General features: G+C 39.2%; 1 long non-coding RNA gene and 1 pseudogene across 5 annotated transcripts; both read left to right on the top strand.

The window, feature by feature from the left end:
- Positions 1-23911: 23911 nt before the first annotated feature.
- LOC140630344 (uncharacterized) lies at positions 23912-118713 on the top strand. Of its 5 annotated transcripts, XR_012028110.1 has the most exons (12): positions 23912-24324; positions 26808-27073; positions 44326-44426; positions 46443-46656; positions 51639-51757; positions 53089-53243; positions 54005-54838; positions 76039-76076; positions 87558-87669; positions 111196-111338; positions 114695-114823; positions 117998-118707. It is a non-coding gene; the product is annotated as an uncharacterized lncRNA (long non-coding RNA). The 5 variants fall into 5 exon arrangements; XR_012028108.1 differs by having other exon boundaries at positions 53089-54838; positions 117998-118713; XR_012028109.1 differs by lacking the exons at positions 114695-114823; positions 117998-118707 and adding an exon at positions 114266-114597 and having other exon boundaries at positions 53089-54838.
- Positions 118714-138873: 20160 nt separating this feature from the next.
- LOC140611431 (TSSK6-activating co-chaperone protein pseudogene) lies at positions 138874-139245 on the top strand (annotated as a pseudogene).
- Positions 139246-144179: the final 4934 nt, after the last annotated feature.

A 144179-nucleotide genomic window follows, 5' to 3' on the forward strand; every position in this document is an offset into this window, starting at 1 on the left:
GTATAGACATAGAAGCCAATTGTATAATCTTTAAAGGACCACATACTCTCCCCCTATGAAGGAAGTTAGAGATTAGATAAAGAGTTTCATAAGAATCATCAGTGTATAGTTCATGCCATTCCACTCACCAACAAATCTTCAACAGTAGCCTGACATCCACTTTTCTCATGCTGGTCTGAGGTTGTCTAAGAGGACCAGCTGAAGGACAGACAAAATCTCAGAGACCAAAGGAAAAACTCAAAAGTGAGCCAGAGGAGAGGCATTTAAGCCACAACACATCATGAGAGCATCTAAACAACCTTCTCTGTCCCTTCCTCTCATCTCTGCCATCAAACTTCCTCTCTCCTTTGGATCCCAGAGGAGTCAGAGAGCCTAGATAGCCAGCTGGTAAGAAGAGAAAGAAGTAAAAGAGAACCCAAAAGAAATTGATCACACTCTCATTTCAGACTACGGATCTTCCTCAACTAGTGATGGTGCTTGGTCCCCACAGAATCATCTTGAGTTGAAAATGTCATAAATTGAAAGTGTATTTAACATGAAACCTACATATTACCCTAGCCCAATCCAGCCTACCTTAAATGTGCTCAGAACACTTATATTAGCCTACAGCTGGGCAGAACCATGTAGCACAAAGCCTCTTTGATAATAAAGTGTTGAATATCTCATGTTTAGTGAGAAACAAATGGTTGTCTGGGTGCAAAATGGGTGTCAGTGTATCGGCTTTTGACGCCCTCGATCATTTGGCTGAGAGCTGCAGCTGCTGCCCAGTGTCGCAAGAGAGGATCATACCACATATCCCTAACCCAGGAAAAGATCCAAATTCCAAATCCCAAGTACAGTTTCTACTGAATGTCTATCATTTTCACACCATCAGAAAGTGAACCATTGCAAGTTGGGGACCTTCTGTATTGGCTTCCCAGCTGGAGTTGGCCCACTCTGGAAGTGGCCTTGGGAAGACAGATAATATAATCTTCTTTTTAAATCCCATTGGAAAACGCAGTGCCTTCCCCCACCAAAGAAGAGATTCCATAAAGGGCCCAGGACTAGCTAATGGCAGAGCCCGAAGCAGGCCTCTGGCTGCCTAGTACATTCTTGCTCTCCTTCTGTCCCTGTGACACACATGTGAGCATCTGCCCAAGAGGACAGTAATCAAGAATGGAAGGATTTGGGGTACCAGGGTGGTTCAGTCAATTAAGTGTCTAACCCTTGATTTTGGCTTAGGATGTGATCTGGGGTCATGGGATTGAGTCCAATGTTGGGCTCTGTGCTCGATGGGAAGTTTGCTTTGGAATTCTTGCTCTCCTTCTGCCCCTCCCCCGCATTCGCAGCCACTCTCTCTCTTTCTCTCTAAAATAAATAAATAAATCTCTCTTAAAAAAAAAAAAAAGAATGTGAGGATTTGTGATCTGAGAGTGAAATGAACTTAAATTGTTGAGGAGTGCAAGTAATATTTCATTTTAATGACATAAACATGTTCTATGAAGAGCAAATTATACTAAAATGTCCAAAGAACATTCCCATAGAAATAGTAGCTACCATTTGTTCAGCTCCTGCTATGAAGACAAAATTAACTTCCCATGGATACATAGGTAATAGTGTGTACCAAATGATTTATTACCAAGCAAGTAATAGTACATGCCAAATATGTGCCAAATGTGCCATACATTTACTCATTTGTCTCCCTTCAGCCACATGAGGAAAGTGTTATTAGCCCTGTTTTTTTTTTCAGATGAGAAAAACAGTATTCAAAGAAAGTAAGTAATTTTTCCAAGGTTACTCAACAGGTATGGGGTCTCAGCAGGATTCAACTCAGGAGGAATCTCCAAGCCTGTGCTCTTTTCACTATGCTCCAGTGAAGACAACAAAGAAAGGAAGGAAAGAGAGGAGGAGGGAGGGAGAGAGAGGGAAAGGGAAACAGAGATAGCAAGGGAAGAAGAAGGAAGAAGAAGAGAAGGGATTGAGGAAAGCAGGAAGAGAGATGAGCAAAGAAGGAACAGCTGCCAGTAAGAAATACTGAAAAAGAGGAACCCCCAGGCAGCTCTGAAACACTTTTCACTCCAGGGACGGCCATTATCATTATGTTCAAGAGCAGACAGTGCATAACTTGGAGGAAAAAAACCCAGGCCCTCCCCCTCCTACGTTAAAACAAGGAAAGGGAAATATATGAGCTAGGAGATTTTAGGGATAATCAAGGTAACTTTGTGTCACCCTGCATTCAAATGGAATTACCTAGAAAAGGGGGTCTTACTGTGGCTATGGAGAGAATATAATGAGGTATAACTAAGAAAATCACCAGACCCCTTCCTCTTTCATGAATGACACCTTCATTATCTTCAGACATCAGTGAACAGTAAACCCAAAAATGTTTAAATTGTAGTCATAAAAACAAAAGCAATTTTGCTTGGGGCCTACACCCTGGTCTGTTTTGTGCAAGCATAAACATTTCTTAATTTTCAAACATTGAAAGACAATAGCGTTACATGATTTAGGGCGTGAAGTGGCATGCCATTAATAGATATGTTAAGTAGCATAACCAATTAATCTGTTTTACATAACATAAGAAGTTGAAAATACCTCTGAAATTCCGTCCAGCACTAATGAGTCTTGGAGAGGCCAACTCAAAACCAAATTGAACAGAACTCCTGATTATTCACCCAATACTGCCATCTAGAGTCAAAAATCCCAAACAACAGGCAAAGCCACCCAGCGGTATAGAAATTAGTCTCAACTGCTGATGGGGAGGCACACACAAGCACTACCATGATTGCATATATGAAGGCAAACCACAAGAATTAAGTTTTGTTAAGTTGTAACCAAATCAGTAATTTCTGAAATCAAAAAGTTAGCCATTTGTAGACAACTGAATATTAATTAAGTCAGTATTTCCTGCATAGCACAGATTTTCTCTTTTGCAGGTTCACTATCCACCTAATGCAATGTTCTGCTATTTGAACCAGTGACAACCTCTGTGTGATAACTTGGAAGTGAGGTCCTGGCATGGGTTTCGTATCCAGAGAGCTATAAGTTCCCTACAACACACACCAACTCAAGCACATAGTGTCTTCACAAAGCAATGCTAACTAGGTCATTCTAGAGACACACATGAGATTTTTTTAAAGGAGGAGGCAGTGTTATTTGAAAATAAAGAGCGAGATTTAGTCATTCTTATTCTGTTTTTTTTCAAGCCAAATACCACCAAACCACATTATTCTGATAAATGGTGATAGCCGTCTTGATAGAGTCACTAACAAGATGCTCTTTGATTTCATTACAATAAAACAACTTGCCTCATCTTGATTCCTGAAGTAATTAATCCTTAAATTACCCTCTGATAAGCTGAAAAGATGTTTAGCCTAGCAGGAGAAATATGTTACTAACATAAGGTCAAGATTGCTATTGAAAAGTGCAGCCCATCTGTATTTCTGAAAGTTAAGATCTGCAGGTTTAATTACATAAGTGATTTCATTTTAATCTATGTAGAAAAGATGCCTTTTATTAAAAAGGTGATGATAGCTAATGAAAACTAACATAAGGGTTGCTTGATGCCAATACCAGAGGAAGTATGATTGTGCAAAAAAGCATTGAAAATTACCACTTTACATAAACAAGTTGGTTTGTGTTTTTAAAGATTTTATTTATTTATTTGAGAGAGAATGTGTGTGTGTGACAGAGAGAACATGAGCAGAGGGAGAGGGAAAGAGAGAGGCAGACTCCCTACTGAGCACAGAGCCTGATCCCAAGATCATGATCTCAGCCCAGGTCAGAAGCTTAACCAACTGAGCCACTCAGAGGCCCTGACAAGTTGGTATCTTTTAATTTGTATTATTTACTTGGAGTTTTAATCCACAGAATTTGCATTTCTCTTTATCAATGCTATTTTCTTTTTTTTTTTTTTTTTTTTTTTAAATATTTTATTTATTTATTTAGGATAGTCACAGAGAGAGAGAGAGAGAGAGGCAGAGACACAGGCAGAGGGAGAAGCAGGCTCCATGCACCGGGAGCCTGACGTGGGATTCGATCCTGGGTCTCCAGGATCGCGCCCTGGGCCAAAGGCAGGCGCCAAACCGCTGCGCCACCCAGGGATCCCTCAATGCTATTTTCTAATATACACAACACTTCAGCAAGTACTACCATCACTTGGAATCAAAACATAAGCAAAGTACTTGAACACATATGTAAAAGAAAGCATGAAAAAATGTGTAAAGTAAAAATATGTGAAATATTTGCAAATATGTAAAATACATACATAGTTGTTAAGTTTGGTTTTTAAAGTAAAATGTATCCCTAAGTTGTCCTGTATTGTATTTTGTGATCATAAAGCCTATTTAATAAAAATACAGAACTATTGCAACCATAGACCTCCCACCTAGAGTAAATCTATACCCACACAGGCACTATATATTGAGTCATACTGCACATAGTCTATTACAACCTAGTCTGTTCTTTTTAAAATTCTCTCTTTTCATTAATGATTTTCTAAAATATAAGCATTAATCAGGAAAACAATTAGAACATAATAATGTGTCTTTCTTCAGGAATTTAAAGCGAGGGATGATGGAAATAAAACTAGAAAGTGCTGATTGCTTTATTCATCATTCCATTTGATCTCTTAGTTATATTTATGAATCTCATTCCATTAGCCATGTAAAGGATAAATGGCAAGGATGGAAGTGGAGAAATTGGTTTAAATGATATCTAGGACTGATAAGGTACCATCAGAGGATGCAGGTAAAAGGTGTCTGCTCTTTTCTGTACAGAACTGAGTTTAAGTCTCTACCCAATATGTGTGCATCTTAAGTCTGGCTTCCCTTAGAATCACCCTGAGAGGACCCTGTACCTGGATGGCTAAGTTGGCTAGGTGTCTGACTCTGGATTTTGGCTCAGGTCATGATCTCAGGGGCATGAGATCAAGCCCCATGGGGCTCAGCACTCAGCAGGGAATCCGCTGGAGATTCTCCCTCTCCAAGCAATAGTGAGGATTGACATGCCATGATGAACATTAGCAAGGATTGACAACTATTGGTCTACATGATGTCTAAACCATGACATTAAACGAGATAATCAAGAGATCAGTTGTAAATGGGGACGAGAAGAGAGCTGAAGAATGAGCCCTGGGACATTTCAGCATTTAGAGAGGTGGAGAGATAACAGTGAAACAGGAGCTCCAAAGAAGTTCCAGGAAAACCAGGAAAGGATGGCTTTCTAATAGCCAAGTGGAAGAAGTGTTGGAAGGAGGGAGGGAATGGCTACCCATGGCAAGCAAGAAATCAGGAAATAGAAGGATTGAGAGTTGACCATTAAATTCAGCAAAGAGAGGACACCAGTAACCTTGACAAGAGCAGTTTTAGAAAACTGATGGGAAGAAAATTCATTAGAGTCTGTTTATGCAAAAATGGGAGAAAGGGGATGTTTAAAAATCTTTTAAGGATTCTTGTTATAAATAGAGCAAGCAGAGAAATGAGTTGGGAACTGAAGAGATAGAGTGTCAAGGGAAAGACATTTTTAAGGGAGAAATGACAACAAGTCACTTGGTCCAGTAAAGAGGAAAAAATGATGATGTAGAAGATTGCAGAGACGATGGTTGGGGTAACATCCTTGAGTATATATGGCTCTGGATGACTCAGTGATAGCTCATCTGTAGGAGGAGGAATGGCAGAGGAATGGTGTAGATGTATGTAGGTCAGGAGACTGAGGTGGGTGCTTTGGGAAATGCTTCTCACTTCTTCTGTTTCTCTGGGCAGAAAGAAACAAGATCATCACCTTACAGGGAGGATGACAGTGGTGCTAATGGAGATCTGGGTAGAGAGAATATGTAAAAGGCTAACATTCAATGACCCAGAGAAATGGACATCTTTTACCAGTACTCCCATAGTGTTTCGTACAAAAAACACGATAAATACTTAGGTTAAAAAGTGAATGTTTCTTCATGAAATATTGGTCCAGTGTAAGCTAAACAAACAAACGAACACCTTGGAGAATCTAAGTTTTATCTTTCTATCCACCAAAAGTCATCAGAAAGATACCTATATAAACAGTATTACCTTGCTACGCCTGAATAGCAATGTATTATTATTTCCTTGGTTTTTATGGAGGGGCAATAAAAGAAATAGTCCCTTCCTCATTAGGGGTTTTGATGTTGTTTTTGTTTTTGAGGACATTATCCTAAGTTGCTTAGTGACCTCTCTATGAAACCCCAAGTGAAGTGTTTATTCTGGAGGTGTCAGAAAAAGCTACTTATATCTCATACTCAAACAAGCACAGTGTACCTCATTAAACAATAAGATATATATAAATGAGTAACTTCCTTTTTTGTTATGTCTGCAAGAAACTCGGAGCCAAATTTATGCCTCAGCTATAACCATTATTGGGCACATGTGGCCTGCACAATTGGGATCCAATTTTTCCCTGAAATCTACTTCCTATTTTAATTTACATTTTTCTGAAGTCTAATTTTATTCGAATTTACATTTTACCATTTTCTTCTAAACCACCATTAATTTATTTATGGCACAAAGCAGTGTGTAAATAGAGGTAAATTAGTACAAAAACATATAAAGTTGGAATTGCAAACCTGATTTGTCTAAAAAATATTGGCGCAATACTACATTTACACAGTTCTTGATACTTTTGTGTTTATGATCCCATTCAGATGTTCCTTTTAATCCTTTAAGTACCAGAAAAATTAAGATTGCCTGAGTTTCCCAGCTAATGAACTAAGATTCATATCTGAATTAGCATCTTGCCTACCGCACAGCCAGCGTGTGCTGAAATTTCCATGGAACCAAGATAACCATACCAAATTCTTCAAGCTATACTCAACATCCCCAGATCCCCACAAGCAAAAAAGCCTAGAAATTTGTTCTAAAACTAAAGTTGGATTGTAGTTTTTCAAAAAGTTTTCTTATTTCAATTTTTTCCTTTCTAATATAAAGCAATAAACAGCTATCTGTTGCCCAATCTATCAGCGTAGATTTTCTTCTTTCTGTTTCTTTCTTTTATACTAAAAGCTAGTTTCCCCCCCCACCTATATTTTAAATGCTTTTGTATTTCTGGCACTTTCTTTTTTTTAAAGATTATATTTATTTATTCATGAGAGACACACAGAGAGAGAGGCAGAGACATAGAGAAACAGGCACCATGCAGGGAGCCCGATGATGACCTCGATCCCAAGACTCTGGGATCATGAACTGAGCCAAAGGCAGACGCTCAACCTCTGAGCCACTCAGGCGTCACTGGCACTTGCTTTTATTTGTGGTATTTGCATCAATATCATACAATTAGATCTATAAACATGCTCCCCATCCTCCAACATCATTTGCTTATTTTTACAGAAAGATCTCGAAGAAGAATGGGAGGAGTAAAAAGATAAAATCTCCCCCAAGTGCAGGTAGACATCGAAATACCAATAGAAAGTGACAGTGACCTTTCATTCTGTTGACATTTCAAGGGCTTTATTTCTTTTGGTGACCCCCTAAAGGCTTCCAACCCTCAGTTTCATGGACCTCCATCAAAAGATGTTATCATGTTGTGTCAAACCAACAAAAATAGCATGATCGCATATAAAATCAAGCTGTACAAAACTCGCTCAGCCTCGAAGGCACAATAAATCTGGAGCATTTTTAATATTTAAAATTCTAAACAATATTTTCGTTCTAGGCTCTAAGCATATATTTTTATAGTTGCTAGTTTAGCACTTCTTTTTACAGCTCGCACAAACAGTGCTGTCTTTGTAAATTCCCAAAGGGACAATTGAGACAGTGATATCAAACTGAACCATGGCTGTTAATTCTTAATGTCTGTAGGAAAAGTGTTGGCTTCAGGGTGAGTTCTTAGACTTGACCATGGAAAATGGTAAGGAAAGGATTAAGAAACAGGGGACACAGGAGACCAAAGAGAAAGCAAAGCAAACACAAACATTAGGACCAGAAATGTAAAGCTGGAAGGAGGGTAAATTCTTTTATTAGACAATTGAATACACTGAGGTCTGCGTGTTCCTCAAGACTGATGCAAAGTCTCAAGGCTAATCTGTGTTAAAGCCAGGCCTGGTCTGTAATTTTCAGGCCAACCATATCACATCCTGTTGTCACAACGGAAAGAGTTAACTCACCGATGGGATTCAAACTGAAAATTCAAGTGTTGCCATCATTATGATAATTGAAGTTTCAGAGTGTAATTAACATTTCATCCAAAACTCTGTTGTCGAGTGATAAGTCATTACAAGACTGCACTAAACAGACTAGGTTTTTAAATGAAGAGAAATTTTATTCCCAATGAGAAAGGTCTCAATAATGGAAAACAATTGAGAACTACAGCATAAATATCTCCAAGAGCGAGGACATGACATAAAACACTGAACATCAGCCAAGGAAATATCAAGATTATTAGAAATACCACAAAAGAAAAAAAAGGCAATTCCCAAGATGGGGAAAGTTATAATAAAAGTGCATTGTAATTAAAATGCTCTGCCAGGTGTAATATCTCGATTCCAGCATTCTGAATTTATTTAGTTCATTCTGATACACATTTCTCTCCATACTATGAATGCTGGTGTATGTGTCAAATTCTCATCATCTCTAGCAAAAAAAGAAAAAAAATCATATAGAAGTGAAGGGAAAGCAGAAGTGCCTTTCTTGTTGTGACAAAATACTTTCCAAAATGAGAACTAAATCCCATGTGGCAATATGGTAATGAGATGACATGTAATATTTATGTAAATTTTCATAAGGTTGAAATATAAGAAATCTTTAGTCACAAGAGGCTTTCTTTAAGCTCATTCACTTTAGAACGTGTATGACAACAAAAGCTCAAAAATTGAAAATTAAGTAATAAATGAATAGTGTTGCATTGTGGGGAAAACATTATTATCCATGAAAATGAAAATTTGTAATGAAAATCCAATATTACATTGAGTTTAATAAAGCCAGCAATCACCACAACTTAACAATAAAGGAATCCCTTGAAATGATGAGCTGACATGATATGGTAGGGGTTTATAACTGCTTACATAAATATGCAACAAAAATATTCAGGAACTAAGATTTTTGCATTCTTTGATGTCCTTAATAATAATAAAAAACATTTAGCTTTTGCTTAGCATAGATCCTGCTTAAAAATTTCACATGTGCATAGTTGCATTCACATAGCAACATTGCATGCTTACTGGGCTCACAATAATGTAGACAGAAAGATAAGGGGGACTTGTTCCCGGCCATGAAGTTTGTGGTGCAGGGAAGGCACTGGAAAAATGATACTTATTATGAGAGTTTTCTCATCCCCTTTCCTGGAGTTAGCAGGCTTCCCTGTTCATTAGAATGATGAGAATAAATGAAATTATACCATCGGTGCGCATGACACCAATTAGCTCTTGTGGAAACTAGGAAATATCCCGACTTTATTCTAATATGCTGATTCTCAAAGTAGCTGTATGTTCCCTAAATAGAGAGACTACAGTAAGTTTACCTTCTTTAACTATAAAGTCCCGAAGAATCCAGCGTTAAACAGGCATTTGTATGCAATGCAAATCATAAATGACCTTGACAGTGCTCTTCCCTTTTTATTCTATTCCTTCTTCCTGAGCAAGCTCATCTCCTCCCATCATGTTGACTGCAAACAATATGCAGATGATACCCACTTGGTTTCCCCCGACCTTGTCCCTGAGCTTCTCTAGGCTCTGGGGGCCCAGGTACATCTGGAAATGTCTACCTCAACACCACATAGGCACCTCCAGCTTTGTATGTTTAAAACAGAGTTGTCATCACATGCGTCTGAACCTGTTCCTTCTCCTGCAGGCACCCCTTGCCAGAGCACACCCATCTAACCTGTCATTCAAGCCAGAGAAACCTTGTCCTGGCCTTTGACTCTGGTCTCTGCCTCGAGCTCCATACCCAACCAAAGAGCAAGTCCTAAAAGCTTTTCCTCCTAAATATTTCTCAAAAGCATTCCTTCTGCTGCACACCTAGCACCATTTTCCTGCTGCACACCCTCAGTATTTCTCATGTAAGTTCTTCAAATGGCTTCTTCACCAGGCTGCCTGCTTCCCCTCAAAATAGCACCCGGAAAGTCTCCATCTGTTCTATCTGCAATTCTGGGCATGTCTCTCTGCTGCAAAGGCCCTACAGTGTTCCCTCTCACTGCAGCGAGATCCCATAGAATGGCCCATGCTTTTCATGATCTGTTCCCCATCCCACAGGATTACCTTTGTTTCTTGTCACTTCCAGTGACACTATCCTTCACACAGTTATTATTTATCAGCATTATTATTAGCATTATTATTATTTCTTCATGCTCCTTTTATCTACCTGTGCCCTCCTGGACTAATCAACCTGTGCTCACGCTATGGGATTTGGCTCTTCCAAAAGCCTTTTCTGAAACCACAGACTCACACAGATGCCCGAGCAAATACATAGGGTCATGTGGTCATTTCAGACTCAAAGGAACCAGGGATGTTATCCATTAACATGTTTCAGTCATAATTTCAAAGATACAGACAATCAAGTGGCTGAAATTAAATAAGGAGATGTCTGAGGCTGTGAGGTAGTTCCCATGTTCTTCCTTTCCAAAGTAGACAAGAGCCCATGGTAGGCAAAGTACTCAAAAGCTATTTCCTCTCAGTGGGGATGTTTAGTTTATGAAACATATCCATTTTATGTCACCCAACTAACATGACATTATTTCAGCAAACTTATTGACTACAGGCAAGCCTTCAACAGAGCCATGTCGTTAAGAACATTCCACAGATACGGATATTCTAGCAAATATCATTTACTTATTTACTAGGAGACCCAGTTATCATATTGATAAAGCTACCCAGGTCACCTGTTTTTGTTTTTGTTTTTCTTTCTGCCAGGGGTGTAGAAAAAGTGGAAATAAAAATAGTAGGGCAGCTGATTTAACTCTCCTCTCCACTCCCCCCCTCCAATCTTATATTTCAATAGGAATACCTGAAATTTTGCCAGAGCTATTTTGATGTGGCTATACTCACTGAGTCTTCACATTGGGAGAGCAGATGTTTTCACACCATCTATAAAAAAATTTTAAAAACAAAACAAAAAACTCTTAGTCTTTTTAAAAACTCATTACCTCATGAATGTGTATATCTGACACCTAAATCCCAGCCCACATTTCAATGCAATATACTTCAATAATCATATTTCTGGATGGGATGAGGCTTGGGGAAGAGGAAAGAGAACTGATATGGTTAGAGATGTCCATTGTGCTCAATGACAATTAAGAAAAAGTCATAAAGTAAATTTCAAAACAGTATAATTGAATTCTTTTTTATTCAAATACAGTATTTCCATGTCACTTTCTTTAACAATCTGTATTAAAATTTTCTAATAATATGTATATTCACAATTAACTTACAAGTTTCTGAATTTGAGATATTTCCAGACATTCTAAACTTCTTCAATGACATTTCCTCTCTTTCTCTTAATTAAAATAGAACTTTCTTCTATTGGCACAGTTTCCTTGCTGCTCTAAAAAAGGCCATTCATGTGTTTATACCTCAGAGCCCTCAAATTCCAGAGAGGGCATTACAGTCTTGCCTACTCCATGACGCTAGTCACCTTCATTCTTGCAAGAAACAACTCATTCTTTGGGTCCCAAGCTTCTCAACTGTAACATCTTATGCCCCTTCAACTGACTGTAATCTACTGACCTTCTAAACATTTCCTCTTTTCATTTATATTAGATTCGTTTACTTAAATACAGAATTATTTGAACTCTCATCATTTTTTTAAAAGATTTTATTCATTTATTTATGAGGGACACAGAAAGATAGACAGACACAGGCAGCAGAAGAAGCAAGCTCCTCAAGGGGAGCCTGATGTGGGATTCAATCCCGGATCCCGGGATCATGCCCTGAACCCAAGGCAGACACTCAACCATTGAGCCACTCAAGCCTCTGAAACTCTTATCAGTTTTGATAAAATTCATTCTTCTTGAAGTTTCTATATTTCATTTCAATTAAAATGTTGTTATTATAGAACTGTTTGGAATTTCTTCTTACATTATTTGCAATTTCTATAAGATTTATAGAAATAATCACTTTTTGGTTCCCAATTTTAGTAATTTGTACTTTCACCTTTTTTCTATTAGTCTTGTTATGGGCCAATTAATTTTGTTAGTCTGTTTAAAAAAACAGCATTTTATCTGTTGGTATTAGCTTTTCAATTTTGTTCTCTAGTTCATCAAATGTTTACCTTACTTTTATTATTTTCTTCTGTATACTTGTTTGGAGCTTAATTTGTTGCTCTTTTCCTAATTTCTTGGGACAAATATGTAGGTCACTGATTTTCAACTTCTCCTTTATTCTAATATATTTAAGGAAATAAATTCCCTCCAAGTGCAGTTCTAGCTCTATATCATAAGTTTTGATGGGTCATAATTTTGATGATCCTTTAGTTCTAAATATTTTCTAATTGTCAATTCATTTTCATTGTGTGTTTTTTTTATTTTTTTAGGGATGAACTGTCTAATTTAAAAGACATCTGATATTTCCTATTTAGCTTTTTTTTTTTTAATGTCTAGCTTATTTCAGCTGTGGTCAAGGAACACTCTGCAGATATTAAGTGTCTAAAATCTCTCTGTTTGCTTTATGGCCCTAAATATTATAAATAATACCTGGGGACCAGAAGGGAGCATCCATTCTAGTTGCTGTGTGCAGTGTTTTATATATGATAATCAAGTTACTAATCAAGACATTGAGTTTTGTTATATCCTTTCAATATTTTATCTGCTTATGTTATCGCTCAAATGTGGGTTTCTATATGTTCCCTTTTATTTTGGCCAATTTGGGCTTCATATAAGTTTCTTTATATATTTATATTCTTTGAGATATGTAATTAGGTTTATTTTAATAAGGAACTGTTAGATCATCTGGTTGTTTTACCCTTTAATCATGATGAAATCACAACCTTTATGCTTGTTGGCATAGCCACACCAGGTATCTCTTAACATTTCTCTGAAGATGTTTTTCTATCCTTTCATTTTTAACTTTTCTGGTTTCTTATATTTAAGATATCGCTCTAGTAAACAATATATAGTCAGATTTGCTTTTTTATTGAGATTAACATTTTTAATTGGTTTATAAAGTAATTCATCGATAAGTAGGTTTAAATTCACATTCTTACTATTTGTTTTATATTTGTATCAATTTCTCCTTCATTTAATAGCCATGCCATTTAGAATATAGGACCTCCTTGGTCAATGCTCCAGGGGAAGAATGGCATAGAGAATCATAAAGGACTCAAATTCTTTCACCTGGAAGTGTTGTGTCACTCCTGATTACCTGTCACTGGACAAAGAGAGTCATGTGGCTGTGGTGAAATGGAAGGTAGCCGGACCACGTACTTTTCTATTTTCCCAGGAAGAGAGATCAATTAGATCCATCAGGAACACTATAATATCTGACATATTCTACATAAATTTTTTAAACTTCCATATGTCAGAGAACATTAAATAAATGGTACTAAAATTCAGGTAACACCTGGGTAGAAACCACTTCAAACATGTATTAGAAAAGATTACTATCCAGAATATATAATGAGATCCCTCTTTTCACTTTAATAATTTCAATTACTTAGATATAGAATTAGACTTTCTTGTGTCAGCTTTGGTGAGTTGCATTCCTCTTTAATTTTCTCCATTATATCTAAAATGGAAATGTATTGTCATAGATTTCAGACACTTGAGTACTCAAAATATTTATTTCCTGGGGTGCCTAAGTGGTCAAGTGGTTAGTTAAGTTGGTTAAGTTGGTTGAGTGTCCAACTCTTGATTTCGGCTCAGGTCATGATCTCAGGGTCATGAGATCAAGCTCCTCATTGCGCTCCATGCTCAGTGTGGAGTCTGCCCCTTCCCCTACTCTCTCTCTCTCATTATCTTTCACTCTCTCTAATAAATAAAACAAACAAACAAAAAAAAACACATTCATTTCCCTCCATATCTTTGCTCAGAAAATCACTTAAGTACTCCCAGAAAATGAGAAATCATATCTCACAAAACAAAATATAGCAAAGAATTTAAAATTAAATAGTAATTATAGTCATAATACCCTGATGTAGTATTATAATACATTAATTTCTCCCTTTGTAGGTGAAGATCTGAGGAATCAGGCATTTTCAAATACTCTATGAGAGAATGCAAACCTAAAGTTTAGAATCCATGTCTCCCATTGCCCAGAAAGTCTGCTCCTAGATATGAGAAAATGAGAGCACAAAAAAGAATGCATTATGAAGCAAATCTATACACACTGACCTGAAAAATCTCTCTCAGACATATTGGTAGTTTTTTTAAAAAGTTACATATCAATATTCAGAGTGGTCTATTTATGTTAAAATTATGCACAAAAATAAAACAGAATTATAGGAGCTGCTCTTTGTGTGTACATATATATATATATGTGTGTGTGTGTGTGTGTGTGTGTGTAATATAAGTATATAGAAAGTGTTCTTATAGGACCAACCACAGAAGATTATCATGTGAATAAGACTGGATGAGGGTTAAGAGGAACTTTTATTTTATCAAAATTGTTTGACTACTTCACATTAATAATTCAGTACTTATGTATGTGTAATCACATGCTAAAAAATACTAAAAATACACTAAATAAGATACATTCTAAAGAATAACCAGGTTGTTTCCATGTTTATAGAAACATTTACACTCTCAGTGTAATTTAAGTGTAGTTTCAAGTGATTTTTCATATTTGATTTCAAAGTAATATATGCACTTAATGAATCAAATGGAAGGAAAAGTTCATAATAAAATGGTCCTTTTCCCGATTCTTCTCCAGATCTCACCATCCCAACACCATTCATTAGAGACAAACTCTTAACACTTTGTTTAAAATCTTATAGTTTGCACAAAACATTAAGTAATAAATTTATACCTTCATTTCCAAATTTTAATAACATCTTACATCCCACTATAAACATTAAATATATTGCTCATTATACTGATTCATACTCTCTCTTTTCTGTAAAGTTTCATAGTTATAGTGATATAAACTTTTCTGTTAATTACCAGAGTAGCTTTGAATAATATATTTAAATATTTCTCATTCCACTGATTTTTGACATCATTCAAATTCCACTCTGTATGTTGAGAATATTAGCACCCTTACCATTCTATCCACTTTCCATGCCATTCCCCCTCACCCCTGCTTTCTGCACAACTGGACTTGTTATACTTTCAAAGCTGAAAACATGGATATTTTGTTCTGCCACCACAATCAAGCCTCTATGCTTAGTTTATAGGTTGATACTACAAGTTGAAAGACCAATAAACAGAATTACATTATTATGATTATGTAAATATTCACTATTTGGGTTATTCATGATGTGAGGATTACACTTCCTTTTCCACATTCAAATGCCATGACCCTGAGATGTATGAAAAACAAAGTACTAGTACTTTGTCAAATGAATTTTTCTTTTGTTATCCTCTATCAGTGACATAATTATGACACAATTTAGTTTGCACTGTACTTGGACCATAGCTTTGGCTTGGCCATTTGTTTTTTCCTGGAGTTTTTGTGTGCTTTAATTTCTCTGACCGAACTCTGGTACTGCTATGAACTACCATACTAGAAATTCCCAAGTAGGATGGACCCATTCTTTCCTAATCTCATGCCCACATTTTTATTTACTTTTCATTTTTTTAGTGGAATTAATTGACTTTCTAAGCAAAGACATGAAGTAATAAGTGTTTTAAGTACTCAGATGTCTAAAATTATGTTTTCTCTGGCCTCAGCCTTGATTGATACTTAGCTGCGTTTGAAACCTGGGTTCCAAATAAGATCTCCTCAGAATTTTGAAGGTATTGCTCTATTACCTTCTTTTACTGAATTTTGGAGATAAAAAGTCTGTTTTCAGTCTCATTCTTCTCACTCTTGTATTGGTAACCAAATTTGTTTATGGTTTATTTTTCTTCCTGACATTTTAGAAACTTCTCTATATCCTTATTATTTTAAAAACCTTGGGATCCCTGGGTGGCGCAGCAGTTTGGCGCCTGCCTTTGGCCCGGGGCGCCATCCTGGAGACCCGGGATCAAATCCCACGTCGGGCTCCTGGCATGGAGCCTGCTTCTTCCTCTGCCTGTGTCTCTGCCTCTCTCTCTCTGTCTCTCTCTCTCTGTGTGTGACTATCATAAATAAATAAAAATCTTTAAAAATAAAAAAAATAAAAATAAATAAAAACCTTAAGGACAAGTTTAATCTGGGTTTATCTTCACTTTCTTCATTCTTTAGACTCAGTAAGATTTGAGCCCTTTCATTGTAATACTAAGAAATTATTACTTTTTAATTCTTTGAATATGTGTTCTTATCCATATTCTCTTCCTTCTCTCATTATGGAATTCTTATAGTCAGATACTGTATCTCCAAATCACCAATGTCTCTGAGAGGAGACTATCTAGATGACTACAGAGGTCCATATCCTCTCTGCTTTGTTAGCTTGGTAGAAAACAGGCTAAGGATGTCACAGTGAGTTCAACAGAGGCATAGGATGACAACAGCTGGTGCGCTCCTGAGAACCCTCCTTGCTGGTAAGACTACTTACGTGATGAAGGAACTTCCACTCTTAGATTGATTTTCAAACAGATGTTCTCTTGCTGCACTTAAAAATATATGGGACATTAGGGGACAGCCCTTCTTCACCACAGCACTGACCATCATCATGCAGACCACCGACATCTGGCCTAGATAAGGGACAATGAGAGGCAGGGGGTTACATACACTCTATTACTTCTCTTGTGGTAAAATTCCCCCTATCTCCAATAAAATCTGTTTTACATCTGTACTGCATAATGGTCTAATACTTTCATTTTTCATCTCACTGCTCTACAGTCTGGGAAGTTACTCAAATTTATTTTTTAATTTCTATGAACTCTTTCTTTTCGATTTGGTATGGAAAATGATTAATTTTATCCTTTGTGTCCTTTTTACAATGATTGTAATGTCTTCTTACATCTCTCTGGATATATTAATGAAAGAAATGTTTTAAGTTGATTTATTTTATTTTAGCTCTTTTTAGTTTCTGTATTACTTCTGTCTCTGCAGAACCAGCTTTGTTGTTTGTTCGTCTTCATTTTTCTCTTTCATGCTTTTGGGTCCCCTCATATATCTGGTGATTCTTACGAGCTGGCATAGATGTCCTCTGCTGATTTGTAGATATGTCTGTTTCCATTTGAGATCTTTCTTCTGAAGGAAGATTCTTCTTTTTAAGATTTAAAGAGAGCACACGTGAATGGGGGGATGGGCAGAGGGAGAGAATCTCAAGGAGATTCCACAGTGAGCACAAGGTCCAACTTGGGGCTCAATCTCATGACCCTGAGGTCATGATCCTGAGGTCCAAAACCAAGAATTAGACACTTTACAAATGAGCCAACCAAGTAACCCCCAACAAGGGAGGATTCTAATGACAGCTGTGTGTAGAAATATAGACAGCTGACTAACAAGCTGCAGGTCTGACATAACTTTTTTTTTAAGAGTAAGGAGGTAGGTAGAGGGTCAGGAAAGAATCAGGAGGTTGGCAGCAACATAGGAGAATGGGCATAATAATATAAACTCAAGGCACTCCTGACCAGCCAGGCATGGCCCAAAGGCATCAATGCAGAAGACCATACTGAAGGGTGAGCAGTGCTGAAACCAATAGAAAGCCATTCACACTGCTTTGGGAGTGCTGTCTCTTCACAGAGGCACCAGGCTCTGTACCTACAGAGTTGCGGGCACCCAGAGGAAGAACTTGTTCTAATTTATTCAAAGACATCTTATAGCCCAGCTGTGGACCTGCAGGCTTGCTGGAGTCTTAGGGGAATCAATGACAGAGATGGGAATTAAAGCCTCAAATCTCAAATGCAGCTAAAAGATAAAGTGGGTCTCAAATCAGATTAAGTAAATTTATATCACCTATTTCTTCTCTTTATTTTGCATATGAATAATATTTTTTCTTTCCCATGTAAAATACCTTAGAATTTTAAATGAGATTTTTATAAAACCTGAGGAATTGTAGTGATTCTTTTTAGCCCTCCTTAGTTGATGATAGCTCCATGAAAATTGAAATCTACTCTTTAGTCTCTCCTCTGGCACTAACATGATAAAGCTTTTAAAGTGATTTTTTTCTATAAAACTGTCCATTTGAAATCTTCATTTTTTAAAGAAGACCTTTTTTATCCACAACACATTTTTTTAAGGTACAAACTGAAATCTAAAAAGGACAAGGGAAGTTTAATTAGCCACTATATTTTCCTCTTCTTAACAGTCTTAAAAACCTATTTGCTGGGCATGCATTAATAATCCACAAGTAATGAATTAATTCTCATATCAGTGGGATATCTATAAAACCTCCTTTATATAGCTCCAAATATATTAATTTGCCACCACATGGCGAAGCAAAGGGAGCTCCTTCCTCCTTTGCTCAGCAGCCTCCTTGCCTGACTTCTGGGGCCCTCCATAAGTCTGTGAAGATAGGGATGGTGCACAGCTAGTCACGCTCATTGGATGGGCATCTCTTAATTCGGAGGCTGGGACTCCAGGGCAAGCCTCCACAGCTCTCAAAGACCAGTCTTAAGCTTGACAAAAAAGACAAATTCATAACTCTGTAAACTAAGCACAGAGTGTATTTACCTGCCATCTAATATGGATACTTTCCATTGATATCATCAAAACCAATCACACAGAAATGGAGTCTTCTTACAAAAAGAATGCAGTTTCCCTGTAATGATTTAGACCCAACTGGAGATTTTTTAAAAAATTAATCAGTAATCAATGCACTTAAAAGGACTGTGTTTATCCTTTCTTGTAAAAGGCTAAGTATTGAAAACAGATGACACTAAACGAATACTCTTAAAATGCAACACTGGGCCACATGTACCCATTCTCACACCTGCACACACAAACGAGAGGGCTCTGTTAGCAATCTACAATACAGAGACGTGAACATCAGACCAACTTCCTGACATAAAAGGTGTTCTGTGTGCTTCAAAAGACATGTCTCAGGTTTATGGCATAAGAGATACACATTCAGGCACTGAGGAAATGCAAAAGGTTCAACTGTAAGTGTGTGGGTTAGTGGCTTGAAAATAACAGCCGATTTGACAGAGAGGTAAGAGGAAAATGGACAATTACTGGGCTCAGAATACAAGGCAAAAAATGTAAAATGTTAGAAGCATTTAAAAATCAATGTGGAAAAATAAACAAGGTACAGGAATTAAGAGAAAGCAATCACTTTGAAAAGCCTCTAAATAAAAAATGTTTTTAAAGCCCTGAAATTACTATTTCTGTTTGTAAGAAATACAGGTTTCTACCTATGTGAAATTTGATTTCCTAAAGAAAATTAAATGCTGTGTACAACAGTGGGGGGGCTTTCCTATTCATACACAGTCTATCTGAAAACATAACAGATTCACCTAAAGAGGAGTCCTCATTCTTGGTAACCTATAATCTTTGCATACAAAAATTTCATACCATCTTTGATATCCCTTGAAATGTCAAATGAAATTCATGCTGCCTTTTAATCTATAGAAGTAATGATAATAATGGAAGATAACATTTTGACCTTAGAAGACATGTGATTGTTATGTTAAATCACATGATATCCAGGGATCCTCAAAGCTGCTGGATTTTCTGTCTCAGATGACACATAAAATGGAGCACCATTCAACAACTTGAGCATGTAGAATTTTTCTGTGGCTTTGGGATCATTACATTTATATGAAAAGCCCGAATAACTCAAATAACCTCCCCCATTTAAAGGTTCACAACCTTAACTGCATTTACAGAGCCCCTTCTGCCATGTGACACAGCAGAGTCACAGATCTGGGCATCAGGCTGTGGACACTGCTGGGAGGCCTTCTGCCTACCACACATGTACTGGGGCAAGTGGATAACTGGGTTTAAAAAAAATGTGCATTTGTTTTCTAGGACTGCCATAACAAAGCAAAACATCACAAACTGGGTGGATTTACTGAGACATTTCGTGTCTCATAATTTAAAAACATATTATGAACAGCTATACGCCAATAAATTAGGCAATCTAGGAGAAATGGACGCATCCCTGGAAAGCCACAAACTACCAAAACTGGAACAGGAAGAAATAGAAAACCTTAACAGGCCAATAACCAGGGAGGAAATGGAAGCAGTCATCAAAAACCTCCCAAGACACAAGAGTCCAGGGCCAGATGGCTTCCCTGGGGAATTTTATCAAACGTTTAAAGAAGAAACCATACCTATTCTCCTAAAGCTGTTTGGAAAGATAGAAAGAGATGGAGTACTTCCAAATTCGTTCTATGAGGCCAGCATCACCTTAATTCCAAAACCAGACAAAGACCCCACCAAAAAGGAGAATTACAGACCAATATCCCTGATGAACATGGATGCAAAAATTCTCAACAAGATACTGGCCAATAGGATCCAACAGTACATTAAGAAAATTATTCACCATGACCAAGTAGGATTTATCCCTGGGACACACGGCTGGTTCAACACCCGTAAAACAATCAATGTGATTCATCATATCAGCAAGAGAAAAACCAAGAACCATATGATCCTCTCATTAGATGCAGAGAAAGCATTTGACAAAATACAGCATCGATTTCTGATCAAAACTCTTCAGAGTGTAGGGATAGAGGGAACATTCCTCAACATCTTAAAAGCCATCTATGAAAAGCCCACAGCAAATATCATTCTCAATGGGGAAGCACTGGGAGCCTTTCCCCTAAGATCAGGAACAAGACAGGGATGTCCACTCTCACCACTGCTGTTCAACATAGTACTGGAAGTCCTAGCCTCAGCAATCAGACAACAAAAAGACATTAAAGGCATTCAAATTGGCAAAGAAGAAGTCAAATTCTCCCTCTTCGCCGATGACATGATACTCTACATAGAAAACCCAAAAGTCTCCACTCCAAGATTGCTAGAACTCATACAGCAATTCGGTAGCGTGGCAGGATACAAAATCAATGCCCAGAAATCAATGGCATTTCTATACACTAACAATGAGACTGAAGAAAGAGAAATTAAGGAGTCACTCCCATTTACAATTGCACCCAAAAGCATAAGATACCTAGGAATAAACCTAACCAAAGAGGTAAAGGATCTATACCCTCAAAACTATAGAACACTTCTTTTTTTTTTTCTTTTTAATAATCTCATACCAATATGGCATATATATATATATATATATTTTTTATGATAGTCACAGAGAGAGAGAGAGGCAGAGACACAGGCAGAGGGAGAAGCAGGCTCCATGCACCGGGAGCCTGATGTGGGATTCGATCCCAGGTCTCCAGGATCGTGCCCTGGGCCAAAGGCAGGCGCCAAACCGCTGCGCCACCCAGGGATCCCCCATATAGAACACTTCTGAAAGAAATTGAGGAAGACACAAAGAGATGGAAAAATATTCCATGCTCATGGATTGGCAGAATTAATATTGTGAAAATGTCAATGTTACCCAGGGCAATATACACGTTTAATGCAATCCCTATCAAAATACCATGGACTTTCTTCAGAGAGTTAGAACAAATTATTTTAAGATTTGTGTGGAATCAGAAAAGACCCCGAATAGCCAGGGGAATTTTAAAAAAGAAAACCATATCTGGGGGATTCCTGGGTGGCGCAGCGGTTTAGCGCCTGCCTTTGGCCCAGGGCGTGATCCTGGAGACTCGGGATCGAATCCCATATCAGGCTCCCGGTGCATGGAGCCTGCTTCTCCCTCTGCCTGTGTCTCTGCCTCTCTCTCTCTCTCTCTCTGTGACTATCATACATAAATAAATAAATATTAAAAAAAAAAAAAAGAAAACCATATCTGGGGGCATCACAATGCCAGATTTCAGGTTGTACTACAAAGCTGTGGTCATCAAGACAGTGTGGTACTGGCACAAAAACAGACACATAGATCAATGGAACAGAATAGAGAATCCATAGTTCTGGGGGCTGGAAGTTTGAAACCAAGGTTCTAGCAGGGTTAGTTCCTTGAAGAGTCCGATTGAGGTCTGTCTCCTTGGCTTGTAGATGGCTGTCTTCAGGTTCACATGATATTCTCTCTGTGTGCTTGCCTGTGTCCAAATTTCCTCTCTTATGAAGACACCATCAGGTTGGATTAAGGATTCATCCTGTTCCAGTATGACCTCATTTTAATTAATTATATTTGCAACGATTGTATTTTCAAAGAAGGTCACATTAGGAGGAGCCTGGGAGTTTAGAAACTTCCACATATGAATTTTGAAAGGGACACAATTCAGCCCGTAACATACTGAGAAGTGATATTTCATTCAAATCTTAAGAATTAATTATAAAATATTTTCATAATGTAATTCTTTTCAGATACAGCTTCTTAAGCATTCTGGGTCATGAGAAAGATCCATAAATAAAGAATACAGAAGACAGAAGGTAATTTTTATATAATCATCTCAGGGAAACTCTTTTACTCTTTGAAGAAAGTGGCTCTGGTGAAGTTAAAAAGTCAAATTTCACAGTTATTCTTCCCAGAATATTAGAACCCCAGCCTCAAATTTTTTCAAAAGAAATATCTATTTTTTTAAATCAAAAAACCTTAATGTATTGTGTATATTCTAAAAATTAAACTATTTCTGGCTAGCTCTCCAGCCGGTAGGATTCTTTGGTTTTACAGATAGCACACTGGGGCATACCTTAAGTATTAGATGACCTACAAGCACAGCCCAGTGTAAGTCCCCCATTTGCCCTGAGTGATGACACATCGCTGCACCACTCCAAGGCCTGCAGAAATGATGACAGCTCAAAGAGTCACTGCCCTTTCAGCTTTAGGCTAAACCCCACACTTCAGAGGTCTTTGTATTATCTGCAGAGCAAGAGCAGGTACAGGTTTCTATAGACAAGAAATACAGGACAACCTCCTTCCTGTGATGTACAGACACAGTACTCCAAATTATGAGATATTACATATAGTGAGCCAGCACAGTGCAATGCTATTACAAATGTATGTAAAAAAAAATTTTGCATAAAAATTGGACTTCAGCACTCAGTGATATTCAGCACTCAGTGATATAGCCCCTGAAAACTTGCAATAAATGACTACTCATATCATCATTCACATGTTCTACAAACCTTTACTGAACACTCTTAGTGCAAAGGACCACAACAGGAGGAGTTAGAAATCACAAGTGATGCCCACCTTGATCCTATAGGCACTAAATTCAGTCCTGTGGGATTGCAGGGAAATCAAGCAAAGGAATCACTTTCTTCTCCACACCTCCCTTTTAAATTAAAAGGACCAATTGAAAAAAACAAAATCCTTTTTGTCAACAGCCTGCCTCTTTTTATACTTCCACTGAACAAAATGTTCAAGGACAAAATCCATTGCGGAGATAATAAGGAAGAAGGACTCTCTGCAGCAGCAGGTGTGAGATGAACGGAAGCATGACAGGGTTACCTATGGCGTCCAATTTTCCAGAGAGGGCTTTTCTGCCTGGTTGGGCAAGACAAAGAAAGTAAAGGCAAAAGATGGAAGGACACGTTTGTGCCAAGTTTAAAACTGTCTCAGAATATGTTCCTTCAAGATTTTCAATAGAGTTCAAAGCTTTTAGCTTCTCAGGTTGGCTTTTTTTTTTTTTCCTGCTGAGAAATTGGAACATTTCATAGAAAATGAACCCTTGAAACTAAAATATATGTGGATAGATATTTTCCATAAAATATTTTACACGTCGATCCATTTCATCAGACTCTCGGTTCATTAAATCTTAAAATTCAAGATTATTGTGTGCTTAATTAATCCAGGAGGCCATCAGACTGAGTGGGTGTGATGCCCTGCAGCCTACATAAGCAAATCCAAGTCTAAGCCTGCGAATGCCTCCAGGTTATGAAGTCAAAATGCTGACAACCAGTCACAAAGAGCTGGCGATGCTTGGCGCTGTAGCCAGTCAATAACTTCCCTTCCTGCTTCTGCACTTCACCTGTATCAGTCTCTCCCCTGGCTCCTGTCCACCTGGGTGCTATGAACCATAAATCCCAGTATATAATGGAGCAGCTCAATCCTCTGCTGGAGGCTCACCAGGCCAAAATCAAGGTGTGAGCAATGCTGTGTGGAAGCTCTGGGGAACACCCCAGTTCAAGCTCCTTCAAGTTGTTGGCTGGATTCAGCTATGGGCAGTGCTGTGGCTGAGCTCCTCCTTTGCTGGCTGGTGGCCAGGCCAGGAATCTCCCTTGATACAGAAGGCTTCCTGTATCCCTCATCCTGTCATCCCTTTTGTCTCCAAACCAGCAACAGTAGGGGTCCAGTCAGTCCTTCTCATACTTCAAATGTCTCTTCCACGTCTCTACTACCTTCTCCTATCTTTTGAGTCCAGGTAGGGAAAATCCTGTGCTTTTTTTAAAGGCTCATGGGATTAGATTGGGCCCATCCAAACAGTCCAAGAAAATTTTTCTATTTTAAGGTCCATTAACTTAATTGCATAAGTTAAGTCTCTTTTACCACGTAACACAACATATTCACATGTTCTGGAATTAGGTTGTGGACATCTCTGACAGGCCATTCTGCTTATGACACCTACAGTTATTGAGGCAAGTTGAAAAGTCGTATTTCCTTCAAAACTGAAAAATTAGGTATAAAAATAATTCTGTAAAGCGATATTTTTCAGATATACACTCTCAAACATTCTGCATCATAAGTAAAGCCAACAATCTCACGTTGGGATTATTTTCATTCACTATAACTCAAAAAAATTACTCATTAGCTGCCTTTATCTGAGTTATTACAGTCTAATGAAGGCTGGAGAATGTGTCATTAGCCTTATTCTTGAAGCCTGATAGTGGTTAAGTCACTCATCAATGACCTCCAAGTCTTTACGATGTAATAGATAAGTTCATATTGACTAATGTGATAATAAACTCATGTCATTTTTCTTCGTAATCTAAGATAGAAAATGTTAAAAGCAGTGAAAATAGCTTCCATTAATTAAAGGTTGTCCATAGGAAAACAGCGGATGACAGCAGTGTTGTGATGAGGTTTAATTTTACAGATAAGACATTTGCTGAAGACTAGTGAAAGCAGATTCTCTGTCTCGATATTTGTTTTCCCACCTCTGGGTTTAGCATGTGATGCTATTATAGAAGGCTCTATTTCCAGACCTTTCGTTCCAGGAATGATATAATCAAGTAATATGTGACAATGTGTTACCTCACTGTTAGTAAGTGTGGTATTGGCAGTAAATTACCAGCACCCCATGGGTTACAAATGTGTGCGTTTGTGGGTGTTGCCTGAGGCCATAAAAACAGGCTTAAATATATTTGCATATTGTCAGAAAAATTCATTAACCTTTTTATTTTCAGAGAGAACTGTGTGAAGTATTCCTACATACTAGAAACCATGGGAACAAACATAAATTGAATCACTTGGATATTTAGGTTTCTAGCTTCTTGTCACATTGAAAAATAAGTAGCACCACAGGATTTCCAATATCCACCTCTCTCTACTTGATGCAGAAGGCATTTTGATCCATAATTAAATTTGTGCTCTTTCTTGCTAAAAGAATTGAAATGTCCTACAGTGCTTTATAAGAAGTTTTGACATTATCTTTCCATTTAGAGCCATGTTACGACAGCTCACAATTTTCCCTCTAAAAGGGCATAGAAAACACATCACACACTAATTGAGGCCCTGCCGAATCGGGCAAAACTCAGATCTCTTTCAGCCAAACTGTAACTTAGGATAACTCTAAGTGTATAATAAACTAAGTCAAACTACCTCCAAAAATAATACAATAAGGAAATATGTTTTTTCTACTCTAAACAGTTCTTATTATGAACGTTGCTCCTTCTCCCTCTCATCCTCTTTCCCTTTCTCTTCTATCTCTTCCTCCTTCACTAATAAAATAGTCTGAGCTCTCAGAGCAACAAGATGTGATGGATATCTGATTATATATATTAACAAATCTAAACACAGAATGCTGTTCCATGAGAAGAAATGAAGTAAATGAAGTAAATCATGAAACAAAACAGGATGGAGTCACCTCTGATAAAGAGACAAGGCAGAAATGTATACTTTAGGCATCTGAGATCTACTGGTTCCATAGATTAAATCATTCCTGCCCACTGTTCTGAAGGAATTAATTCATATACTTTGTTCATTCCATTCTTTTAACCTTTTAACAAACATTTGACCAAGAAGCTACTACACACCAAGCATTGTGCTTAGTGGCTGGGAAGACAATGGTTCCAAACCCAATCCAGTCCATGCCCTTGTGAATGTTAAGAGTTTATTAGGGAAGAAAGATAATAATCAAATAATCACACTGAAAGATTACCTGCAAATTAGTATCTTTTCCTGTGTCATAAGGAAAAGAGCATGTAACAAGGCCAGGAGCTTTACCAAAAGCATGGCCTTTGCAATCCTGAGATTTGCAGAATGAGTAGGAGTTAGTTAGGCAAAGTTAAGTGGAGGTGGCTAAGAGAGTCTTTCGAGCAGACCCTGGGTGGTTGGGGTGGGAGGGTACGTTTTGCTTTAAGGAAGAAAGAAAGAGATATGGAACTTTGAAACAGATTTGCTTCAGTTTGTTTCAGAAGCTAGTTTATCAAAGATGGGACCCAGCAGAAGGAAGAATGATTCTTGTGGTTTGAGAGTCTTCAGTTGAGCAGCTCATCAACATGTGTAGGCACTATGTTCGCAGGACCTGCCAGGAGAGCTGAGGAGGAATGGTCACAGGGTCCCGAGCCACACAAGGCTCAGAGGGGAAGAGTTCAGGCACTCAGAGTTTCTCTCTCTCTCCTGTTGGTCCATTGAGATTTCAAGTCTCATCATTTAACCATATCTTGTTTTCATTTTTGTTTTCAGGATACTTGTCTATACCACTGGTCAACAGCAGCAGTCTTGGCCTCTTTGCTGATGACTGCCATCAGAGCTTCTTGTGACTTCATAGTTGAATTTCAGTCATTTGATGAGTGGGTGACTGCATAAAAGCATTACAGCCTCTGGAGAAAACACCACCATAACTATGGAGAAAAGCATTAACATGAGATTACTAGTAAGCCTTGGACAATGCCTCTTAACGAAGATCCAGTCTGATCCAGTCTGATCAGAGAAATCTCATCTCTAGCCAGGTATGCAGAAAGGAAGGCCTGATATGAATAGATTTCCATATAATATGGACTGACCCAAAATGACATGAATAGGGGAAGAAACTTAAAGAATGTCAGAGAAGGAAAATACTAGGACACGGAAAAAAAAAAGGAAAAAGATAAAGAAGGAGCCAGTAATCAATTGCTCGCAATGGGTTTGGATCTGAAGTTCTGGAGAAAGATGTCTACTTTAAGATGTCATGTGTTCTTGGAGAGCCCTAGAGATTCTCAGTGTTTGATCTTACATTGGCATGAATGTCTAGGAAGTGGGTGTGGGTTGTTCCCTTTTAAAAAAAGAGACATGAATCCAAGGCGCAGTTCCCAGGAGTTTCACTGCAGTGTTGGTGGCTCAGAACCCCTCCTCTAAGGTTTAAGAGCACTTTAATATCACTTTCATTTTCAGTAGAGAACATCTCCAAGCTGAATGTCATGCATTGTTTAGAGTAATTTATCCTTGGGTAAAACCAAATGAGCTTAATGAAAATAAACTTGGCCTTAAAGTTCTACAGCATTGGGGCACCTGAGTGGCTCAGTTGGTTGAGCCTCTGACTCTTGATTTGGCTCAGTTCATGATCTCAGGGTGGTGAGATCGAGCCCTATGTCTGGCTCTGTGCTGAGCAGGGAGTCTGCTTGAGATCTTCTCTCTCCCTCCCCCTCCTACTCACCACCCCCCACCCAAGCTTGCTCTTTCTCTAAATAAATAAATAAAATCTTTTTTAAAAAAGTTTTATAACATTAGCCTGTATCAGCCTGTGAACAGAGTCAAGGATAAGGCCAATATCCCCATACACATGGGCATCTAGTGGCCAGCTCAAATGGGGATAGTCTATGAATTCCTGTTATAATCTGCATAGTCGAGGAGCTAAGAGTGAAACCTTCGGCCACAGCAACTGTAGCTGCCCAGAGAATTTTGCAAGTTTCCATTTTAATGTGTTATTCATGGTTCCTGATTTCTCTGAGGACTGGTCATGGTTGGACCCATGAAGCTTGTGGGTGACAGGCAAAGCCACACAAAGTTTCTTACGTTCCATTCTGGCCACATGAGAACCCCTAAAAGAAGACAAATAGATGTGTTACTCAAGTGGGAATCCATTTGCAAATGTTCTAAATGACTAGAAGTTTTGGTCCATGTCCTTGCCCCACTTTTACAGTTTTTCAAAGAGTTTGGGGCTTGGCAACTGGAACATGCAGCAAAGATGTGCTCTGTAATCTCACTAAGGTTTCCCTGTTAATACTTAGGACATTTTTCAATTTTCTTTTCCATGGATGGTTATGGCTTGGCTTTTTAGACACTTTATCTCAGTCTTTCAGTGCAGAACAAATAACCATCTTGGTGCCACCAGATGCCATCTGGGTGAAGCAAACAATCCGATCTTTCCAAATGTGTTATTTCAGAATCAGGTGGTGGAATCTGGAATCAACTCAAGATCTGATGCCAATAGTCAGAAATTCACTTTGGCTTTGAATTTTGGACTTATTGGGTATCCTGAATGTGTTCACATAGCTTGTTTAGTATATTAATCTGCTAAAAGATGAACCTTAGCTTCTTGAGAACTGCTTATATGTGGTTGCCTTGTTTAACTGGAGTACATCAGCTGCAGTCAAGAAGTTGTGTTTCTTCCAAAGTAGATCCAAGTCTTGAATCACTCCAAAACCATTTCTGTATAGACATTTGCTCTTTTATCTCAGCGAACTGGCAGGCCATTTCTGTATAGACATTTGTTCTTTTGTCTTAGTTAACTGGCAAGCCTTAGTAAGGGCTACAATTTTGGCAACTTGCACAGATTTCATGTCTTGGAGAGGGTTAGATTTAAACAAGTCTCAGTGGGTTGATTGCATATCCAGCTTGATAGCTTTCTTGTTCAGTTCTCAAACAGGATTCATCTACACATAATTCACAATCTAGGATATCTAAAGGGGTTTCAAGAAGGGTCAGATAAAACCAAGGAAAATTTCCAAATAAGTTCATAGCAGTCAGGAGTCCCTACTCCAGGAGAAGAATGGCAGGTTTTAGGGTATTTCAGCAATGGATAGAAATGTGTGCTGGTAAAAGCTAAAGGATTTCAAAAGAAACATTCTAGAAACAGAAAAATGTCCTGTGTTTTCAGTCAAAAGGAAGATCTGAATGGTATGAGGGATCATGGGGTTAAGTGGAGATCTTAAGTCTAAGTCAGCAGGGCCCTCTGTTGACCTTGAGCTGCTGCCACTGTGTGCAAACAAGGAGGGCAGGTTTTGTTATGATATAAATGTGAAGATATAATAAGCAATGGATCTTGGATGTCCATTTTCTTGTTAAGTTAGAATCCACAGAACTTGTCTCAATGTACAAATAGAAAGAAAGATTTATGATTATCGGAGAATCCTTTAAGTTGTAAAAATCATTCTTTAGTGACTCTGTATAATACAAGGGCTCAAGAGTGTCAGCTTTCATTAGCTTATAGGAAGGAGAAGCTGGTCCAAAAAATGTTAGGAATCCAAAGTCTACAATATCCTATGGGACCAAGAAACCTCTAAGATGTCTTTTGTTAATTGGCCAAGAAAGTCATGAACAGGTTCCAATCTTTAAGGGGAGAGAGACTCTTAATTTTTATTTGACGTCATGGCCAAGAAAATGTACTTGGGTCTGGTAAAATTGGAGTTTATCCTTAGAGACTTTGTGTCCCCATACACTTATAATGTCAGCAAGTGGAAGAAATTGATTCTGTAAGACTCTCAATCTTAAGAACAAGCAGAAGAACATCCATATATTGTATAAAAGTGGAGTCCTTGGGAAATTGGATGTCTCTAATAGTTCAGGTATAGTTGAATATTGGCGGGAAGGAAGAGGATGCTTCTGTAAACCCTTGGGCACAAATGTCCATGTGTATTATTGATTTTCCAAAGTGAATCCAAATGGGTACAGTGAGTCTAGGAGAAAGGATATAGTAAAGAATGCTGATCATAGTTCTATAGCTAGAAAGTAAGCAGTAGTCTCAGGGATCGAGAAGATGATGATATTAGAGATAACAGAAGAAGGGAAGTGAAATCTCCCTAATCGCCCTCAAATCTTGTGCAAAGTGGTAGTCACAACAATTTGTCTTTGAGATGGACTGGACAGAGGTATTACAAGGCTAGTATGAGAATAATAAGCCCTTGCTGGAGGTGCATGGATATAATGGGCCATAGTCCTTCAATAGATTCCTTTCTTCAGTGAGTATTTGGGCATTTTCAGCAAGAATATAGCAAGATTTATTGAAATATTTACAAGTACAGCCTCTTTTATATGTCCCAAATCTTAACCATCTTTGGTCAAGAGGCTATTAGGGACACATTCAAAGTCTAGGGTGTCCATACAGGAGGCATGGGGGAGTGGTAATCAAGCTGTGCTATTATCAGGTTGTAAGCCAGCGATTCTTCTCCCTCTAAGAGTTCTAGAAATACTCTATCTGGTCCACATTTAATAATAGCACCCCATTTGCAAAGTAAATCTCATCACAACAGATTCACCACCTGGCTTCTATTACTCCATCATCCTGATGGGTGATACTGACCCATTACCATTGCTACCACTCCTCCTGCCAGCCCTGGCCTGAGAGAGAGCCACCACTGAGCTTCTTACTGATGCTGTGCCCCAACTGCCAGTGAGTGATTAATGTCTCTGGTGAATGTTGTATCCTCTGGGCCTTCTCAAGGTCTTCTGGCTTTACCTGAAATACCCACAACTGCTCTCTACTTCCCCCCTCAGCCTCTTGATTTCCTCCTCTGCCATCTGCCAGAGTAACTCAGGCATTTCCTCCTCATGGAGAACAGCCCATCCTTTTTTTTTTTTTTCCAGAATTCTAAGAGCTACAAAACTCCCATCATGTGGGTTCCTTGCCAGAGTGTTAAATTCCAAGGCCTGAGAAGGTGCTCTTAAGTTAATGAATTCCTACTCATCCAACTTTACATTCCTACTCCTTTGATCAAACAATTTTAAAATCCAACCCTAGGCATGCTCCCCTCACACCAACTAAGCCAAGTCTTACAGCTCCTTCAGGGCAGAGTGTCCTTCCTCACTTATCAGGCCTGATATGTCTCTAGCTAGGTCATGCTGGGTTTTAGTTATTGGGCTAGCACTGATTTAACATACGATGTATTAATGGGAAATTTCAGGATAACAAGACCAACAGGTTGGGAAAGGATGGCCATTGAAAAGATAGCTTAATACTCACCCTTCTCAAGAAAAGAGGGTATGTCATGCCATAGAGGGGCCACATGGGGAAGCCCTGGGATTTTTCAGGAGGCAGAGGGAGATGGGGAACAGTAAGCAAAAGCTTTTACTGTGGTTTCTACAGGAAAGAACAAGCAAAACCAGGTAAGTGGCTTATGATTGGCTGGCTTGAATAATTTCAGTGGTCTCTGGGACATGGAGCTGTCCCTTGTTGTCTGGCACCTGGACCTGGAGTGATTAGGGCAGCTCCTGATGGTTATCTGTTTCCTAGCAGGAAAGAAATTTCTGCAACATTTTCCCTGTACCCACTAGGAGGGAAGGGTGGACCCTCTGTGAGCTCTGAGGTTCATGGATCTACAGAGCCAAAATCTTCAGAGGCATTTATCCAGACGTCCCTACCTCATATTTCAAGGCCTCTCATTTTCCCAATCTTACACCTTCCCTAGTATCATAGACCTACCTTGGTTGAGCATTCAAACGTCTCTGAAGCCCTGGGACTCTATAAAATCCTTAGTCATCTGCTCTTCCACTGCAAGGGGAAATGACATGTTTGTAAGCCACTACAGAGGCTCTCTGGCTCTTACAAAATAACAAGTCTTTGCCTGCTAGTTAATGGCTCTCGATTCTTTGTTACCCTTCATCAGGGCATATCCATATAAGTTAGCCTAAACCAACTGATTCCACTGTCTTTGTAAGCATTGTCACTCTCCCTCCCTCCCCATGTCTTTCAAATTCATGAGTCGCGGAACCTGCAAGGCATCCCTGCAACTGGGCCACCTCCTGGTTCCGGGGATCACCCAGGCGCCACACACCACTCAGCATAATGTGTTCTTCACCCATTGGGTGGTGATTGAGCCAGTCCAAAACCCCTGTCTTCCTGCCAAGCTTTTGGACCATTCTTGGTACCATTTCTATTACTTGGCCAAGAAGCAGATGCCAAGATGGGATCAGATACACAAGAAACATATTGTAGGAAGAGGCAAGAGAAGGCAAGAAGATAATTCAGATCACAATGCAAGTCTGAGGCTTGCAGAAGGAGAGGGAAGAAGGGAACATACAATAGAAAGAGTATTGGACTGCAGGGCAATTCAAGAAATGTTCAGCCAAGTCCTCAACTGAAAGTCACCCTCAGGATGAGTCCTGCATCTCAGAATGAGCCTACCCTAGTATTCCTGCCACACTGGATCACAGGCGTGGAGTGGCCAACAGAAGCATGGCCCTGATGTGAACGTGACGGAGGATCCAGAAGGTGCCACCTGGGGCCATCCTTCAGTGACTTACCTCTTACATTCTCTCAAATGCAGAAATGGAACATTCAACTACACTGGCTTAGCTAACTTCAAATTAACCTGTACCAAACAGGTGTGTAAAACAATTCTTGAATATGTTATATGGTGGTACCTTCCTATCTAATTATATTTATTACTCTTTTAAAAAAAATACTTTTTTGGGCTTATTACCCTATCTGCGCGTGTAGCTGAATAGATGGGCGTGTCAGCAGAGGCTCCCTCCAGATGCCTTCCTCTCTGTCTTCTGTTTATTGAATTGTTTCTTGGTTTCTATCCAAATATCCTCAGATACCTGGCCTCCCTAAGCCTTCAGTTGGAAAGAGTAGGCATTTTACAAAAATATATGAGCTACAGTGCTATGAAGTTTCATTCATTCATCCATCCATTCATTCATTCATTCATTCTGCCATGTTTTCATTAATTCAATGCCGCTATTAATCATCCTCTATGTACCAGACACTCGGAAGCTCTGAGAGCCCATAAAGCTGACAACATGCAATTATTCAAAACACACGATGAGCACCTGCTTCTTAGCAGTCTTCTCTCCATCCACAGGTTACCAATGATAGGACGGTATCCTTTACAAATTATGTAAGCTATCCTATCCTAACAAGCACATCAGACACAATCAGAAGGAAACAATCTCCAGCTGTTTTCCCTACAAAGAATACATATGTAGATTTTGCCATCAAACTCCTAACTACATGAATGAAAACCTCTATTTTCCTCGGGAAAGATTTTCTAAACCACTTACTGAGTCAACTTTGGATGCAGTCACAGCATATTGCAAATCAAGAAGAGAAGGTTTCAGATCAGAATAACCTTAGGGCAAGTAAGAAGGTAAAAAAAAAAAAGATATTTCTGAAATTATCCAATGGATATTCAAAGAAACTGGCTACAATTAAACCTCACCTCCAACAGGGCCATGCTGAAAACCACAGACTATAGGTCCCACTTTAGTTTAACAGACCTGCAAGGTAGCTGATGTTTTGACATTAATTGAAAAGAACCTTGTATTTGCTAGAGTTGAAATTTCTGAGACTGTCAATGCACTTACTGAAAATTCATTTGAGAATCCCCTTCTGATGTCTGTTTAACCTGAGTTTCAAACCCCCAGGAAAATCATGATCTCTTCATCTATGTCTTATAGAGCAGGAGGCAAGACACTTAATAAACTGAACAAGACTTTAGAAAGATGGAAGTCTTAAATTTGAATTCAATCCATGGCTTCTTTGCTACAGACGCTCTTTTTCCTGGAGAAACCTCAGGCTGTTACAAATGAGAAGCAGAGGTGGGATAGCCTACCCTATCACATACAAATGTTTCCTATCTGAGGGCTGCAGCTGATTGATTTGTTTCTCCTAAGGCAGACCAAGAGGAGTATCTCTCCATGAAGACAATTGGATGTAAAGTAGTGGCAGGTCAGAATGATGACAACAACAATGAAGCAATAGTACCAATTAGCAGAAGAAACAATTAATATAAAATAAATGAGTGATTCCAAAGGCTTTCACTTTTGTAATAATTGGCTAAACATTACAGGAGAGGGGTTCTTAAATTTAGGGGCCATCATGAGACAAGGTTTTGTCTAACTCATGATCATTACTGTCACAGTCCCTCAAACCCCGACACAGACGAGTCACTTCATGCATGCACGCAGTCATTCATTCACTCATTGTGTTCTTGGATGTTGTTGTCCTTATTGTCATGAAGAATGGTATTGTTGCATGACTGCTACCTTTTAATGCTGAGAAGGCAATGGGTTTTGTAGCTGTCCTTCAAATGCAAGAATACAGGCAGATACTAAAATAAGCCTTTAAAACAATGGGGCTGAAATCAGCCTATTTTGCTTCCCATAGTTCTGTTGACAAAATAAATCTATGTAGTGATTTCAGGTCAGATATTTTGGCTTTACAAAATTACATGGAAATGGAAATGCTCACCAAAAATTCGATTGAGCCAGCGGCCTACAAACAACCCATAAAATGTGGTATCTGTAAACAACATGTGAACACGAACATTTACTGCCCCAGCTCTGCTATATGAAGACTGTAAAACTGTCCTTCATTCTATACCGTCAAGGTCAAAAGAATAAATCAAATCCAAATAAATTTTTTTTCTAAAATCCATATGCACCAAGAAACTCTAAAAGTCCCTGGGGTAAAAAGAACTCTTTCTAGTCTGGCTTTGTATTTCCTCTCTGTTCCTAACTGTTCAGAAACATACCCAAGTGATTCAGTATCATCACAGGCTACTCACCTCCACATCTTTCCCTTTCAAATAGTTTATACTGTGAAATCACAAAGGCACTGATTGTCATTCTCAAAAGACAGAATCACTCTACTATCACATCAAAAGCATTTGAATAGTTCCTCTAGTTATGGAGAAGGTTAAAGCTAAAATGTTGAAACTGTTGCATTATTATTTTGAAATGAAATAGCAAGCCACATGAGACAGCTCAATTGGCACAGAATTGTGCATGCTTGGAAAACTAAAGACAAATGCCTAGACTATGCTCAGTATCTCTTATATTTGATTTATGTTTATTTTCCATGTGCAAGTCTCCATATGTTCTAGTTTTCCATTAAGAAACAATGGGGGTTCCTTCTGAAGCTAATTGAACACCTGTGAATTCCCATAGGCTGTAACTGGGGACAGTAATATGTTTGATTAAGTGACTGCCTTAAATTTCAAACGTACTAAGTTCAACTTCTGTGTTGGGATTCTATTTTCATGAGAAGTTTATTTTAATTTTAGTGATTATATGCAATGGACAGAATTACAGTAGCTAACAGGTGTACGATTTCAATTTTCTGATAATAGAAGTAGGAAAAGTTCCTCAACTTTGAGCTTCTGAAATTCACATATCACCACAAGGGCAGAACAACCAAGCAATACTTAAAGATTAAAACATCGTCTGTCCTAGACTTCTTCGTATGTCCCTCAGACTCCGAGCACCTTGTCTGCATGGATTATACGTAAAATATAGCATATTCCCTTTTCTGGACTCATCTTCCAGCTAAGTAAGAGCTGTACTGTTTTCCTCAAGCTTCTAACAAATTCCAACGACTGGCTTCTAGAATAAACTCCCAAGTAAGACAGGCCACTGTGATCCTCTTTTTCTGAAGATATGGATTACCTTGTGGGTACCATGAAAACTCTATCGATTTTTCTCCAGGTAATTCAGCACCAAGCCAGGCTGTATTGGCTGCTACGGAGGAACTTTCTCTTAAGGAATTTACACAATTGCGGTAAAATACCAATGTTTCCAACAGCACAACTCTCCCAAGGGAGCACTCATTTGTTTAGGATTTCTTTATGAAATGAGACTAAAAGAATAGCTGTCTGAGGGGGGGGTTTCTCGGCCTTTTAATCTACTGCCCCTTCTGCAAAACGAATCTTCACTCCATATCTAGTTTTGCAATTAATTCACTCAGACTTAGCAATAAATTAGAGCTTCGTGCTGTGAGTATATGCATTCTTCACCTTACACACATCCCCTCCACCTGGAGCCCGTTTCTTCTCCCACTTCCCTTTGTGAACCATTGTCTCAGAAAGTCAAACCTAGAGAGAAATCTGCAAGCTGCCATCTAAGGAGTTTTTTATCAACATAATCTAAGCTGACGATATAGGTCCCCAAAATGACTAATAAAACCACAAAATACAGACTCGTGAGAAAGTGTTAAAAAGCATTCTAGCTAAGGTACAGTCCTGATCTTTTAAGGTAAACCATATAAAGCTAATCTTCTGAGAAAATTCATTCCACGGATCTTGGCAAGACGTCTTTCTTTCCTCTGTCTCGTTTCTTGTTCAAATGTCACATCGTCAAAGAGGCCTGAATACAGCGTCACACGTAATGCATCCCCTGACCACATGGCTCACCATGCCTGGGTTTTTCCTCCTAGCACTCATTAGCGTCTAACTTTATATTATGAAAGTACTTGTTTTCTGATTATTTCTCTCTTCTGGTAGAATGCAAGCCCCATGCGGGCTTGGTCTGTTATATTCGTGTCTATTCCCCAGCACATAGAAGAGCAGTACTTGGTAGTCACTCAATAAACGTGTATTAAAGGAGTAAATGAATATGTGTGTCCTGAATTCCAGATGTAAAGTCACTCAAACACAAAGGGAGGAAAATAAAGCAAGATGAAAGGTCCTAACACAGGACTTCTTCCCTAAAAAACAAATACCATCACAAGGCTTAAGCCTTAAAACCTAGAGAAGTAAATTCAATTAGACCTGGCAGCTTCTAAAAGATACATATAGATACATATTATATGTATCTATACATATATAATATATATGTATTATAATTATATATTATAATTATAATTTTATATAATATATTATCATATTTTTCCACAAGGATGGAAATCCATAGTTTCCAAACCACTAACATCATTTTAAATTGTGTAATTATTCTAGAAACAATACTTAAAGCATATGAATAAGCTCATTGCCAACAATTAACACTCAGGAACTTAGAGCCTCTTGCTCAAAGTATGCATCTGGGCCAGTTTTGTCACATTGATTATTACATTGATTGTAGGCTTTTAGGAAAAGAAAAGTGGGAATCTGGGAATGATGCCTCCTTAACGCCAGGGACAAGTCTAGCGCAATCCCCAGCTGTCAAAGTTTTGAGAGTAAAGGCCCTGGGGTCATTCTCTGTAGCAAACTTGCTGAGGCTTTCAGGCTTACAGGTATGAGTGCCAGCGATGAATCTCCCTTGGCTAATCAGAAGCTTCCTGTCAGAAGGTATGCCCTCTGACAGGGTCCCCTGAATAGCACACCCCAGAGTTCTCCTGGACCAGAGAACCCATTAGTCTCCCAACTCCATGGATCCTTGTATGAGCACTTCCAGCTTTTATCGTTGGCCGAGAATATTATCAGGACAGATATGGATAGAAGCTTTTGTCCCTTTTATTTGCTCTCTCCTATGCAAAACTTGGGATGCCAGTGCACTTCATATGCTCCTGTACATGTCACTGTTACCCAGAGCCTCAGGGTCACCGAGCAAATAAAATCATCAGCGTCAATTGTAGGTTATTTCTCAGTCTCTGGTTTGAGGCATCATAAAAGAGACATCTTTTCATAGTGTTATTGAAATATTCCAAAAGAAGCATATCCTGTCCCAGCCCTTTTGAAGAACTTTTCTTACCCCCTCCCCATTTATGTCTCACACTGAACACTCAATTTGCGCACAGTCCTACAATTGTGTTGTCTTGTGGTTATTCTTGTCCTAATTTTTCTTCATCAGTCAGTCAGGTTAACCTTTACCGAGAGTCTTATCTCATCTGGAGTGCTCTTCCATCATTCCCCAAGTGCTGTCTTCTCTAATATTTCCACTTTTATCACTTAATTTTATTATTTGGTGTTAAATGTAACCCTGCCTGCCAATACCTGGTAAGTCGTTCCTCTGATGACCGCCTCTCACACCACGCCTCAAGCAGAGCATGGCAGGCAGCCCCCCTGGAGACTGCCTGGGGCCTCACTTGCAGAACATTCCACCTGTAGGCCACTCACCCCTTCATATCCTGCAGGGGCGCTAATGGTATGGGGCAGTGGAACCTTTAACTGCTGCAGCCTAAGTAGGGGCAGCCCTCAATCCCCCAGAACAAATCCTTGAGAAAAGGAGCCACTGACTAATTTTTTATGAAGGAGAAGGAGCGTGGTGTGAAACGAGCAGTGGAGGCAGTTTCACCTACGAGTAACCTGCTTCCATTGTTTAATTAAAAATACACATTTTTACAGGCTCCATAAATGAGATGGCTATACAGGCACAATAAAATCTTCATGAAAAGATTCTAATTATACAGCAGAATCACTGGGGATTTCTACAGGCAGAATGAATGCATCTGCATCTTTCCAGTACTGTAGAGGCAAAATTGGCTTCTTGCTTTACAGTATCCCTTCGCATTCTTTGTTACCTGAGCAGCGAAAGCCAAGCCTGCCTGCTGTATAAGCATCCATCCTTGTTTCCAAGTCTCTTGTTTTACAGTCCAGAAGAGCATCATTAATGAAATAAAACACCATTCACACAAAGAAGGCGAAGCAGCAACAAGCATGTGGCAAATGACTCCTGACAAACAGACAAATCATTAATCACTGATTACCAACAAGGTACAATTATCTGGAGCAGTGCAATGATTATAAGTCATGCCGATGAGCAAGGCTTTTTTTTTTTTTCTTGACCCCTGAGCAAGTACACAAAGGCACATGGGGAGGGGAGGAGAAAAAGCATATTTAACATGATTTCCCTCCATCTGCCCATCACGGCATTTCCAACTGTCACGCCTCGTCGGTGCTCAGGGGAACAGCTTCATGGAAGCGATGCAAGGTTTCTAAATAATACATCAAAACTGGGCTCATCGTTTACCTTCATCATTATTTCTCGGTGTCACCTAGCTGGAATCCTATTTTCATGTTCATTTCAAATTTCCATAGCCGTCCCGGGCTGCAAGGTACAGGGGAATAAAGAACCCTTTGAGAGAGTGTGAATGTCATGAGCAAAGAATTGTTTGGGATCAACAGGCAAACAAAGAACCGTGGTGAAAATTGCAGGTGGAAAGAAGGATGCTCATTACTCCCTGACACAAAAAATGTATGTCTTTCCTGTCTGTGCGCCTATGTGGTCCATAGGGACCTGGAGACCATTGGTTGAGTGTGACACCGTGTTCTGTCATAGCTGAAGAGAAATGGCTGTAATATGGGAACCACACAGGGAACGGCATCTGATAGATGGAAATGAAAAATCCTATGAAAGAACCATTGGAAAGCCAAGCCCCATCCGTTATGCCATTGAGCATCATTTGCATGCCAAACCCTGTATTAGTCTTTTACAACAGTTATTTTTAACTATGTCATGAAATATTTACTTGACAAAAAAAAAATCATTTGACTATCTTTGGAACAAAGTTCTTGATAAATCATGGAAATCACACCGTTCCTCTTATATATGGCATTTTCTTGACAATAGTCATAGTATCAGGAAGTTGGGAATCTAATGAAATGCTCAAAATAATAATTTTCATTCTTTTTAACATATGAAATACTTTCAAGTAATTGTGTTTTCTCATCAGGAAATCTGGCGTATAATCAAAATAATGATTTATTTCCCACAAAGATTTACTTTAGCACTCTATAATGCTCAACTTGTTTTCTGCTAAATGAGCTTAAATAACATTTATCAATATTAATCCTCACTTGGATGTAGGGAAGAGAAAATGAGAAAAATCAGCCATTCTTTGACACATCTAATATTTTGTTAATCATTCCTTTTTGCTTTTCTTAGAAAACATCACACACTCTGGCTCTGACGGTTGCATAAATCCAACAATTAATTTTGACCAACATTAACTGAAAAGGGTACAAAATCCCTCAATAACAAAATTATAGTAAAAACTGAGCTGGAGTCATTTGAAAATTTCCACATTTTTAAGCTGTTTCTCCATCAGAACAACCCTTTACTCTCTGTAACATTGAAACCAGAAGCAATGTCCTAGAAAAGTCTTCAAAAAAGTAAAGGAATTTTGCTAGTCTAAGTAAATCTCAGTTTTGGTGGCTTTCACCCTCTTATCCTCTCAAATACTTCATGTCTTTGATGCCTAGAGTCCTTCAGGGTACAAACACGCCAGTTTCAACCTACCAAAAACACCAGCACTTCTGCTCTTGCTCAGCCATCCAAACGTCTAGCTTTGATGGCTCACCTAGTTAAGTTCAGCTAAAACTAAATTGGAAATCCAAATTTAAGTACCAGGCTACTCCATCTGAATTTACTATTCCAAGTTAGAGTAAGATCAGTAGATAATTACTTCCTGTGATGACCCGGTATTTTAATATTATTATACACTAGACTATAATTTCCTCAGTGGAGATCATGTCTTGCAAAGTTATAAAGCAAATGCATGTATCATTTCATTAACATAATGCAAAACTACATTATGCATGCCAGACTCTAAGGTCTGTAGGAACCCTAAGGGGTAAATGCATATATTAAGATTCTTTTTTTGTCCCCCTCCCCCATTTTTCTGAGGGCAAATGGGAATTTCCAGAGCCTTGAGGAAAACATCTCATCAATATTTCCTGAATTGATTTATGTTGGATTGATTCATGTTTAGTTCAGATGGGTCAAAGACGGAGTCAGACACAGTCTGGATTGAAAACCTGGTGTTGGTTACCCTGTGTGCCATCTAGGAAGCTCTCCCACCTTCTGTATACCTCATTTTCACTTCTGTAAAATCTGCCCAATCCCAGAGTTGAGTCTGTTTAGCAGGTGTGATGATAAAATGACATCACTAGCAAACTGTACAGGGAGAGAGGCCTGGTCACCAAACGTGGCCTCCAGTTCCTGGTCCATGGGACACACGGACTTTTATCTTAAATGGGATATTATTATATCTAGCTGTTACTATGCTGCATAAATGTACTTCATGCTAATCTTGCTCTGACATTTTCCTTTAAAAACAAGAATCTCTCTGCCTTATCACGTATCATAAAGATAAATACTGCAACATCACAAAAAATAAGTGATAATGTTTAAGAGGCTTCAAATTTCATCACGAACATAATCAAATAGTATTTGAAGCGGTTTTAGGTTCGCATAATTTCCCCTACTGAGGGCGTACTAAGTTTTCTATGAAATACTGCATCCGTCTAGACAAATAATAAAAAGCAGACACTGCATTTTCCACATCTATCGAGTGGATCGAAGCAGACAGTTTAGTATCTTGCCTAAAGCCACATAGCTAGTTAGAGCTAGATCCAGTATTAAAACCCAGGCCACCTGACCCTTGATGTCTCGCTCTCAACCATTATCCTTCCTGGTTACGTTTATTTGTCACGATGTCTCAGACACTGCCATCTAAAAATGTCTTGTTGTAAATTAACTATAAATCCATCTGGTCCCAGTTGCTGCAAAGAGAATTAGAGAACCTTCAGACATATGATATCATGAAACATCATTCCCAGGGGGGAAAAAATGCAACTTTTCCGATAAAAGTTGCATTAAAATTCTGAGAAGTTTTTAATTATCCAGTCTCTTTGGAAAATTTTAAACACAAAAATAAATTTGCACACATAGTAACATAAACGTATCATTATGGCTCAACAATAAGAAACAATCTTGAGGAGGAAAATAGTTGCTGACATCAGAAAAAATATCAAATTTAAAACCTACTATTATCGTAATCAGTACTAATAGTTGTGTTATGAAAAATATTCTCTTTCCAGTTCTTCCAAGGAAAAATGGAAATGTCAGAAAGGTAGCTAGCTTTGATTAGGGGAAAGTTTTTTTTTTTAAGCCATGGAAATATGAGGTCACTATGTCAGCAGCCACCAAATGTGGAGGATTTCCTTCTCCTGACTTAGTTCTCTGTTAATCCAGGGCATATAGATCAACTCACTTTACTGTCATATTAAAATTAAAATTTTAAACTCACCTAGAAGAAAAAACTCAAATTTGTATTTCCCCTGGAAACATAATTTAGGCCCTTTCACATACACATGGCATTTCAGGTGAGCACAGATTTCTCAGTGGTGTTGGGATGACTGGATGTGATATAACAGTTATTAGAAAGAGAGAGTAGCAGAGAGTGAAAGCCAGGGAGCCTCTAGGATTTTTTTTTTTAATTGTCATTTTTACTTCAAAGTAAACTCTGGTTTTTAACAATACTGTGAAATAAAGAGACAAAATGAAATGCCTGAGCTTGGTCTGGTTCCCTGCTCAAGGAGACAGAAAGTACACACATTGTGCATATACTCTTTTACACATTCAACTGTCATATCTATGTACACAAGAAAATCATTTTTGTATCAAAGTGCCTGGAAAAGATTTGAGGCAGCCTTTAGCATCAATTCTATATAACTGTGGTATTTTTACTTACTTTTTAATTTAAATTTGATTTAATTAACATATAGTGTATTATTAGTTTCAGGGGTAGAATTTAGAGATTCAACAGTTGCATATAACACCCAGTGCTCATTACATCACATGCCGCCCTTAATGCCTGCCACCTAGTTACCCCATTCCCCCACCCACCTCCCCTCCAGTGACCCTCAGTCTGTTTCCTATGATTTAGAGTCTCTTATGGTTTGTCTTCCTCTTTGATTTTGCCTTGTTTTATTTTTTCCTCTCTTTCCCTATGTTCTCAGTCTTGTTTCTTAAATTCTACATATGAATGAAATAATATTATATTTGTCTTTCTCTGAGTGACTTACTTTGCTTAATCTAATACCTTCTAGTTTCATCCACATCATTACAAACGGCAAAATTTCATCCTTTTTGATGGATGAGTAATATTCCATTGCATAGCTATAATCTTCTTTATCCATTCATCTGTCAGTGGACATCTGGGCTCCTTCTATATTTTGGCTATTATGGATATTGCTGCTATAAACATTGGGTTGCAGATGTCCCTTTGAATCCCTATATTTGTATCATTTGGATAAATACCTAGTAGTGCAACTGCTGGGTTGTAGAGTAGCTCTATTTTTAACTTTTTGAAGAACCTCTATCCTGTTTTCCAGGGTGGCTATATATTCCAGTCTGCATTCCCACCAACAGTGTAAGAGGGTTCCCCTTTCTCCACATCCTCACCAAAGTCCATTGTTTCCTGAATTAGGACCATGGCATTTTAGTAGGCTCATTCTTATTTAGATATAGCAAGACCAGCAGTAGGCAACTGCCATTGCAAAGATCATTTTGAGAATGATGTCAGCAAGATGGCAGAGAAGAGGACACAAGTCTTTGTCCTCTACAGAAACTAACAATGAGACAGCTATCCACAATGAAAATAGCCCTAGGAGTGTTCCAGAGTCCAATTAAGAAGCTGTAACAACACAAGTATAGCCAAAAAAACCCCAAACAACAAAAAAACAATGGAGAATGGCTGCACACAAGGTATTGCTGTGTGTGTGTGTGTGTGTGTGTAAATGTCACACTGTACACCTTACATATATGTGATTTTTACTTATTAATTACATCTAATAAAACCTATGGGGAAAAAAGAGATAAAAAAGAGAGGGGGCACATGTCATGTCAGAAGGGGCTACACAGGGAATTAAGGGAGGCACAGAAGGGGCTGTGGGGAAACATCTTCACTGTGGTTTCCTTGGGAAGGAATATGTAAGGCAGTGAACAGGCTCAGGGTCAGCCTGGGGACATGGTCTGTCCCTCTGTGCTGGTGCCTGGCCCCAGAATGATTATAGCCAAGTTATGAGCCAGGAGGTGGGGGCCTGGTAAGGGAAGTAGGTTGGGGAAGAGTTGGCTAAAAAGGGTAATGCCCGGCCTCTACCCAGGGCCTCAAGCATGGGTCAAGAGCATTTAAAAAACCATATCACACATGGTTTAACGAATTCAAGAACAGGCAGTCTAATTCACTGCGGTCCCTGAGAACACCAGAAATACCTTTAAAAACGGAGAGAAAAGTATTTTAGCAACCAGCCTATAGATTCCCTCTTAACTCACACCAAATATGGCAACTTCCCACCTCTTCCCAAAACTCATATGCTCTGATGAGCTATGAATGCCATTGAATTTCTTTTCTGTTTTGCTGAAGGTTTCACTAGACACATGATAAAAATTTATATTTAATCAACACTTCTGCAATGAACATTTTACAATATAAGAAAATTCAGTCATCCTAACAGGATGGTATTAAAATAATAGTGATGTTTTGTTATTGACTTCCATGGGTCACATGCTGTGCTGGGTGCCTTAGAAACATCAGATCTAATCCATTATTGTCTCCATTTTACAGATAAGGAACTAGCACTCAGAGATGTCAAGCGGCATAATCACTGCTCCTCAGCGGCCACGAATCAGAACTGGGATTCAAAACTGGATGTACCTGGCTCCAAGGTAATTCACTTCTAATTACACCAAATTATCTCTCAGTTCTGCTTAATGACCTCAGAACACTTGCCTGAATACATGGCTACCTGAATGGGTCCACACAGAAAGGTTTTTGGTTTTCTGTTTGTTTCTGCTTTCACATTTTCAGCAATTTTATCCCTTGAAGATTTTAAAGCAATTAATCACCATTTTACAGATAAATCAATTTAATCCTAAAGAGAAAATAGAGATGTAGTCTATCTCCATAGTAATAAGTCAGCTCAGCTCAAAATTTAAATCAGGGTTTTTTTGCTTTGTGCAAATACATCTTAGATTTGTACACTAGGGACTCTGGACATGACCCAGACCAACAAGGAGGCTACTCTGCTGAAGTGGATGGATAAGTAATAGGCCATTCAATCTTTCTAACTCCCTGGAGAGTGAGGGCTGGAAGTTAAGCACTTTGCTCTTGGGTATCTGCGTACCTAATGAGCAACAGGCCTCCCTGGGTGCACAACCCGTGTGCTTTCCACTAAGCTGGCATGCATTCAGAAAAAGGAAATTCTTTTGAATACCAGCAATGCCTAATTATCCCAAATTTGAGTTTTAACTGGGTCAAACTGTAGATTAACAAATGTAATTTGAGAGACAGATCCCCTTCTGGCAGTGCAACAAGATGTTCTCCAGGGGACAGAGGAAGATGCCCACCCCCACCCAGTTCTCCCAAGGTCATCCAAGATCACCAGGCTAGATTACTCCCTCCCCAGAGAATTGAGCTGTGCCATCACATCCACCAGAGAGTGAAGAGGTATGGCCAATGGAATGGCTGCACTCCCAACAGACTAACCTCGTACATTCCAGGCACCTTTTGCTTTGAGGGTGCCAACATACCCTCAAGATGTGTTGAGTTTAGAGAGCCAAGAACTCAAGAAGATAAACTATGAGAAGGATGGGGTAGTGGAGTGGAGGGGGAGTGAAAACAAAACAGAAGCTTATGGTATGTTTTTGTATTTCTCAAAAGAGAAGGCAGTATGAATGCTTCCATATCAGAGGGCTATCAGGATCCATGTGCCTCTTATGTGCTAATATTTGTAAATAAAAGCATACATAAATTTTAGCGTATTTTCCTAAAAAATTTATCCGTACCTTAAAGTAGGTATTAAACTGTCCATGTGGCTATTTTATCAATATTTTAGAGCCAATGGTTAAAATATTTAACTTACAAATTATTTTTTGACAAAATAAGAGGATGGAAAATTTCAATAGATGGGTAGAAAAAGCACAGAGAAAATAAAAACTGAAAGCTAATAACTTGGAAAAGCATTTCAATTATTAACAGATATTGTTCTCTCCACAAGCATCATATTTTAAAGATTGCAGCCAACTGTCTAGTTGCTAAATGTCATACTTAGTGGGTAATTGCAAAAACTGTGTCTATTTGTCATAAAACATCTGGCCAGCCCGCTAAAAAGAAGAAACTAGCCAAACCTTTTCCAGGTATAATATGGGCACGAACACCAAGTAAACTATAGGTGACCATAAATTTTAACAGCAGTTCGCCTTTGACAAAAGAGGCAGTATTGGAGGCGTGAGTGAGATGTTGTCTTAGTAATATTAATAGACATCATGAAATCACAGTATTGAAAACTAGAATCTTTCTTAAGTAAGAAAAATAAAATAATAAAATAAAATAAAATAAAATAAAATAAAATAAAATAAGGCTCCTACATTTCTTTTCTCTTCCTTCTTTCTTTTTGGACCAGCATGGGTGTGTCTTATCATTTTAATTCTCACCTTCATCAAAAACATGCTTTCAAAAAAAAAAAAAAACATGCTTTCATTGTGCTGCTGTTTGACAACCTAGTTAGTTTTTCAGAGGCCAGAAACCACTCAGCACCATCAAGACTTACTGTTCACCCAGGTGCTCATCGCTTGGATCCCTAAAAGGCTTCTTCCCATCCCCATTTCCCCTTCATGGGATCTTTCCAGACTCCACCTTGCAGAACAACTTTCTCTAAATTGCTACCTGTTTTCTCTCTGCAGCCATGACCTTTCTTACCAGCTCCTCGGACACCCAAGACAGGCCCAGGGCCCCTACCATGTGGGGACAAGAACTCTCCCTCTCAGATCAGAACCGCCTCCATCATCAACCTGACCCTGGAAACCCAGCTTCAAACACAGATCCTCTCATTGCTCCCTCCTGGGATTGGTGTTCAACCACAAGTTTTAAGACAGAATTACTCATTTAGGAGGAAAAGTACAATTCAAATTTATATAGAGAAGTTACTTAAAGTTACTCCTAACTTGGATAGTATCACGAAACAGGAAATTTTCCCTTGTGATAAAAAGGGGTCTGGAATCCTTAGACCAAGTGATGGTTTCACTGACTCTATGGAACATGCATTCACTTATTCACTGACACACTCGTCCAGTTGACAAGCACTTACTGAGTCCCTGCTGTGTGTAAGGTATTATGCTGAGCGTTGAGGATACAACAGTAACCAAATAATCAAATAACAGCAACCAAATAACTGGCTTTTTTGGAAGTGGCATTCTACTTGTGCAGATACCTTAGAGCCTAAAATATGGATGGGAATTTCTTGGAGGGTTTTCAGTAGGGAAGTGACATGATGTGCCCATAAAAGGGTGACGTATGACCACCAAGATGAGACTGTCAGTAGGACATGGAAAAGCATGAGAATAGAAGCAGAGAGACCTGTTAGAAGGTAGCTTCATTAGATGATGGTGTCTTAAGCAAGGCTGGTGGCTGTGGCTATAGTGAGAAGGCATTGATTTCAGGATGTACCATGAGGGAGAGTCAGAGTCACCAGGGTCTGCTTTTGGACTGAATGTGAAACGAGAAAACAAGAAAATCAAGAGATAGAGGATTACAGACAGATGTAACACAAGAATTCAGTTTGGCACATGCTTCAGATACCCACCAAATCTGAAGACAGCCAGGATGCTGACCGGAAAGAACTCAGGAGAAGTTCTCTTTTTTTGCTACCAGTAATGTGAGGAGGCTGGTCAAGAGGACTGTTTTTGAGGAAGTCTAACAGGAAATTTAACAACGTGTAAAGTGACAAATACGTAAGGTCAAAATGTAGCTGTGTATCTACAGTGAGATATCTCCTCACACCTGTCAGAATGGCCAAGATTAACAAAAGGAAACAACAGATGTTGGTAAGGATGTGGAGAAAGAGGAACCCTCTTACACTTGGGAATGCAAACTAGTACAGCCACTCTGGACAGCAGTATGGAAGTTCCTCAAAAAAGTTAAAAATAGAGTTACCCTATGGCCCAGCAACTGCACCACAAAGTATTTACCCAAAGGGTATAAGTATACCGATTTGAAGGAATCCATGTACCTCAATGTTGATAGCAGCATTATCAACAATAGCCAAACTGTGGAGAAAGCCTAAATGTCCATCAACTGATGAATGGATAGAGAAGATATGGAGTGTACACATACACACACACACACTCACACACACTGAAATATTACTCAGCCATCAAAAAGAATGAAATCTTGCCATTTGCCATGACATGGATGGAGCTAGAGGGTATTATGCTAAGTGAAATATCTCAGTCAGAGAATGACAAATACCATGTGATCTCACTCTTATGTAGAATTTAACAAAGAAAACAGATGAACATATGGGGAGGGTGAAATGAAAAAAGAGAGAGAGAAACAAACCATAAAAGACTCTTAATGATAGAGAACAAACTGAAGGTTGATGGAGGGAGGTGGGCGGGTGATGGGCTAGAAGGAGGATGGGGATGAAAGAGGGCACTTGTGATGAGCACTAGGTATTGTGTGTAAGTGATGAATCACTAAATTCTACCCTTGAAACTACTATTATTACATTCTATGTTAACTAACTGGAATTCAAATAAAAATTTGAAGAAAGGAAAAAATATAGCTATGTATCAATTATAAAGCTATTTCTCAAAATTCTGAACTTGGAGTTTAACTGTAATAATTGTTAACAATTTAGAACCCTGACTTCTCAGAATAGACTAACACATCAACTATGAAGCAAGATGCATATGATTTGGATCCATAACAGAATTCTCTTGATAATAATAATTCATTTCAGACCCAATACTGGATCTTCTTCAATTTAAAATATTCTTGGGGGGACGCCTGGATGGCTCAGTGGTTGAGCTTCTGCCTTCGGCTCCGGTCCTGATGCCAGGATCCGGGATCAAGTCCCGCATTGGGTTCTTCAAAGGGAGCCTGCTTCTCTCTCTTTCTATGTCTCTGCCTCTCTGTGTCTTTCATGAATAAATAAATAAAATCTTTTTAAAAAATAAAAAATGAATAAAATATTCTCGGGGTGCCTGGGTGGCTCAGTTGGTTAAGCATTTGACTGCTGGTTTCAGTTCAGGTTGTGATCTCCTGGTCATAGGATTGAGCCTGGGTCAGGCTCCACATTGAGCATGTACAGTCTGCTTCAGATTCTCTCTCCCTCAGCCTCTCCCCTGCTCATGCCCTCTCCCTCTCTAAAATAAATAAATGAAATCTTTAAAAATAAAATAAAATAAAAAGTTCTACTGTTTTGTTCTATTTCATCGAATTCATTGGAAATTTCACCTTGGATATTAGAAAGATTCACTTCTTACTGAAAAACATACAGTAAAATATTTTAAATGATGAACCTATATTAAACAACCTCTCCCAAGTGAAATTAGCCTTTTAATTTATCCGCCCATCCATCTTTCTGCCCATTTACTTCTCAAAGAGTGTTGAGGGAATAAATTGAGGCAGAATGTAAGAATCTTTAAACATTTACATTTTGGATATATTTAGTTTAGAATATCAAAGCGATGCAAAATTAAAAAGAAATGCATGCTAACAGTATTTGTACTTGGGATTCTCCTCTCAAATGGTGTTTACTACCCTCCTCCCAGTGCTCGGCTTATTGTGTTGGGTCCTACTTGGTAAAGATCCTACTTTTACCAAGCCTGCTAGCTTTAATTAAACACAGAACTAGTCAGGAGGCATTTGGAGATATGGACCTTGACCTCCTTCACCGGCACTTTATAGGACCTAAAGCCTCTGCTAACTTATAACCCTGGTCTTTGGGGTAATTGAAAAACAAGGAGAACCCAATGTCCTATTTAACACTGTTAGTATATAACAGCATTAGCCTACAACAGGCAAATCAGAATCATTACAATACTCAGATGATGCTAAACGCACTTAATTAAAAGAGGTAAAATAATTCTTAGTGATGTTTTCACAATAGAAAAACTAACATGTAGGGGATATTCATCTTTTTTTTTTTTAATAGACCTATAAAGCATCCGAATGTTGGTATGTCTGGGTGGCTTAGCTAGTCAGTTAAGTGTCCAACTCTTGATTTTGGCTCAGGTCATGATCTTAAATTTCTGGGATTGAGCCCTGCATCAGGCTCCATGCTCGGTGGGGAGTCCGCTTGAGAATTCTCTCCCTCTGCCCCTCCTCCCACTCGTTTTCTCTCTCTCTCTCTCAAATAAATAAATAAATAAATAAATAAATAAATAAAGCTTAAAAAATAAAGTATCTGCAAATGTTGAACTGATCACTTGAATTCTTATGACTAGATTTTTTAATACCACCAAGAACCAAGCCTCCTCAACACTCTGGTCAACAACCTCCTCCTGAAAAGAGAAAACGTATGCATGTTTCTATACCAAAAACTAGTAAAAAACAGCCCACCACATGAAAGGACTGCTTTGTGGGTGTCTTCTGTCCCCCAGAGAGATGCTAATAAATTCACATCTGAAGAATATTATGTTCTCTTCTAGTTCTCTGAAGTCTACTTTCAGTGTGTAGTCTGCCCCAAGGAGAAATGTGACAAGCGATACAAAAATTTGAAATATTGACATTCTCACCTGCTAGTTTACTTCAACTTCTATAGAAACATTCGTATATCCTTAAAAGATAAGAAAGTTGTTTTAGGGCAGTATTGTTGAAAATAGTACCCAGACAAATGAGTGCTCTTAGTAATTCACAGGGTGTGAAAACTCTTCACTGGAACCTCCGGCCTTACCTTTGTACCCTAAGAGATCACTATTTTAAGCAATCTATTGCATACATTTAAAAATACTGAAGACTAATGGACAAATGGTAACATAGCATGAGTCAGGTACAGCATCAGAGGTCAGGAGTCAATAGAGCACAGTTCTAGGCTTGCCATCTAGAAGCTTTATAACCTCTAACACACGTTTTTATACACATCACGGCCCTCGCTTTTTTCTAGTTGCTGCCACCCAGGGCTCACACCCACCATCTCTCACATGTATTACTACAATCACTGCTCACCCAGCCTCCCCATCTCACCATCCCCACCCTATAACATCATGCCCCTCCCTGCTTGAACCTCCTCAGTGGATTCTCACTGCTATTAGGATAACATCCAACATAAGGTCCCGGGTTTACTATATGGTCTGTGCCTCTAGTTTCATTTCCAGACTCATTTCTGGATACCCTATCACATATTTTATTCGCAAAATGTATCCGAATTCTTTCATTTCCTGCATCTTGCTAAGCTGTTTGTGCTCTTTGCCAGTGATCTTCTTTCTGCCAAGAACACTCCTCTTCCTTCACCTTCTTCTGGCAAATTTCACTGTTCCTCTAGGTCGGAATTTAAACCTGGGTTTCTCAGGGAGAACGTAACTAGCTTATTGATTAGCATAGGTTCCTTGCTGTATGCCTGCCTGCCGCCCTGCACACCCCCATTATAACACATGTCCCAGGTCATCATCAATTCTTATGTAGCATCTGTTTCCTCCCTCTCACAGAACTTCCAGGGGAAAAGGGACTACGGCTACCTTTCCACTGTAGGTCACCCAAAACCCATCACCATGCCTGACACAAAGTAGGCATCCAAAACATATTAATAAATGATTTAATAAACATGGCAAACAGCCTAAGTCTGTCTTGCTTTTTATTCATTAAACAAAGCATAGACAGGACCCATGTAATCAATGAATTATACTGAGGAAAGGTGTTGGCATAAAATCACATGGCATATCACCTGAGATTCTGGTTTGCTGGGGGTGGGGGCTGCTGGAATCCCATTTCCTTCCTGTCAGAATTAGAGTTTGATGTTTATTTGCTGTTCCAGCGACTTTACTTGTCTTATCTGACCAGTGCAATATTTAACTAGCCAACATTAATCATTTTGAAAGTCTTTGGAAATCAGAGAACTGGGCTTATATACAAATGCTTTTTGTTTAAATTGCTTCTAGATGATCGTGCTAAAAAACAACCTATTTTAAGGAGAATCAACTATGAATAATGTGAGAATTACAGTGAGGAAATGGAGTCTTCAGCTAAACCGAGGGGAGGGATTGAAAAGGAAACGAAGGTAAGATGCATTAGTCTGAGACAAGAACTATTTTTTCCTAGTGACTTTAAAGGCAGCCTGATAATAAACATTTTTAAATAACTCTAAGTACCTCACTGAGGACAGTAGTGCTATTTATCCCATTTCTGTAACCACTGTCTGAGCAGTTTCCCAAATAGGGAGGCTCTAATGGATTTAAATAGTTATACCTGAAACTGACTTATACGATTTCTGGTCCCACCCATTATGCTCTCCTTCTCCACACTACAGAACGTTCAAAGAGCCAGGGAGTTATTGATTGCTCATTTCCTCTTGATCTATCTGTGGTTTCGTATTTCCTGCATCCTGTGCCACCTGCCCGTGTGTATGGCCAACCCTTTTGACATCCCCCACCCCCACCTCTATTCGACCTCATGACCTTATAAAACAATTGATGATCTCAGGAAGAATCAATGTCCTGCTTTGACCGCAATTTCTTCTACTGGTCAGGGAAGCTCTCCCAAATACCACCCTATCCCATGCTATATAGTCATGCCTCCTTGTCACCCTCCTTGCAAGCACTTAGTTACAACTGTAATTATGTAATTATTCATGTAATGTCTTTCCTTCCCATCAGGCTGATACCACGGTGAGTAAAAGGACCATTACAAATGCTGGTCAAGCAACCCTAGTTCTGAAGAATACACATCCATCCTTTCATAAAAATAATTAGGCAAATCCTTAGTCATGTGGAGAGGTCATTCAAACTGCTTGTTTCTGCCTTTTAATTTTTATTTACAAAACAGAAGAAAATCCTCAGGATTTAAATCTGATTAATTGAAAAGCAAGAGTTATCTTCAAAGCTAGAAAAGCCATTTAGTTCATGTTGGCCTCAAACTATGTTCACAGTATTAATCTTCTTAGAATATTACTTTATTATGTCAATACGCACAATGCTTAGCTTTTTCCATATACATATACTGTCAAAACTCATCAAATCAAAATATTTATCCAGACATTAAAGGCCTTTCACAATCTAGCTCAATACTATCATCCAGTCATGCTTTGAGCTATTCTTAAAAATCTTCCTTCTTTGCTCAAATTGATTTGCTCACAAATGTCTCCTTGATTTTAGCTTTATCTTGTCATATACCTTGAATATCCACCCTGACCTCCACTGATGAAAATCCCACCCCGTCTTTCAATATCCAATCAAAATCCACATCTTCCAAAACATATAATTGAGAATATACAGACTGAAATAAACTCTTCTGTTTTTAGTTTTAATTAATTTTTGTAGGATATTAATCAGGTAAGCTATTGGCTATCACAATGTTAATGGCTTAAGCACAAAGTTTGCTTCTTGCTCACAGATGGGAGGCAGGCCTCCTCAGTACTGTCATTCAGAGACCAGGAAGACAAAGGGTCTCCAGCACATTGCTTCCAAGGTGACTGTGGCAGTGGTTTCCATTCCAGCCCGCCAAAAGGGTACAGATGGTCTCAATAGAAGATCTAGCCAGAACTTGAGGTAGGGATCATATTTAACCACAACTCGACTGTTTAGAACTCCGTCACATGCCATTTCTAACTTCCTGGGAAACCACAAAATGTAGTCTAGCCATGTGGCCAGAAAGAAGGTGATGTGGATTTTTCTAATAGCTAGGTTTCTCTGCCACAGAAATAGTATAATGGTGCATCTTCAGATACTTATAACATTTCTCCCTCAATCATTATTTATATCATTCCTATTATTTAACACTTTACATGTGCATTACTGACTGACTTAAAGATATAGTTCTTTGCAAATATTAGAGATCTGAGGTAAGATTTTTCCAGATCCTGGCTTGTCGTCAATCCTTTCTAAATTCACTAACAGGGGCTCCGAAGAGCAGATATTTTGGGAGGTGGTAAAGAGCCAGAACTATATGTTTTATGCACCAGATGTAAGGAGACAGAGTTGCCATGATGTTGTGAAAGTTGAAAGAGGGAATTGTGTTCTCAGCCAAACATAAGGCTTACCCACTCCAGCAGACAGGAGGAATTTAAGAGAAAAGGGAGGCAGGGTTATACTATAGTTCTTCCAAAGCACTCAAGCCATCTCTTTCATGTTAGAGAAAAATAACATTCAACATCCTCCCAGAGCAGTGAGTTTTAAGGAAAATAATATATCCCTACATCACACCAGTATGTCAACAGCTCTGAATAATTGTGTGAGTAGGGCAACATGATGGGGGAATTTCTTTAGACTGGTAGAAATATAATTGATGATAATCTGTTACTTATCCTGAGCATGAGTTCATTTAGATCAGGGATAACTGATCATGAGGAACCAGACTGGAAAGCAAGAAAGGACCACCAGAGTTAAACAGGAGAATGGGCTAAGCAGGAAGCAATTACAAGATGTTTAAAAAGGCAAGTGAAGGGGCACCTGGGTGGCACAATTGATTGAGTGTTCGACTCTTGGTTTTTGGCTCAGTTCATGATCTCAGGGTGGTAAGATCAAGCCCCAAGTTGGGCTCTATGCTCAGCGAGGAGTCTGCCTGAGACTCTCTCTTCCTCTCCCTTTGCCCCTCCCCAGCATGTGCGGGCTCTCTCTCTCTCTCTCTGTCTCTCTCTTTCTTTCTCTCTCTCTCAAATATATAAATAAATCTTTTTTTAAAAGGCAAGTGAAACATAATTGAAAACTGATAAGTGATAATATGTGGAGATCTAAGCACACATGATAGTTGATTTCAAGAGAAATCTGGAAATAAATCACAAAATTCCTGAAACGGACACATGTTCAGAGGCAAAATGCCCTTCCCCCAAAATATTAGAAAAACCAATGCTAAGAGCCACTGGGGTTACAGACATGGGTTCCAAGGTAGGAAAAGAGGCAACTATTGCAGATATAAAATTAATCAAAATAAATCCTTTCCCCATATTCACACAAATTTGTACCATAGGTTCTATCTCTCAAATTGGCCCATGCCACAATCCTAGTCTAACCCGCTACTGCCATTCACCTGGACTACTTTCCTGTCACCTAAGGCAGCTGTCAGGCAGAAATACAGAGATGAAGATGCTAGAGATTTGGAAGCTGTCAGCATGATGGGTGAAATACTGTGCTACAGATGAATGAAGGTATGAGGGATCTGGGACAGCACATCAGCAATATCTGCCCTACCTCTCCCCTTGCATGACACAAAACCACTCATGCCCTAGGTAACCAAAACCTATGGAGAACAACCACCACTGAGCTTCTCAGTGTTTCCGATAACTCACTCACATGAGTACTCCTCACTCCTCTAATGAAAGGAGTGTCTTCTGAATATTCCCAGGAAATACTACTAATTGGCATTTCTCAACCCATGTAATAAATCCATTCTTGTCCTGAGCCTTTCAACCCACTCCGTAATGATTTTCTAAGACACGTCTATAACTGTAGACCATTATTGTATAAAAACCTTGAAAGGGCCATCCACATGGTATTTCAGGAAGTCTTCAAGAGATCTTTGCCAGGGCGTCTGGGTGGCTCAGTGGTTGAGGGTCTGCCTTTGGCTCAGGACGTGATCAGGCTCCCCATGGGGAGCCTCCTTCTCCCTCTGTCTGTGTCTCTGCCTCTCTCTGTGTGTCTCTCATGAATAAATAAATAAGTAATATTTATAAAAAAAAAAAAAAACAAGAGGTCTTTGCCATTGTGTTCAACATTGGGAGGCCTCTCCCTTTTAACAAGCATGAGAGAGCCACGTCTACCTGTCTGGAAGGTTCATGAGAACTTGGGGGTTCAAGGTTATCATGAGTCCACCAAAAGGCCCCACCGCATGTGTCAGGCTCCTTTTACTTTATCATTAGGACTTTTACTTGTGCATTAGAGACCTACCAGGCTGTACATTCTATCTCCTTTAGATTTTCATCTCCTGTTCAATTTTTAATACAGTCTGTCCTATGGATATGAAGCCTTCCAGTTTTCCATGCGTGCCCTAAGTGATAGCTGTTGAACTGAGCCTATTATTTGCTTTCCTTATTGTTCTAAAGAAATTAACAAATGCTAGTCAATTCCACAGTCTATATAATTACCATTGCCCTCACATTGTGCTGAAGCATAAGAGTTACTGCATAAGTGAGCAGTTCTACTCCAACCTTTACCTCACCCCAATCCACAGAGGGGAACTGAATAATTGTGATGCTAGGGATTAACACCACCCCACTCACCATTGGAAGTAGCAATAATTCTTGATGCCATACAACCAGTGAATGGTTCAATCGCTGGAGCTCTCGGAGTCTGCATTTTGGTATGACTTCTAGTCCTAACCCTTTTCATTTCAGTTCCTCAAGTAGAAAACATTGAGATAAAGATGTTCATGCAGGCAGTTTATTTAGGACATGATCCTGGAATTACAGCAGCAGAGAAAGTGTTGCCAGAGAAAGGAGAAAGCTAATAAATAGGCTACTCTGAGGAGCGACTGCCACTCAGTCCCTCTAGGGCTTTCTGAAGACTCATGTAGAGATTCCTCATTATTTTTTCACTGAGGGATGAAAAATTTCACTAACTCCCTCCTTTGTGGAGGATTGATGGCCAAGGCATGAAATGCTCACATGCCAGCTGAACAAGATCCTGGGGTACTGAATAAAGCAGACCCACAGATAAGGGCACCCAAGATTGGGAGGCAACAATAAGCATGGGAACTGTCCATCACAGACAGCAGCATGGGAACTTAGAGCAAGGGTCCCCACTATGCCTCATTGATCAGATCTCTTCTGTCCTTAAGAGCCTTCAATAACTTCCCATTGGCACGTCAGAAACCATGTTCTGACTTAGAAACCCTCTGCCCTGTGATCCCTTTGTCTCAGCCTTTTAATCACACCGTCTTCTTTCTGTTCCTTGAGCTTGCTGTCCAACATCAGGGCCTCTCGCACACTGCCCTGGCTGAAGCACTCTGGCCCTTCTCCTTGCTCTGTTTCCTACACACCCCTCAGAGTTTATGGATGCCATTCCCCCTCAGGACTGCTTCTCTAAAACTTAAGATGAGGTGAGCTTGGTGGCATCGTGCACATCCACCTTCACAACACTTGTCATCCTTATTATTATACATTCAATGTCTGACCTGGCCCACCCAACTGGGCCAGAAGAAGGCAAAGTGTATTTGTTTCTCATCTTGAGTATCAAGCCAGAATGTGTCACCCAGTAAACCCTTGGCTAATACGTGTTGACTGAATAAAGAAAGAACGGAGAGCTGAGGTGCAAGATTTGAAAAGGACAAATAGCAGAACCAATCTGATGGGAAACACTGAACTAGTGGCTAGTGACATAGTGACCACTCTCTACATATCCTGGCATCTTCACTTGGCTTTTAGCCCTAACAGGCACTACACTGCTACTTCTTTGAATGTATGCAGGTGCCTATGAATGCCTTCAGATTTGTGTCTGTGGAGTAGAAAAACTGATTCTCATGAAAAAAAATAGTTTGGACAACTCAACCTTACTTTTTATGTATAGGAAGAAAACATGTAACTAATATTGGAAGAAACTGAAACAGGATAGAACACCTATTGATTCTTTCCTGGAGGGAAATATATCTACAAAGATAATTGGACCAAAGAGTGTAGAAAAGATTTAGGAGCATCACTCAGAACAGAATCTCAACAATTTTCATTACACGCTTCTTTTTCCCCCAATTTTGTGTGTTTCAGAACACACACAACAGTGAATGAAGAAAATGAATCACAGCTGAGATCTGGCCCATAAGAGCTCAGTGACACTTCTCCCCTATGTCAAAGCACAGCCTACAGTGACGCACGCACATCTGCAGCCTTGCTCAATTCAGGGACAGAAAGTGGCATGTGGCTGCAATTCCACCATTACCTTGTCTGAGCCTGTGGACAGGTGATTGTAGTGGTGTGAATGGTGGATGCCCTCCACCCCCATAATATGTCTACCCAGAAGATCTGATTTAATTTTTCTGGGGTTAGGATTCAGGCATTGATGTTTTTATGAAATTTTCCCCAGCTGATTCCTATTTGCAGTTGGGACTGAGAAGCATTGTAAATGAGAAAGCCTCACAGAAGCAAAGTCAATTCTGGCATGAAAGTCTGGCAAAATCTTATGCCAGTTGATGATGATGATAACTGCATGGTAACTGTGGTGGTGGTGACAGCAGGTGACAAGTGGTAGTAATAGAGGAGTAAGAATAGGAGGGGAGTAGGAGTGGCAGCAATTGTAGGAGCGGCAGGAGGAAGAGGAGTGGCAGAAGGTGGGAGTTAGAGAGGAATAGGGGAGGCAGGGGGAATAGTAGTAACCACAGTAGAGTAGTAGTAGCAATAGTGGAAGCACAGTTGCAGTAGTAGATGCTGATACTTACTGAACTCCTACTAATATGCGAGGCATTCTATTAAACTCTTTAAAATCTATTAGTATCAGGGCACCTGGGTGGCTCAGTCAATTAAGCATCTGACTTTTGACTTCAGCTCAGGCCATGACATCAGGGTTGTGAGATCGAGCCCTGGTCAGGCTGTGTGTGCTGGGCATGAAGCCTAATTGGGATCCTCTCTCTGCCTCTCCCTCCACTCCTCAAAAAAAAAAAAAAAAAAAAAAAAAAAAAAAAAAAATTTAAAATCAATCAGATCCAACAGTTATTTTGGAGTTGAAGACACTGAAGGCACAAAGATTATTAGGTCTCCCAAGGCCATACAGCTACTGAGTACAGAACATGAATGCAGACATCTGACTTTAGAACTGCTGCTTTTAACCATTATACCACGTTTGACAACTGAACACTCAAGACTGGCTTCCTTGAAAACACTTTTGAGGTGGTTGGGCAATTCAGCATTGGGAAAACAGACTGGTCTTCTGAGGAAGCTCCAGCTCACCACATATAAAATGACGTATGTGAAGGAATAACCCTGTGAGTTTACCATACAAAGAATTCACTTGAGAACTAAGTGTTACATGACATCAAGATTCAAAGTTCCAGAACATCCAGACGGCAATAGAATCTTAAGGATTTCTGTGGATTCTTTTTAAAAAGTGAGTCTTCCCAAGCAGAATTCCCAGAAAGGACTGAATATAAATTGAGAGCCATTGAAGATGAAATTCCTTTTAGTCTTTGGTTGTACAACACGAAGTGCTTGGCTCCACGAGAAAAGCACCCTCCCATTCTCTACAGGAGAGGGGGAGGAGACAAAACAAAATTAGTTTAGAGAATTTCAGCTGCAATCTGCTTCTTACAAATACCACTCTACTAAAGAATACCAGGAATTAATGCCCTCCACCACATTAACCCCTTTGTCATGATTGTGTCAGTGACTTCATTATTAAATGTGGAGTTCCATTTATGAGGGGGGCACAAATATTCTAGCTATCCTTCCTTCAACAAAAACTTATTTGAATTACATAGAATATAAATATATATATATTCAGATGTGTATATATATTATTATGTATTCATTATATGTCATATATCTTATCTAATAATTACATATACTTACATATATACTGCGTGTGTTTAATATACACACATTCATTTATATTTATACATATATACACATATATGTATGTATTTAATGAGGGGTAGAGATGTGTTACAAATACAAAGGTAAACCTCATTTAGCTGGCATAAATTCAAAGGATGTTTTAGACACTATTTATCTAGAAGCAAAATTTTTCAAAGAAAACTTTAAAACTAATCTACATTTTAAAATCGTTGAAGAGGGGATCCCAGGGTGGCTCAGTGGTTTGGCGCTCTGGGCCGATCCTGGAGACCTGGGATTGAGTCCCACATCAGGCTCCCTGCATGGAGCCTGCTTCTCCCTCTGCCTCGTGTCTCTGCCTCTCTCTCTCTCTCTGTCTCTCATGAATAAATAAAATATTTTAAAAAAATAAAAAAATCGATGAAGAAAACCAGAGAAGATAAATATGAATAAGAAATAAGAGCATAGATGTCTATGAATATATACATGCTTTTCTGGTGGTTCTCATCCTTGTAGCTTCTATTTTTCACCATTATACCCCTTACACACTCCAAGCAAACATATTTTCTTTTATGGACTTTGGCTTATCTTTATTTTCCAAGAAATACATAATTGTTCATTACACAGCAAAGTCAGGAAAGTATACAGGTTGAATAACAGGAGCTTGGGTTTTGATTAAGCATTAAGACTTGTATCTAAGGACAGTCTGACAGCCATGTACCTAGTCTTAGTTGTCATAATAAACTATCTCATTGTCTAAAGTAGGCAATTTAGTATAGTATATTTGATTTCACTAGAGGTTGAAAAATAGGAAATGATATTCTCATGTTTCATGGCTAGTTCAGTTAGACCTTACATAAGTCAACTTGGCATTCCATTCCATCATTCAACTACTTTGTTTAGGCTGAAATAACCCTCTGTTATCCAAAAGAAAGCACTGTATCAGAATATGACAATTTGTGTTGGTAATGAAGCTAATTATGTCATCAATTACAATCACATTGCTTGAATATGGTGATTCTAAGGCTGAGCAACAATTCAGTCCTTGCCATGAAAATTAGACAAATTATATAAGACATTAGTGAAATTTATTTTGTCTTCCTGACTTCCAACCACCTACTGATTCAACAATTATGTTGCCTGTAAGAATGGATTAAATATATATACTGAAGTTTATGATTTTTCTTTAATTTCAGAATCATTACAACTGATTTTCTGGATAAATACTAATGCTGAATGGAAACATCTATTAAAATAATCTATTAGTCACCACTAAGTTTACTTTAATTTAGAAACCCATGTTCATATTTTCTTGTATTTTTTTTTCAAGGAACCATCTCTCACCTAATTCAAGTGTGTTTAATGCAACTTTGCATATAATACAGCAAAATAATACTGCTAATCAAAATGTTCACAAGCATTAGAACTGGCATATTCTATCCTTACTTTAAATTCTGTTTCTGATGATAGAAAGTCATCTGTAATCTCACATGTGGGTACATTTGTTAATTTATTCAGCAAAGAATTATTCAATTAATCACATCCTAGGTACACTGCTGCTCATTAAGGAAACATTAAATAAGACACACGTTTCATATCCTCCTGGAGCTTTAATTCACAAACCTGCTGGTGTTAGAAGAGTTGTCTTAGCAGTAGTACCAACTTGCTGAATTCACCAATTCACCATTTTGCCAAGAATATACAGAAGTGTGTTCTACACCTAGCAAATAAATCAAAATCCCTCATTAAAGTTGTTAAAACATGGTTTCCAAGTTGATAACAATCCCATCAAAACTATTAAAAACAACAGGGTGTTAAGTCTGTACGTTTTATAAATTTGGCGATTTGGTCATTTGCAAGTTCATCATGCAGTGAGTTGAGTTTGGAAAGGTGTGTTACTGGCCTAAAGATGCTCTCTTCCTTACCCTTGCTGATGTCCAAGTCCATGGACAAGCTTGCTAATGCATCTCACTGACTCTCACCAGAGAGTGTGTGCAGCTGTGCTGCAGAGGGAGCTTGGATCTGCCACATAGATGATGACACCATGTCTCAAGTATCTGACAAAATTCCTAAAGTTAACATCACACATGGCTGAGCACTGTCTCCTTAGTGCCCAGTTCATTTTAACTACCAGAGTCTTTGCCATGTCTTTTATGCACAACTGCAGGAGCAGCATATTTTTTTCTGGGTGTTTACAACTGACATTTGTGGATTAATCATGCTGGTACTTTCTAGTATCTACAAGCAAGTAGCAGGCCACCTCCGGGAGATCCCACACCCAGCCCATATGGTTGAAAATTCAGCGCTGAAACCTGACACCATTTTGGTAATTAGGCCATGCTTGGATTCACAAATCAGCAACAGGGTGAAGCAAGTGCAGGAGGTTCTTTGGAAGCATGACCCAGGCTGGCAAAAATCAAGTGTAAAGTTTACACAGCAAAGCTCACGGACTTTATATAAAGTTTTGAGGATGGAACTGCTATCAGAAAACATACCTGGCTTGGATTTTTCATTTATCCAGCAAATATTTGAGCTGCACGGTTTAATTATTAAACCCTACAGGACACAGTCTCTGCCTTCAAATTTCAACTGTAGTAGAGAAAGAATGTGACAGGACCGTAGGCAAGTCTTAAACTTCTGTGCCTCGGTGTCCTCAACGACATGATGGAAATTATAGTGAAAAAGATGCCATCCAGCAGTGAGGAGGACAAAATGAGATAATAAAGATTAAAAGCTTAGAAGCTCCTTCTCAGAGCTGACACTGGGCTGCATCTGGAGCAGGAAAAAAAAGGGACCAGATATTGAGAATTGCATACGCACAGGTCACAGGCATATCTAGGGGGTCTTCACAGCTCTGGGATATCTGGGTCCCTACAGACAAAAGACAGGAATGTCCAGCAAGAATCAGAACAAAAGCCTTTTAGACATCAAGGACTCTGAGTTTTATCCTCTAGACTTTGAAGAGACACCTGAGTGGTTTGAAGAAGGGATGTGTCATAATGAAATGTACATTTTTAAATGGATGGTCAAAAATCCATAAATAGCAAAATTAAAATCATCAGATCAATAAAATAGTAATTACTATGAGCTTATTGTGCACCTAAGGACGTTCATGAACTAGGAACTTTCAAATCCAAAAAGGATATGAAAAAAAAAAAAAACAAAAAGGATATGAAGCTCAGAAGCCTAAGATCACAGGATGGCTTATAAATGAAAATGAGGATTGCTTAACCTTTACAATGATTGGTTATCACAATGGAAGTTTCCAGATGGCAGGGTACTGGTTAGAAGTGATTATCTTATACCATTTTCAGGAAGATAATTTTAGGGTTTTTCTTATGATTGCCAGAGGTATTTACAAGAAATAAGCTAAGTTTCATGTATGTTCATGAAGTAAGCTAGATTTGGAATAAGTCTGCATGACTTAAATGGTTTTTATCTGCTTGGAGGATTTTCAAGTCTGGTCTCCATTATGTTTCAACAAGATCATTCTACTAATGGTATGAATGATTGGATACAGATATGGATAGATAGCAATATAAATACGAGTACAGGTATAGGTAACGTATAGATGTCAATGCTAAAGATGTAAATGCACATATGATATTTAACCAGTGAAAGAAGTTTCTTCCTATACCAGGCTCTGTGCTAGGGACCTCACACATATTATTTTGCAAATCAACAAGACAGCCTGCTTCTCCCTCTGCCTGTGTCTCTGCCTCTCTCTCTCTGTCTGTCTCTAATAAATAAATAAATAATCTTTTAAAAAATACCTGTGGCAAGAGTAATCAGAGTAACCCTTCATTCCTTTTTCTCTAAAATGAGTAGTGGACAGATCATAGGAATATGAACTTGAAAGCAGGGAGACCAAACTGGAAAGTACAAGTTGCTCTTCAATGCCAAATGTTAGGGGTCCTGACGTCAGCCAGTTGACATGACAAAGGTCAATGGGACCAGTAGGGTAAGAAAGGAGGGAGAAGGCTAGAATGGAGAATCTAAAATCCAGAGCGACTCCCACACAACCCTTCATAGCCTGGTACAAAGGTAAATATGGAGTTTAGAAGAAAGAGCAGGTCTGGCAGAGGTCACAGTAGACTTGATTTCAGTTTTTAATGCTGTAAGAACAAGGCTTCTCTGATGATCTAAGGGAAATGCCATTTGGAGAAATGCATCTGGAGCACAGGCGCAAGACCTGTAAATTATCATCATCATCATATAGCTGGTAGTTGAAGCTGCAGTGGGGGTTCCCTTAGGGAAACCCACTGGAAAGTAAGTAAGTGGTTGGAAAGATGTTCACTGGGCAGCCCGGGAGGCTCAGTGGTTTAGCACCTGCCTTTGGCCCAGGGCATGATCCTGGAGACCCGGGATCGAGTCCCATGTCGGGCTCCCTGCATGGAGCCTGCTTCTCCCTCTGCCTGTGTCTCTGCCTCTCTGTGTGTGTGTGTGTGTGTGTGTGTGTGTGTGTGTGTGTGTGTGTGTCTCATGAATAAATAAATAAATAAAATGTTGTGTTTAAAAAAAAAAAAAAGAAAGATGTTCACTAGTGACTCACCAGCCATGCCACCTCTCCCGTGAAGCGCTCTCATGATGACCTAGCTTGGCAGGACCGGACAGATTTAAGGAGGGAAAGACTACCTGGTGTGCAAGCATCAGCTAATCTAATGCCTTTTAGGAAGGAGAGCTCTTGCAAGTTGTCCTGACAGGCAGCTTCAAACAGTTCCTGACAATGGGTACCAACAGAAAGTATTCTAACTGCCATTAGACTCATATCTACGTGAGGAATTTACTATACTAAAGAAATGCTTCAAGGGTCCTGAGTGGAAGAGGTTGCTTTGGCACAGCCATGAAGTCTTTCCAGAGGTCATTCACATAACCAGCAGCTCAGGTCAGTAAAACAGAACTGCCGTGAAGGAGGCAATGCTGTCCAGCTGGCCTTCCCACACTCACCCTTGGTAAGCAGCATGGGCAATGACGGCTTTTAAAATAAAGGTTGATTGTTTTATATGACATTCTATTGCTCTGTCTTCTCTGAATGATCAAAAAGAGTATCCTTTACTAAGATTGATCATACTTCACTTTGCCTTATTCTAAACAGCGTCTGCGTCCTGAATATTCTGCATTTAAAATTCATTACATTAAAAATATTCTAAAGCCTTCGTAATAAAGTCTGCTAAGTCAAGACAAACTATGCTCAGATGGGAACAGCAGTTGATGACCACTTTTATTTAAGAAGCTAACATTTTTTTCCTTTGAGTTTAAAACACTTGGAAAACAAAACCAGCATGCTGTCTATAACAGAATAGGATCCTCCTGGTGCAGAGTGTATTAAGAACTTCTGAGAGTAGATTATTACTATGGTTTGGATCCTTAATTCAAAGCATGTCTAAATGCTTTGAGGCTTACAGGCAGATTTTCATGATTATGTGGAGAACTGCTTATAAAAGATAAAAAAAAATATGAAATAAACAAAACCACCTCTGTGAGTGAAGGGTAATACAGAACAATGACCCTCAGGAAGAGAGTCAGGGACAACAGGGATGACAGATAAATGGCCTAAAGTCTAGTAAAAAAGAAAAATGGTTTTAATTCCTCCTGCTATGCAAATCCAAATTCCATTTTAGTTACTAGTCGTTAATGCCATTTAGAATTTTGCTTAAACGTTAAAAAAAGTATTAATTTAGCTATCTTTTCAATGTGTTTCCTTAATATTTTTGTACGTATCATTATTGTATTATATTTAAAGCTGAGAGGACATTTTAATAAAATCAATCTATATCCCATTAACACTCATTTTCTATTTCTAAAGCTATTTCTTATATACCATACATTTCTCTAGCCAAATGCTCCATTCTGACACACACAAAAATGCAAATACACAAACACACATACACACAAACAATATTTTATGATTTCATAATTGCTCCTGGCTGAATCTTCCAAATCTGATAAAAATATAATTGAGAGTCCCACAAAGAGATTCTAGTCCACATATGTTGCCTGGCATGATTTGGTAGCATTAGAAAGGTATCTTCAAAAGAAAGGGGTGTTTGTGGCATAGAAACAACTGTGGAGCACACCAAGTATAGGACTGCTCTTTCGGTCTTGTAATTTGATCCCTTCTCCTAGGCGGTATAGTTGGTATAATAAGATTTTTTAAATTAAAATTTTAAGGTGCTCACAAGCCACATTCACAAGACCAGTGATTTTAGAAGCTGACAATCTTTTATTTAGATCTAAAGGTGGCTATGATTTCTTCAGGTTTCCATATTTGAGTTGGTTATTTGGTGTTCACTGAGTTTTTTAGGAAAAAATGTGTTTAAATTCTACTACTCAGTGCTAGATGACAGGTAAATATGGAAAAAAATTAAATATTTTCTTTATATAAATACCAACCTCAGTGCAAATAAATTCTTCTAATACTAGTTGTGAGATCTTATAAGGGCTTATAAAGAAAAATGTAATTACTAATTACCATTGATATGAGTTCTTAAAGGAATTATGGATGTTATAACCAGGTTGTATCATATCTGTTCATTCATGCCAACAAATCAACACATATAAGTAAACAATATATATGTTAAGAAACAACAGAATAACATTTAATGGCAATATATGCCAGGAAGTGATCTTTAAACACACGCAAATTACACTGAAAAAAAAATTTAAACACTGATTCTATTTAAAAATACAATAAAACTGGAAAGTTCAACAAAAACGTATTCACTTGCACATATACATGCACACACATATGTAACTATGCATTTAAAGTATACATTTATGTAACTAAGCATATATTTATATGATCAAGTATATGTAACTAAATATAAATAAAATGTTCAAGTTATAGTCATAGTTATTAGGCATTTTGTAAACAAAACAAAGACAAGCAAGTGGTTTGGGACCTGGTGAAGGTCAGTTATAATGCCCGTGAGAAACTGTGACCCCTTTATTTTCTCCCTCCTTGTATTAATCTGTTCGGGTTGCAGTAACAAAATACCATAGACTGAGTGAGTGGCTGAAACAATAGGCATCTATTTCTCACAGTTCTGAAATTGAAAAGTACACAAATAAATTGGACTTGTGCCTATGTATTCTGTTCCTGTTGAGAGCTCTCTTACTGGCTTGCAATGGTCATGTCTCCTTTGAGTCTTCACAGAGCAGAGAGAGAGCCAGGTCTCTCTTTTGAAGCCACTAATCACAGCATAGGGGTCCCATCCTCCTGACTTCATGTAACCTTAATTACCTCCCAAAGACTTCATCTCCAAATACCATCCCATTGCAGATCAGGCCTTCAATATATTAGTTTAGTAGGTATACAATTCATCCCTGGTTCTTCTCATCTCTGCTTCACTCATGACTTCTTTTATCATCAAAAGGAAATTATATGGGAGGGACGCCTGGGTGGCTCAGCAGTTGAGATCTGCCTTCGGCTCAGTGCATGATCCCGGGGTCTAGGGATCAAGTCCCGTATCAGGCTCCCTGCAAGGAGTCTGCTTCTCCTTCTGCCCATGTTTCTGCCTCTCTCTGTGTGTCTCTCATGAATAAATAAATTAAAATCTTTTTTTTAAAGAAAATTATATGGGAGATAGGAACACACTGGGCAGCTAGAGGCCCAGTGATGTCACCATTAAGTATATGTATTAGGTAGAAAGATATAAGATCCTGTGGGTAAAAGATATTATGAATCAATAGCAAATATCTGTGAAAATTTCAGTTAAAGTCATTTTGGCAAAACAAATACTTCTATATGCTCCATGGTATGTTATATATTAAATCAGTAAAACTATATGCACAAAATGTATAAAATACACATATGAAATGAACACTACTGGTAGCAGGGATGAGCATAGTCTTCAGAGCTCGACAGTTTTGAACTCCTGGTCTGGAACTTACAAGCTAGCTTACAAGTTAGTTGGGCAAGTTAGTTGACCTGTCTGTGCCTCAGCTTCCTCATCTGTAATACAGAAATAACAATAATATCCATCTTATATGATGGTTGTGAAGACTGAATGAGCTCACCTATATAAAGCATGCATATGTATTATATAAAGAACAATGTCTGATAAATAGCAAGTACTAGAAGTTTATTATAGCAATGAATGAAAGGATTGCTAAGTATGAAGATGAAACCCAACACATGCTCCAAAGGAGTTACAGTTATAAAAAAAGACTGGAAAGAGATACGGAGTTCACTGGTAAGGCATGGAATAATAACTCTGAAAAGGCAGGAAATTTCTGAATTGGTCATATTTCATGTCATTGCATAACAAGGCTCAAATTTATCATGGGAACCACAGTATTCATCAAATCAAATATAAGGGGATACCTGAGTGGCTCAGTGGTTGAGCATCTGGCTTTGGCTCAGGGCATGATCCTGGAGTCCCAGGATCGAGTCCCCCACTGGGCTTCCTGCATAGAGCCTGCTTCTCCCTCTGCCTATGTCTCTGCCTCTCTCTCTCTCTCATAAATAAATAAAATCTTATTTAAAAAAGAAAAAAAACCAAATCAAATGTAAGGACATGTTTGGTTCATTAATGATTCCCCAGAACTCAACTCAACTTTGTTGAATGCATGAATGAAGAAATAAAAGTCCCAGTGGGAATGATGTATGGATGAGGAATACTCAACATAAATGGTGGCAAAAAATTAGGCCATTTGGAATTTCAGAAAAGCATATCAGACACCCAATAAAAAGTTAAGAAGGGAAATATTACAGTCTTCTCATTTGGGAAGTCTGAATTGTTAGCCTTAAAGAGAGTAACAAATCAAAAGAGTATAACAACTAAATGCTTTGAATTCACCTACATAGAACCACCTATGAGCCTGTTGTAGAAGACATTGTGAGAAGTCTAGTAACAGACAATAATTAATCGCTCACTCCAACCGTGTAGGCAAGAGAGCTGTTACACATATGCCTTCCGCTTGTTCGACATCGGAGCCACTTCTTTTAGTAACACCACATGACTCATCTCTGAATAAAACAGTACTCCAAAATAAGAGAATCACAGCTTGCAAAGATATCAGCCAAAAAGTTGGACCTGTGCTGGAAGCTCTATTGAAAGACAGCTTTGCTCTATTAAGAACGAGCCCTATCTTTCATTGCTACATATCACAATCTATGACTTGCAGCCTCACATCTGGCATGTATAGGGTTTTGTCACAGTGCGACTCCAATGTATAAATAGCTAAAATTTCAAAATCTACAGATGCTTGAGGATGTTATTAAAGTCTCCCATAGCTATTTATTTATTTATTTATTTATTTATTTATTTATTTAGAGTGCACAAGCAGGGAGGGAGGAGAAGAGAGAGAGGGAGAATCTCAAGCAGGCTCCACACCCACCATGGAGCCCAACAAGGGGCTCAACCTCACCACCCTGAGATCATGACTTGAGCTAAAATCAAGAGTCAGATGCTTAACCGACTGAGCCAACCAGGCTTCCCTCTCCATAGACTTTTAAAGTTCTTTTCTATAGAAGTCAAGTGACAGAAAGTTTAGTGAACATGTATGTACTTTTGTTTGTGTACATGTATCTGGCTATTTCAAAGTGTTCCAAATATGTCTTTCAAGGTTTCAAATTTTAATGTATTTTTAAATTTGTCAAATAACAGGACAAATGGCTAAAAATAAATTCCTGTTAAATAGCCAGAAAAGCTGCTTAATTCCTAAACAGAGACATGAGTTTGATGAGCAGCTGAGCCAAGGAATGAATGAATGAATGAAAGTTGAGATTTAAAAAAGTGAAAGCTGATCTATGTGTGTATTAGTTGCATTTAGAATCACAATGTATCTCATTAAAAGGAAGGTTACTAATTCTTATGGAATATCTACAAAATCTGAATTATCTGAATTTCTAATAATAAAGTTGGAGAAAATATATTTTGACAAGTCTTCCCAGATGGTCCTGGTGTGCAGCTCAGTTAACAAAACACTGATGTAGACAACTCTGAGGGTGTTAAGGAAGGAAAGGTCTGCTGTTTGGAAAGAGCAAGTTGACAGAGAAATAATGGGGAAGGGAGAGGAAGGGATAATCAAGTTCTCTGTCGAGACATGGTGGGACCGGATGATGGGTGCAGGGAGAGCTATAAGACTTTGCCAGGAGAAGGAACCCAGTGTGCACTGAAGTTGAAGGCTCAGAGGAAAGGGGAAGTGGAGATACAATTCAGTCCACAGAATGGCAGAAAGTTGGTATTTCCAGACTGTTCTCAAAGCCAAACCAACTCCTTGCAAAAAGCCTGAAGTGATCGCTCGCTTTGTAAACTAAGATACTGCATGTTATTTGTGCTAGAGATGGTCATTGAAGAGAAATCCACTAGAAATTTCACTGTAGTATTTCTTATGTGCCTTAAACTATTATAACTACCATCAATTTAAATATGAACTCTAGGAGAGATAAATTGGGCTAGACAATCAGGACAGCTAAAAATCCACACCAAAAGAACTTTATCAAGTTCCACCAAGGCAGGGCTGGTTGCGACAGCATTTCTTAGTTGTGGGTGTGATAGCATCTATGATTACCACCATCGATAATAAATAATCCATGATTCCACATCACACCTCATTTTTAAACCATTCATTCTTGAGGAAGGCAGATGAAAAATTATTGTCTCTCTTTGTATAAAGAATGTATTTCTCTTGAATTAATCCAGCTATTCTTCTTCCCTAGGAGAATTTTGGTAGGAAGAAGATGAACAACCCAAATGAAGAATGCCAAAAAGAGGGGGAGGAGTGGAGGAGAGGAGGGAGTGGGAGAGGGAGGAAGGGAGAGAGAAGGGGAAGAGGAGAGAGGGAGAGAGACACATCATTCCCCACAATTTTCATAAGATGTGCTTACTGTTCGTTTATGTTGGCTGAAAGACACTGATGAGTACAAACTGATTCGTGAGTCAGACATCTCTATAAACCACAGGATATTGTATATTCGAGTCTAAACCTCCACTAAAATCAAAATACAGAACTTCCTCAAACCGCCTCCCAAACGAAACATTGATCTGTTTCTGTCACTGTAGGTTTGATTTGTCCTCTCTAGAGTTTTGTGCCTACAACACGTACTCTTTTGTGCCCACCTTCTTCAGCATAGTTTTTGAAATTCATCCATGTTGTGTGTGGTTTGTTCCTTTTTATTGCTAAGTGGTGGTTCATTGAACAGATGTACCACAATTTCTTTATCCACTCAGTAGTTGATAGACACTGGATAGTTTAAAATTCCAAACAACAATAAATGAGAGTTCCATTTGCTTCACATCCTCACCAACAACTTGGACTGTCAGTGCGAAAATCTAAGCTATTCCAGTGAGTGAGTAGAGAGTTATCTCAAATTGTTTTCTATTTTCACTTCCCTGACAAGCAAAGGACAGTAAAGTACCTTTCCATGTACTTCCTGGCCACTTACATATCTTATTTTGTGAATTTTCTGTTCAGCTTTCTTGCTCATTTTCAACTGGCACGTTTTTCATCTTATTTAATTATAAAAGTTGACACGGACATAGAATAGGTATATTCTAGACTCAAGTCCTTTACAGAGAAATGTAATGCATATATTTTCTCCCAGTCTGCAACTTATTTTTCTATCACCTTAATGATCTTTTAAAAAGTAATTTTTAAAGGGATGCACTATTGATGGGAATGCAAACTGGTTTAGTGACTGTGGAAACAGTATGACGTTTCCTCAAAAACTTAAAAATAGAACTATCCTATCATCCAGCAATTGCACTATTAAGTACTTACCGAAAGAATACAAAAATACCAATTCAAAAGGATATATGTACCCTGATGTTTATAGCAGCATTATCTACAATAGCTGAATTATGGAAACAGCCCAAATGTCCATCAACAGATGCATACACAAAGAAGATATGGAATAAATAAATAAATAAATAAATAAATAAATAAATAAATAAAATATATATAAATATATATATATATATTCAAATATTACACAGCCATTAAAAAGAATGAAATCTTGCCATTTGCAATGACCTGGATGGAGCTAGAGTATATTATGCTAAGTGAGATAAGTCAGTCAGAAAGGTAAATACCATATGATTTCACTCATAAGTGGAATTTAAGAAACAAAACAAATGAGCAAAGGGGAAAAAAGAGAGAGAGAGGCAAACCAGGAAACAGACTCTTAATTACAGGGAACAAATTGATGGTGACCAGAGGGGAGGTAGTGGGGGATGGGTGAAATAGGTGATGGGGATTAAGGAGGGCACTTGTGATGAGTACCAGGTGCGGTAGGGAAGTGTTGAATCACTAAATTGTGTACCTGAAACTAATATTTCACTGTATGTTAACTGGAATTTAAATTAAAACTTTAAAAAATAGTTTTTAATTTTAATGAAGACCAACTGTATTAGTTTACTTTGGTACTATAACAAATTACTCCAAACTTAGTCACTTAAAACAACATAAATTTATCATATTACAGCTTTGTATGTAAATCTGACATGACCTCACTACTCTAAAACCAAGGGGTTGGCAGAGTTCTGTTCCTTTCTGGAAAGGGAAAGATGACTTTTCTGGCCTTTCCCAGCTTCCAGAAGCTGCCCACATTCCTTGGCACATGGTCCCAGTCTTCCATCTTCAAAGCCAAGAACACTGTAACTCTCTGGCAACTCTTCCTTACTCATCTCTCTCTCTCTAGATTAAATGGAAACCACTCTAATAATCCAAGATAATCTCCCCCATCTCCAAGTTCTTAACATAATCACATCTCAAAGTCACTTTTACCATGTAAGCTAACATATTTAGCTGGTCAGAGGATTAAGATATGGACAGCTTTGGGAGGGGACCATTATGTTGTCCACCACACTTAATTATCATTTCTTCTCTTTTATGGTAAGTGCTTTTAGAACACTAAGAAATTATTACATAATCCAAGTTTGCAAAGATTTTATCTTCTGTTTTCTAGTAGATGCTTTATAGTTTTATCTTTCATATTTAGATCTATAGCCTATTTCAAGTTAAATCTTGTCTGTGGTGAGATAAGGATTGATGTTTATTTGTCTCATGTATAATTAGTTGTTACAACACCATTTGTAAAAATGGTTATTATTGCCTATTTGAATTACTTTAGCAATCTTGCCAAAAACTAATTGATCATATTGTCTGGGTATATTTCTGGATTCTCTATTCTGTTCTATTGATTTGTGTGCCTATTCTTATGATGATTACATAATTTTAATTACTGTAACATTTTAGCAAATCTTGAAATCTCTGGGGCTTTCTGTGAAACCACTGCATGAATATAATAATATTCTCTTGTTATTTAAAAATTAATGACAGAATTGATTAGGTAATGGGAATAGTGAATTTCTGCAAATTTGACACTTTATCTCCACTTACATAAAAACTGTGATTCTTTTTATCAGGATCCAGTTGAGAACATATTCCCCAGCTATGACCAGATGCAACAATTATTCATTAGAATATCATAGCACTTACTATCTGTACCATGGTTGGTACTATTTGTACCAACCATGACATGTATTTTATATACTACCTTGTATTGTTTTTAAGTAATATGGGTAACATTTCCCATTCGAAATGGTAATATCCTCAAGTGGATTAAACATATTTGTATCTCTAGTGTCTTGGACTTAACAGATGTTCAATAAATATATATCAATAATATGAAAGGGTATTGTTAACAAAAAAAAAAAAGTACTCTTTCTGGGAAGTAGTACAGCAACATTTGTTGTTAATAAAAGACTGCTTCCTGTAAACGGTATTCTATTGCACTAACCAAAGAGGAGTTGAACAAGAATAAAAGAAAGACATTAGCAGAATGCTGCTTAAATGCAGGAGCACTAGTTAAGAAGATCTAAAAACTGTCACGGTTGCTGTCAAACAGTGGGCCTGAGGAACTCAGTCTGACTCATCTAAGTTATTGACCTCTGCTCTTTGACTCATCACATTATAATAACTATCCTCATTCCTTTCTCATTAAGTGTCCCATTATTTTTTTTGGATAGATTTTTTTTTCAAATTCCTTGAAATATATCTAACAAAATTATCTATGCTGCCAAAACCTCTCCATATTAACTAAAAGGATTTTAGGTCAACATTTCAAAAATGTACAGAATGGGCCCACTCTGAGCCCAAATGCAGTGCATGAAAAGGCAGGGCTGTGTGTGCATTCTGGTCAAAAGAAGGACACACAGGGCAGCCTGGGTGGCTCAGTGGTTTAACGCCACCTTCAACCCAGGGCATGATCCTTAAGACCCAGGATCGAGTCCCATATCAGGCTCCTTGCATGGAGCCTGCTTCTCTCTCTGCCTGTGTCTCTGCCTCTATCTCTCTCTGTGTCTCTCATGAATAAATAAATAAAATCTTAAAAAAATAAAAAAGGACACACATAGTAACACAGCTGGATTACTGCTGCAGTGGACTTTTGCATCAAGCCCAATTTTCCAGCAGAAGTCCTCCTGTCCATCAGAAACAAGCCAAAAGCTGAGCGACTTCAAAGACAAATAGATTTTCCCAGTATAAATCCAAGAGCATCAGATAACATCTGAGATGTGAGTTCTGGAACCTACCTTTGGAATACAGATAGAGTTTTTCATATCCATCCCTATTAAATTTAACATCACTTGTTTTTGATGATTTTCCAGCACATGCAGTGCCTTCTGAAGATTCTTAATGTATTACCTTACACAAATTAGTATGAGATCATTTGTAAAGGTTATAGGCACTTTCGTTGTGTCAAACTGGACAAGCCAAAGGCAAGCAGGAGGCATGCCTTGGTTAAAGTGTGGCCCCAGAAACCAAAGGTACTGAGTGGGTGCTGCTTAGGTACTGGTGACTCCTGAGAGTGTTGGCCAAACAACAGCTGAAACAAGTCTCCATGTTCTGGGAGTGCTAGTTGTCATCCATATATAGCGGAAGAGATGACATGAAGGGATCAAAGACTCTGATGTCATGACCTTGCCATAAGCTATGTTAGTTTCCTAGGGCTAGTGTAACACAGTAAGAAAATTGGGTAGCCAAAAACAATATAAACATATTGCTTCCCAGTTCTGGAGGGTAAAAGTCCAAAATGAAGGTGTCAGGAAGATTATGCTCCTGACAACTCTAGAGGAGACTCATTCCTTGCTTCTTCTAGCTTCTGGTGTTTGCAGGGAATGCATGGCCTTCCTTGGCTTTTTAATGCAATGCTACGATCACATGACCATCTTCTCCTTGCCTGTCTTCACGTCATCTTCCCTGTGTGTGTGTTTGTCTCTGCGTCCAAATTTCCCCCTTTCTAGAAGGACACCAAAAATATTTTTGATTAGGGTCCACCCTAATGATCTCATTTTAACTGGATTACTTCTGTAAAGGCTCTACTTCCAAAGAAGGTCACCTGCTAGGGTACACAGGTTAGAACTTCTTATCTCTTTGCAGGGGAGAGCAAGCACAATTCAGTCCACAACACACACCTTACTAAAATCTGGACACAGGTAATGTTCAAGAGATTTTACTAATCTATATAGGAAATGAGCTTAATTTGGAGTGACTAATACTTAATTGCTCCAACATGATTCAAGGTAGTCATCTTTCCTTCAACAAGCATGCAGAAATCCTATGTTTAATAGGATGCCTGGAATTATATTTACATCTCTGTGGTTAATCATTACTCATATCCTACTAGTTAGTGTATAAACATCTGACGGTTTCCAGATAAAGTGGGCCCTTGAATTCCTCATTGCCCCTTCATGATAATGCTCTAACTTATATCCTCTGTATTTTGTGGTTTTATAAAGAAGTTTTAACCTTTTCTCATTCCAGTTCAAATTCCATTTCAGGTTCTCTTGATAAGGATTGTACCTCTTTGTTCCTAAATCAGTGTTTGGAATGTTTATAGTATGCATTTTTTAAAATCCCTAAATATAAAAAAAAAAAATCCCTGAATATAATAAATGGTGTTTTTAAACCGTGTAAAATGGGCTTATTTACTCTAAAACACTTCAGTCTTTGGCATAGTAATATGTACTGGAAAGTCTGAATAGAAGAATATAATGCACAATGTTTGCAATATATGTCAGACAATGGAATGCTTCTATCATATTATATCACATGGAAAACACACTTTAGGAATTACTGCCCTAAGCCTCGCAATTACTACAAACAATTTTTTAAAATCCTATTCCTTAAAATCATCCATCTAATCAGGTATTCAGTTTTCATATTGTCCTTTCTCTTCAGCATTATGACCTTTGATATGTAAGAAGAGATTAAAAGATTATCTTTGTTTTCTGTTCATTCCATCTTCTACCTACTAAAAAATTCACTCGTTTTCCAATTTTTTTTTCCTGAATAGTCAACCACACTTTGGGGAACATAAGAAGGTGTGGATGTGTCCACCTAGAATTAGCTCATTTAGGAAATCCACTTCTCTTATTCCGAAAAAATACTGCCCAGCATGCTGAGTCTGGTTGGGACCAACCCTGCCCAGGGATGAAAAAGACAGGAGTACTCTACCTACCTTCAGTGAGGGTTGCACACATGAAGCAAAGCAAAATAGATTCATCTCTGAAGTTCTGTACTCAGGAAAAAAAGAAAGAAGGAAGGAAGGAAAAGAAAAGAATCTTGGTTTGCTTGCAAACTGCAAGCTATGAAAACAAGGCAGTTATTTTATTTTCAGCAGTCATCATATTCATATTCTTTTTTTGCCAAGGAAAGTTTGAGTTAATTTTTATCTCAGGCAACTGAAAAAGTCATAACACATGCATTATAGTTATTAGAAAAGCATTAAGGATTACTAGAGTTCACACTTACCCAAACAATACCCAACATGATTACATATTTCTCCGTTTTAGAGGAGGTCCTAAATTCCTATAGAAACAGTGATAACTAGCTTTCTTGTCTTGTTCCACTTCTCTCTCCTCCAGAAACTGCATTTGCAAATACAAGGCGTTTTCTTCAGAGGGTAAGTCACTTAAGAGCAGAGACAATATGTTGCCTTATTTGTCTCGTTCATAAATCTTAGCAGAGTGCTCAATAAGTATTTGTTAAATTAAATTATTTCTTTGATATCTTAGTAGATAATGCATCATTGAGTTTTGATTATAATTAATTGCTCCATCTCCAATTAAAATTCATTCACTGTAACTCAAAAGCATGCCCATCTTAAGATATTTTCATAAATTGTGTTCCAAATTGACGATCATGTGGAGGGATTTCCTTTGCCCTTGTTTCTGGCAGCCTGTTTTCCCTTAGTTTGAAATATTAGTCTCTGAAGACTAGTTTCCTTTGAGTAGATTATCAAGATTAACAATCATTCTGCACTTTCTATTCCACAAGGAAAGCTTTTACTCAATTTCTCCAGGGAAACAAATGTACTCTCTACTCTTCCTGATTTGTTGGGTTAACACATATTATTTATTGTTGGGGTTGCTGCTGCTGCTATTATTACAATGTTTAATTTGGGGAGTTAGGTTTTGCAAATAGCACTAAGAACAACCCCCCAAAGCTTTGTTTTTTTCTTGAGATACTAGGAGCAGTATTCTGACAGGAACTATAGGAACATGATGGCCTTTCAATCCCTCTATATTTCCACTATGTGGGAATGGTAAGATCCTCTTAATTCACCTACAGGTTTATCTTAACAAAAGCTTTAGCAAACATTATTCAAGCCCCTACTTTCTACCTCTGGCATTGCGGAAACACAGTTGAACAAGACACCTTGCTTAGGGAATATAGTCAATGGTATAGTAATAGTGTTGTATGGGGACACATGGTAAACTACCCTTGCAGTGAGCACGGCATAATGTCTAGAGTTACTGAATCACTATGTTTTACACTTGAAACTAATGGAACATTGGGTACCAACTATACTTCAATAAAAAAAAAAAGAAAGAAAAACATATCTTGCTTTTCTTTCACCAAATGTATTTTTTTTTTACTGAATGTCAACCTTTACAGTCTAATTCTCTATTTCATTATGTTTCTGCTACTTATTTTTGCTTGAATCTTTTTTGTAAGATTAGATATGGCTGATAGAGAATTGGAATAACAATGGTTTAAACATGATCGAATCTCTTTTTCTTCCCTCACCTAATACTCTGGTTGAAAGGAGTCCACAGCTGGTACGGTCATTTCACAATGCCAGGGACACGAGCACCTTATTTGGGCTTGTTGTTCAGCCATCCTTAGAGGGTTGGCTTCATCCCTGGTCCAAGGAAGCTTACTCCCTCATCTGCAGTCCTGCTGGTCAGAAGTCCAAGCTGGCCAGAATATGGCTCCCCTTCTTTGCCAGAGAGTACAGGAAACATAATTCTTAACCTTGGCGACTAGGAACCAGCAGTTATATAATTATGGGAAGAATAAGAAAAGTTATCAGGAATAATTAGTGGCTCAGCACTTAACAGAGTTTACTTTCTCTTTCTTGGCTTTGCTTCCCAACACAATTCACCAGGTGCACAGTTAACAAGACTCTGAAATATAAAGTATTACACCTATAAGAGAAGTTTATCCTTGGTTACAGAGTAGATCATTAGTTGTTAAGGACCATAAATTATGATAAGGTTTGTTAGTTGATAGTTGATAGTTGATAGTTGAATGTTCTTTAATCACCAGCAAATAGCTTCTACTGAAGCCAAAACTCTTTACTATACTTCTCTTAACAAATTGCCCAGGCACTCCCAGAAGGTAAGGATTTTAGGTATTTTTCTCACCAATTGAGCAGATCATCATGTGGTAAGTACTCCTAGTCTTTGAAACCAGAGACTAAAACAGATCCCTGTATATTCCTTATAAGTTTTTTTTGCTCCCACAAATAATGATACATGCCTTAATGGTAAAATAAGAAAAAAATGCAATTGTGTGATAACAATATAATTGTAGCATAGTTGGTTCTGCTCATTTCAATACTGCCTTTATTATTAATATCCTCTCATTATTTTTCTTTAACACATGATAAGAAAAAAGGAAAAGAAATTAGTGTGTGATATGGTTGAGATGATGTTCACGTACTCATACAAAGGTGATATCATAGAGGGACCACTTGCTCAAAAGACGTTAGCGTTGACTTTAGGGAGAGAGAGCGAAATAATTATCAGCCCTGAGAAAAAAGAAAGCGAGGAACTGTTTAATGTTCATAGGCTATCCCAAAGAGCAATGAAAAATCAGGATGTAAAAACTGGTTTTGCATAGTAAATGTGTTTTATGGTACAAAAGCACAGCTTTGAAATGAAGGTACAAGGTACATCAACTCTAAGTGCCCTATTCATCACACGCAAGGCTTCCACAGTCGGCTAGCATTAATTCCACGGTTTTGTATTGCAAGTCAGGCCACAGGATACATATTATTTTACAAGAAAATATTGGAAATGGTTGGAGGTGCTGGCAAACATATACTTGAGATAGAATAATGATACATAGCACAGTTACTATACACCCAGAATTTAGATAAGTGGAAGGAGAATCCTCATTTGTCCTAAGGAACCTGCCCACCAGTCTTTACGTAAGGGTTATGCACTGGTTCAACACATTGACATTATGTAGGAGGAAGGAGATGTGCACAAAACAATTAATTTAAAACCTTGAGGAGCATAAACATCCCATTCATGGCCTATAAACAAGAAGGCCTTCTCTCACCATGGTAACCAGCAAGCGCTGTCAGAGTCTTCACAGTTCAGGTTTCTGTCACTGCTCAAGGGGATCCTGTGGATGCCTTAATTTCCTCTGCTTCTAGACATGTTTTCCAAAGGTTAAGGCACTTTTTCGAGGGTCATGTTTAAGGTGCTTTTTTAGTATCGAGAATAAAATCAAATAAAGCAGACCTAACTGAAAACTCTGTGCAACACATTTAGCATTTACTACACAAGGTTGGCTTCTGCATTCTATAACTCTGGCAAAAAGGCACAGGGAAAACGGCCTGGTGCCCTGGAAGGCAAGAATGGGTCAGAATCCATGGGTGAGGAGGACTTTGGGAGGCCCACAGTTGAACTTGCTCTACAGGTATACTTTTTCTCTCTCTGAGTAAAAACACATCTAAGAATGGAAAGTCCTTTATGATCCCAATGGAGAAGTCATTTCAAAAAGGCTGTGCATGTGTTCAATCACAGCCAAAATGGATGGTGGATCATCACTGTCCAGTAGAGAAAAGTTAGGTCATGGAGAGGCATGGCATCTGTCTGGACCAGAGTGAAACGCCATGGAGATGCTTGATCCCACAATCTAGTTATAAATAAATTTTCTTCCTCGACACGAGCTGCATTCCTTCACACTCCTGCTTTTCCTGCTGTGTGCACTCAACCCTGCTCATTGACTCCTTGAGTTTATCGTCCCAGTTACCAAGCCTTTCAGCCTTACGTGTTATGTTAAGGTTTCCTGCTTGGGCAAGTGATATTCTCAAATGTCCACCACACTGACACCCGAAGCCAGGGGTCTTCTATCTAAAGGGCCTATGCATAGCAATACACTCTAGATTCAAATAAGGAGAGACCCTGGTCCCCTAGGGAGGAAAGATCTTCCAGAGCCCCATTATCTCAGAGTCCTGTTTTTACTATTTCTATGATAACTAAGCTTGTAGGTTCAAGATTTAAAATACAGTATTATAGGCATGCCATGTCTTGATTTCAATAGGACACTTAAAATAGTGTTTTTGGGAATGTATTGATAAACACAAACTAGAAAATAATATAATAATATAGACATACAGCTAGATATATAGCCTACCCTAAAAATCTTGGTCAATGGGTTGATATAAATTTTTTTTTAATTTTTTTTTAAGATTTTATTTATTTATTCATAGACACAGAGAGAGGGAGAGGCAGAAACACAGGCAGAGGAAGAAGCAGGCATCATACAGAGAGCCTGAATTGGGACTCGATCCAGGGTCTCCAGGATCACGCCCTGGGCTGCAGGCGGCGCTAAACCGCTGCGCCACCGGGGCTGCCCTATAAAATTTTTTTAAAGAGAGAAAATGTTTTTAAAGTATTACAGAGCTCCACCCTTGGCTTTTGCTACTTAATATAGATATAAAAGGTTATTTTTTTTCTAGAATTTGATTGTAAGATAGATTTTTGTAGCTAATTTGATCAGATGATATAATTATCATTCAACATTATCCTTTTAATCTAGAACAACAGCTTGAAGTTTGTAACATTAAGCTGCTGAAACAGAGGGAGAGACAAATTTGATATACAGAAAGGGCCAACATAAGTCACCAGAGGAATATGACATCCAAGCAATAAATGTGAAATAAGGCTAGATGAATGGAAACAAAGCACTGAAAAAAAAAAAAAAGATGATTTATTCACTCAAATTCAAGGAACATTTTAGTTACCCAATCACTTTGAACATGATTGGGATTTAAAGTGCGAGCAAGGCCCAGACATCAGAGAACTTCAGTATGACAAGTGTCGTAGGGGAGACAGATTTGCAAACACAAATGTCAAAGAGTGTGATACTCAGAGCTGACATCCAACCATGCTGCCCAGCAGCATACAGGCTCGTGTCAGCTCTGCCTAGTGACAGATACCCATGCCACACCGACTAACAAACACTTTGAATACCACCTGAACCTGGTGATAGGTTCTGTTATGCTGATGTGCCTCAAGATAGGCAGGATCTCTAACAACACAGGAGCCATGAAACAGCACTGAAGACTGAAGGGCCCATTGGGAATGAAGCCTAGAGACATAAAAATGGTGGACAATCCACAGAGCAGGTGGATATGACGTGTCCATGGAAGGGCTCGGATGGAAGGAAGGTCTGATGTGAGCCCAGGCATGGATTTGGGAATCACTCAAATGGGCAATGACAAGAGTAACTACAACCTCCAAGGAAGAGAATGCATATGGCGAAGCACTGATGACCCTATCAGATAAAAATAAGATTTCTATCTTAAGAAAAGTAGTAAAAAATTTAAAAATCACTAAAGATCAGTAATGTAGAACAAATTGCTTTTTTAGGAAAGCAGAGGACAGCACAGTCCTCTGTGTCTTACACCTCTGGGTCCTGGAACATGCCTCTCAAGGATGCTATGACATCAAATAGAACAAAATAGAAAGTCGTAAGAGGCCTGCATTTTATTTGTACTACTGTAGTTGTCAATTCCTGTTCACATGACCCCAAATATTCTACTGAAAAATTTAAAACTTCAATTCGCTAGTAACATGTCTCCAAATCATCATAAGTTAGCCAAACTGATTCTTTCCAAGGGCTCTTTGGATTTATAGTAAAGACAACCTGAACATGCAGATTTTCTTGCTCTTTGGTCTCACCTACCTTCTTATCCCAATATCTCCCTTGGTAACCACAACATTTGAGAAGAGGGAGAAAAAAAATGAAGAGAAATCTTTTATAGGATTTAGCTCAAGGTGCCCAGAATTACAAATTACAATTTTCATAGGCATTCACAACAGTCGTCTGATTGGAGCTCCATGCTTGGAAAATGAAAAGGTTCATTTCTGATACTCCTCCCAGGCCGTCCCGCAGCACTCGCTGACATCCTACCTTTTGGCTCCTCTGGCAGCACTGTCACCTAATTTAATGTCACACCTCAGACGATCCAGGTCTGCCTTCCACAGACAGAACGTCAACAACAAGGGAAACACAGCTCTGGTAGGGGGGTCACAGCCAGGCAATTTCACTGTTATTACTGAAGACTGATCAGAAGCTCAGCAGTGACCGCCACCCTTGACAGAGCCGGTCCTGAACAACCAGAATTTCATTTCATGGCTCCACTTAAAAAAAAAAAAAAAAAAAAAAAAAAAACTGGATATACTTATGAAATCACCCTTACGAAGTTCGGTGCACGATCTTGATTAAACGCTTCTGTATTGTTGCATGACAGGGTTTCGGGGCAGAAGCTGAGAGCATCCTGAAATCAAAAGTAGTGATGCCAGTTGCAATTTTTCAGTTGAAAGAGAAGAAACGTTCCCCAAGAATAGTCCCTTATGCCAAACCAACTGTTAGAGCAGAGATTACTACCCTTGCTGCAGTTTCCTTAAGCTCAGAGTGGTTGCAAGTAAAAAGTAACAGTTGTCAGGCCTCACAGTGGCTGGCGGGGGGCCAGGGGACTGGGGGGCCAGGGCCAGGCCCGGACATCTGGGCCTACCCGCTCGGGTCTTACCAGGCTCCCAGAGAGAGAACGGGCAGGCCTGCAGGTGCCGGGCCTCGGCCGGGAGCACCGAGGAGGAGGCCCGGTGACATCTGTGGGGCGGCCCTATTTGCACGCGGTTCATTCTAAAAGGATTTTTGTCTCCTCTAAACGGATTGCTCTGCCATTATGTAAAGTCAGAATGTTCTTCGATTCCCGGGACACAGAACCCTGAGGCTACGGAAATACACAAACACTCTCATCAAAAACAATCTCCAGGGCAGCCCGGGTTGCTCAGCGCTGCCTTCAGCCCAGGGCCTGACCCTGGAGACCCGGGATCGAGTCCCATGTCGGGCTCCCTGCATGGAGCCTGCTTCTTCCTCTGCCTGTGTCTCTGCCTCTGTGTGTGTGTGTCTCATGAATAAATAAATACAATCTTAAAAAAAAAAAAAAAAAGCAATCCCCAATTCTCTCTTTATTAAACAGATCACCTGCTATAGCTTTTGACAATTATTTATTGGCTTTCCGGTGGTTAAACCTCAAGTTGTATATCTTCTTCCCGATGGTCCTTCCACATACCTCTCACTACAGCCTGAACTGCTGCCGTCGAACTGAGAAGGGTACGATTGTAGAAATGTTTCACAGAGAAGCTGATCCAACATACTCCATTTAAAGGTGAAAATGCAATGACTGGTTTATTATTTTTGTTTACATCTTGATTCAACCCATTGATTTTTTTTCCAAAACCTCATCTTTTTCTGGCTCCTTGTTTCCCCAGAACATCCAAGGTCTCTGTAAGATTTCAAAAAATAAGTCAGCCTTGTTCTCATGGATAGTCTTACTCTGTTGTTCTCCCTGTATCTACTCTGTAATCTGAGAAAGAGCATAAATGAAAGGTTAACTCTTCTTTCTCTCATACACCAAGCCATTTTAAATTAGAGAAACGACAGGCAATATCACAGTGTGAAATACATATATATGTATATATATGGTATAAAATATATACATAATGTAAAGTAATAGTATACAATGTAAAATAGAAAAATAATATATCATGTAGAAAATATCTTCTACTTTATATGTAGAAAGTATATTTTCTACTTTACATTATATACTATTACTTTACATTATATATACTATATGTGTTATATATTATATACTCTGTATATTATTTACTATTACCTACCTGCCAGGAGGTAATGTAAAAAGTAGTATATAATGTAAAGTAGAAAATATATTCATATACATATATATAATTATAGAAAATATTTGTGTGTGTATATATATATATATATATATATATATATATATATATATATATATTCTACTTTACATTACCCATCAGAGGGAACTATAAACTGTAGGATTTATGGACAAATTTTAGAAGCACGGGGTCCTCCAGATTACTATTTTAAATTAGGGATTTTTTAAATCTCTCATTCACATGTTAGTTTAAGCAATAAACACTAAAGGCATGACCTAACTGGAAATGAACTTCTTAGTTGAAAATGTTTTAATATAAAGAATTGCTGGGATGCCTGGGTGGCTCAGAGGTTGAGCATCTGCCTTTGGCTCAGGGCCTGATCCAGGGTCTGGGGATCAAGTCCCATATTGGGCTCCCTGCAAAGAGTCTGCTTCTCCCTCTGCCTATGTCTCTGCCTCTCTCTGTGTCTCTCATGAATAAATAAATTAAGTCTTTTAAAATACATATATGTATAAGCCATTGAACTTGGTACTAGGTCTGAATGAAAAACCTAACTAGTTAGAAGCCAGGGTAGATTGAGTAGATTGAGTAGATTCTGCTATGACCTGCACTTCATCTCAGAGAATCAAGTTAACAAGATGGATCATTTTTTTTTTATCAGAGTTCAATTTGCCAACATATAGCGTAAGACCCAGTGCTCATCCCATCAAGTGCCCCCCTCAGTGCCCATCACCCAATCACCCCCAACCCCCCACCCACCTCCCCTTCCACTACCCCTTGTTCGTTTCCCAGACAGAGTTAGGTGTCTCTCATGTTCTGTTATCCTCACTGATATTTTCACTTATTTTCTCTTCTTTCCCCTTTATTCCCTTTCACCATATTTATATTCCCCAAATGAATGAGACCATATGATGACTGTCCTTCTCCAATTGACTTACTTCACTCAGCATAATACCCTCCAGTTCCATGCACGTTGAAGCAAATGGTGGGTATTTGTCGTTTCTAATGGCTGAGGAATATTCAAGATGGATCATTTAACTATGTGAACCACACTTCACTTTTAAACACATAGAATGGTACCTGGTAATTCAAAATGGCATCTGGGAGACTCACAATCACTAATGTAGCAAGACCTCAGCTGGCACCTGACAAGGCTCAGTTCCAAGATGATTCTAAATAGTCTTCTTGATTGAGCTGCACAGTGATGGACATGGGCATTGTTTACTTGAAAACTGTGTTGACAGCACCTGCAACTTTAAATTCATGATGCTCTTTGAGGATTCTGCTGTGGTTCAAATTCTGTACCTCTAGAACACTGGTTCAGAGAGAGCATTACCTAGTGCAGGAGGAGGGGAGGGGCATCATGCTCAAGGCACTGTTTCCATCACAGAAAATCTCCCTCCATGGAATGAGCTCTAGGAGTGTGATCACTGACCTGAGCAGTAACCTGTATCTTGTTTGTTCTCTGTCTTCAAAAATATTGCAGGTTATGTAGATGTCGACACTGTCTTAGCCTGGTTCCAGCGAAGGCCATTATTTTCATCCTATTTTCTTTGCAGAGCAATAGAGACAACAAAACAATAGACACAGCAAAGCTTTGATCGCTAGGCATTTTTTAAGAGTGATTAACGGAACAGCAATGCATGTGTTCATCCCAACTTGGTTGGATAAAAACCAAGTATTTGTCAAAGTTGTATCAATGAATTTAGTCACTGTCTCAGATAGAGGTCTAGTAGATGGATAAAGGCAGATGTAAAGGAGTACAAATGGCTGCTTCCACCATGCCAGGCCCCCTGCCAAGGATTTCACCAACATGATTTTACTTATTTAATTCTGAAAACATTTCTTGGGATAAGCAAAGCTGTAAAAAAGCAACTAATAGTCCCCAAGCCACAAACCTAGTAAAACGCAAACTTAAAATCTAACTCAAATTTTTCTCACTTAAAACCTTATCATCTTTTCATTATACCATCCTTCGAAATGTGTATTTTTTAAAGACGTTATTTATTTATTCATGAGAGACACAAAGAGAGACAGGCAGAGACATAGGCAGAGGGAAAAGCAGGCTCCATGAAGGAAGCCTGATATGGGACTCCATCCCAGGACTCCAGGATCACGTCTTGAGCCGAAGGCAGATGCTAAACTGCTGAGCCACACAGGTGCCCCTAAAATTCTGTTAACTACTTATTAAACTCATAAGAGATTTCATATTTTCCTACAGACTACATTATATATTTGTGAAAGTGTACAGAAAAAAATTAATAGAAGTAATAGTAAATAATTATGAGAAAACATTTTGAGGGAAATAGACTAGAGTACCTAATGATGTTAAAGTAATTGCCAACACTTTAAAAATTGCATGATTCACTGTTTGGGATGATATTGAAGCAGCACTAATTTCATGAAGTAGACAAAAGAGAAGTCTTGTTTATTCAAGAGATATTTGTTAGAAGATCACTATGTGGCAGGTGCACTATTAAGTATTGGATACATAGCCATGAATAAAGTAGCTAAAGCACCGAGTTAGGGCTGCATGGATGAAGTGGTCAAAATGCTGGTCCTCCCTTAATTCATTCCTCACTTTAGGAGAAGTGGGATTTTAGGAAATAATTTAAATTTTTTTTCACCTCAGCTTCCTAAACTTGACTTTGTGTTGTATTCCCAACCTCGTATCTTACCTATAGGACTATATCTTCCAAGTTTCCTTGATATATGGACAGGTGGACGTATGGAATCAGTGAACAAGATAAGCCTTTCAGGAAGGAAGGAAGGAAAGAAAGAGAGAGAGAAAGGGAGAAAGGGAAGGAGGGGAGAGAGGGAAGGAGGAAGGGAAAGAAAGACAGACAGACAGAAAAACCTCTCATGCACCAGCCATTGAAACTAAGTCCTGGGAAAACAATAATAAAGTGTAAACTCTAATGTCCTTCAGTTGTATGAACGAGAGGATGAGAGCCTAGACTACTGTACCAGAATGCCCTTACTATAAAAGTCTCAAAATAAATAAAACAGGGTTATAGGGTAATAGGAAAATGAGTAAAAATTGATGATTTTTTACTCTGATGCATATATTGAAATATATTGCATCTTTTCTGCTAGAAGGAAGTAACCTATAAGTACTTGCATGTCTCTCTATAGTAGTAATTAGAGGGAATTATTGATGGGCTCACAGAATGAATGAATAAATATTAAAAAGAGTACCAAGGGGTGCCTGGATGGCTCAGTGGATTAAGCATCTGACTCTTGATTTTGGCTCAGGTCATGATCTCAGGAAGATCAAGCCCCATGTCAGGCTCCATGCTCAGCATGGAATCTGCTTCAGATTCTGTCTCCCTCTGCCCCACCCCCCCCACCCCCACCACATGCTCAATCTCTCTCTCTCTAAAATAAATTAATAAATCTTTTAAAAAATAAAAATAAAAACAGTGCTGATCTGATCATTGGGAGGCCCAAGCTCTAGTCCTCTCCACCACTGGTTGGTTCACTATTGAACTGTGCAAGTAATGCATCTCAGATCTCAGTTTTCTGATGAGGAGGATGGTTACCTTTAAATTCTAAAATTCTGAGATGATGATTACTTTAACTATAAATTTTAAATATATACTGGGTCTATGTACACCTTAAGATATCACCCAAAGAGAAAGTTTTAGATCCAGTTAAGTGTCCTCCTAAAATGCAGAGGCAACAAATTTAGATATTTGCTCCCTATTCTGGGATTATACAACATTAAGAAAGAAAGATAACACAAATCTGTCATCTGTGCCAAAAAGGATAAAAATCATCCCTTCTCAAGCTGAAAATATTGATGCTTTTGCTATAATTAAATCCACAGGAGAACTAACCCATCCAAATAGCAACAAATTCTTCTGTGAATTGTCACATACTCCTATGCACTAACAAAGGCCCATTCCCCATATTAAAGGAAATGCTGAACAAGCTAGACAAGAAGAAATTTTTATTTTTTCACATATTTATTTTCTACTCATTTTCCCCATTACATTAAAAAAAAGGTCTTCTGCAATTCAGAAGAAAACTTTTGAAATAAAATGACATACACCCTCAAGGTTGACATCCTACGCTTTTCAAAGCACTAGCATTGTTAAAGCTTAAAATAACCCTGTGGAGAACTTATAACCAGTTATCGTTTCATTATTTTGCAGATGGGGAAACGGAAGCCTAAAAACTGGAGTCCCTTGCTCAAAGTCAGAGGGCTAGAAAAAGGCACAACCAGTGTTAATTGTAGGGTAGATATCTTCTCCCAACCACGACAAGGTGAGTGGAGATCTATTTTTACTCTGTCATAATTAAAATCATTTCAGCAAAGATTTTGTGTTTGATAGATTAATAGTGATTAAGTTGTTAGTATCACAATAGCTGATTAATACTCTAAGCCTTAGTTGATGTATTGTCAGAAACTATATATTAACTTTAATCTTAATGTCAAATATTCTAAAAATACCTAACATAAGTGTCATAAAGTCAAATGAATATTTAAGATTATACTTATAACTGCTCTCTGTTACTGAATACTTAAGTTTTAAATCACCTGTAAGATAGAGATGAGTTTAGAAGGAAGATTTTTTAAAAACTCTTTGTTTCTTGGGTTTCAGTAATTTGGGTGTATTTGTTTTTCATGATCAAATGTAACGTATATGACTAAAATCACCAGAATACAGAATAACAAATGGATTACATTGAGGAATACTTGTTATAAATATAGGCTATTACATGATCCATTTGAGTATAAAAATTACTCTATTCCAAGAAGACAATTGAAATGATTGCATCGATCTATCACATCCATCTTGGCAACCACATACAAAATTATCAGAGCTCTTCCATTTTTCTACCAGTTCTGGTTTTGTGTTGTTTTTCGTTTTAATAACTGACTCCTTGCTATGAAATGTCACAGAAGGAGAGTTCTCATTAAATTTCCAAACTTTCCAGAAATAAATAAATCTATCCAACTTCACTGGGATCTCAGAAAACAGACTTTTCTGCAGTTCAACTCTGTACCAGACTTGAGAACCATTCGTTCATTCTGGAGCCGCTAGCAGGGTACATTTACTGCCCTAGTTATGATGTCTGCAGAGTGCACGGAGAGGGTGGCAGAGTCAACCCACCCTTTCTCTCAGTGGGTCAGGGACCATCAGAAAGACAGGGCACAGAAAACGGTCACAGGTAACACAGGAGAGTTCCACAAAAGGGATATTTATAAAGTAGGGGGACCCAATAAGCAAGAATAGGGCATCTGCCAAGAGAAGGAGACCTCACGGCAAGAGAGGGAGCCCTGATGTTCCCTACTTAAGGAAGACACTCACGTGAAACGGACTTGTTTATCACTTTGTCATCAAGCCATATCATCTTAATTAGGAAACTATTTTGAAAGAAAATGGACAAAGCTGGTCTTTTGTAGTAACTGTGATGGAAGCATCACTCTGAAAACTTTCTCCTCTAACCCATGAGGAAGATCACCTCTATAAATTCCAGTACATATATGTCACCTGCCTAGAGATTACACATATTATATATCTTGTTGACCATTATTCAGTCCTAAATTTTGGTTTGATTCTTTTAGTGATGAAGGACAATATGGATACATAATACTTATCAGGCAATAGGTATTAAAATACTATGTCACCAGATCCCTGGGGGAAAGGCTGACCAGGAGCCCTTTTGTTCCTGGGATAACAGAATTCTTTTCAGCTCAGCTCTACCAACGCCATACATTGGCCAAGCCTGACAAGAGGCCAGGGGAAACAGCATCCCTCCATGCAGCCAGAGAAAGATGGATTGATGAGACAGTGCAGGGTAGAGAACGGTGGAGACTGAGTAGATTCTGAGGAACACCCAGACAATACCCAAGACAACCCCCAGCAAAAGCACACAACAGTCAGAGACTTTTCCCTCAAACAGGTTTGGGAAAGGTGTGAGAACAAAAGGAGAGCCAAGAATGACCCCCACGCAAACATGGGAATGAGGCTGGGTTATGCTTTACCTAACTGGACTTTACCTGACTGGACATCATGCTTTACCATCTGTGGAGAAACTATTAGTCCAATTTTACAGATGAGTAAACCGACGTGCAGAAAAATTCAATAAATTGCCCAAATTCATACAACTGGCAAAGGGCAGTGCTGGGACTTGAAGCAAAAGCTTTCTAACTTCAAATCACACACTTTCCCTGTAGGGACCCCACATCCTGAGGAATACGTGAGTGCGATTTCCCGCTGGCCTGAGACGTAGCTCCACTAGGGAAGATCAGATTTTACCTGACCCTGTTTGTATCACGATTAGCCATAGCAGAAGATCCTTGAGACTTGGTATTCAAAAAAATCCATTAAACATGAACAGAACCAGCCATCAAGAGTTTGTTTTTTGCCTTTGCATCTACTGGAGACACATACTGGAAGAAGAAAATGTGCCATCCAGGCAATTTTCCTCTTTGCCAGAGGCATGTATACCCCCTGAGAGAAGACATTGTCATTTCTATAATACTGGAACGGTTAATATTTATGCTTACTTGTCTGCTACTATCCGCCCCAGGACAACTTGAACTAATTTTCAGAGTATAACTAGCAACATGCTTTGTAAAAACAAAAGAAGAAATGCATGTAACCAAGCTGGTTTTGATTTGGCCTCAGTAAACTTCTCTTCCATTAACTCCCTTCAATAATCCAACAATAATTTCTCTTATGTTCCTTAAGTAAAACACTCACATGAAATAGACTTGTTTATCACTTTGTGACCAGCCTATACAATCTTTTTTTATTGAAATAAATTTGACACATAACATTGTGTAAATTTAAAACATATAACATATTAGGGAGCCTGGGTGGCTCAGTTGGTTAAGCACCCAAATCTTGGTTTGGGCTCAGGTCATGATCTCAGGGTCAATCGAGCCCCACAATTGAACCTACTTAGGATTCTTCTCTCCCTCTCCCTCTGCCCCAACTTGCCACCCCCAACCTGCTCACGCTTTGTCTCTCTCCAGAAAAAAATATGTTAATTTGATACATATTGTAATACGATTGCCATTGTAAAGATAATTAGCACCTTTATTATATTACGTAATTAGCATTTCTTTTACATGGTTGCAATAATTAAGCTCTGGATTCTGAGCAAATCTGATGATATTCTGGTCTATATTCCCTATACCATGCATTAGGTCCCTAGGATTTATTCACTACTCACTGCAAGTTTGTCTCCTGAAACAACATCTGTCCTATCCCACCACCTCTCAGCCCCTGGTAATTACCACTTTACCTTTTGTTTTAATATGTTTGGCTTTTTTAGACTCTACATGTAAGTGACATCATGCAGTATTCATCTTTTCCGGCGTCAAGATTGTCACAAATGACAGGACGTCCTTCCTTCTCATGGCTGGACAATATTCCTCTCTCTATATATAACAATATTCCATTATATATATAAAATCTTCTTTATCCATTCATCTGTTGATGGGTACTTATGTTGTTTCCATATTTTGACTATTGTGAATAATGCTGCAATAAACATATACCCAGAAGTAAAACTTCTGGGCAGTATGGCAGATTTAGTTTTAATTTTTAAAGATTAGATTTTAAATTTTTTTTATTGTCTTCCTATAGTCATGAAAGAGCAACATGGATACTTAATAGGCAACAGACATACATTAAAATACTACGTAATGATCATTGTCTAGGCACTATTGACAGGACTGCACAGAGAAGGTCCAAGGGATAAAATGACACACACATACACACTCATCATCATCATCATCATCATCATCATCATCATCATCTTTAGACCAAAGGACTTTGCCATCTGATGGGATGGGTGAAATTCTCCTACAAGCTGAGACAGATATGCAAAGAAATCACCAATTTGCAGAACACCACAAGCATTGTTATAACTGCCAATTTTTGCAACTCACATAAAAGACAGTACTATCTACTTTATATAAAGATATATATACACATATACATGGAAATGGCCTGGTATAATATTTCCCACGCTGAGAATAGGGATTCCATCTAAGGAGTGTAGGAGGAGGAACTGAAGACAATGGTCAAAGGAGGATTTACCTTCACCTGTAATGCTCCAACTTTTATAAGATGAATATATTTTTGCACATGTTATGTATTTTTCAAAGTCTTTACAAAAACACAAATAGTATTATATACAAAGTTGTACTAGCATGGATGAAGGAAATGTTAAATGTGCCAGTGTAATCATGAAAGCCATCTTAGAGGAGGTACCATCTGAATTTAGTCTCAGGGATAAATAGGAATACTCTGAGTAGAAATATGAGAGTGGTGCATATCAAGAGAAAAGCAACAGAGTATGAGAAAACAAAGAAATAGGACAAAATATGGTGAGTCCTGGAGAGGGAACAGTCATAGAAAAGGGTTCCTGTGTTTCTAACAGGCTTGCTTCCAAGACTAAAGAGTTTAGAATCAGGGTTATCAACTTTTAACCCATGGCCCCTTAGATAAACAGAAACATCTCCTGCCTGCCTTTAATGTTAATTGAGTTTTATTTATTTATTTATCTATTTATTTGGAAAGAAAGAGAGAGAGAGAGAGAGAAGAGCATGAACAAGAGAGTGAGCACAGGGGGAGGGGCAGAGGGAGAAAATCTCAGACTCCTCACTGAGCAGAGTCTGACTCCATCTCATGACCATGCGACCATGACCTGAACCAAAATCAAGAGTTGAATGCTTAACTGACTGAGCTGCCCCAGGCACCCCTGAAATTTCAAAAATAAATTAAATATTGAAACTAAAAATAAAACAAAGGAATAACTTTAGAATTATATCCATACACATACACACAACACACGCACAATTTAGTCATATGATCTGGCTACAAGTTTTATATTCTGTGGGTCATGAAAGAGAGAAAACACAGCTCATGCTCAATATCAATGCAGTTATAGACAACAAGACACATAAGGCAAGTACTTCTCCATCACATACAGATTAAAAGATGAGAGCATGTCCAAAGCCAGCAAGGGAACACCAATTTGCCTCGTGATCAAATCCTAAAAGCTACTTTCTAGAAGTTAATTATGCCAAATCTGTCAAATGTTAACTTTAAAAACTAAAACTTTTCTGGATCATTTGATGAAACTGAACATCTCCGAGGAGGGTTTTGTGCAAGCTCCCTTCTACACCAGGGCATAGGAGGCCATGCACTCATTCTCCAGATTGGTTCTTCCCCAGATAAGGTGTGCTTTCCTTCCTTTCAATCACTGTCAAGACCAGGGCCCTTTGAGATCTTCATTAAAAGGATGAGGCATTCGGTGCCACAGTGTCTCATATCTGTGGCTGGAACTTATTTACAGATGCTGTAGGTTTTTTCCTCAGTTGCAAGTTCAACATTTTTGAAGCTCAGTTATTTGCCAAATATGCTAAGCTCTCTTGAAAATTACCATTTTTGGAAGATTGAAGCATTTAGTGTTTTTCCCTGGTGTTCCAAAACCAGAGCAACTTCAGGTTATAGATCTGGACAAGCATATTTCCCTTTGACAAGATTGCAACATGTTTTCTGTAGCCTAATTACAATAATTTATAAGCAGCCAATTTCAGGTCTCTTGAGCCAACCTTTGTGGTACATCCAATTAAGTCTTTTTTTTTTTTCTTTTTAACATTGGACATTTACTAAAGAAAAGAAGTCAGTCCATTGGATGAATGGACAAAAAAGAAAGATTTTGGAATGATGCCTATCACCTGGCACCATCTGATCCATGCTCGGGGTGCTCATAAGCCTGGGGTGGTCATTACTTTGGGGGGAATCCATGTTAATGGCTCCTCCTGGACCTAAGACCCAAGTGTTTGAGCAACATCTTATCAAGCACAAGCAAATCTTGTGGGGGGTGTATCCCAATACATCATGTTAATGGAAAAGTTGTCATATCAACCACAGTGGAATGTGGCAAAGCTATATATTTTTTTAATAGTACCTACTCTTGCCTTAAAAAAAAGCAAAACCAGATTCTCACTGAACCATTAAAGTTGCCAGGAAGGGAGCACTGAGAGACTCAGTTGGTTAAGTGGCTGACTCTTGATTCTGGCTCAAGTCATGATCTCAGGGTCCTGGGACAAAACCCACGTCAGGCTCTGTGCCTAGCAAGGAGCCTGCTTGAGATTCTCTCACTCCCTCTGCCCCTCCCTCTACTGTCTCTCACTCTCTCTCCTTCTAAAAATAATAAATCTTTTTTCTTCAAAGCTTCCAGAAAGAGGGTACAGATTGCATTGATGATTTTCTTCTAAGACCCTAATAGTGTACAGAGTTCTAAGGATCATTGGATGAACTATGATCTTTCTTAGGGTTAAATAACTCAGAATAGTCTTCTTAGAAAGTTATCTTTTGATGTGTAATACATTAGGACAAAATATATTCACTACATCAACTCTAAAAATAAGTAAGCCCTTGGTTTTATCTTTTTCCCCTCCCTTGAGTAGTGAAAGCATCTTCAAAAGAAATTCCCAAACACAGGGGGAAAATGGGAAAATAGCTTCATTTTTTTAAAACTTCAAGTCCAATGAGAAGATACTGTAATCTGAATCTCAAAAATTCTGATAGACGTTCAAATGATGTCACTGTGGAAAATAAGCAAATTCTAGCATTTACAATCTTCACACTGCAACGTGAACAATCTGCTATTCAACATTGGTTGGTAAGTAACCAAATTAATAGCAAGAATGAAGTCCTCCCTTGGATCACAGGGCAGGGTTTTCAAAGTTAATATTTGCTTGTGAACAATCTGATGCATTCCAGAGAGAATAACATGTGTCCCTTCTTGATCTTCCCACCGAAAATCTCTATTACAACACCAGCATCGCTGGCACTTCATCAGTTAATGCTTCAATCATTTTTCCCCAGATTATTTCATTATATCAAAAAATTTTATTCACTGGCAATGGCTATCATAAGCTTTACTGTAATCCTCAGGGCTTGAGACAAATTTGGATTTTTTTTTTTCCATAGGCCTTTTTTAGCCACATATGTATAAATTAGAAGTTGGAAAAAATTGTTTTGCTGTAAAATTCATTGCAATGAATAGCATAAGAGTAATGACATCATTCTTGGCACATTTTACAGTTTGACACACTAAATTTTTTTTTGACACACTAAATTATTAATTTAATTCTTGACTACTATGACAGTTGGTTTCATGTGTCAACTTAACTGGGCCATGGTACCCAGATATTTGACAAACATTATCTTAGGTATTTCTGTGAAGGCATTTCTTTAGATGACACTAACATTTAAATCAGTAGACTTGGATTAAAGCAGATTGCCTCCACAATGTGGGTGGGCCTCACCCAATCAGTTGAAGACCTTAATAGCACAAAGACTGACCTCTCTCTAAGAAGAAAGAATTCTGCCTTCAGATCCACATGGCAGCATCAGCTCTTTCCTGGTTGTTCAGCCTGCTGGCCTACACTGTAGAATTAGGACTTGCTGCTTCCACACTCATGTGAGCCAATATTCTTTATATGTTCATGTTTGATGCATAAGAAATGTATATACAGGGGGCTCAGTGGTTTAGCACCTGCCTTTGGCCCAGGGTGTGATCCTGGAGTCCCGGGTTCGAGTCCCACATTGGGCTCTCTGCATGGGGCCTGCTTCTGCCTCTGCCTGTGTCTCTGCCTCTCTCTTTCTCTCTGTGTCTCTCATGAGTGAATAAATAAAATCTTTAAAAAGAAAAAAAAGAAATGTATACACAGGGATGCCCAGGTGGCTCAATGGTTAACCATCTGCCCTCAGCTCAGGGTGTGACCCTGGTGTCCTGGGATTGAGTCCTGGATCTGGCTCCCTGCATGGATCCTGCTTCTCCCTCTGCCTGTGTCTCTGCCTCTGTGTGTGTGTCTCTCATGAATAAATAAATAAAACCTTAAAAAAGTAAAAAGAAATGAAGAAATGTATACACACTCACACACACACACACACACACACACACACGCTATTGATTCTGTTTCTCTGGAGAACTCTAATACAACTATACATCTAAACAAATTCGTAGGGATCCCTGGGTGGCGCAGTGGTTTGGCGCCTGCCTTTGGCCTGGGGCGTGATCCTGGAGACCCAGGATCTAATCCCACGTCGGGGTCCCTGCGTGGAGCCTGCTTCTCTCTCTGTCTGTGTCTCTGCCTCTCTGTCTCTCTGTGTGTGACTATTATGAATAAATAAATAAAATCTTTAAAAAAAATAAACAAATTCGTATTAAATTTCTTCCTCATTCCAGGTACAGTTTGTAAGTCCTTGTAATGAACTTTTCCATCAGGTTTCCTCAAAGATAAGACATTTTAAAAATATCTATTTTTAATTGGAACTGTAAGTTCTCAGATTTTAACTTTTTCTTACATAAAATCTGCATGAGGATGACTTGAAATTTTTCAAAGTAGTCGAGAGGGGCCATGTGAAATTCTTGCTCAGAACTTTTAGACATGAAATACTCTGTCCCCATCTACAGTTCCACTCTTTTCAATATACGTGAATCAATCCTAGATATAAGCCTTGTAAATTTTTCAATTTTATATTTCCATCATTAGCTACCTCAAAGAAGAGGAAAACAAAGAGTACTGACCCATCATTCTTGCAGAGAAAGAAACGATGCTGGTTGCTTTTGATAGAAAGCAGATAGAAGTCTTCCAAGCATGTGTTCTTTCATGAATGATGAAAAAGGAACTTTGTGTTTATTTTCAGTAGGAATCTATATTCAGTCTATCACTAGTCAGTAATTGGTGATGCCCACAATAAATTATTTTACATTGATAGTCTTTTGATACTTGGCTGATAAAGCCAATATTAAAACTAACTCCTAAAAAAATAAAATAAATAAATAAAAATTAAAAAAAAAAAAAACCTAACTCCTGCTGAAGACAAAATAAGAGACAGGATGCTTCTAGGGGTTCTAAAATGGCTTTTATGTACTAAATTATAGTATAAAAATTATTTGATTTTAACAAGAGTAATCAAAAACTTGATTACTGGTGGCTATGTGCATAAGCATATTTATGATTTACTAAAAAGAAGTCATTTGAGAGGCAATCACAGAGTTGTTTCAATGGTTCAAGAAGGCCATTAAGCCTAAGCTCCCTCAACCTTGTTTCAGGGTCTTGTCCTTGTCCTCAGGCTTAAATCTTCATTGTCACAGGATGGCTGCCACAGCGCAGGCATCATGCCAAACCCAGAAAGCAAGGGACAGCAAAAATAAGATCTCATTACAGATCTCTCGCTTATCAAGGAGGAAAATTTTCCCACAGAAGCCTATCAGTCTTCCTGTCATAGATTATGTCCTAGAACTGGGTCTCATGGCCCCTTACAACATTCACCTTCAAAGAAACACAGAATTGGGGCACCTGGGTGGCTCAATCGGTTAACCATTTGCCTTTAGCTCCGGTCGTGTTCTCAGCCCATGTTGAGCTCCCCGCTCAGTAGAGGAGTCTCCTTCTTCCTCTGCCCCCTCCCCTGCTCATGTGTGCTCTCAAATAAATAAATAAAGTCTTTTTAAAAAACAACACAGAATTGCTATGATTCTGAGACCAACTATGATTTGTCCACCAAAACTAAATACTTTGCCATCTATACAAAACTGTAATTTTTTTAAAATTTATTTATGATAGGCACACAGTGAGAGAGAGAGGCAGAGACACAGGCAGAGGGAGAAGCAGGCTCCATGCACCAGGAGCCTGACGTGGGATTCGATCCCGGGTCTCCAGGATCACGCCCTGGGCCAAAGGCAGGCGTCAAACCGCTGCGCCACCCAGGGATCCCCAAAACTGTAATTTTTGTTAGCCAGAATGAATAGAAGCATAAACATTGAATGAGCGGCCATAGGCCAACAGTATCTGTCCACCTAAATCACATGAGAATATTATCTAGAATTAACAAACATGCCACACTTTTCATAATAGTGGGATTTACATCAAATGCTTTCTTATTCCATAGTCAGCATAGTTCCACTTGCCAAGAAATTTTTGCCAAGGGTTACTTTTCCATTTTCATTTAACATTTATTATTTTATTTTATTTACATTATGAAATAATGTAAGCTTTTCCACGTACCCAAGTACATTTGCATTCCAAATACAAACTTATTCTAATTGAGTGAAATTTCTCAAACCACCTCACACTTTTATTCAGACTTGTTTTCTTCATACCAGGAAAAGAATCTTTGTTTGTTTGTGTGTTTGTTTGTTTGTTTGTTTGTTTGTTTTGGAGGCGGTGGGGAGGGATAGATGGAGAGGGAGAGAAAAATAATCTTGAGCAGGCTCCACGCCCATCACAACCCTGAGATCATGACCTGAGCCAAAATCAAGAGTCAGATGCTGAGCTGACTGAGCCCCCCAAGTGCCCCAAGAATCATTAGTTTAGACTATATCCTGTTATAAATGTGTCCTACCTACTGGTGTTAAGTGGGAAACAGCAAGGGTTGAATGACAGATGTGTAGGGCAAACAGAGACTGGAAGCCAGTTGGGAAAGGAGTAAAATCTTCCACCAAGGGATAGATGTGAGAAAGGACGTAGCATTGTCACGGTCCACATGAGCTGTCATTCCCGAAAGCATTTGAAGCAGGAGACCAAACACTCCCAAGCAAGTAAAGAGCTAAAAATGATCGCCAAGTTAATAATAATGATCCACATTCTGCTAATTTCAAGGTCCGAAATACTTAGAGAACATACTAATAATGAACAGTTGTGGATGCTTACCCTAGCTCATTTACCTTCTGGAATATTAAATGATAATTCAGTACAGCTGCACACAGAACATCTAAAGCAAAAGTTATTGAGAATGAAGCTTCACAATGGCCTCGTAGTAATATGCCTGCTCATGATATGCCCCACTTACCAGTCAATATACTATCAAGAGAAAATCTGAATTGCTTGGGTAAACAAGACATTTATATGCCATTTGCAGGATTCTGATACAATTTCTTCTAAATACAGAGAAAATAATGCTTCGGCTTTAAACTTAATCAGTGGTCTATACCCAATTTGTTCTCAGAATTGTCATCTCCTTAGACATTGATATAAGGAACCTAGCTCAGAAACATGGTGTCTGTAACCTACAGCAACGTGGTTGGCTACCTCACCCTACCTCATTCCACCCTCATAATGACAGTATGGTGGTGCTATTATCTCAGGCAGTCAAAGTTATGTGCCTCTTAATTTTCTAAAGCTGATCTGTGACTGCAACATTTCACAGACAGCAATACAGAAAGTACAGGATATTGAGCCCTGCCTATGGGCTCTTCCATAAATGGGGGTGTTCAAGGACAGATACATCCAGCCTTGGCAACTGGAGTTTGGGGGAAGAATTCCAGCATGTCTCCAATTATTTGAAAATAAAATACTCCCAAATAATGAGAGAAGAGTGAATCCCAGCCTAAAAGCTCTACCTTGGACAACGCTTTTGAGACATAATTCAGGCCATAATGTGCTCTTTAGCATATAATTCAACTTCAGATTTGAGAGGGGGATTCCCTGTTACATGGATGTACTGAGCAAAAGGCTAACCCAACTCACACTCTTAGTCATTTGAAAACATGAAATCCCAAGGGGCCAAATCTGCCCTCTCCTCCTTCCCTCGCCCAGTCCAACCACCAGTTAAACTGGGTGCCTCACGAATATCTCTACCCAGCCCAGATCTCTCTCCCAAGGTCAGACAAATGTTACACTATTCACAGGACAGTGTATTTCCAAAATCAAACTTAAGATCTTTCCCCAGCCTCATCATGTCCCAGTGCTTCCCACTCCATAAGTGCCACCAGCACCCAAAAGGTAGCCCATCTGGACACTCAGGGGTCATCTGGTGCCTCAGGTTACACATCCCAGCTATTACCAGTCCTAACTGTTTTGTCTCTCAAATGACTCTCAGATCTGCCCTCTTCTCCATGGTAGTCTGAGCTAAGGTCATCCTTGTCCTGCAATCTGCAGGCAATGCCTTACGCATCAGCCAACAGTGCAGCCCTGCTTCCATCTACTCTACCCAACAGAGCCAGAGCGCTCTTTACAAATTCAAATGGGACTTTACTACCCCATCCCATCCCACTTCTTTCCGGCCAAAAACCCAGTAGTGGATTGCTATTGCTCTTAGGATCAGGACAAAACTGCTTCCTGTGGTCTACACTGCCTTCAATGTCCTTGCCCACCACCCTCACCCACCCCAGTTTACATCAGGCATCTCTCCTCTTTCTCTCTCCACATTTGCCAACCCTTTTTAACCTACCATGCTCCCCGACCCGCAAAGCTTTAGACATCCTTTGTCTCCTCCCTGACACACGTTAACCCCCTCTTCACCTGGCTAATTCTCTGCCTGAGCTCCTATTCTCCAGGAAGCCAGGTCTGAGGCAATGACTACATAAATGCTGATGCTGTATTTAAGGAGATGCAAGTCCATGGTAGGAGGGAAGGCAAAGAAGCAAGCAATGGGGAGAACCATTCTGCCCAGGTCTCTCACCAAGGTCTTTTCCTCTCATTAGCCAAAACTCTTTCCATGGGGAGTGAGCTCACTCAGGGATCCAGGTTGTAGCTCCAATTTTATTCGTTGGGAAGCCAGACCACAACCCATTATGCATTGCTTTATCAAGTTCTTTTTTTAAAAATATTTTATTGATTCATGAGAGACACACAGAGAGAGAGAAGCAGAGACACAGGCAGAGGGAGAAGCAGGCTCCATGCAGGGAGACTGATGTGGGACTGGATCCCTGGTCTCCAGGATCATGCCCTGGGCTGAAGGCAGCGCTAAACTGCTGAGCCACCCAGGCTGCCCACTTTATCAAGTTCTAAAGTGACTAGGGAAAAACAGACTCAGGGTTGCTGAGTGTAGGAGGCTGCAAGGGGAGCAGAGTCTGGCCAGTCGGCAAAGGCTGCTCACCCTATGGCAGCAAGTACATCACCCCAATGTGGCAATATCCTGGGATATCAAACCAGCGGTGGGACACGCCCAAGATGTGGCTGTGTCTCTTACAACCCTAATAATGGTATTTTAATGACCCAGAAAACTTGCCAATTGTACAAAACTAAGGGAAAGTAGTCTAAAAAACTGTGTATAAACTTTGTTCCTATGACACTCCTTGGTTCTGTAGGAATTTTTTTCCAAGAGTATATATTGCCTTTATAACTTTATAAAATGGAAGCAAACAGTATCTCAAGAAGAGGGTGTAACAGGTTCCACAGTCATCCCTCAGGGAAGTACAAGATGGAGAGACCAGGAACATCCAGGGACAACCCAATCCCAAGGTGAAGATAGGACTTTAAGACCCTTTTCTGAGGAATCTCGTATGCTCAGGAAAAGGCTGCCCTACCTATAAATCTCAAATGAGGTCTTCATTTGGCCATAAAGAAGGGAAAGTGAAGACATGCATTTGAGAGTTGGCTTTGAAACCCTGATGTTACATTTCCATTCTAACTGCTGCAATATGGCAAGAACTCCCCATGTCACTTTCCAACTCGGTGACTATGGTCTTTTCCCAATTTATCTTTTTCTCTGAAACTTCTTCCTAACTAACTTTATTTGACATTGCAATAGTAAATAATAGATGTGAAACTTTTCACATCTGTACTGAAAAAAAAGTTACAAAATAAAGTTATATAATGCCTCCAGCTATCATTATAACTGAACAGCAGAGAATATTTCAAAATATTTTGAAAAAAGATTGTTATGAAACATCATCACATTTCACCAGTGATTCTCTAGTAGAGTGGTGACTGTTCTGTAGTTTCCATATTTTCTGCTATCAGCATAAATGTCTGTATATTATTCAAATACCTATTTTAGGAAATACATATTCTTCCAATATTTTTAATAAAATATCAATTGAAGATATATTTTTAAAGGATGGCATGTAATGCTGATAGTTTAAGAATGGCAAATATATTCAATCTACCTGAAAACAAATGGCATATCACATTTAAATGACTACACTCATTGATGCAGTAATATGACACGTGCAAATCTCTCCCAAGGAAAGAAATTTAGATGTGGATGAAATTTCATGCACAAAGAAATGTTGGGGAAAAAATGTTGACTGTTGTATCATATATGATCATGAAAAATCAGATAAATCAGGAAATGTGCCCAAATAATAAATGATTAAAAAAATTAAAATATATCCATATTGTGAACATCATAAAGATTTAAGAAATTAGATTTGTAAAAAATTTTAACTTTTTATCATGGAACTGCTTAAATGGGCAAAAAATACAGAGAATGGTATGTATAATGAATTCCCAAGTTCCCATCACCAAGTTGCAACAATTATCAATACACTACCGAATTGACTTCATCTGTACTCCCCCTAACTCTACCCCCCAAACATATTTAGAAGCAAAATCCTCACATTCATATCATTCCATCCATAAATTATGGAGTATGTCATTCCAAGATAAGGAGTCTTAAAATATTGCAGTATCACTATTACACTTAAAATATAAATGGTAAGTAGTTCCTTAATATAATCAAATCCATACTTGATGTTATAAGGAATTTTAATTCTTCTAATGACATGGGCAATACTTTGATAATTTAAGGGGAAAAGCAGGATACATATCTGTATATAGTGCATTATTCAAATACATAAAAACAAGCACGGAAAGAGATTATAAGGAATACATGGGCATTCTTAAATTTAATATACATAATCTCAGCTCTCCACAAATGAAGGGCCTTGACTTGTCATATTTCTGGTGCCCTCCCTGGAACCGCACCCCTGTGCATGGTCTTGTGGGTATATGAACATGGGTGTGGCTGTTAGCAGGTGAGCCATGCCCACCTCTGATACCCCATGCCTCCCCAATGAGCTTTGCTATCATCAGCAGACCACTGTGCTTGTATTTTATGGGAAGATGTATGTGCAAATTTGGGATTCCCAAAATCCTACTGAGATTTTCTTCCCAAATGTCATAAATCTATTACAGCAAAATGTTTCATAGAATTTATTTCTATTGGAGATATCATGCTTTTGGATTTATTTATTGAATACTTTTTTTTTCTTCCATTTAAAAAACCAGGGTGAACATAGTCACCAGGTTGTTGCGAAAATTAAATTAGCCAATGCTCACCAGGCACCTATCACAGTACTGGGAGCTCTGTGAGCCCCTTAGAAGCACTGCATTTACCTCTGAGTATAAAAAAAATAAAAAAAACATGTAACACCAGTCTTCCATTAGGAAGAAAATACTAAGTAAATTTCACTTCTTTTTTCTATTTTACCATAAAACTAAACATTACTTTTTACAAACTACATGATCTAATTACAAGCAGCAAGTAAATAACCTGTATTTTTTTAATCCAAGCTGTGGACTCCTATATCATTTTGAGTTTAACTCTCTTAAAACCTCTATATTCTTCAACTACTGAAAGACTATTATTTCATCATTCCACATTACATCCAAGTAGAAAATCTCCATCATACTATGTATTTTCAACGTTGAATTAAAAAGGCAGTAGTATAACTAAAGCAAATTTGTAATGAGTGATAAGAACCCTCATCAAGCTACTATGCGGTTTCTCCAATACAAACCTAAGGAAAAATCGATTGCTTGATAATAATTAGCCTAGATGATAATATTCTGAGGATCTATAGTTACCTGTATCTGGCCATAATATACTGTATTAATGAATATAAAATGGAGAAAGACAACTTTAGATTTTGAGTTTGAAGCTTTTAAAAATCCATGATTATAAAAGAAGTAAGAAATTGATGATTGTGTCCCAGCTTTTTCTTTCCCGGTATGAGACACACTTCCCATGAGTCATTCCCTCCCTTTGGAGTGTATGACTCAACAGTGATTGTATAAGACATTGCTACCTATTAAGCAGACTATATTTGGATCATGAAGCAAGTGGTGTAATCTGTCAAATACACTCAGAAAATGCTGATGGTTTGTAAATACGACTTTTTAAATTAGTGCAAAATAAATATATTCTTAACAATGCTTATAAATGGAAAAAAAATCTAGCCTACTATCCTTAGAAAGCATATGCATCACAGACAATTCAATAAGAATCAGCCCCCAAAAAAGTAAAATTTACAAGGAATCTCTACAGGTGATATGAATGAGTGCATAAGTGAAGTGTTTGCACACACATATGTGCGCATGCGTGTGTGCTGTGGGGGTGAGGGAATATTTAGCAGAATTACCTGACAAAATTTCAAAATATTCATTCCTTCTTTTAATAAAGGCCTCATTCAACAAATATTTGTCAAGTGTCTGTTAGGTGCCAGGCATCATTTTTGGTATATACAACACCCCAACTTTAATTTCAGTCTCCAACAAAACACATACTTCAGAATTTGTTGGCTTTCTCTGAAGGTGAGGGGTAGGGTATACAGTGCTTAATCTGTTTATCTCCCCAAAATTCTCCATTATCTTCAACCAATTAAAGGCTCTTCCACACAACATCCAAGGAGGCAATCTATTCTATTATGTACTTTCAAACTAGAAAGACAAAACAAAGTGAGACACCCCAAATTTAAGAAATGTCCCCAAGATCACATCGGTAGTCATTAGCAGAAGTAAGATTTGAACTTCAGCCAATTGGCTCCAGAGGAGAACACATCCTTTAGATGGACGGCTAATCCAGGGCAGGTGTGGGAGTAAAAACAGGAAGTCAGCAGGGCTGAGCCAAGCTTGTCTGATTCCTTCATTTTACCAACCAGAGAAGTGTCATGTTCCCCTCTACTGGGAAGAAGTGATTGAGGGGGCAGAGGGACGCAGAAGTGTTACCCAAATACACAGCCCTCCAGATGGAAACATGACCCTGAGTTCTGAGATTGCCCCTGCGAGCAAACACCCGTTCTGACATGAAACCAGTGCCTGGATGTGCATTCAGGCATATTGAGAAGCAAGGTTCAGTTTTGTGCATTCTTCTTTAAAGAAGGAATGCATATATTTTCTAGTTTCCCTATTTAATCATGTCTGATTATGCCAAGTCACTTGATAACTTTAGAGAAAGATTTAGGTAACTCAAATTAACATATTGTGTACATCACATCTAAGGAAGGAAATTCAGCATGCCTGGGTGACTGGTTTCCCAAGTCCTGCCCTATTGTACTTGGTAAAAGCGTCATTTCTCCCTCCTTAGTCTCATGCCAATGCCAGCAAAGAACTGTGACTCCAAATTCATGTCTAGATCACCATTCCTTCTTCTAAGGCTGCTTGTAAAATGTGTGCACAAATGTGCGTGTGTGTGTATGCCTACATGTGATCTACTCTAAAATCTACATTATCTCCTTTGTTTTCTTTTCTTTTTTTTTTTAATTTTTATTTATTTATGATAGTCACAGAGAGAGAGAGAGAGAGGCGCAGAGACACAGGCAGAGGGAGAAGCAGGCTCCATACACCGGGAGCCCGATGTGGGACTCGATCCCGGGTCTCCAGGATCACGCCCTGGGCCAAAGGCAGGCGCCAAACCGCTGCGCCACCCAGGGATCCCTCTCCTTTGTTTTCTTTTCCCAATTTCCTCCCATAATTACTATCATCTCATACACTAGATTTCATACAAGTCTGAAAGGTTTTTTTTAAAGATTTAATTTATTCATGAGAGACAGAGAGAAAGAGAGAGAGAGAGACAGGCAGAGGGAGAAGCAGGCACCATGCAGGGAGCCCGATGTGGGACTCAATCGGGACTCCAGGATCACACCCTGGGCTGAAGACAGGCACCAAACCGCTGAGCCACCCAGGGATCCCCACAAGTCTGAAAGTTTTAAGCGTCTCTTTAAAAAACACAAACAAATATGTTCAGGGATTCAAAAAACTGAAATCTTTCACAAAGGAGAAAAAAAATCAAGTGTTTTGGGATGTAAAAAGTATGGGGATATGCCACTATTATTGCATTTCTTCTTCATGGCGGTTAGCTCAAGAAGTCTGGAACTGGCTTCACCTGGATTGCTTCTAGGTTAATCAGGAAGCCAACAAAGGAGAAGAAGGAAGGGAAGGAGGAGGGGACGAAGGAAGGAAGGAAGGAAGGAAGGAAGGAAGGAAGGAAGGAAGGAAGGAAGGAAGGGAGGGAGGAAGGAAGGAAAGGAGGGAGGATCTTGTCCACTCACAAAAGAAGAGTTCCAAAGATTCCAAAGCCCCACTCACTAGCATTAATCTCCATAAAATGCATTTAATGAATGACTTAACTGAAAACGTAATAATTACACAATTAGAAAATAATCAGCGGAGATTACACACAAATCCTTCTCTAGCTCTTGGCCCCACATTCCAGGCTCAACTGAAATTACATGTAAACCCCACTGATTTGCCCTCCATTGAGCCAAAGTACAATGGCACAGAATGAATGCAGGGTGCAGAACATCACACACAGAAATCATGGTGTCTGGAGGGTTTTCAGGCCACAACTGGTGTCATAAAACTCAGCAAAAACACCAAAGTACCATGAGTCTCCCCCTTCACCCCCCGCTCCGATTCATCCATCCTATGTGACTAGAGAAAATGGAATCCTTGCAAAGCATTGATTGATTAGGTTTCTACGCTGATTCTCATTTCATTAGTGGCCTGTGGGCATAGGCGAATACTTTTTAGCTTAATCAGTACACAACACATCCGGCACATAAAACAAGCCAATCATCCATCCCTAAATAATTATATTATAACAAGTAAAAAGAAGTCAAAACCAAAGATGGTCAAGGAAAACAAATGTATTGTTATAATTAGGCAACACTTATTTTAACAATTCCATTTAGGAATTGTCCATAAACCAAAAGTAGGTTAGATCCCAAGGTGAGATCCCTATTTCTCAAAAATTAATGATGCATAGGTGTAGCTGGAGCCTGAGAGAGGGCATTAATGCTGATGCAGCCAACCTCCCTGTAGTCCACACCACACTCAATGCCAGGGCTTCTTTCACACTATTCCCAGAAATCCTCAGCTTCCCTTGGAAAAAGATCTTTCCAGGGAAAATTAGAGCCAAACAATTGGAAGACAACAAGTTTCTCTTTATTTTACTGCAATTTGAGTAAAAATTATCAAATTGTCCACTCAAAGTTTTTATGTTTGCATTCCTGTTTCATCATCAGTTCTACTATAATCATTAGTAGGGTACTTGTAGGACTGTATCAGAACATATCAAGGAAGCATAAGATCAAGTATGTATCTCTTCTAAAATCTTTTTTAAAATCTTGCTCAATTTTCTTCCACACAAATTGTACCTCTTATAAGTTAACAGTAGATAATAAATTAAATGCTAAACTGGCAATTAATCAACTCAGTTCACAGTCCTCATTTCACTGTATCTGGTCAGGATGACGTAGCACCACAGAGAGAGAGAAGAAAGAAGGAAAGAGAGACAGAGAGAGAGAAGGAGGGAGGGATGGAGGAGGGAAATGAAAGAAATTATAGAAAGGTGAAGAATCACCACCTGCCATTTGCTTGCAAGTGTTTTTGCTTCTCTAGTTTATTGTTCCTGTGTATGAGTGTGTCCACACGTACATATTGAGTAGACCGGAATTTAATTTTCTATATAGAATCACCTACATCTCACAAAGGATTTGAAGTAGATGCCCTTCACCTGTAAGGAAAGTGTATAAGTCTCTCCTTCAACCTAAGGACTTTCTAAACACACCTGAAAAAAGGCAGCTAGTTGACACCGTTGCAACGGTGTGCTAAGCAATGGTTGCCAAGTAAGAATCATAGTAGCTCAGAAGAGAGCTTATTCTAGCTTATTTTCTAGGTTGAGGAGCCTTAAGAGGGAGGAGTGACCTGAGAAGAGCTTGAAATGATGTTAGGATAGATGAGAAAAGGTGTGAAAAGAAGATAAAAGACAAAGGCCCGGGAGACAAAAAAAAGGCATAAGATTGGAACACTTGAGTGTGGTTTCCATCACTTTCACTACTTCTGATACCACTACAGCCGCTACTGTCAGCATCATTATGGCACACATTGGGAAATGTACTGGTACCCATTCTAATCAAAATCTTAAAATGGAAACTTAAAAAAGCTAGTGTCATTGGAGCTAATGGATCGTGGAATGGAAGCACTAACAGAAAATAAAGCTACAACCAGAAACTGGATCTAAACTGTCAAAGCTTAGAAAGCCTGAAAAAAAAAAAAATCATGTGTTTAGATTTTAACCTGTAGATACCCGGAGTTCGGAAGGGTCTCTGGCCACAACAGACAAGCTGAAAGATGTATTTCAGAAACATCAAATTGGTAGTGATGTTAGGATGAATCCGGGAGGCAAAAGGAGGCGACCTCAATCCAATAAGTGAGGTGTGTTTGTTCTAACGCAAGACAAATGAAATTTTTATGAAATTCTCTAGTTCGGTTTTGAAAAAGACAAATCAATGTTGACAAATCGAGGCATGAAAGAAAGGATGCGGCACCAGGGTCAGAAAGTGCGTCTGTGGTGTTTCTTTTAATCAAACAGTTCAGAGGCAGGCCCTGTTCAATAATTAAACGCTGGTTCTCAATGCATCATTCCACTGTGTCATTCAGGAATACCCAGGAAGCAGCCAGGATGAGTGCAGGTCATTTGACTTCAGTTGGAAGAATTCTGATCAATGAAGTAATAAGCACACGAGGCATTCCTCCCCAGACACAGCCAGTCGCCAGAGTGGCTGCTGTGTGCGCAGCCGAGACCAGAAAGTCACACGGCCACGGCAGCACATGTGAGCTGCAAGCAGGTGCTTGGAAGACAGATTCGCGGCCTACGTGCTTCTGCAGCCCAGCATTCCAGATCCGCACATTTTGGAAGGCGCTGACAATTCATAGGGTTTCTCTCCCAAGACCCTGACCCAGATGGCACAACCAGTAGGGGTGGGAGCTGAGATTTCCACTGAGGTCCATCAGGCCAGGAAGGCGAGCGTCTGAAAGAGGCATGTGCTCACTGAGCTTTGCCTGGCATCTCCCAGCCTCCAAAAGGACTCTCCAACATTCCTCCCCATGACCCATCCATGTTGTCACCCCCACTTCCATCTGGCTGGCTTCCTCCGGTGTTGGAAAGGGAGCAACCTATTCATTTTCAAGTTTATACCATCATCTCATTGCGTAAAGGACCTGGGCCAGCTTGCAGAACTGTGCAGAAGACAGAATAATGAATAAAGAAGTTGGCGATGTGAAGAGAAGAGAAATGAAGGGAGGAAAACAAGGTGGTGGGAATAAAGGCCATAAAAAGGAGCAATATCCGAGTGTGTGCTGGGGATCGCACGTGTGGGGCTCACTGCACGAGACTGAGTTTTCAGCCACAGAAACGGGAGAAGATGTGTGGTAGAGGGACACGGCCTACAGATCTGCCTTCACTATTGGGTGTTTGGAAGATCTGAACCAAAACAAGGGCAAAAGTCAGTAAGATGCCCAGGACAGAAAGAGGTAAGTAGTTGAAATAAATGAGAAAACTAAGGCAGGGCCTGATGCCTGGGCCACAGAGAAAGGGAGCGTAAGGCAGGGGGGAGGGGGGTGGTGGGCAGCGGGAGCCCTGTGCACAGCTCACAAAGGCGGCAAGGCCCAGCGGATGGGAGGCTTCACCACGCTGTCTCTGGCCACCTTGGCCAGGCCAGAGATGGGAAATTGAAGGTTAGGAATTTGCAGATTTTACCCCAAGCCTCCTGTCAACCAAAACAGAGAAGAAAGTCATGAGAGTGTAACAGTATTCCTCAAACTGGCATCTATTTAATGCTCTTCTGATAGGTCACAACTGCAATGTCACACAGACACACTCGGTGCGAGAAATACTGGCAAATGCGGGATTAAAACAAATCTACATTTGTCTCTTGGCCGTCGGTGTGCTGACATCCTGAGAGGTCAGCCTGGTAGGAGACCCGGGAAACTTCTCTTCATGCTCCAGTGAGGGGCCTTCCTATGACAAGGGCTTTGCAGAATATAGTCTGGGAAAAATGGCTTCACTAACAATGGTCAAGAGAAAAAAAGGTTCACAAGTTCAGTTTTTCTCTGGTACCAAGACCTGTGAGATGTCTGGGCCGTGGGTTCCCATGAAGGACACACTGCATCATAAGTGGAGGTCAACATTCTCCACATCAGCCCTCCCATAAATGTCCAAATAACAGTTCTCTGACAACATACATGGGCCACGTATATAAAACAAAGGAAAAACTGTACATGTAAATTTTGTTTTAAAGGCCAAAGCTGTCATCTGTTTGCCTAACATGGTTCTCTAGTGATCTGACTTGGTCTAAGACTAAAATTTAGAACAGCAAGAATAGATGATTGCATGTACTTCACGTAATCTCAAAGAAATGTTCTAAACTGATGCCTATGCTGAGTTTCTACAGCTTAAGAGTTAAAGGTCTTTGGAAGAACTTGCAGATAATCTACACTGCCAATTAAGGACAGATTGATTTATTTCATGCATAAACAAAGAAAAGGACTGGGGTTTTAATCCTCTAATAAAAACTAAGGATTTATGCTTAAATAGAAAATTCTATGACTGATTCTTGGAGACAGGCAAAGGGAAAGGTGACAGAAATGGTCACGTGTTCTCACCAACACGTCCATGCAAGTCTGCTCAATCAAAAGGTATCAAAGTTCTGCACTATACAGCTTGTAAATAAGTCTTTTATCCTGGAGGGTTTTTAAAGCAGATATTGCAAATTACCCATTTAAACAATTTAAAAGTTTTCAGTATTGTACCCATAGGACAACAAATTTTAATGACAGTAACTTCTTGGGGCACTTCCAAGATAAGTTGGATAAAAAATGTAATACAAGTAACTAAATGAGTTAAATAGGATTTCTGCTATATGCCAATTATATTTAAAGAATGTCTGCCAAAAATAATGACTAGGTTTTCGGAGTAATTGATCTTAAGTCACTCTTGGACAGCGAAGGACCACTCACCAATTGAGACCACATCCATTTTGATGGGAATGCCTTGTCTCCTTTTTATCCTCAATAGCAATAGGGCATCCAGCGCAGTTTCATGTTGAGAAAGAGAGGCCAAATATAGTTTCATTTGTCCATTTTTTGAAATTGTTCTTATCAGAGAGGTAAATCTTACTCTACTAGATGCTAGTGGAGGTCCCCCTATGAGCATAAACATCAGGTAAGGGCCCAGACTGTCCTGGTCCCAGAGTTAAAGATGGGAGCAGAGGGCAGGGCAGGTGGCAAACATCCAACCAGCTGCAAAGAGCAGCCCTATCTATCTTAGAACAGCTGTGCTCACACTCTGTGCATTGTGTAGAATAGACACTGGGGTCCTCTACAGAGGAGGGAGCCCACAGTAAGGGTGGAGTCAAAATCCACTCCCCTAGGTAACCCAGCCAGAATCGGGGTCAGTGTGGGCTCCCCTTATTTCTACCCATGTTTCCTAAAACTACGTCCATACCTCTCAGTGTCCTGTGAGTTGGTAAAGTATCATTTGCTCCTTCTGAGGGAGGAGAACCGAATTTCCCACTCTTCTACAACTGTCAGGCTTTGGGCCTCCGTCTATGTTTCAGAGCCCCTGTTATTTATCACATGAGGAACCAAAGACAAGAAAATAACTAAAAATCTATGTTTTTTTAAAAAAAAATAACAATAAACTTCGGTAGCCAAGGACTGTAGGCAATGATACTGACGTTCTGAAATGTCTTTGCAAATTGATAAACCCAAAATATCCGCTGAGGCTTTTTCTTAGATAAGGTCCATATACTGCTTTCTGACCAAGATGAAGCCTCTCACTGCAGGTGATACAAAGGTCTAGCTGCCAGTTTTCCAAGACATTTGCATAACAACTGCCCATCACGAAGCACTTTGGGATTCTCTTAGCTTTAGAAGCAACTGAAAAAGAGACCTGTTTGCTAAGACTTTATGGAGAGTGACTATGCCACCCCTAACATGCTATCTTTCTTTTACTTGCTCAGGCCTTCAGTAGGACATGGGCCAACCAAACCATAAATACACACAGGCCGAGCCCCTATTAAATTCAAGGTTCTCTGCTGAAGGAGACTGAACAGAAGTATGAGCCATTCTTCCCAGACTCAAAGAGACAGATGGCAAAACTGGGGTAAGGAAATAAATGTATACATTAGATACATAAACGTGTTAGGTTGGCCTTCAGCCTCGAGCTCGAATTCAGGCCACATCACATACTGCCCTGGTCACTTTGCTTACCTATACAGCATGTAAGGTGCTCTGCATGGCGTCTGTCCCAAAGTAATTTCTTAACAAACTAATTATTATTATCTCTATAAGACCCAGAAACCAAGAGAATTTTAATGATCATTGTTGGCCTAATATACATTAGTCACTCTATCTATCTATATTTATCTATCTATCTAATGTATATAAATGATATCAGTATATTCATTAATTCTCATACTCCCCTCAAACACTATTATTAATTGCACTGATTTGGCAAAATTCCAGTAACCTACAAACAGCAGGTCTGGATTCAAACTCTATCTGATTCCAAGCCTGTGCTCTTTCCACTAAAGAACTCTTAGGCTACAATTTACAACTACACTGTCCAGTGTGGCTATTTAAATTTAAATTCTAACCAGTTTGGGGGCACATGGGGTGTTCAGTTGGTTAAGTGTCTGCCTTTGGCTCCAGTCAGGATCCCAGGGTTCTGGGATGGAGCCCCACATAGGGCTCCCTGCTCAGCAGGGAGCCTGCTTCTCACCCCCCTACCTCTACTTGTGCTCTCTCGCGCTCTCTCTCTCTCTCAAATAAATATATATATTTTTAATTCTAACTAGTTCAAGTAAATCAATTCGAAATTTAGTTCTTTGGTTGCACTAGGGCTCAAAAGCCACATGTGGCTTGTGGCCACGATACTAGACAGCAGACATCCACTGGGCAGCACTGATCCACATAAAGACCAACAGAGAAAACTATTTTTCACAGGCCAGGAAAATGGTATCTTTTCAGTTAAAGCATGATGAACTGAAGGGAAGTGATACATTCTACAGTCTTGTGTGAAGCTGCCCAAAGCATCATGAGCATAGTTGAGTAAAACACCTGTGTCTTCAACCTTTAGGTCTATATTATATAATACTTAGGAAGAAACATTTAAATTCCTAGAAGCTGCTGTAAAACAAAATTTCATGGAACACAGTAAAGTGGGGCATTAAGAATCGCTCTTGGACTCAAGCCAATGTCAACTAGTCTGTAGACCTACTTAGGGTTTTTCTTAGGTGCTTGCTTAGATGCTTGCCTGGGCTTTTTGCTGCCTAAAACAAGAGTCAAAATGACCAAACATTTGAATTAGCCTCCTATCCAAGAACTCTGTTTAACCAGCCTTATTAAAAAAACAAAAAAATACAAACAAACAAACAAAAACCTATTTGTAGAATAGCATCTTCTTTCCATTTTCACTCACTCCTTTAATCGAGAAACATTTATTCATCACCTACTGTGTACCTGGCACTGGTTAGGATGCCAAAGACACAGCAATGAACCAAAGCAAATGGAGTCACTGGGATCAGAGCATTTATACTCTGAAATCTTCTCTCTTCACAAAACAGTAAGGTTTTACTATGAAAGATGATATTCATGTTCAGGAAATAATTTTGCTGACATAATTCAGCAAATAATGACACATCCCAAGTCCAACCAATAACTTAATTCCCTCTAGTATATAGATTTCTTTCTGCTCTGTCTTACTACTTCTCTGTTTTATACTTAATACTCTGTGTTTAAAAGAAAACCATAGATGGCATCTCTAAGACTGAGTCCCCAAACTGGCCTTAAGTTAAGCTAATTGCAGTTGCAACCTTCCCCAGAAATACAGTCTTAACAAACCAAGAATTTCAAAAAAAAAAAAAAACAAAACAAAAAACAAAAAACAAAAAACCAAGAATTTCCTATCAGTTAAAATGAGCCTGCCATGTGGGCCCTCCCCAACCCCCAAAGGAAGATGAGGCAGTCTGCTGATAAGACCCCCTCTTCTTCCCCTAAGAGTAAACCACCTTGTCTGGAACAATCCTTTTCTTTTGCTAATAACTTTCTCACCCCAACCTTCTCCTACAAAAACCTCCCATTTTGTACAACTTCTTGGAGCCGCCCTCTGTTAGCTGGATGGGATGTTGCCCCATTCATGAATGTTTCCATAAAACCAATTAGATCTTCAAATTTATTAGGTTGAATTTTGTTCATTAACGTCTATACATATTACACTTATTCTCAGCGAAACTTAAAATACTTAATTTCTCCTCAAAGATGGGAAGAAAATTGTACAAAAGACCCACTGTATGTCCAAGCTCATACACAAAGTAGAGACCCTAGAGTCTCTATTATTAGCACCTCTAAGAATCGCTGTTCAGATCTTTGAAAGTCTGCTTTTTATGTCTGTGCATTTAAATTAGGAAAGCCAATAAGATGGGGGCAATGCAGGATGCTAAAGCAGATCAAATGGATAGGAAGACGAAAGAATTTTTTCCTTTTATTCATTTGTTAATAATTCCTAAAATAGTGAGTCTACAGAAGCCAATGTGATTGAATATTGTTTTGTGGTCTGTGAAATGAATTTACACACCTTCTAATCTCTTCTCAGTGGCCTGAGGCTGAGTGGTCATGAACAATGGCCATTTTTGACTGGATTCTAAGAAACTGTACTATTTTTAAACTCAGTATAATGGAAAATTCCACAGGAACAGAAAACAGTAAGACAACATAAAACAGGAACATAAAAGGATAAAGAGAAGGGATAATGTCAGTAATTTCATTTTTATGTAACACAACTCTATAGCCTGAAAAAGCAAATTTTCTTGGTATTGTCTGAAAAACTTGGGAGAATGAGAGGGACACATGAGAAGAGTTAGTTCCATTAAGGACAGTCAGAATGAAAGCTGTAATTCTAAAGCATTTGGTCTTTTAAGGTCCGCATTATTTTTACTTTGGTTAGAAGAGGTAAGAAAACAAATAGAAGGAGACTTCCATTTAAATATGAAAGAAAATAAAGCTGCCATCCTGCATTCCTCTCATTCCCAGGACCTCACACAGTCCCTTCAAAAATGCAGCCATCTGAAAAAGGAGAACATTCTGATGTGGGAAGAAGGTTCCTTCGTAGAGAAAGATCAGTATGTGGTTTGCAGGAGACAAGATTCTCTTGGGTTTTTCTGCATGAGAAATACAACCATTATATTACATTGAACACAGATGGCAAGGTGACTGAAAGACTCCCACCAGACACCTCTTAGTCTAATTTCTCCCTTGATTTGTCTCTTACTAAATATAAAAGTTAAATTTCTTCTTTTTACTTTACAATCTGTTGGTCCTATACCAGTGGCTTCCAGTCAATCCTTTGCTTCCTTGATCCCAAATTCACCAAACTTTAAATTGATTTTCAAAACATTTTTCCATCAAATAAATGTGTTTGTGAACTCTTTCTGACCAATTGAATTTTTTTTTCTCAAGTAGTTCCTACTAGAGATGCTCTTCTTACTCATCTGACCATCCCTGTCACCATCAATTCCCAGTATCATATTCTAACAGTTGAAGTACAGCGAATATTTCTGCCTACAAAGAATTTACAATTCACTTCGGGAGGTAAGTCACAGATGATGTGGGAAACAAAGGCAAAAGAGAAAACTTAGATTTCCTTGCTGCTTACAGCCCACTAACAAGTCCTTGAAACAGGTAGAGTGACCTTCCTCTAGGTCAGCTGCCTAGACGTCAATACTTTGCTAAGGCCAAGAGGAAATCTCAGCTTAACATTATCCCAATCCCCAGGATCCTGTAGGTCTTCTTTAACATGTAAAAATTCATTCCGAAACTTCCTTTCTTTCCCCCAAGATACATGTTGGCAATCATCCCCAAAGCATATGATCCACCAACGTACATCTGAAGGGTCTCATGACTAAGGTTTTATTAGACAGCAATAAACGACCTTTTCCTAACAATCGCTAGCCCTTTCAAGGTCCTGGACACCTTGCTTCCAAAATTCCTTAGAGACCTATGCTCTCTCTAACCTCCTCCCAACTTGAAAGTATACAATAGGCCACCCTCATAACCCCAGTATACCTCTTGCTACCCACGGATCCTGTCCTCGTGCTTTAATAAAACCACCTTTTTTGCACCGAAGACATCTCAAGAATTCTTTCTTGGCTATCAGCTCCAAACCCCACTACTTCAAATCACACCAATATATACATGGTATGAAGGATAACAATACAAACCAGGAGATTACACTTTCTCTAGAGACTTTTTAAGGGTAGTGTTTACTGTATAACTGAAGAAAGATCTCTTTTTCATAAAAAGTAGTACTTAATTAGGGTCGTTAAATTAATTGAGGAGCCATGAGACTGATGTGGCCCTATTGCCAAGGTAGCCTAAGTAACTGAACCAAAATCTAAGCCTGTGTATATCCTCGGGTTGTGAAATTGGAACCTAAGGAAAACCAATTACACAGAGCCAACTAGGCTTTAAGTGATAGCCAATCAATAATAATTTCCTTTCTTTGCTTCTGCATCTTCTATACATAAGGCTGCCCCCCCCCCCCCCCCCCGCTCCTGTCAAGGAAGCACTCCTGTCCACTTGCCAGTTTGGCACTCTCCAATACAAAATGATTTTTGCTCAATAAATTCTAAAAATTGTTCATGTGCCTCAGTTTACATTTTAACGAGGTTTAAAATAAAAGGAAGACTGTTAGAAAGAGAGAGGCGTGGGAACACAATTGACAGGAGCAATCGTACTGTCTCTGAATTCCAGAAACAGAAACAGCATGCATTCGTTACATTTTGGAAGACAACACATGACCAAATTTGACTACAGGAAAAGATTTTGTAACTTTTGTTAATCATTGAGTTTTACTGACCCTCTTTCCAGAATATTCAGGGCTGGGAATGGTCACCTTACCCAATGCGAGCTTGGCCCCATCTATCATCGCCAATGAGGATGAGAAATGAACCAGGCTAGAGAAACATCACTACTATCTCTAATGTGGGGAGTGTTACTTTCAAATTGATTAAAATAACTACCTTTACATGGTGCCCTCCAGTTACACAGCTGCCTCACATCCCTGTCTCATCCTCATAAGCACTGAATTTTAGTGCAAGTCACAAATTAGTATCTGTACTAAAAAAAAAAAATCTGCGGTTAGGTGACACTGTTGGTCACCCTGTTGTAAATGGTAGAGGTGAGATTTTCACACCTGGTCTTCAGACCCCACGGTGCTCCCCCTGCCAGCCCGCCATCCCCAGTGAAGAACCCACACCTGTTTAGCACTAGCTGACGAGGTCACGTTGTTCTTTCCTGAAGGTTCTTCCCTAACTGATAACTCCCACGACTACAATGCAGAGCTGAGTTAATCATCCTAATCTACAGCACAGACAATTAAGTAGAAATATGAGAATCCCATGCTTGGCTGTTACATACTCCACACTGTCACCTGATGCCTTCTCCGTGATCAATTTTATGGCACATCTACCACATTTTTCCCAAGAGCCTGAATCACTGTAATTCCTCACCAAAGCAGGGAAATATGTTTCCCTGACTTATAATCAGTAAGGTTTTTTTTTTTAAAGGTTTTTATTTATTTATTTGAGAAAGAGAGGGAGAGGGCATGGTCAGGGGAGGGGTAGAGGGAGAAGCAGACTCTGTGCTGAGCAGGGAGGCCAATGCACCTATGCAGGCCTCAATCCCAAGACCCCAGGATCATGACCTGAGCTGAGGGCAGACACTTAATTGACCGAGCCACCCGGGCACCCCATCAGTAGAGTATTTTTAAATATCTGAAGATGTAGGGGATCCCTGGGTGGCTCAGTTTGGCTCTGCCTTCTGCCCAGGGCATGATCCTGGAGACCAGGAATCGAGTCCTACATCAGGCTCCCTGCATGGAGCCTGCTTTTCCCTCTGCCTGTGTCTCTGCCTCTCTCTTTCTCTCTCTATCTCCCATGAATGAATAAATCAAATCTTAAAAATAAATAAATATCTGAAGATGTAAATGTAAATACATACATGTCTGCCTAACAATCTGCTCAGTTATGATCTAGTATGCCTACAAAAGACATGTTGCCTATTCAATAAGCTATGCTTCACAGAAAGAGTGGTTAGAGGACCGCTCAAATGCCACTGTTTTACAAAAGGATTAAACAACCTCCTGTTTCTGCGAGACTCAACAGACGCTAGATCTTCTCTTGTCTGAGTTTTGATCTTGTATGGTCCACATGGCAAGGCTAACTCTCCCCATAAAAATCAGAGGAACCAAATTCACCTCTTGGCTCTACAGTCACCCACTGACCTGTATGTGTGGTGTCTGTGGGAAACTCACAGCTGAGGCAAACCAGGGTGTTTTCTGCCCCCTTGAAAGAGCTAAACAATAACCTAAGAGTGAGTTGGAGAGAAGGAAAGAAAGAGGGACTCCTGATTACACTCTGGATGATTTCCTAAATTTCTTAAAGATGGATAGAATAATGGAGTCTGATTTCTCAAAGGCAGGCATTAATTTTCCTTAGTCCAAAACTATATCTCAAAGTATATTTTATTCATATTCAGAAAGGGATCAATGGAAGGCCAAAAAGCAGGAATGCAGACCCCGCCAGTGCCCAACCCCAGGGGACCGTCATGGTACGGTTTTTTGTCAGCCCTACCTTTTCTTTTTAGTATTCATGAACACTTAGCAAATAATCACATCGCACTGATTCAGGGACATATATCCTGCCTTAAACGTGAAACTCCAGCGTGTTTATCTGACACAGGGATGCACTTTCTCTCCATCTCCAGTAAGAGCAAGGAGCAGACACGACAGGCAAATGAGCTCGCGATGAACTCTCCATCCCAATGTCTCTACCTGCCCTGCTATTCATCTTCTGCAGTCTACACAGAACTCTTTCTCCTTCAAAGCAAGCTCTAGGGTTACGGAAGAAAAATCAGGTGCAACGAACAGGAACCACTTCACTTGTTAGCCAAGAAGATGTTGGAGATGCTGAAAAATGAAAAGTTAGGGCATCGTGTAATCCAGCCTCAGGCTGGCCTTTGAGTTGAATGTCTTAAAGGTCCTATCAGACAGTGATGCCCAGTGTTTAATGCCTTGATCACCCACATTTCACTTGTGAGTTTCTGAGGACTCCCTGACTGAGAAAAACAATGTATTACCATGCGAGATGGAATGGATGCTATTTATTTTCACTTTTTAAGGGAGACAGCTGAAAGATATCTTGTTCAAAGGAAGGCAAAAGACAATCACGTGTCACGGGCTCAAGGTAAGCCAGCTGGCACTACCAGCCATGCCAAGCAGGCTACCAATTTATAATTCAAATGTTGGAAAGGTTTATCATTTGTATGTTCAACTTCCTTCAGCAAACATTTACTGCTCTGCCAGTAACATGAGCCAAAATGCTACTACATTCTGCTAAGGGGGCACAATAAGATAAAAGGCTAGATGAACTCCCCATTTCTCCACAAAGGGTTCCCCAACGGGGTAGCCACTGGCAAACAAATGTGATGTGCTGTGATTTGAAGTAGAGAATAAAATTCCATTTTATTATCCACGACCCAAAGGCCTGGGATTCCATTGAGTCATTCTTTGAACTCAAGGTGTATTTGTCTAAAATGGGTGTATGTGTGTGTGTGTGTGTGTGTGTGTGTGTGTGTGTGTGTCTAAAATGGGTGTAACATGTGTCACACCAGACCACATTAAAAGACCACTTGCTATGGCTCACCATGAAGACCAAACTGGACAGGTAAGCGTTATGAGGAGACAGTTTTGTGTGACAACTTCCAGAACCCAGAATGTCAAAGTGGAGAACCTCAGGCCAACAGTTACTTCTGGGTCCTGGGGTGGTCACAGTAGATCAGAACCTGCCACTCTCAGGGCAAAGAGAGACTGTAGTAGACAATGATAAAAAAATTTTTCAAGGCTCTCACTCTCGGCCTACTTTTGAATTTTGTCCCACTCTATAATAATCACAAAATTCAAACTGCCCCAAAACTGATTAACTGCAAGATTAAAAGAAAACTACTATCCACGGTGAAAAGACCAGCCCCAGGTGGGAAATAAGGAAAGCAAAAGAAAACAGCGTGTCAGGCAATCTGGAAATAAAATCCAGGAAATTCAATATTCACTGTTAATTTTCACACGAATCCCTTATACTATTTTCTTTCTTGTCTCTAGCCAGCTGTGCTTTTTAATAAGACAATTATTTGCTATTCAGATGTATTCCAATTATTTCTTTATAAAAAAACGAACTTCTATAGGATAATCAAGTGTGTCCAATTGAGAAAATCTCTCTCCACTTTTTACTGCCTCATGTGGCATCTACAAAGGTAATTTTGATTATGCAGAATTAAATTATTCATCACTATTAATAACAGTCACATTAACAAGGAAAGATATAGAGTGTTTATTAGCTTTAATTCAAGTACAAACAATGAGAGCCAAATAAACTGCATAAGAATTAGAAACTGGGTGAGATGGGTAAGGCCACAGGATAAGCAATTTCCAAGCAAGACGGAAACAGGATGAACCATTCACATCTGAACGCCTGGGTCAGTCACAAAGAGAAGCAGCCCAAGCTGCCTCCACAAAAATGAGTTTATTAAATTCCAGCAAGGCCTCCAGCTGCTCATTAGCTGGGAATACTCTAGAGAGGAACATAAGGAGCTGCTTCTTTTATTACGACTTTAAAGAAGCAAAAGTATGGTTTTTAATGTGATGCATTCTGGAGACATTGATTTATTAAAAGTTGGTTTTTTTTAATGTAAGTTACTTGTGCTTTTGAGACAAAGCACTCTGAGGAGTGTGTGTGTGTGTGCGCACGCGGGTGCACATTAATGACAACATTATTAGTGTGCCTGGGCCTCTTCTATCTGCAGGTATAATCAATAGATGAAGATATTTGGTGACTTTTCTCCATCTCCAAAATTTAACAAGTGCCACCATATTTGTTTTTCATTCTTCTCTTTTAATGGGACTATTTTACACAAGTGTTAAAGTTCAACAAACCTGAAGCAACAGAATGTCAGCTTCACACGTGATGATACTTCCCTAGCTCAATCCACGTTCACTTCTTTACACAAGAAAAGCATCCAATCCCTCATATAAAAAGCACAAGAATAGTACCCTGGTTATAACATGCTTACCTACTTTATTATTTATTGCAGGCCCTTGGTGAATCATATGTTTTTCTGCTTTTAAAAGCATTCTGAATAAGCCAGGTTAAATCATAAATGCCTCTCAGGGCTTACCTGGAGAGAAGCAGAAAGCAACTTTACCACCATGCCCTGTAGGGAATGCCCTACTTCTCCCTAAATCAAATGATGGTTTTTCTCGATCTTCATTTTGTGACATTTTTTTGGCACATCAAACTCTTCACCCCTCCCTCCTTGCTAAATAAAACACTACCTTTGGCTCATATGGTAATACACTAATTTGGTCTTCCTGCCTCTAAAATGACAGCTGCTTCTTCCCCCCACCCCCAACACACACACTGACCTCACTCCCTCTCCCAGGCTGTATCTGTGCTCATTCCCCCGATTCAATCATCGATCTACCACTCTTGTGTCATGCCTCTAAGAAAATCCATCCTTGATTTAGTCGGCTACCACCTCTGTGTATTTGAAAATCAAATCTTTCTTGACAACTCATTCTTCATCCAATTCTAGGACCGTATCTTCATCATTCTATCACATAGATTTTGTAGAAAAAAGAATGGGGTTGTCATTTTTAACAGAACTATATACCCAAATGATTAGCTTCCCAAACATGTTACTGTGCTATGGCCCTCCAGGAAAATAGTAATAACTGGAAAATTAGCCAAAACTGAAGCGATGAAATATCAGTTTCACAAGTGGTTAGACTATATATTTTTTTCTTAGCATTCCCTAAATCTATTTTTTAATTCCAGTTTCTGTGAAATTTTATGGTTGGGTCAGAGGCCCTCAAATTCTATATTTCCTCTCTCTGACCTTGAAATCAAGAACTGTCTCAAAATACGGTCTTTCATGGGGGTCACATGGGGGTCTCGGTGCATTAATGAGAATGCGTTCCAATTCTATCATAAATTAGTGATAGTGCTTCAGAGAACAGAGCATAAACGGCCACCACCCATCTCTGAAAAGGATCGGATGTGATCTTTTCTATACAAGGTGTCCTTCTGTCAGCAGGAATTTGAGAGTGTGTTCCGTGCTAGAAGAGATGCCTGGTGGATCAGAAAACTTGTTTTTCTTCACAGATATTTTTCTACCTCTCCCATCTTAAATCAAGAAAGTCTCTCAATCCCCACAATTGTCATCAACATTCCTCTTTAATAAATGACACTGAATTTCAATCATCAAACATTTACTGAGGAGGTGCTAGCAACCCAGACATAAATACACCAGGACCCCTGCGGGTCAGGACTCTGCAGAAGGTGTTCCAATCCTGGATTCACAACTTGGGAGCTGTGCCACTTCGGGCAAGTTAATTCACCTCTCAGTGCCCAGGATTTTGCTTCCACGAATTGTGGAGAATAGGAGTTCAAGGGAAGTGATGGAGAGGGAAGAACCCTGGGATGGCCTGGGATAAAACGAGCCCTGTGTTCCAGGCAGATGGAAGCGAGAGGGTGGAGGGCAGAGTGACCCAGACAGGAGCTGAGAAAGAGCCCACCACCCTTGCCAGAAGGAAGAGCCCCTGAGCGGTGCCAAAGGGCAGGGCCTGCAGGTAGGTGAAAAGCCGCATTCTGAATCATATCTGACGACCTGATGATCATTTCTCAGCAATCTGAAGACTGGAGGAGTCTCGCTGAAGGTGGGGAGATCCATCAGGAGCTCCAACCATAGCCCCAGCAAAGCAGGAAGACACCTGGCCTGAGGAGGTCACTGCTAAGGAGAGGAGGGTACGTGAACTTGGAGGTGGTCCGCAGAGCAGGTGCACAGTGTTTGTATCTTCTCCAAAGTAGATCCTTCCCAGAAGATTTGGGATGGATGGCCACCTCAAGAATTGGGGGCTCCACATGCTCCAGTGCTGGATGATTTCCCCACTTAGAAAGCTATGTGTTTTTCTAAGGGAGACCTTTTCCTTGGAGGGATATCCTAGTTATCTTTTTTTTTTTTACCAAAAAGAATATATCTGTGTTTGTATATGTATATACGTACATGTGTATACGCATGCAGACTTGTGAGGTCCCATCTGTTTCCAGTGACATTCTACTTATGAGTGCACGGATGCATGCTACTTCCTTCTACAGACTTCCTTCCTTCGTTATTTTCCAACTTCTAATCAAACCAGTCAGCAGAGGATGACCGGAGAGTACTAAAAAGTTCCTTAGTGCCACATAAGATCTGAGGCAGAAAGTCGTTCCACATTTCCTGGCGAGCTGAAGCATAATGGTCCAGGGATAACACAAGGTACCTAAGAAGAGCGCCCACTCCTTCAGTCATCCTGGCCAAGGCACCGAGTATTCAAATAACAGGAAACTTCATCATTTCGGAAACCAGTCCTTTGCAGCTTGTTATAGTTGTTAAGTCTTTCAATTATTGTTCTTCTGTGTTCTTTAGGTTATCTTATGTGTATAAGTTATTATAAGTCCACCAAAAATGCATCCAAGAAATCATTTTGGGGTCAACCATGAAGAAAACTGAAATCTTGCCATTTGCAAGAACATAGATGGAACTAGAAGATATTATGCAAAGTAAAATAAGTCAGTCAGAGGAAGACAATCATCATATGATCTTACTTACATGCAGAATTTAAGAAACAAAACCGAGGATCATCGGAGAAGAGAGGAGAAAATAAAACAAGACAAAAATCAGAGAGGGAGACAAACCATAACAGATTTTTAACCCCAGGAAACAAACTGAGGGTCCCTGGAGGGAGGGGTGGGGAATGGGGAAACCGGGTGATAGGCATTGAGGAGGGCATGTGATGTGATGGGTTCTGGGTGTTATATAAGACCGATGAACCACTGACCTCTACCTCTGAAACCAATAATGCATTATATGTTAATTAAATTTAAACAAAAAAAATTTTTGAAAATCATTTTGGGGTCAAAATACCAATAATGGATGTTCCTAGGTATGATGGTAACAAAAAGATATGTTCCTATCTTTTTTTTTTTTTTAGTCTGTTTGCTTGTTTGTCAATCTAAATCTCAAAGGACTAGTTCTTTATCTGTCACTTAGCCCACACCCACCCGTCACTTCTTGGCTCAATAAGGCTGGGGCTAGGCGACCACAGACTATTCCCAGGCTACCTCCTCCTCTGGCTCCCTGTTCCTTAGTAGTAACCGGCTGCTGGTGCAGGACGATGGGAGGCTCCTTCCCTCCCTCTCTCCCCTGCTCCCTGCCTCCTTCTCCCACTTCTTCTTCTCTCTCCACCTCTTCTCTCTTCTCCCCTGGCAGGGTCTCTGGAAGTTGCTGGATTCCCCTCTCCAGTCCCAGCACAACCCACGAAGCTCCTCATCCCTGGTCCGGGCACTGGCTAGGGAGCACGCGTTCCATGCTTTCCTCGGCCCCAAGTGCATGCTCCTCTGCAATCCCAGCCATGGGCAGCCCTCTGACAGATGTCAACACCCCTTGTGCCACGCCTCCCAGCACCCAGCACTCTGAGAACACCATCTCCTCCTTTTCTTCTCAGAAATCTGTGCTCACAGCAAACTCCTAATGTTACCAAGTTCTGGGTAATCTTGCCAGCCCTGTTCTGCCCTTTCTGTGCTTCCAATATTTTAAAAAAACTATTCCCTTGATTCAGTCTCCTCTTTGTGGAATGCCTGGGTGTCTGTTTCGCTGAAAGGACTTGGACCAATACAGTGCTCAGTACCAGGAGTGATTCCCAGGAAACACTCGTTCTAAGCTGGGATTTTTGTATTGATCTGCTACCCTGTTTAAGCTTAAATGGTGTGATGCCCTTATCAGCAGTAGAAATGGCTAGCCAGCAAAATGCGGCTTGAAATGGCATTATAATTAGTTAATCGCCTGTGGTATCTTGAGATAAAAATTCTATCAAAGACAAGACTTTGGGAAATCAAGTGGCTACTTCATTTAACTGTAACTTCCAACACTGATGATTTAAAGAATTGTGTGTGTGTGTGTGTGTGTGTGTGTGTGTGTGTGGAGGGGGAGATCCCTGGGTGGCTCAACGGTTTGGCACCTGCCTTTGGCCCAGGGAGCGATCCTGGAGTCCCAGGATCGAGTCTCACGTCGGGATCCCAGCATGGAGCCTGCTTCTCCCTCTGCCTGCATCTCTGCCTGCCTCTCTGCCTCTCTCTCTTTCTCTCTCTCTCTCTCTCGTTCTCTCTTTCTCTCTCTATGTCTATGATGAATAAATAAAATCTTAAAAAAAAAAAAAAACTGTGGGGTAGGTAATTGCTTCTGAATACATGAGAGATACAGGAAAAAAAGGATATCTCAGGTGTTTAAACTCTCAGTTGAAGGTATGACCAGAGAACCAAAGAGCTTCCATGGAAGGGTAGCTGGAAAAAAAAAAAAAACAAAGCAAAACAAAACAAAACAAAAACAACCCTCATCCCTTTCACAACAACAATTATTATGCCAATAATGAGAGAGCAAGTTGCAGTACAGATTTGCAAGGTGGACACATCGCCATAGAGGGCAGCAGGGCCAGAAGAGCACTCAGAATGCTTCCACCTACAGGGAGCATTGGTGGTGACCAGTCCATTGGAAAGAGAGATGAGCAGCCCATTAAATCACCAGGTCTATATAATTGGATCATCTCAAGGGCTGGTGAGCAGACACCAGCTTGACCTACCACAGTGGAGGAGCACATGCTCTTACCCAGATCGGAAGGAAGCCTCTGCCCAGGCCAGAGTCCTTTCACTGGAGAGGAGGGGCTTAAGGATCCCCTTACGGTTGGATCCTACCATGTTCACTGCTATGTAAAATCAGCCCCTCTCCCAAGCCCTCCTCAAATGGACCTGTGGCCATTTCCTTGGGTGGCTATACACATGGGAGACAGAAAACTCAGATCACTGGGATCTACCAAATAATTGATCCACAGATCAACTGACAGTAATTGACAGTAATCTCTAGGGAAAGTTGCTGTGGTCAACTCTCCCAAGGGAGACTGTGCAGTTTACACAGTCACAGAAATTTGGCCCCCATTCCTCTCACAGTGGGTTTAGACTCAGCTTGTGAGAATGTCTCCAGTTACTGAAGATGTAGCTGGATGATCAGTTCTCAGCAACTAGAAGAGTCCTCACATGGGCTACCTGACCCAAAAGAGGAAGAGCCAAATAGATGTCATTCAGGTACCGCCACACCTTCTGCTACTAAATAGTAAAGCAAAAGCAATATTATATTTCATATATCTATATGGAAACTTATTAATTTAGTCAAAGCATAAAAATACCATAAAGACTAAGGGGCAGTAGTATTGGTAACTAATCCCACATTCCTATTTAATTCACCTATTTGGTCCAGGCAGAAGGAAGATCATTTTTATACATTTTATATCATTTTATAAAAGATATTTGTATCTTCCTAGGATAGGACTGATTTTTTTTTTCTTTTTGTATGGTATAGAGTTTACTTATGGATAGAAGCCCTAGACCGCTTGTGAATTAAATATATAGTATTTCTGCCATAACTGTACCTTTTGCAAATAATTTTGATATATACATTTAAATATGTCAATCAGTGTTCTTACATTTCAAGTAAATATAGGCTTACATGTCGGAAAGCATCAAAAAAGACAGGATCATGTTAGTGGTGTTTCAGAGATTTTATGAAACTTTCTTCTGAAGCACAACTGGTATTTCACTTTAAGAATCTAATAAATATTTTAGAATGGCATTTCATTTGTTTTACAATGACATTTGGTATTAGAATGAAAGAGCTGGAAAAAGAAATATAAAAATGTTCCCTCCACTACCCGCTGGAATCCTTATATTTAGAGACCAAACTGATTTATAATGATCATAAGAGTCACTTTAAATCATTACCAACTGCAGAAGGATCTGAACCAGCAGTGCAGAGGTGAAGTCCACGGTTTGTCTACTGAATACACAAATCTACACTTGATTCTAAATGGTTTTCAAATTTATTTATTCAACATGTTCTACTGAATCATATCTCAGCCTATGCTATTTATTATCATTCTATGGGATGCCACTGGGAGAGGTGCCATTTCACATAGAATAAGAAATCAATGAGGTAGAAAAATTATATTATTTTTAATTAAGTCATCTTTTTTAAGAGTCATTTGCCTTAAGTCCTTGAAGGCCCACGATATGCAACCTAAGGTCATTCTCAGCAGAGTGCAATCCTCAACAGAGAAGCCAGTAGAAAATAGAGGTCTACTGGATTCCAAGGCAGCGGCTCAACAGAATCTCTGGATGGTGGTTCTTAGTTCCATGAGTACGATCTGGGTGGATTCCTCTCCGTTATTTAAGGTATTAGTATTCATCAGGAGTAAAATCAAAGTAGTACAATGTCCTGTGCTGGTGCAGGTAGAAACTAGACACTTCTCCTTCCCTTTCTCCATCCAAACCCTCAGGACTAGTGAATTACAATCTAAGGAAGGATTAACTCTGTTTCCTTTGCTTGGAGGTCTCCAACCTCCTATTTCCAAAGGTCTTCCCTCTTCCAAAGCTCTTTGGAGCTGACATAAACGGGTTCAACCACAAAACAAAATAACATAACATTTGAGGAACACAACTTTTTCTGAAGGAAAACAACACACCGGAAGTACAAATTCTCGTAGGAATTTGTACAACATGATCATACAGGGTCCAAGAACTTTACATTAGCATAACATATATATTAGATTGATGTGAAAGGATAGTGGCAACATAAAAGAAGAAGATAAAAGAAAGAGAAGTATTACATATGAAAATGAAATAAGGGACACAACAGATAGGTGTGGTAGATTGGGTTATATTATTTAAAAATGCATACTCCTTTCCCTCCCCCACACCTTCACAGGAAGAGTGTGTTTCCCCACTCCTTGTCTTTTGGCTCCGCATGGGACTGGTTTTGGTCAGTGTGATGTTTCAAACATGACATGAGGCTTAAAACATGTTTGTGTGGTCGAGTTTATACTCTTGCCCTTCTGCTGTAACATGAAAAGGATAAGTCTCGGGTAGGTCACTAGCCTGAAGAGAAAGGTGAGAGGCACTTTTTTTTTTTAAGTGCACAATACAAGAAACTAAAGACAATATATTGCACAGCAGATCTCTAAACTTACTCATCTCACAGAACTGAAATTTTATACCTATTGGACAACACTCTCTCCCTACCCTCAGCTCCTGGAAACCACCACTGGATTTCCTACTTCTGTGTGTTTGACTGTTTTAGGTATCTCATACAAACGGAATCATGCAGCGCTTGTCCTTCTATGACGGGCTTATTTCACATAGCATACACGTCCTCCAGGTTGGTTGTGTTGTTCCAAATGTCAGTTTTTCACTTTTTATAAAGCTGAATAATATTTCACTGCATGTATACACCACATTTTCTTGATTCATCCACTGACAAATACTTAGGTTGTTTCCATATAGTGGCTCTTGCGCATAGTGTTGCAATGAGCACAGGAGTACAGATATCTCTTCAAGATCTTGATTTCAATTCTTTTGGATAAGTACCCACAAGTGGATCACAGAGTAATTCTAATTTCTTGAGGAACCTCCATACTGTTTTCCATAGCAGCTGCACTAGTCTACATCGCCACCAACAGTGCACAAGGGTTCCAATTTCTCCACATCCTGGCCAACACTTGTGGTCTTTTGTTTTGCTTTGTTTTTTACCATAACCATCCCAAATGGTGTGAGGTCCTATCTCAACGTGGTTTTCATTTGCATTTCCCTGATAATTAGTGATGTTGAGGAGGAGTTGCAAATTAACATTTTAATCATGATCACTTTTGTGAACAGTGTTATAGAAAGACATACAAGGCTGTATCCTCCCGAGGCAGGTACTATGATGTACTCTAAGTTGTTCCCACACTGCTCTAACCTGTAGTTTAGGTCTTTCTGCCTGACCTGAATTTGGAGGGAGCACCACGTAGCAGTCAAGAGCAGGCCACTGGGCTGCTCCCCCACCATGCAGCTGTGTGATCTCTCTGGGCCTCTTCCCTTATCTGAAAGTCAAGATAATTGTCACCACTTCATTCTGCTGTCACTGGAGAGTAAGGTACCCCCAACTGATAAGACCTTCTACTTGATAGATAAATAAACATCACCTTCAAACTATCAGGCTGGATAAGCTTCACACTTCACAGATGCCAACTGTTCTGGGCTCCGATTGAAGACAACAAGATAAATCTGCCGAGATAGAGATGGAATGGCCCATGTCAATCCAGCCCCCTTGGTGATGGACTGTATGACATTGTCAATCCGACCCCACATCTTAGGTGGGACGTTTTAGATCAACTGAAAACACTAAATGGAATGTGCCAAATAGATGAATACACACACACCAACCTGTAGTCCACGCAAGACAAAGACTGTGCCTTCTATTTATTCCACATTCATGTACAGCAACCATTTGAGTTCTTTTTTCACCCCAGACACCCAAGGTCATCATTAACTCTGTTTCATAGCCAACTCCTTCTCTTAGGACATTTCCTACCCACAGTAATTCTTGTGGAAAAAAGACACTCCTTGAAAAGTTTCTAACAAACTTTTATCCAAATGTCCTCAGCTTTTTAAATAGGTCTCACATTCCTGCTGTTAGGAATTCCTTGATGACATCTAAAGATGTTTTCCTGCCCTTCCACTGAGTTCAGCAGTTATGATAAACATTTTACCTAAACAGACTGGAAGCTTCGCAGAACATAAGGATATTAACCAGAACATCAGTTTTAAAAAACAGTCATATAGTAATGTTTTGTGACACACTAAGATAATGTTTCTAAGCATTAAATAAATGTGGTTATACAAAATTGAATGATCCAGCACGCCTCCTCATCTCCACTTCAGGAAGCTATCTATATAATAACCTTGAAATATTCAAACAGCTCATTTAAAAAGTATGGCCGCTCTTTATTCATGTTGGAAGAAATTTCCAATAAGATCTCTGCATAGTCCCTAATTAACACTCAGGTGACTTCAGATAAATGTCAATCAAAGTTCTTTCCTTTTCCATCAAATATGGTCATGTAGGCCTAAGCAAGGAAAGGCAGGTCAAGATTTTCAGTGCCCTTCTCAGCAGCTGGGCTAGCTTTCATCAGATAGCTCATTAGTGGAAACAGGCTGATTGACAAGGTTGCCCCAAACTGAGAAGAGGAGCCAAACAGATCATTTGCATATTATATTAATGACATTCAGAGTAGCATTTGGTGTTCCTAGGGGGATAGAAGAAGAACAAACTGTAATTTTCACAATCATTAATTGTTTAAAGGAAACTGCAGATTCTAGTAACACTTAGGATGGTTAAAGAATTTCAATTTCATGTCAAAGAAGAGGAAAGCTGTGTAATTGTGGAACAGGAGCCTGCTAGTCACTGATTTTGCTTGAGATTAACTCTTCCCAGGGACAGAGATGTTCTACTGGAGGGTGACACTGTTCACCGAGACACACTGCAGAGCCTCATGACCTGAGGAGGGATGGAGATTGAGAGCAGAAGTGTGGTGGTTAAGTAGTGATGATCATTTGTGCATTTGGCTCCTGTGGGGATGAATGTGTGTGCAAGCAAGTGTGTCAGAGCAGAACTCTCCCAATTCCCTCACCCCAAACTCCTGCGGTTTCCATCACTAAGTCTACCTAGCCTTCTGTCTCATTCCTACTATAGATTCTGGGACTGACTTGTCCCCCTGGCATAGAGTCCTGTGAATCTGGGAACCAGGTTGGATTAGTTTCCTAAAACTAACATAACAAAGTACCACACCCTGTGTGGCTAAACACCATAGACATTCTCTCTCAGTTCTCAAGGCCAGAAGCCCAAATCTAGGTGTGGGTGGGACATGCTCCCTGAAGGTTCTTCTAGCCTCTTCCAGTTTCTCTTGGTTGCCCATCATCCTGGGTGTTCCTTGCCTTGTAGTAGCATCACTCCAACCTCTGCCTTTATCTTCACAGATCTGACTTCCCCTTGTTCTTCTCTGTGTCATCACATGGCCTCTGGCCATTGGATTTAGGGTCCACTCTAAGCTGGTATGAAATCACCCAAACTATTTATATCTGCAAAGATTCTGTTTCCAAATACGATCACATTCTGAGGTCTCTATATTTTTGCTGATGATCCAGATCTGCTAAGGTCCCTGTCTCATTTCTTTGTATCATGATTTCTAGTCCTGTTTTTTTTTTTTAATACAAATATGGCTTTACTTCCCTAATTATCTGAGAACCTGAAGAATGGTACCTAAACCTCTTTACCTGGGACCAAGAGCAGGTGCTGATAGCGATCTCTGATAAGGACCGCCCCTGTGATTCTGATGTCTGATGTGAGATTCTTTGCATGAGCTTCCTTTGGTGCAGTAGAACTCCTTGGGGATTGCTGATATCCTTGACATCATCTGCCTGCCCATCAGACTTTTTTATGTTGCCCTATGCTGAGCTCAGCCCCATCCCCAAATGTGTCAGCCTGGCCACTGCTGCCTCCTGGCCACTGTCCAAATAGAAGGCTGCTCAGAAAGACCAGAATCCCACAACTCCCCATCCAACCTTGTCCTATATATTCTTCTCCCATGTATTTCCCATATATTCTTCTATATGAATTTTCTTTAAGTTTTAAAATTTATTTAATTATGAAACATCTCAAACATAGAGAAAAGTACACAATGATTACAAACTCCAAATCCTGAGCAGAACTCAGCTCCTTGCAATTGTAGGACTGGGGTCCCTGTTTTCTCACTAGCTGTCAGAGAATGGATGGTATGTGCTCCCAGACCCTGCCCATATTTCTTCCAGTGCTCCCTGTGGTCCTCCTACAAGAATGGACCAGGTCCTCTCACACTTCAAATCTCTCGGGCTTCTTCTACTCCATCTCTCTGACTCTGGCCAGAGAAAATCTAATTTTCAGGATCGGCACACATTATCAGGGCAGTTTCTCTGTGATGAATGTAGATACCACTAATAAAGGTACTTCTGCCACAAACGAGGAACATTCTAGTATGTGTGAAAACAGAGGTGAGGAGTCGCCTCCATAAGTTGTAGCCATTAAGGTGCCCTCCCCGCCCACCGCATCCGGGCTCACTGGGCCTCGCGGCAGAACCAGGCGCAGAACCAGGTGCGCCAGCAGGTGCACAAGCAGGTGCGCCTCGGGCTGCGCGCTCCACTCGGGCAACTGGCCAGGTGCTGCTGCAGCTGCAGGGAACAGCGCCATCACTGGTCGGCAGGAGGTCCTACAGCTGATGCAGGAGCTCCAGCTGGTCCTGGGGTGACCCGACGGGTGGGGACTGAGTGCCCAGGCCGACACAGTGTCCATAGGCGTCTATAAATGGAATCACAAAGTTTGTATACTTTTGTGGCTGACTTTACTTTACTTTACTCATGAACACATATGTATCTATTTCTTTAGATTTTCTTGAATTTTTCCTTGCAATATGTTATGATCCTTATTGCAAAGTTCAGCCATATATTTTAGATTTGCTCTTGAGTGCATTTGGGTTTTTTTCATTCTAATGTAAATAGGATTTTAACATTTTGTTTGCTCAGAATAACTGTTTGGAGACTGATCCATGCTTTATATTTAATGTTTATCAGGAGTTCATTGCTTTTTTTTTTTTTTTTTAATTTATGATAGTCACAGAGAGAGAGAGAGAGAGAGAGAGAGGCAGAGACACAGGCAGAGGGAGAAGCAGGCTCCATGCACCGGGAGCCCGACGTGGGATTCGATCCCGGGTCTCCAGGATCACGCCCTGGGCCAAAGGCAGGCGCCAAACCACTGTGTCACCCAGGGATCCCCGAGTTCATTGCTTTTTATTGCTCAATACTCATCAGTGATAGGAAAATGCTCTACTTTGATACCCAGGTTGATGGATACTTGAGCTGCTTTTATTTTTTGGCCATTCTAAATCCAGCTGCCATAAATCTTCTCTTTTTCTCACACACACCTTGTGTAGTAACTAGAAGTGGAATTGCAAGATGGTAGGAATGTGTAGCTTTGTAAGAAACTGTCCAACAGTATTTTAAAAAAGATTTTTAAAACTTTATCACCTGCAAAATAGGAGGATTATAGTTGTTTCACATTCTTGCCAATATGTGATCCTATCAGTCTTTTTAATTTTAGCCATTTCTGTGGGAATGTAAAGATATCTTATGGCTTAATCGGGGATCCCTGGGTGGCGCAGCGGTTTGGCGCCTGCCTTTGGCCCAGGGCGCGATCCTGGAGACCCGGGATTGAATCCCACGTCGGGCTCCCTGCATGGAGCCTGCTTCTCCCTCTGCCTGTGTCTCTCCCTCTCTCTCTCTCTCTCTCTCTCATAAATAAATAAAAAAATAAAAAATTTTTTTTTCATTTCGGTGATGACTAATGATGTCGTTCATCTTTTTCTATATTTATTGGCCATTGGTAAAACTTTCTTTGTAGACTATTCAAGTATTTTTGTGATTCTTAATTAAGTTCCTATTTATTACCTCTCTTTATTCTTTGAATATTTTTGACAAGATTACTTGGTCATATATACACGTTGTAAATATTTTATCCTAGCCTGTAATTTGTATATCAATTTTTAATCATAATTTTTAGTGAACAGAAAGTTTGATTTTGAAGTAGTCTACCATTTTTTTCTTTTATGGTTCTTGCTTTTTTGGCATCTGAAAAGCATAAAATATCTTATTTTTGTATTTGAAGATTTAAGTTTTATATTTATATTTGAGTTTACATTTTAAGTTTGGTCTAAAATCAACCTCAAATTATTTTAGTGTACAGTGCAAGGGTCATTTTCTTTCATACAACTTTCTAGTCGTCTCAGCATTGTTTATTGGAAATAATTCTTACCCCACTGAATTCTTTGGTGACTTTGCAAACATTAATTAGTCACATCAGTGAGAGTCTATTTCTGGACTCTATTCTGTTTCATAAACCTATTTCTTCTGCCCTTACTCTGATATTACATTGTCTTGATTATTGCAGCTTTATAGAAAGTCATGAAATTAGGAATCATGAAATTAGGTATTATAATTCTTCCAACTTTGTACTTCTTCAAAATCATTTTGTTTCTTCTAGTTCTTTTGCATTTCTATAAATATTTTAGAATCAGCTTGTCAATTTCTGCCCCCAAAACAAAAACCTGCTGTGATTCTGACTGGGATTACACTGTATCTGTAGACTAATTTAGAGAGGGTTTAAGTGCTAACAATATATTAAGGGTTTTGACCCATGAACACATATGTATCTATTTATTTAGTTTTTCTTTCATTTTTCCTTGCAGTATGTTATGGTCCTTATTGCAAAGTTCAGCCACATATTTTAGATTTATTCTTGAGTGCATCTGGTTTTTTTTTCATTCTAATGTAAATAGCATTATAACATTTTGTTTCCTTTATATAGAGAAACAAACTGATCTTGTATATTTACCTTCTTTACCGAAACTTGTTAAATTCTTTTTTAGTTCTAGTAAGATTTTTTAAATTTCTTTGGATTTTTATGGATACAATAATGTCATCTGCAAATAAAAATATTTTCACTTCTTTCTTTCTGATCTTAATGTCTTTTATTTCTTTTTCTTTCTTATTTGCATGGGCTAGGACTTCCAGGGTAATGTTGAATAAAAGTGGTAAGAGTACACAATCTTAGTTGAAAGTGAGCAGCATTTCAATATTAATTATGATGTTCACTGTCATTTTTTATAGCTGCCCTTCATCTGATTGAAGAAATTCCCTTATAGTCCCACTTTGCTGATTGTTTTTATCATTAAAAACTGTTTGGTTTTTGTCAAATGCTTCCTATGAGCCTATTGAAAAGTTATGATTTTTCTCCTTTATCCTGCTAATGAAGTGTAAGCTGTTACCTAAGTGGCTCTTCTGAAATTCAGGTTTTGAAGGGGGACGTGGTATTATTCTTTGTTTTTTTAGCATGGCTATTTAGTTTTTGAATCCGCCTTATTTATTTATTTACACATATTATCTAATATTTACATGCTGTGTGGTAGGGATGAGTGTGTATCATCTTAGTTCACTCTACTATAGGCGTTGGATTTGCTTTTAGAAGTTCACCTTTGGGGATGTAAATATTTCCTGGGAATAATAAGACTTTCAGTGAATTGTTTTAATTGTTTCAATTAGGTTGTTCAATAATAAAGCACATCCATAAAAAGATGATTCTGCATGTCCCACAGTTGTGGTTCAGAAACTCAAAGAAAAGAGTGGGATTTTCCAGTGTCTTGACAAGTCTAGTGGGTATAACTGTACTGAGATCAGAAGAGTTCAGAAGACGACAAGCAACCTAAATGTGTCCTTTCTCCAGAGGTCAAAACCATTTAAAAACCACGTTCCACTAATGTGGAGGGTATTTTTCCATTTTTCATTAATTAGACTTCATTATTCTAGGAATCAGTGGAATGGTAACATTTAGAGAGCACTAAGTGTGGGCAGTGGGAACCTGGAGTCCTTACAGCTATAATTCACATCCCTCAGACCTTTGTCTCACAAAGATAGAGTTGACACACACACACAAAAAAAATAGCAACTACATGAGCTACTGCAAAAGGTACACAGTAAATCTGGTTCAAAATAATGAGGAACTGGGAAGTTTGTCTTCTGTCCGAGCAGAAGAAATAATGGTGAGGGCAAAGTGTACCTATTTTATATTTTAAATAAATAAGGTAGTTGGACTAAACACTTACTTAGGTGACTTATAGTTCTAATAGTCTGTTACTCTGGAATATTATCTGAACAAATTCAAAATTAAATATTGGTTAAGAGAAAAACAAAGGAAAATGTACAGAAGAGATCTATACTAGCAGAGTCAGAGGTTAGGCTTCCATAACCCTGATTCTTGACTCCTCCAAACTCTCCAATATCTTTGCAAAGGATATTTGAGAAAAATGTGGGGAGTCTCTGTACCTGATTTCCCATGAATTCACTGCATAGTGTGTTGAAACAAAAGCCATTTTTACCTCTACTGCTCAAGACCACTGTAACAATATTTTAAAAATTTGGGGGGTAAACTTAAAATCTCCCAGATTGGCCTGTATTTTCCCCAGTACTATCTGGCTACTAGCTGTTCACACATTCATTTATTCCTAGATGTCCACCAGAATTTGGGCATATGTGGAGAAACAACAAATGCAAAGACCAACCTGAAGACGTCTAAGTTCTCTCTGCCCACTCGCTATTCTGTCCCCCATGACCCAGAGTAGAACTATTTTAGATGCACAGCTGGAGACAAAAGCCATAAGCTAAAATCTGTATTTTAGTCATTGGATGGGAAGAATTGTAAATATTAACATTTTCTTTTCACACAGGAAGAATCTCATGATTTATTGCTAAAGAAAATAAAGTCAAAATACTTCTTTTCATTAGATCATAGTTTATGTAAACAATCATTTAAAAAAAATTATTTATTCAAAATCCCAGTGACATTTTTTGCAGGAATAGAAACAGTCACCCTAAAATTCATATAGAATCTGGGGCACCTGTGTGGCTCAGTGGTTGATGTCTGCCTTTGGCTCAGGTTGTGATCCCAGGATCCTGGGATCGAGTTCACATCAGGCTCCCCACAGGGAGCCTGCTTCTCCTTCTGCCTATGTCTCTGCCTCTCTCTGTGTTTCTCTCATGAATCAATAAATAAAATCTTTCTTAAAAATCTAAAAAAAAAAAAATCATACAGAATCTCAAGGGACACTTAGTAGCCAAAACAATCTTGAAAAAGAAAAACACTGGAGGATCTCACGTATGCTGATTTCAAAACTTAACTACAAAGCTCCAGTAACCAAATCACTTTACAGGCATAAAGACAGACATAAAGACCAGTGGAATAAAATAGAGAAATAAATCCTTGCATACATAGGCAAGTTATTTTAGTCAAGGGCACCAAAACCATTCAGTAGGTTTTGGTAGGAGAGGATAATCTTTTCAATAAATAGTGATGGGAAAACTGAATTACCCACATGCAAAATAATGAACTCTTACTACTCACTCTATATAAAAATTTACTCAAATGAATCAAAGACCTAAATATAAAAGTTTTAACCATAAAACTCTTGGAAGAAAAGATTGAACAAATGTTTCATGACACTGCATTTGGCAATGATTTATTGGCTATGCTATCCAAAGCAGAGAAAACAAATGAAAAAATAGATAAATTAGATTTCATTAAAATTTAAAATGTTGGTATATCAACGGATACCATCAACAGAATGAAAATGCAACCCAAGGCATAGGAGAAAATATTTGCAAATTATAATATGAAAACAGATTAATATCCAGATTACAGAAAGAACTCCTATAACCCAACAAGAAAAACCAAACACCCTCATTCAAAAGTGGGCAAAGGACTTAAACAGATGTTTATCCAAAGAAGACATATGCATGACCAATAACCACATGAACAGATGTTCAACATCACTCATCATAAGAGAAACGCAAACCAAAACTACAATACAACCTCACACCTGTTAGTATGGCTATTATTTTAAAAAATAAAATTTTAAAAATTAGACAAATAGAACAAGTGTTGGCAAGGATGTGAAGAAACTAGAATCTTTGTGCATCACTGGTGGGAATGTAAAATGTGTAGTCTCTGTGAAAAAGAGTATGGAGTTACCTCAAAAGATTAAACGTAGAGGGGCACCTGAGTGGCTCTGTCCATTAAGCATCCAACTCTTGGTTGGATACAGAAAAAGCTATAAAAACAGAATGACCAAAACATTTTTGAGAAGTTACAATTAATTACTTGTGTCTCCTCTGTCACCACAGTTGGTGTGTTATTGTATCCCAATGTAAATACATTAAAGAAAAGTTTGAAAACTACCTGTCACTTTTTCAATATGCCTATATCCAAGAGAGATTTTTTTCCAAGAGAGATTTTAAGCCTATTTCACCCAAAAACATTTTCTAAGCAGAAAACCTGATAATACTTTGTGACAAAAGAACTGGGTGCATGAAAAACTTATGACATTTTTCACAATTGCCAGGATCTTCAGTGCAGATGTTTTCTCAAAATGTCAGTAATAATAAAAATCTACATTTGTCAAGAAGTCACTACTTTTCAAAGGACAATGCATACTTACAAAACTTCAAGTTTTCTGTTAAATTACCTTTTCTGAAAAATCTTGAAATTCCAATTTTTCTGTCTATATCTTTGAAATGAATATAACTAAATTCTCTTTGCTACACTGTTGATAACCTCACTGGATGGACGTTTAAACTTCATTAACATTTCAGAGAATGATATCAACATCATGGCAGCGTAAGACATCCCTTGCTTTTTTCCTCCCCATGAAAAAACAAAAATTCAGCATCTATCTATGGACAAAAAGATGCATTGAGGGATCTGTGGAATCCTGAACCATGCACGTAGGGACCTGACCTGGAAGGATTCTCACTCACCCTTGTGCTTGGGAACAGGTAGATGGACCTCAGTTTGGCTGCGGGCCTTGCCATGGCCTGTGAACTATCTCCAGGCCCTCTCGGCCATGGTCCAGGAACCCCTGGAGAATACAGACTTAGAATCACCCCTGTGAGAGAGACCCTTCTTGGAGGTTCAGGTTTCTAGAAAAGAATTTTCAACACCCTGTTAGAGAAAAGAAAAAAGAAGGAAACAAATAGACCCACAGAGGTGGGTCTAAGAGGAACAGTTTGACTTTTACCATCCGTGAAGGCAGCACAGATTAGGGGCAAAAGAGATCATTCTCCATGTATGACTTCTCCCGTAGGGGAAAGGAGAGGGTGTGGGTGAGCATCCAGCTTCTTCAGCTGTGCAACATGCTGCCAAAATTCTCATTTCTCTCTCACCACATCAAAAAGAATTGAATGGTGAGGAATTGGGAAGAAACAGGGAGAAGAGCAGATAGGACTCTCAGAGGACATTAAAAGCCCACCCATGAGCCACTGGGGAAGTATCACTCAGGACTCCCCCAATCTGGCACATGGCATCTCCAATGCCCCATACGTCTCACTCACACAGTTTTGGCAGAGAGCTAGTGAGCAAGGACAGAAGCCATCCAAATCTGTAGGCCAGGGAGAGACCACAAATTTGAGATTAGTGCCTCCTTTGGGAAAACAGAGAGAGTTTGTCAACACTCAGCCTGGTGTGTTTCAAGATCCAGAGAAGACAGATATGCTTAAGGATGCTGCCACAAGAAGCAGCAAGAAGATGGAGCAAGAAGATGGAGCAGGTGTACCCACAGAAAGTCTGAGCTAGCCTCGGTACCTCTCTCCCGAACACAGTAAAGACTGGAAGAGGTGACAGCTATTTCATGCAAAGAGAGTAATGCAAAGCTAGGAGCATGAAAAACAAGGAAATATATCAAAATCTCATAAAAAGATCGAAATAATGTCCCAGTAACTGGATCCCAAAACATGGAAAATTTTAATTTACTTAAAAAAGAATTCAAAGTAGCTTTTTTAGGGAAACTCAGTGAACTAAAAGAAAACACAGAAAGACAATTCAATGAAATCATAAAAAGCAGTATACAAGCAAAATGAGAAGTTTAACAGAGACAGAAAACACAAAAAAGAACCAAACAGAAATTCTGGAGCTGAAGAATATAATGAATGAACACAAAGATGGGAGCCTGGTAGGAGGTTTTTGGGCACAGGCAGCCCACCTGTTGGTGTGTCCAGATGGAGCAGCATGTCAGCCATTCCAAAGGAAAAGCCAAAGTGGAAAGTAATGCCATCCCTCTGGGTCGAGCCAAACTTTCCCCTAGCTTTATTAATCTTCAAGCATGTTCCCCACCAACCACTTTCTTGAACATCCAGAGAACAAAGCTGCCCTCAGGAGTCGACCACAAGCCCAAGGAATGCCTGGGACTCCTAGAATGCATGTATGCAATCTCCATTCAGACCCAGCCCTCCCAACAATAGATGGCTATTTTGGAAAATTTACAAGCATCCAAGACACAACTAGCTCCTGAGAGGAGAAGCAAGAAGTCTTCTCTCCCAGTCTTATCCTGCAGTTTGCTGTTAAGTCATCTGCCCCAGTTCAGTAAATGAATTCGGGGGGGGGGGGGGGAGCGGAGAGAATATAATGAATGAAATGACAACTGTAATAAAAAGTACTAAGAACAGGCTTAATTCAGCAGAAGAAAGAATCTGTGACATTGAAGACAGGAACTTTGAAATTATCCAGTCAGAGGACAAAAAGGGAAAAGGAATGAAAAGAAATGAAGGAAACCTACATGATCCATGGTACACAATCAAAAGAAATGCTCTCAGTTAACCAAATTCCCAAAGGAGAAGAGAAAAGGGGCAGAGAAATTAAAGAAATAATGCTGGGTGGCTCAGTCCATTAAGGCACCAACTCTTGATTTCAGTCCAGGTCATGCTCTCAGGGTCCTGGGATTGAGCCCCATGTCTGGCTCCATGCCTGGTGGGGGTCTGCCTGAGAGTCTCTCCCTCTCCCTCTGCCACCCCCCCACTCGCATGTTCTCTCTCACTCTCTAGCTCTCTCAAATAAAAAAAATATTTAAAAAAACCTTTAAAAAGAAAAAAGAATAAAAGAATGGCTATGAGCTACCCAAATCTGGGGAGAAATGGATATCTAAGATCATGAAGCTCATAGGTCACCAAAGAAAACCAACTTGAGATCCTCTCCAATATGTATTACAGTAAAACTCAAAAATCAGACAAAGGAAAAATCATAAAAGCAGTAGGAGGAAAAAAAAAACTTGTAACTTACAAGAAAACCCCCATTAGGCAATCAGTGATTTCTCAGGAGAAACCTTACAGGCCAGGAGAGAATGGGATAGTATATTCTAAGTGCTGAAGAAGAAGGAAAAAAAAACTGCAAACCAAGAATAAAGGAGAGATAGATTCCCAGAGAAACAAAAGCTGAGGGAGTTCACCACAAGAGCTGCCTTAAAAGTAATGTGGAAGGGTGTTTTGCAAGCAGAAATGAAAGGATGCTAACTAGTAAGATGAAAACATACGGCAATACACAACCCACTGACAAAGGTAAGCATATAGTCAAATTCATAATACTCTACTACTGCAATATGGTGGAATGTTAAGCACTTAACTCTAGTTAGCCTTTTAGAAGGTTAAAGGACAAGAGCATTAAAAATAAATATGGCTACAATAACTTGTTGATGAACACAGTATAAAAAGAGCTGAATTCTGACATCAAAAAATATAAAAGGAGGAGAATAAAAGGGTAGAACTGTTGTAGGCACCTGGAATAAAGTTATCATCATAAAATAGAGTATTATAACTATAAAATATTTTATGTAATCCTCATGGTAACCAGAAAACAAAAATCTACAGTACATTCAAAAAGGATAAAGAGAAGGGAATCAATGAAAACCACTACATAAAACCATTAATTCACAAAGGAAGCATCAAGGTAGAAAAAAAGGAATAGGAGGACTATAAAATAGCCAGAAAACATAAGATGGCATTAGTAAGCCCTCACATATCAATAGTTACTCTAAATGTAAATGGACTGAATTCTCCAATCCAAAGGCACAGAGTGGCTGAATGATTTTTTTTTTTTTAAGATTCTATCCATCTATTAATGAGAGACATAGAGAGAGAGGCAGAGACATGGCAGAGGGAGAAGCAGGCTCCCAGTGGGGAGCCTGATGTGAGACTTGATCTCAGGACCCCAGGATCACGACCTGAGCCAAAGGCAGATGCTCAACCACTGAGCCATCCAGGCACCCCAGAACGATTTAGAAAAGCAAAAACAAAAACAAAATTTAATTATATGCTGCCTACAAGGATTCACTTCCATTTCAAGGACCCACATAGATTCACAGTGAAAGCATGGGAAAAATATTCCATGTAAGTAGAAGTCAGAATAAAGTAGGGATAGCTATACTTACATCAGACACAGTAGACTTTAAGAAAAAATTGCAACAAGAGACACAGAAGGTCATTATACCATTATAACGGAGCCAATTCATCAAGAAGCTCTAACAGTCATAAACATAGATGCTCCCAGCATCAGAGCACCTAATTATATTAAGCAAATGGTGTCAGACCTGAAAGGAGAAACAGATGACACTGATAATATTAGGGGACGTCAACACTCCACTTCAGCAATGGATAGATCATCCAGACAAAAAATCAACAGTGAAACACTGAACCCTTCTGCACTGTTGGTGAATGATCCAGCAATCTCACTTCTGGGTATTGACCCAAAGGAAATGAAAACAGGATCTCAAAGAGATATGTGTACTCCCATGTTCTCAGCAGCATTATTTACTATACCAAAGATAGGGAAGCAACCTAGTGTCCACCAAAGGATGAATGGATAAAGAAGATATGTATATCATAAAAAAGAAGGAAATTCCACCATTTGTGACAAAACAGGTGGACCTTGAGGGCACCATGCTACATGAAAAAGTCAGAAAAGCAGGGGATCTTTGGGTGGCTCAGCAGCTTAGCACCTGCCTTTGGCCCAGGGCACGACCCTGGAGTCAGGATCGAGTCCCACGTCGGGCTCCCGGCATGGAGCCTCCTTCTCCCTCCTCTTGTGTCTCTGCCTCTCTCTCTCTCTCTCTCTCTCTATCAAAAATAAATAAATCTTTGGGAAAAAAAGTCAGAAAAGCAAAGCCAATGCTGTGGAATCTAAGAAACCCAAATGCGTAGAAACAGAGTAGAAAGGTAGTTAGTTACCAGAGACTGCGGAGTGGGGAAAACTGGGAGATGTTGGTCAAACTCCCATTTAGAAGACCAGTCAGTTCAGGTGATCTAATAAACAGCAAGGTGATTATAACCAATAATCCTGTGGTTTATACTTGAAAGTTGGTGAAAGAATAGGTCTTAATTTTTCTCACCACAGAAATGAAATGGACACTAACACTATGTTGGAAATCATGTTGCAATACATAAGTGAATCAAATTAACATGTTGTATGCCTCAAATTTACATAATGTTATAAGTCAATTCTATCTCAAGAAAGCCACAAAGAGAAAAACATTTCAGGTGTTGCTTCTCCTTTGGTAATGCTAAAACGTTTTAACCGAAGTTGGTGATTTGGATAATCTTATTCAAAATGTATGATTAGGCAACCATTGCGAGCCAGATACTATGTTCAATGCAAATTATACAAAATAGGGCAGCCTGGGTGGCTCAGCGGTTTAGCACCGCCTTCAGCCCAGGGCATGATCCTGGAGACCCAGGATCGAGTCCCACGTCGGGCTCCTTGCATGGAGCCTGCTTCTTCTCCCTCTGCCTGTGTCTCTGTCTCTGTCTCTATCTCTCTCTCCCTCTCTTTCTCTCTTGTCTCTCATCAATAAATAAAATCTTTTTAAAAAATTATAGATTATAGATAAAAAAATAGAATGACATATTCCATTGAGTATCGATTACAAGTGGGGTTGTTTTTACAAATCCATGAAATTAAGGGGAAATATAATTAAGTGACTTTTGTTCATACCGGAGAAGTGAAAGATCAGAATAATTGAGAGACCTCTTTGTTTTCGATTTCAGCCCAAAATGCCATTTAAACTGTTTTAGCTGAAAAGCTGGATTAATTGCTTTGTGTTTTGCCCTCTCAGATCCTCCCTGACCACACTCTGGTATGTACACTGAAGAACTAGAAAAAAAAAAAAAAACAGGCAAAAGATTAGCAGCCTGGAGCATAAGAAGGAAAACAAAACAAAATAAAGAAGCTCTACAATGACTTTTAAGTTAGAATGAAGAATATCTCTAAACTGGTTCGTGGAGACACTTTTATAAGCATTGAGTCACACTGCAACATAGTTTTATTAATAATGTAGAAGCTTTAGAACAGCAAATGTTTCTGACAGAGCAATACTTTAACTTGAAAGCGCAAGCTCCCCTTTATAAACAAAAATGCTTCTTTCACATTGCTCTGGAAGCACAAAATTTGGTTAGCAATTTCTGAAAGACATCATTAGCTCTTCAGCGCACCATTCCTCTCCTGCGCGTACAACTCCTCCCAGAAAGGATTTAAATAACAGTGCTCACTTTGAAGTGCGCAAATCTCATTGACAGCAAAGGCCACCTGAGGCAACAAGGTTGCTATAGCCTTCTTGTCAAACAGTGTTGGAATCTGAACCTTGAGAAAAAAGGACAAATTCAAGCTCTAACGTTCAACTTTTCACTCATCTTAAGATTGACATCCTAAATGTTTACAAATAACTATACTTTACTCCTAAACGGGTTTAATGCATGTTCATCGATATCCTCTTTGTCTCCACAATATCCTCTTTGTCTCCACACCAGAATCGTCTACCTTATATCTGAATCTGCTAATATATAATAATCCTTGTGAAATAGGCAGAAACAATAGTTATTTTCAACAATGGTAATCAGAATTTACAGGGTTTTTTTTTTATTTACACACAATAACTGTGTGTCCCAAAAGAAAATGAATAAATTCTCTCTTTTTCCAAATATTAGTTCTTTGACCTAATGTTCACACTCAGTAACATTAACTAGAAAGACCGAATAAGGGTAATGGAAAGATTGCCTTTGTAGATATTCTTAGTATCATTTTCTGCTTTTTGACTTGTTTCTTCATATCAAGTGATTTTTAGGGAACCAATCTTGCTTACGGCTACCCAAAAAATTACTCCTATAACTCAATGGCTTAAAGCCATCCATTTGATTTATTATATCTCATTTTAGGGGTGAGAAGCTACTGGGGTTCAGGTGGGTGGTTGTTATGCTCCACATGGCACTGATGGGTCACTTGGTGGGACACAGCTGAAAGCAAAACCAACACACTTTCACTCATGTGCATGGACCTTCGAAATGATGCAAGGGATGGTTAGGAGTCTGGGCTCAGCTGGGACTGTCACTTGACAGGCCTACAGGTGATTGCACCCTTTGGGCAGTGTCAGAATATCCATAATTGTTACACGGTGGCTCAGGGATCCCAGAAAGACTGTTCAAAGAAACAGAAGGTGAATCTGACATTTTCTTAAGAACTGGTCAAAGCCATGACAGAACCTAGC

The sequence above is a fragment of the Canis lupus genome, chromosome 1 (assembly GCF_048164855.1).
Source record: "Canis lupus baileyi chromosome 1, mCanLup2.hap1, whole genome shotgun sequence".
Lineage (NCBI taxonomy): Eukaryota > Metazoa > Chordata > Mammalia > Carnivora > Canidae > Canis > Canis lupus.